The sequence below is a fragment of the Bos grunniens genome, chromosome 1 (genome assembly GCF_055505025.1).
Source record: "Bos grunniens cultivar Pamir isolate PY7600 chromosome 1, Bosgru_T2T1.0, whole genome shotgun sequence".
Classification (NCBI taxonomy): Eukaryota; Metazoa; Chordata; class Mammalia; order Artiodactyla; family Bovidae; genus Bos; species Bos grunniens.
In genome coordinates this window covers 125331403-125475581 of record NC_141165.1, presented here as the reverse complement: position 1 = coordinate 125475581, position 144179 = coordinate 125331403, and positions in this window count along the sequence as shown.

Below are 144179 nucleotides of genomic sequence, written 5' to 3'. Positions count from 1 at the left end.
TTAATTGGAGTAGTTTAAGAAAAGTGTCAGAAAGGAAGTGCATCTTAATTGGCTTATGGGTTCAGATAGTGTTTCTAAAGACTGTCACTGTGCAGAAATTAAAAGAGAAGAGGTTGACAGTAAATAAAAAAGTATAAAGTGTAATTAATACTTATATAAAAGTTAATACTTAGCTTCTAAAGATTACATGGGCCATTTACCACAGAGAGCAGTGGGGTATAAGATATAATGTACATCAAATATATTCTGAAAAATATTTCCACGTGTTCTTATATGATGAATGATAAATTCTGTTTAGTATAATTGTCTCTCCCTCGAAGATAGTGTACCTATTTTATGAAATAAAGTTCCTTCAGTTATGTGAGAGTGTCACCTTACTTAAAAGAAGTGCTAATTAAATTCAGCTACACTTGAAACCCCACATAGCTCCTATGGAAATGTGCTGTTAGCATGGTGAATTACTGACAGTGGTCCACATCCTTTTTAAAATGGCTGCAGTGCTGATATTCTTTCGAACACAGTAGCTTCTATTTGTTTCCACAGATCACTTTTTCAAATACTAACACGTTGTAAAGCAGTTATCCTTCAATTAAAAATAAATAAATTTTAAAAATGATTCATAGAAAGTTAAAAAAAAAAACTGTCACCAATTCCTTCCTAATTGATTTCTGAGATTTATCATATTTTCACTCTGGCTGAACTTGTTCAGGTGAAATAGGTACCTACCTATTTCAAGCAAACATAAACTTCTCATTTTTAATTTATAGTGTGATACTTTCTCTGCACACTTTTGCAGCATCTTGAGCATTTTCACCTTTTCTAGTCACTGTTAACTACAGTACAAATTAAAGTCAGAAAGAGATACCATGAGTGAGAACACAGATTGTCTAGTAGCCCTCAAAATAAGGAAAGTGTAGGACAGCAAGATGACACTGCCATTTATTGGTTTAGAATATGAAGTAGTAACCATCTAACTAGTGGCTGTCATAATAAGCATATTTGTGTACATGCTGTGTGTGTGTGTGTGTGTGTGAATGTATACATCTGTATGTGATAAAATAATATTTTCAGATATTATTAATTTAGATATGCTTATATAACCTGTACGAAGAATGTACTTTGGTAAATATTTATTAAATTTCTGAATTGCTTGTGTATATTTTATACATTTTACTAATACTAAATTCTTATAATCATTTTTACCCTGCTTCTCTATGTTAGCTAATTATTCAATTGACTTATTTCTAAGCTCTGTTTTATGGCCTGTGAAATTTTTAGTATGGTATGTATCTCCTGAACTAAATATTATAAGACTCATTAAGGAAAATCATTTATTTTCTTTCCATGTGAAAAAATGTTTTATAGGAATCCATTTAAATAATTTTTGATAACAAATTAAATGTTAACATGTGAATTGTAGTGGAAATGATATAAGAAAACTCAAGATCCTTAATATACTTTGACTTTCATCATTTTTCAATATTACATTATTTGCATTTTTCCAATCTCATGTTATTCACAAACAAATGATAAAAGTCTAAGATGTGCTTTTCTCATTTTTAACAATATTTCAGTTATAAGGGAATAAAAAGTAAAAAAACAGAAAGCTTTTTTAATGAATGAAAATTACAGTAAAATCTATAATAACTTGAATGTATATATAAGGTAAATTATGATAGGCTTGCTTCTTCTATTCATTCTCCCATTCTCAAGCAAGAAGGACAGAATTTTTTGCTTATTTTGACAGAGAGTTATTTGGAAACGACTATTTCTTGATCATTTTGTCCAAATCTATATTGTACACATGCAGATATGCAGATGATATCACCTTAATGGTCGGAAGTGAAGAGGAACTAAAGAGCCTCTTGTTGAAGGTTAAAGAGGAGAGTGAAAACGCTGGCTTAAAGCTCAACATTCAACCGATGAAAATCATGGCATCTAGTCCCATTACTTCACAGCAAATAGATGGAAAAAGGGGAAACAGTGTCAGACTTTATTTTCTTGGGCTTCCAAATCACTGTGAATGGTGACAGCAGCCATGAAATTAAGACACTTACTCCTTGGAAGAAAAGTTAAGACAAACTTAGTATATTAAAAAGAAGAGACCTCAATTTGATGACAAAGGCCCATAAAGTAAAAGCTATGATTTTTCCAGTAGGCATGTATGAATGTGAGAATTGAATCATAAAGAAGGCAGAGCACTGAAGAATTGATGCTTTTGAACTATGGTGCTGGAGATCAAACCAGTCAATCCTAAAGGAAATCAGTCCTGGATATTCATTAGAAGGACTGATGCTAAAGTTGAAGCTACAATACTTTGGCCACGTGATGTGAAGATCAGACTCATTGGAAAAGACCCTGATGCTAGGAAAAATGGAGGGCAAGATGAGAAGTGGTGACAGACAATGAGATGGTTGGATGGCATCACTGATTCAATGGACATGAGTTTGAGCAAACTCAGGGATATAGTGAAGGACAGGCAAGCCTGGCATGCTGCAGTTCACAGGGTTGTAACAAGTCAGACAGGACAAAACAGTATTGTATATTTATTTATTGTAAAAAATCTGCTCTTTCTTTTTTAGTTTTTTTATGATAGTATAGACAAATGAAAGATATTTTTCATCAAAGTCACATAAATTTGATACCTTGTTTTAGACTACTGACATTTTGGGCCCCAAGTACAGAATAATATAAAAATCTACTACTATATATATGATATATATATATATATATATCATATATATATATATCGTGAGCTTGGGTAAACTCCGGGAGATGGTGATGGACAGGGAGGCCTGGTGTGCTATGATTCATGGGGTCGGACACAACTGAGTGACTGAACTGAACTGAACTGATGCTGCTTTGCCTAAAATTCCTTCTTTAAAAGGAAAAAAAGAAAATAGGTTCACTATTGTCTATTAAGCAGAAATCCAAGTAATTGAAGTTATATTAATTCAAAGACTACTTTATTTTCATATCAAATTTAGGTAACATAAATGAATTAGAAATGAAGAAGGATTTGGGATGAAAACTGAACTAATATTTACTTTAAAAATGATTAGGTATCTTCTATTTCTTGCTTTTTTTTTTTTTTTTTTTTTACATTCTTCATCTTTTTTCCTCCTTGCTCTGTGATTTGAGGTTAAACGTTATGGGCAGCATAAAATGACTCCTTCCCCCCTGGATTCTAGTTGGGTTTGTCTCATGGCAACCTGCCAGAGATCAAGGGTTGGAAGTGCAAGGAAAGGACAGTATTTATGCCCAGTAATCGCTACCAAGCATATAGCCTCAGGCTGACCATGTACCACTCCTTTCAGCAGTATTCTCCATTCAGGCACCCTCTCTAATTCTGGTAGTCCCATGTTTTTGCTCTTTCTAGAGCAAATTAATCACCTTAGCTCCTATGGCACTGCATTCTCCCTTAGACTCTGTCCAAATATTTAAAAATAGCCATTGCTAAATTGCTGACAGTTTGAATGTATTTGTTGTTCTTCTTCTTTTTCCATTTATTTTTTTTATTTTTTAACTTTACAATATTGTATTGGTTTTGCCATATATCAACAAGAATCTGCCACAGGTATACACGTGTTCCCCATCCTGAATCCTCCTCCCTCCTCCCTCCCCATACCATCCCTCTGGGTCGTCCCAGTGCACAAGCCCCAAGCATCCAGTATCATGCATCAAACCTGGTGACTCGTTTCATATATGATATTATACATGTTTCAATGCCATTCTCCCAAATCACCCCACCCTCTTCCTCTCTCACAGAGTCCAAAAGACTGTTCTATACATCAGTGTCTCTTTTGCTGTCTCATATACAGGGTTATTGTTACCATCTTTCTAAATTCCATATATATGCATTAGTATACTGTATTGGTGTTTTTCTTTATGGCTTACTTCACTCTGTATAATAGGTTCCAGTTTCACCCACCTAATTAGAACTGATTCAAATGTATTCTTTTTAATGGCTGAGTAATACTCCATTGTGTATATGTACCACAGCTGTCTTTTCCATTCATCTGCTGATGGACATCTAGGTTGCTTCCATGTCCTGGCTATTATAAATAGTGCTGCGATGAACATTGGGGTACACGTGTCTCTTTCCTTTCTGGTTTCCTAGGTGTGTATGCCCAGCAGTGGGATTGCTGGATCATAAGGCAGTTCTATTTCCAGTTTTTTAAGGAGTCTCCACACTGTTCTCCATAGTGGCTGTACTAGTTTGCATTCCCACCAACAGTGTAAGAGGGTTCCCTTTTCTCCACACCCTCTCCAGCATTTATTGCTTGTAGACTTTTGGATCGCAGCCATTCTGACTGGCGTGAAATAATACCTCATAGTGGTTTTAATTTGCATTTCTCTGATAATGAGTAACCTTGAGCATCTTTACATGTGTTTATTTGTATGTCTTCTTTGGAGAAATGTCTATTTAGTTCTTTTGCCCGTTTTTTGATTGGGTCATTTATTTTTCTGGAATTGAGCTGTAGGAGTTGCTTGTATATTTTTGAGATTAGTTGTTTCTCAGTTGCTTCATTTGCTATTATTTTCTCCCATTCTGAAGGCTGTCTTTTCACCTTGCTTATACTTTCCTTTGTTGTGCAGAAGCTTTTAAGTTTAAAAATGAGTTATGTTCAGCTTAAATTTTATGACTGATCATGAAACTGTTAAAGTTAATTGCAAAACTGATCTGAAAATGATATTTAAATGCTTGTAGTTTATGAAATATAACATTACTTCAAGTAAACTGAGACAACCGATGTGATTCCATGAATATAATTCACACTATCTGTCAAGGACATCTGGAGAAGTAAATGGCAACCCGCTCTAGTATTCTTGCATGGAGAATCCAATGGACAGAGGAGCCTGGTAGGCTGCAGTCCATGAGATTACAGAGTTGGACAGGACTGAATTAAAGTGTTGCATTCATTATGCCAGCAAATTTGGAAAACTCAGCAGTGGCCACAGGACTGGAAAAGGTCAGTTTTCATTCCAATCCCAAAGAAAGGCAATGCCAAAGAAGGCTCAAACTACCGCACAATTGCACTCATCTCACATGCTAGTAAAGTAATGCTCAAAATTCTCCAAGCCAGGCTTCAGCAATACATGAACCATGAACTTCCTGATGTTCAAGCTGGTTTTAGAAAAGGCAGAGGAACCAGAGATCAAATTGCCAACATCTGCTGGATCATTGAAAAAGCAAGAGAGTTCAAGAAAAACATCTGTTTCTGCTTTATTGACTATGCCAAAGCCTTTGACTGTGTGGATTACAATAAACTGTGAAAATTCTGAAAGAGGTGGGAATACCAGACCACCTGTCCTGCCTCTTGAGAAACCTGTATGCAGGTCAGGAAGCAACAGTTAGAACTGGACATGGAACAATAGACTGGTTCCAAATAGGAAAAGGAGAATGACAAGTCTGTATATTGTCACCATGTTTGTTTAACTTATATACAGAGTACATAATGAGAAACGCTGGGCTGAAAGAAGCACAAGCTGGAATCAAGATTGCTGGAAGAAATATCAATAACCTCAGATATGCAGATGACACCACACTTATGGCAGAAAGTGAAGAAGAACTAAAGAGCCTCTTGATGAAAGTGAAAGTGGAGCGTGGAAAAGTTGGCTTAAAGCTCAACATTCAGAAAACTAATATCATGGCACCTGGTCCCACCACTTCATGACAAATAGATGGGGAAACAGTGGAAATAGTGTCAGAATTTATTTTTCTGGGATCCAAAATCACTGCAGATGGTTATTGCAGCCATGACATTAAAAGACACTTACTCTTTGGAAGGAAAGTTATGACCAATCTGAACAGCATATTAAAAAGCAGGGACATTACATTGTTAACAAAGGTCCATCTAGTCAAGGCTATGGTTTTTCCAGTGGTCATGTATGGATGTGACAGTTGGACTATAAAGAAAGCTGAGTGCAAAAAAATTGATGGTTTTGAATTGTGGTGTTGGAGACGACTCATGAGAGTTCCTTAGACTGCAAGGAGCTCCAACCAGTCCATCCTAAAGATCAGTCCTGGGTGTTCATTGGAGGGACGGATGTTGAAGCTGAAACTCCAATACTTTGGCCACCTGATGCGGAGAGCTGACTCATTTGAAAAGATCCTGATGCTGGGAAAGATTGAGGGCAGGAGGAGAAGGGGACAACAGAGGATAAGATGGTTGGATGGCATGACCAACTCAATGGACATGAGTTTGGGTGAACTCCTGGTGTTGTTGATGGACAGGGAGGCCTGGCATGCTGCGATTCATGTGGTCGCAAAAAGTCAGACATGACTGAGTGGCTGAACTGTACCGAACTGAGTGGCTAATGCATATGTACATCAAGGGCATACTTTGCTAAGTATGTCAATAATCAAGTGAAATGAATAATAATCAAATTAAACTAGAGAGAGATAATGGGCATTCATTGAGGCATGCCTCTCAATCCTTATCTATATATTTCTTTTTACAAATAAGAATCTCTTACTGTACCCCTTTGAAAAAGAGATATTTAGAAGACACATTAAATATAACCTCTTAATTATAAGAGGTATGAGGAACTTTAAGACCTTCTGAAATAGAATTTCTAAATGTAACAGTCACTTTTTCAGATGGTTTTGGACACTATTTACTTTTCTTAAAAAAAAGTATCAGTTCATAATTTAAATGAAATACATAGACCTTAAGCTTTCATTGTGATGCCTTGACAAAGGTATTTACCCACATAACCCATACCGAAGTCAAGATTATTAATAGAACAACTCCATCACATCAGAGAGTTTCCTTGTGCCCCTTTGAAAGTTCCACACACAAGAGACATCCATCGCTGTGATTTTAGGAAGTATACATTAGTGTTGTTTCTGCCTGAACTTCAGGAAAAAAAGAATTATATAATAGGTGTCCTTTTGTATCAAACTCAAAATAGCATCTTTATTGGTAGATCAAAGTAACATTTGAAAAAATCATCCATTCTGTTTAGCATTTATCATTTTTTTTTTTTTGTTAAGTAGTACTCTATTGTACGGATATACTATAATTCCTATGTCTACTGCCAGGTGAATAGTTATTTGGGTTCTATTTTTTATTTTTATGAATAATGTTACCTAAAATATTTTACACAAGATATTTTATGAATACATATTTTTATTTCTCTTCAGTAACACGTAGAGTGAAGGGCTGCATCAGAAGAGTACATTTAACATTAGAAAATAATGCCAAACTGTTTTCTCTAAAGTTGGGTTTTACTTTTTTATTCCAAGTTTATATTTATATCCCAAACTATATAAAAAAATATTTGCCAACACTGGATACTTGATTTTGAGAAGTCTGGAAAAAATATCAAATATCCTCTATGTGTAGGAATTAAAAAAAAATGTCCTTTATAGATTTCATTTGATTATTTTTATTTAGGCAAAATGTGCATAGCCTAAAATTAACCATTAGAGACAGCACAATTCAGTAGTCTCTTAGTACCTTCATAATATTCTGCACTCACCATCTCTGTCAAGTTTCATAACATTTTCACCACCCCACAACAAAATCTTGTGCTCATTAAGCAGACACTACCCATTACCAGGTTTTCCCAGGTGGGTCAGTGGTAAAGGATCTGCCTGCCAATGCAGGAGACACAGAAGACATGGGTTTGATCCCTGTGTCAGGAAGATCTCCTGGAGTGGGAAATGGCAACCCACTAGAGCATTTTTGCCTGGGAAATTCCTTGGACAGAGGAGCCTGGGGCTACAGTCCAAAGGGTTATATAGAGTCAGACATGACTGAGTGATGAGTTGCACACATGCACATATCCATTCCCAACTCACGTCAGTTACTGACAATCACCTGTTTTCTATTTCTATGGGTTTCTTACCTCTGGATATTTCATGTAATATAATCATACAAAATGTGACTTTCCATGTCTTTTACTTAGCATAAAACAGTTCCACAGATTATTCATGCTGTGGCATATATATACTTCACTATTTTTATGGTTGAATAGTATTCCAGTGTGTAGATATCCCACAGGGCTTACCTGGTTGCTCGATGGTAAAGAATCTGCCTACCAGTTCAGGAGACTTGGGTTTGATCCCTGAATCAGGAAAATTCCCTGGAGAAGGAAATGGCTGCCCATTCTAGTACTGTTGCCTGAGAAATCTCATGGACAGAGGACCCTGGAGGGCTACAGTTTATGGGGTCAAAAAAGAGGTGGAGATGACTTAGCAACTAAACAAAAACAAGATATACCACCATTTGTTTATCTATTTTTTGGATATTTGCTTCTATCTTTTGGCTATTGTGCATGGAAGAACTACAAGCATTTCTGTATAATATTTGTTTGAGCATCAGTTTTTAATGCTTTGGTATCAGATCAGATCAGATCAGATCAGTCGCTCAGTCGTGTCCGACTTTTTGCGACCCCATGAATCGCAGCACACCAGGCCTCCCTGTCCATCACCAACTCCCGGAGTTCACTCAGACTCACGTCCATCGAGTCAGTGATGCCATCCAGCCATCTCATCCTTTGTCGTTCCCTTCTCCTCTTGCCCCCAATCCCTCCAAGTATCAGAGTCTTTTCCGATGAGTCAACTCTTCATATCAGGTGGCCAAAGTACTGGAGTTTCAGTTTTAGCATCATTCCTTCCAAAGAAATCCCAGGGTTGATCTTCAGAATGGACTGGTTGGCTTTCTTTACAGTCCAAGGGACTCTCAAGAGTCTTCTCCAACACCACAGTTCAAAAGCAATAATTCTTTGGCGCTCAGCCTTCTTCACAGTCCAACTCTCATATCCATACATGACCACAGGAAAAACCATAGCATTGACTAGACGAACCTTTGTTGGCAAAGTAATGTCCCTGCTTTTGAATATGCTATGTAGGTTGGTCATAACTTTCCTTCCAAAGAGTAAGCATCTTTTAATTTCATGGCTGCAGTCACCATCTGTAGTGATTTTGGAGCCCAGAAAAATAAAGTCTGACACTGTTTCCCCATCTATTTCCCATGAAGGGATGGAACCGGATACCATGATCTTCGTTTTCTGAATGTTAAGCTTTAAGCCAACTTCTTCACTCTCCACTTTCACTTTCATCAAGAGGCTTTTTAGTTCCTCTTCACTTTCTGCCATAAGGGTGTTGTCATCTGCATATCTGAGGTTATTGATATTTCTCCTGGCAATCTTGATTCCAGCTTGTGCTTCTTCCAGCCCAGCGTTTCTCATGATGTACTCTGCATATAAATTAAATAAGCAGGGTGACAATATATAGCCTTGACATACTCTTTTTCCTATTTGGAACCAGTCTGTTGTTCCATGTCCAGTTCTAACTGTTGCTTCCTGACCTGCATGCAAATTTCTCAAGAGGCAGGTCATGTGGTCTGGGATTCCCATCTCTTTCAGAATTTTCCACAATTTATTGTGATCTACACAGTCAAAAGCTTTGGCATAGTCAATAAAGCAGAAATAGATGTTTTTCTGGAACTCTCTTGCTTTTTCGATGATCCAGCGGATGTTGGCAATTTGATCTCTGGTTCCTCTTCCTTTTCTAAAACCAGCTTGAACATCAGGAAGTTCACGGTTCACATATTGCTGAAGCCTGGCTTGGAGAATTTTGAGCATTAAAAGGAAAGATATAAACATCTGAATGCAGAGTTCCAAAGTATAGCAAGAAGAGATAAAAAAGCCTTCTTCAGTGATCAATGCAAAGAAATAGAGGAAAAGAACAGAATGGAAAAGACTAGAGATCTCTTCAAGAAAATCAGAGATACCAAAGGAACATTTCATGCAAAGATGGGCTCGATAAACGACAGAAATGATATGGACCTAACAGAAGCAGAAGATATTAAGAAGAGGTGGCAAGAATACACAAAAGAACTGTACAAAAAAGATCTTCATGACCCAGATAATCAAGATGGTGTGATCACTCACCTAGAGCTAGACATCCTGGAATGTGAAGTCAAGTGGGCCTTAGAAAGCATCACTAGGAACAAAGCTAGTGGAGGTGATAGAATTCCAGTTGAGCTATTCCAAATCCTGAAAGATGATTCTGTGAAAGTGCTGCACTCAATATGCCAGCAGATTTGGAAAACTCAGCAGTGGCCACAGGACTGGAAAAGGTCAGTTTTCATTCCAATCCCAAAGAAAGGCAATGTCAAAGAATGCTCAAACTACCACACAATTGCATTCATCCCACATGCTCGTAAAGTAATGCTTTGGTATAGTAACTTAAAAATTTCTGGGTCACAGAGTAGGGATGCACTTTACATTGCTCACCAGCATTTATCTATTTTATTTATGTTTCTTTCCAGTTGAATTTCTTTTTTTAATTAGTCAAACTTTGCTTATGTAATTTATGGAACTCAAAAGAAACTGATCATTTTTCCTTGTCCAACAGTGAGTCCTAATTAGCTTTGGCCAATTAGGACAATCAGGCTTTTCCTGCATGTGACTTGTTCAGAAAACTCAGTTTAAATCAACAGTAAACCCATCAACAAATGAAATAACCCCTGGGGATTATTTTAGCTGGTAAATGGCCATGTGGTCTAAAGTTAACCAAGCCAGAGAAAGAATGAGCTTTAATCCAAACCTTGTTGAGAAGGCTCTCACTCTTGTTCTGGATGTGAAAGGAAATAGGTGTTACCATGAAGGTGGCCACAATGCCATCATAGAGGTGGTGGTAGGGGGGCAAACGGAAAAAATTGAACTAAGCCTTGACAACACTATAATGATAACACTACAAACACTAGATGACCCTCAAGTTGAACTTCCACTCATGTGAAACAAATTACATTAGTTAGGTTATTTGAGTTAGGTTTTTACAACTTGCCTTTTCATACTGTTCATGGGGTTCTCAAGGCAAGAATACTGAAGTGGCTTGCCATTCTCTTCTTCAGATTTTTTCCAGTAGTAATGTATGGATGTGAGAGTTAAACTATATAGAAAGCTAAATGCCAAATAACTGATGTTTTGAACTGTGGTGTTGGAGAAGACTCTTGAGAGTCCCTGGTTTGACTGTAAGGAGATCAAACCAGTCAATCCTAAAGTAAATCAGTCCTGAATATTCATTGGAAGGACAGATGCTGAAGCTGAAACTCCAATACTTTGGCTGCTTGATGCAAATAATTGACTCATTCGAAAAGACCCTGATGCTGGGAAAGATTGAAGGCAGGAGGAGAAGGGGATGACAGAGGATGAGATGGTTGGATAGCATCACCGACTTGATGGACATGAGTTTGAGCAAACTCTGGGAGTTGGTGATGGACAGGGAAGCCTGGCGTGCTGCAGTCCATGGGGTCGCAAAGAGTCAGACATGACTGAGTGACTGAGCTGAACTGAAGTTTACAACTTGAAGAGGGAAGCATCTATTTAGCAGCTCCATTTAATTGGAGCGTATCCTCTCCCACTTGGAAGAGAGTCATTTGCATTTGTTACCCTGGATTCATTTATACTTACCTTTTTATATTTTCTGTGTAGCTCCTGAAGGAATTTGAGTTAACAAACTCTGATCCAGAGATTTTGAAAGACATTATTTTTCAGCGAATCCTCCCAAGTGATGTGGTATGTGCATGAGGGGGTAGACTGCTTTTGAGTACATACCCTCTGATATACATACCTAGAAAGAAGACAAATGATGGTTTGAGTTAAGGAAAATACACTGAAATGATTTTGTAGTTTAGTGTGTGTATATCATTGACTAAAAATTGTCCTTCTTCTTGGACTTCCCTGGTGGTCCAGTAGGTAAGAGTCTGCATGCCAAGGCAGGGGACACAAGTTCGATCCTAGTCCTGGAAGATTTCACATGCCACAGGGCAACTAAGCCCGTGTGCAACAACTACTGAGCCCACAAGCCTAGAGCCTTTTCTTCACAACAAGAGAAACCACTGCAATAAGAAGCCCATGCACCACAACTAGAGAAAGCTCACACGCATCAGTGAAGACCAGGCATAGTCAAAAATCAGTCAATGAAAAAGCGTCCTTCTCCTTATACATCTTACAGCACCATGGATTTCTTCAAAAATACATTTGAAAACTATGTGAAATATGAACAAATTATTTCAGGCCAAGTATATATTTGGCCTATTGTAACATTTACATTATATTACAAGATACTAAAATTTTGTTTTAAACTATCTGTAGAAAGCTTATTTTTAAGTAATTAAGATAAAATGGCAAGACATTTCCTCTGCATAAGTGAAAAGAATGGCATTTATTGTAGCACCATGAAGTCTAGGGCTTCCCTGGTGGCTCAGACAGTAAAAAGCCTGCCCACAATGTGAGGAAACCCAGGTTCGATCCCTGAGTTGGGAAGATCCCCTGTAGAAGGAAATGGCAACCCACTCCAGTATTCTTGCCTGGAAAATCCCATGGACGGAGGAGCCTGGTTAGCTATACCCTATAGGGTTGCAAAGAGTCAGACATGACTGAGTACATACACACACTGATGCTAAACCTGAAACTTCATGGTAAATAGATGGGGAAAATTTGGAAACAGGGACAGATTTTATTTTCTTGGTTTTCAAAATCACTGAGGACTGTGACTGCAGCCATGAAATTCAAAGGAACTTGCTTCTTGGAAGAAAAGCTATGACAAACCTAGACAGTGTATTAAAAGCAGAGACATCACTTTGCTGACAAAGGTCTGTCTAGTCAAAGCTATGGTTTTTCCAGTAGTCATGTACTGAGTGCCTAAGAATTGATGCTTTTGAACTGTGATGCTGGAAAAGACTCTTGAGAGGGCCTTGGGCTGCAAGGACATCAAACCAGTCAGTCCTCAAGAAAATCAACCCTGAATATTCTTTGAAAGGACTGAGGCTGAAGCTCCAACATTTTGGCCACCTGATACAAGAGCTAACTTGTTGCAAAAGGCCCTGATGCTGGGAAAGATTGAAGGCAGGGAAGAGAAGGGGGTGACAGAGGGTGAGATGGTTGGAATGGCATCACTGACTCAATGGACATGAGTTTAAGCAAACTCCGGGAGATGGTGAAGGACAAGGAAGCATGGAGTACTGCAGTACATGGTGTGGCAAACTGCGGGACATGACTTAGTGACTCAACAACAATTAGAAACAGAAAGAAGTTCCAGAAATGCTTTAGTTGGTTTTTCTTATTTTCCATGCCACTTTGACATGTATATGTGTACCATTTCATGTTAGTCTGACCAAGAAATCTCCGTGTCAATGCCAAGTGGAGTATAAAGACTGTTGTCTCTGATTCTATCTTTTAGTGACTTAGGTCTAGTTTGAGTTTGTGTCTTCTTAGAAGCTTCATTGGAAACAATAGGCAAGCAGAAATATAAAAAGAGGTAAAGAGACATGAAATAAGAAAAGACAGAATGTTACAGAGTCATCTCTATCACTTCTTTTTTTCCTTCATTTTTATAAATGAAGCTTTAAAGTATATTTCATTTCTCAGAAAAATAAATAATTAAGAGTATAAATAAGAAAGAATGAGTTAACTATAATAGTGAGTTAGGAGCTATAAACACTAGGTAGATTTTGAGGAACAAGAAAATAAAAAGATTTAGGTATTTTGTTTTGGACATAAACAGAAAATATTTTTTTTTAAGAAGTAAAAAAAAATGTTTAGGGGAGCTGCTGCTGCGTCACTTTAGTCGTGTCTGACTCTGTGTGACCCCATAGATGGCAGCCCACTAGACTCCTCTGTCCCTGGGATTCTCCAGGCAAGAACACTGGAGTGGGTTGCCATTTCCTTCTCCATTGCATGAAAGTGAAAAGTGAAAGTGAAGTTGCTCAGTCGTGTCTGACTCCTAGCGACCCCATGGACTGCAGCCTACCAGGCTCCTCCATCCATGGGATTTTCCAGGCAAGAGTACTGGAGTGGGGTGCCATTGCCTTCTCTGGTTTAGGGGAGAGGAAATGGTTAATAGCAAGTTAAAATACTTACAATGATTCTACTTTTTTAGTATTCTTTTTCCTTTTAGAATAAGGATTTTTATGTAAATTTCAAGGTTTATTTGGATTGGTCTAGTTTCCTGGTACACAAACTATGATCTGTGAGTCAAAATTGACCCACACCTATTCATACAAACAGTTTTTATTATACAAATTGTTTCTTTGTCTATGTGTAGTTGTACGTATGTGTGTGTGTAAAACCTGTGACTACAATCATGTTAAATGGCACACCTGGGTAGTTCCTTCAGAATCTGAATGACCTAGAGATACTAAAATATTACCATCTTGGACTTTACATAAAAAAAAAGTTTGCCAACTCTTGTAGCTCTAAATTATTCACTTATGAATGCCACTATGACAATCCTTTTTAAACTAGTTTACATCACAAAATGTTATACATGTGTATGGTTTGAGTTGATGAGACTAGTTGAAATAGTAATAGCTGATGTTCTATTATCTAAAAATAATTTTAAAATATTTTCAAATGATACTTGAAAGTTTATGATTTATATTCGTTGCTGTTGAAAGAAAGGTATAATGTAAATTCCAAAAGCAGTATCACATTTTTGAATGTGTTTTTTTATATGACTTATTACAGATTCAAAATATTTTGTTTTAGAATAATGTTGATAGATGCTTTAAAAACAAGGACAAGAAATATGCTATGTGTATTTTTTAATAAATACCAGCCTGACATCAGCATGATCTACATAAATTACAGTTACTAAAAATAGTATATAAGCAAATTTATTAATATTAAATATCAGTGTAATTATTTAAATGAGAGACTTTTTCAGTTTCATTTAAAATTCATTTAAATATTATAATATTTAATATCAATTATATCAATATCAATAATCTATTAAAATTTTGTATATATAGATGTATCAAAAATGCTTTTTGCTTGTAAACAGCCTATTCAAATTCTTTGAAAGTTTCCCTTTTCATATATAAGATGTTGCTTTTATTTCCCTAAATTAGTTTCATATGCAATATGTTTCTTTTTCAAAAGATGCTATAGGAAATCTGTCTTTTCTTTCATGTTATTTGTATTTGGAAAAATTCTTTATATTCATATTATTTAAACTAAAATATAACTCACAATTTTACTAAGCCTAATGATATCATGTTTTACTACCATAAATGATTTAGAACTAACACATATTTAGGATCATCTTAAATTTACCTTAAATTGAGGGAAAAAAAAAACAAAAACTTTGCTTAATCATAATGGTGAGTCATATAATAATAATATAAATGTCATAAATATATATGTCATAAAAATATATATGTCATATATATAATAATGTTTTACTACTGTGCCACTGGAGAAGCTTCTACTCTCTTAGCAAATTTTAATTATACAATACAGTATTATCAGCTATAGTCACCATATGATACATTAAATCTTCAGAATGTATCACATCATTTATATGTGAAATTAAAAAAAGGAAAAAAATTGAACCCATAGAAACAGAGTAAAAATGTGGCTGCTGGGACTAAGGGTTGGGAGAAATAGGGAGATGTTGATAAAGGGTACAGGCTGTGTTATTTATTTTTTTAAATAAGATAATTATAATATGGTATCGGAAAAGCACATGAATTAAGGTAATTTCTTAATACTACCTTTTGGGCTGTCCTAGGATAAATTATTATAACAGGAAAACAATGTATTCAAATATGAATATAAAACAAACAGTTAAGTCTATTAGATGGGAAATTGACAGCATGATAACAATGTACAGGAACTAATACTTTTTATTCTGAAAGATATTAATAAGTAAAAGTCATCACACACTTAAACCAACATCTCTTAAGAGCAAGCAAATCTCAATTGTTTGAATTATTAAAAATGTAAGGTGAAAATAATAAAAATGAAAATTGTAAAAAGTCATAATGGCATACTTTGTGATTTAAGGATAAAATATTTTTCTTTAAAAATATAATATCTTGGTTACTGCAAAATTTACTACTATAATAATAAAAATTATGCTTAAAAACAGCTTTTCCAAACACTACTACATAGAGAGCTAACAAACAGAGCTTTACTTTTGTTTTGTTCAGAAATACAACTTTGGGTCTAAAGCCTGAAAGGATTAGTACCTTTATCAGAAAAAATAGGTAACTAAAAAGCAGGAATTCAGTCCAATAATTTCATGGCAAATAGATGGGTAAACAATGGAAACAGTGACAGAATCCCTTTTCTTAGGCTCCGAAATCAGTACAGATGGTGACTACAGCCATGAAATTAAAAGACCCTTGCTCCTTGGAAGAAAAGCTATGACCAACCTAGACACCATGTTAAAAAGCAGAAACATTCCTTTGCCAACAAAGGTCCATCTAGTCAAGCTATGGTTTTTCCAGTAGTCATGCATAGATGTGAGAACTGGACTATAAAGAAAGCTGAGCGCTGAAGAATTGATGCTTTTGAACTGTGGTATTGGAGAAGACTCATGAGAGTCCCTGGTTTGAGTGCAGGGAGATCCAACAAGTCCATCCTAAAGGAAATCAGTCCTGAATATTCATTGGAAGGACAGATGCTGAAGCTGAAACTCGAATACTTTGGCCACCTGATGCAAAGAGCTGACTCATTTGAAAAGACCTTGATGCTGGGAAAGATTGAGGGCAGGAGGAGAAGCAGGCAAGAGAGGATGAGATGGTTGGATGGTCTCACCGACTCAATGACATGGGTTTGGGTGGACTCCGGGAGTTGGTGATGGACAGGGAAGCCTGGCGTTCTGTGGTTCATGGGGTCGCAAAGAGTCGGACACGACTGAGAGAGACTGAATTGAACTGAACTGAACTGTTCCACTGTATATTTTGTTGCCATCTCAAAAATTTAGTTATAGTATCAAATAGTAGCTAGTAGCTCAGTCCTGTCTGACTCTTTGAGACCCCATGGACTGTAGCCTCTCAGGTTCCTCTGTCCATGGGATTTTCCAGGCAAGAGTGCTGGAGTAGATTGCCATTTCCTTCTCCAATGGTATCAAATAGTTTACATTAAATGAACACAATGATAAAATACTGCAATCTTCATGTCAAGGGTTCTAATCAGGACAACTCTTGCCTATGACATCCAATCACTAACAATTATATCATGCAAACTGATGCCAAATCCATTACCTTTTGCAGAGGAATAGCCAATTTTGTCCAATTATTTAGGACACTTTTTCTGAGGTTCTTTCCTATATTACACTGCGTAATAATCCTAAGAGATTGAAAATCCTTTGAGAATAAAATCAAATGATTCCCTATTTCTAAAATGTCAAAAATACTCATAGCAGACATCTGAGAGCCTACCTTTTTCATCTTTTTCCTTTTAGTAATTCAAAGTGATGTAATGGGGGGAAATATCTATTATTTTTTAAGATTTAATTCAAATTTGATATAGCCAAATAAAATTTAGAGTAACAAAGCAACAAGAAGATGTTTATGGAAAATAGAATAATTTTGAAATCAGCATCAAAATATAAAACAATGATGTGAAAATTGATTGTCATACAATATAAGATTACATGAAAGAAATCAACAGTTGGATATGAATACCTCAAAATATAATTGAATCAGAATATCATCTGCAGAATAAGTTATACAAAAGGGCCTCACTGAGCAGTTTAATGGCATTATCTCAGATTTATCTAAATTGTTTTTATAACTCTAGAGTACAAACCCTAATTGATATAAAATTTAGAGAAGTATAGGACTGTCATGTGAAAAAAAGGAACTGAGGGAAATATTTTCATAAAAATTCACTTTAGCATCTTGATAAGATATTCATTTATAGGATATAATTTAATAGTTATGCATAGCACTATTTTCATCACCAACATTGATAAGGAATGAGAGAAAATGAATAGAGAAATTAAAATCATATTTTGAACAACTGCTCAGGCCCAAGTGAAAGAAGCAAAGACAGAAATTCAGAGTATAATACTTTTAAAGAAAAGTATTGTATTTTAAGAATAAACCAATACAAATATCAGTTCAGTTCAGTCGCTCAGTCGTGTCCGACTCTTTGTGACCCCATGAATTGCAGCATGCCAGGCCTCCCTGTCCATCACCAACTCCCGGAGTTCACTCAGACTTATGTCCATCGAGTCGGTGATGCCATCCAGCCATCTCATCCTCCATCGTCCCCTTTTCCTCCTGCCCCCAATCCCTCCTAGCATCAGAGTCTTTTCCAATGAGTCAACTCTTCGCATGAGATGGCCAAAGTATTCGAGTTTCAGCTTCAGCATCTGTCCTTCCAATGAATATTCAGGACTGATCTCCTTTAGAATGGACTGGTTGGATCTCCTTGCAGTCCAAGGGACTCTCAAGAGTCTTCTCCAACACCACAGTTCAAAAGCATCAATTCTTCGTCACTCAGCTTTCTTCATAGTCCAACTCTCGCATCCATACATGACCACTGGTATAGATCTGCAATTTTATTTAAAATGAAGTATTGCTGAATGTAATATTTACATATGTGTTTCAATAACTGGCCAACCATGTGCACACACACAAAATTATATGGAGATATCAATTACTTTTCATTTTCTCTATTTTGCTACATCAACATTATCTTTTTGTTGTTGTTGTTGTTATAACATGTTCTTTTTCATTCAGTCATATACTTCCTTCCCTATCCCTCAAAATTCACATATATATATTTAATAAACTTCCTTAAATGTATTTCCTTGAAAAATATCTGTGCTATTATCATTTTAAATACACATTCATCCTTTTATACTCTAACACTATTCAGTTTTTGCATTTTTTGAAAACAACACCAAATTTAAGAATTTCTCTGGCTCCAAATTAGCATGATGATTTTAATCAGTACATTCTGAACTGTTTAAGAGCATTTAATTCTATTTCTACTAGAAAGCTTAATATAACATGAGTAGAGAGTAAAAAGTAATGAACGATATGTAGAGTAAATATACCGCCTGTGTCCAAATAACAGACGAGCTCTTGATGATTCCCAACAAAGGTTTTGTCCCTCATCCAATTTCCATTCAGTGGAGTAGCACTTTAGAATCCTTATCTTAAAATGAACATGCAGCTTAGGATCACTAATTTTTGTGTAAATATACTCCATTAATAAAAAATGTTCAAAACCCATATGAGAAAAATTTTGACATATTACTAAATAAACTAAAATAGTCTCTAAAAAGGAGAAAATATAGCATTTGTGGAAAACCAAATTTCTATATTAAATATGACAAGCCTCTCTTAAGTTAATTTAAAAACCTAAGGTGATTCCAATGAATACACTGATTTTAACATATTTCTTAACACTAGATAAGTTAATTCTTTAAGTTACAAGGAAAATAATTTTAGAAATAGTGTTAAGAAAAACAAAGCAAAAGGAAAAAAAGAGGGGTGGTCAAATCAGATATTAAAATATGTTAGAAATTTTCATTTATTAATGGAAAACCCTACTGAATGTGAAATAAACAGCTAAATTTTAAAAAATAGCTCATAGAAAGATATAAATACATATAGGAATTTTGCATATGATAAGGTAAGGTAACACTTCACCTCAGTGAGACAAAAGGAAATGCTTCTAGGTTTCCATTCAGTTCCTTTCTTTGTTTTCAATGTGAGAGTCCAAACAGTGTTAGACTCCTTGATGTTGTCCAACAGAATTCTGATATTCTGGGTTTTTTAAAACTATTTTTTTTTCACTTTTTTTTTTTCCCTCCATACTTCAATTTGGATAATTTCTATTACTTGTCATTACTTTCATGAATTCTTTTGTCAGGTCTTTGCTAAGTTAATAAAAAATAGTCATTCAGTTCAGTTCAGTTCAGTCGCTCAGTCCTATCTGACTCTTTACAACCCCATGAATCGCAGCACGCCAGGCCTCCCTGTCCATCACCAACACCTGGAGTTCACCCAAACTCATGTCCATCAAGTCAGTGATGCCATCCAGCCATCTCATCCTCTGTCGTCCCCTTCTCCTCCTGTCCCCCATCCCTCCCAGCATCAGAGTCTTTTCCAATGAGTCAACTCTTCCCATGAGGTGGCCAAAGTACTGGAGTTTCAGCTTTAGCATCATTCCTTCCAAAGAAATTCCAGAGCTGATCTCCTTCAGAATGGACTGGTTGGATCTCAAAAAAAAAAAAAAAAATCTATATCATCTGCTTTATTCACTTTTTCATAGTTTTCTTATCTCCACTGACATTTCCATCTGTCCATAAACATTTCAGTAGCTCTCTGCTTGTATGGCAGCAAGTTTTTTCCTCATACACTCTGAAGGTAGGAAAACACTTAGTGAGTCCTTTTGTGGAGGGATATATCACCCTTTCAAATTATGTTCACCTGATTGCCTTGAGAACTCAGTATGAAAATGGATCCATGAACACTACATTTTATAGATTTTAAGAATTTTTTTCATGGTTTGGATTTGATGTGATATTCCACTGAAAGAATAAGCATTGAAATTTTAAACAGTGTATACCTGTGGCAGATTCATTTTGATATTTGGCAAAACTAATACAATTATGTAAAGTTTAAAAATAAAAAAAATTTAAAAAAATAAAATAAAAAGTGAATCACTAAAGCACTGCTACTGCTGCTGCTAAGTCGCTTCATTCGTGTCCAACTCTGGGCAACCCCACAGATGGCAGCCCACCAGGCTCCCCCATCCCTGGGATTCTCTAGGCAAGAACACTGGAGTGGGTTTCCATTTCCATCTCCAATGCATGAAAGTGAAAAGTGAAAGTGAAGTCGCTCAGTTGTGTCCGATTCTTCATGACCCCATGGACTGCAGCCCATTTGGCTCTTCCGTCCATGGGATTTTCCAGGCAAGAGTACTGGAGTGGGGTGCCTTTGCTTTCTCCACACTAAAGCACTAGAAGAAAATATAAGCAAATTGCCTTATGAAGTGATAAAGCCTGAAAATAATTGATATCTGTGCTGTGGTTAGTGGCTCTGTTGTGCCCAACTGTTTGCAACCCCATGAACTGAAATCCGCCAAGCTCCTCTGTCCATGTGGATTTTCCAGGCAAGAATACTGGAGTGGGTTGCCATGCCCTACTCCAAGGGATCTTCCAAATGCAGGAATTGAACCCAGATCTCCTACATTGAAGGCAGAGTCTTACTATCTGTGTCACCAGGGAAGACCGATTGATATCTAGATGTCTAAAATGTAATACAAAAGTTATTACTTGTTGAACAATAGATAGCAAGCATACAGAACAATGGTACATAAATACATAAATAAATAAGAAAAGGACACTTCAAGACTAAAACAATATACACATCTTTATTGCCTAAAAAGGAGCAAAATTCAAAGCTGTAAGTAGAATCTGTGGGTCTGTTGAGCTCTGAGTGAGTGTGTTAGTTGCTTAATTGTGTCCGACTCTTTGTGACCCATGGATTGGGGCCCACTAGGCTCCTCCTTCCATAGGATTTCCCAGGAATTTTGGAGTGGGTTTCTATGTTCTAGGTGCTAATAAAAACAGTAGCAGGATGGCACAAAATACTCAAAAAATACTCAGATCATCAGCCTGAAGTGCTTAATGTGAGAGGAGAGCCTGAAGCCAGTTTCAGACTTTAAAATCAGCAGGTCATGTGAGGTTTCTCTATCTTAAAATCTTGCTAAAAAGTAAAGGCTTTTCACTCTAAGCCTGATGTGATAACTTTAGAGTAAGATGCAAGCCTCTGAATGGTAGAGGACAAGAAGCTTTGCAAGCAGAAGGTGATCCAGTTCTCCCACTGGACACCTGGATGAATTTCTAGCCCAAACACCACCACAAAGCAACAGCAGCAGCTTGTGTATACCACGCCTGGCTCAGGACAAAGGCTTAGAACCAGACAGAGGCATCACAGATCTGCAAAGATGTGAAAATATGTGTATAGGTAGAAAAACAAAATAGCAAAAACAAAGAGTTCCTTCCAACCTTCTTAAAAAGTGGCACAAAACCAAATTCCCAACATATAAGAAACCTAATATCTATAATGTTAAAAAAGATAAGTTTCCCCACAAAAGATCAGAACATGACTTTGGCCAAAATTAAATATATTCAATGTTTAAATTGAAAATATTAGCATTCAATGTAAAAAGTAGGCCACCTACATTCTAATCACCTAGATGACCTAGATTCCATAATTATCAATATTTGTCATCCTAGTTTATGTTGTATATATATATGCATATATAATATGCACATATACACATGTATAATACATATGTGCCTGTGTTAAGTCGCTTCAGTCATGTCCAACTCTTTGCAACCCCATGGACTGTAGGCCGTCAGGTTCCTTTGTCCATGAGATTCTCCAGGCAAAAGTACTGGAGTGTGTTGTCATGACCTTCTCCAAGGGATCTTCCCGACCCAGGGATCAAACCTGCCTCTCTTAGGTCTCCTGCATTGTCAGGTGGGTTCTTAACCATTAGCAGCAACTAAGAAGCCCTTCATACACACACACACACACATATTAGAGATACCAAGGGAACATTTCATGCAAAGATGGGCACAATAAAGGACAGAAATGGTATGGATCTAATAGAAGCACACGATATTAAGAAGTGGTAGAAAGGATACACAGAAGAACTATACAAAAAGAATATTAAAGACCCAGATAACTATGATGGTGTGATCACTACCTAGAGCCAAATATCCTGCAGTGTGAAGTCAAGTGGGCCTTAAGAAACATGACTATGAAGAAAGTTGGTGGAGGTGATGGAATTCTAGCTGAGCTATTTCAAATCCTAAAAAATGATGCTGTGAAAGTGCTGCACTCAATATGCCAGCAAATATGGAAAACCCTGCAGTGGCCACAGGACTGGAAAAGATCAGTTTTCATTCTAGTCTCAAAGAAGAAAATGCCAAAGAAGGCTTAAACTACCACACAATTGCACTCATTTCACATGCTAGCAAATTAATGCTTAAAATTCTCCAGGCCAGGCTTCAACAGTACATGAACCAAGAACTTACAGAAGTTCAAGCTGGATTTAGAAAAGGCAGAGGAACCAGAGATCAAATTGCCAAGATCAGTTGGATCACAGACAAAGCAAGAGAATTACAGAAAAACATCTACTTCTGCTTCCTTGACTATGCTTAAGCCTTTCACTATGTGGATCGTGACAAATTGTGGAAAATTCTTAAAAAGATGGGAATACCAGACCAATTAGCTGCCTCCTTATAAGCCAGTATTCAGGTCAAGAAGCAACAGTTAGAACTGGACATGGAACTACAGGCTGATTCAAAATTGGGAAAGGAGTATGTCAAGGCTGTATATTGTCACCCTGCTTATTTAACTTATATGCAGAGCACTTTATGTAAAATGCTGGGCTTGATGAAGCACAAGCTAGGTTTAAGATTGCTGGGAGTAATATCAATAACTTCAGATACACAGATGACACCACCCTTATGACAAAAAGCAAAGAGGAACTAAAGAGCCTCTTGATGAAGTTGAAAGAGGAGACTGAAAAAGCTGGCTCAAAGAAGACATGCAGATTGCTAACAAACTCCTGAAAACATGTTCAACATCACTCATTATCAGAGAAATGCAAATCAAAACCACTATGAGGTACTATTTCATGCCAGTCAGAATGGCTGCGATCCAAAAGTCTACAAGCAATAAATGCTGGAGAGGGTGTGGAGAAAAGGGAACCCTCTTACACTGTTGGTGGGAATGCAAACTAGTACAGCCACTATGGAGAACAGTGTGGAGATTCCTTAAAAAACTGGAAATAGAACTGCCTATGACCCAGCAATCCCACTGCTGGGCATACACACCAAGGAAACCAGAATTGAAAGAGACACGTGTACCCCAATGTTCGTTACAGCACTGTTTATAATAGCCAGGACATGGAAGCAACCTAGATGTCCATCAGCAGATGAATGGATAAGAAAGCTGTGGTACATATACACAATGGAGTATTACTCAGCCATTAAAAAAAAATACATTTGAATCAGTTCTAATGAGGTGGATGAAACTGGAACCTATTATACAGAGTGAAGTAAGCCAGAAAGAAAAACACCAATACAGTATACTAACACATATATATGGAATTTAGAAAGATGGTAACAATAACCCTGTATAGTTAGTTAGTTAAGTCGCTCAGTCGTGTCTGACTCTTTGCGACCCCATGGACTGTAGCCTACCAGGCTCCTCCATCCATGGGATTCTCTAGGCAAGAATACTGGCATGGGTTGCCACTTCCTTCTGCAGGGGATCTTCCTGACCCAGGGATTGAACCCAGGTCTCCCACATTAGAGGCAGACGCTTTAACCTCTGAGCCACCAGGGAAGCCCATAACCCTGTGTACGAGACAGCAAAAGAGACACTGATGTATAGAACAGTCTTTTGGACTCTGTGGGAGAGGGAGAGGGTGGGATGATTTGGGAGAATGGCATTGAAACATATATAATACCATATATGAAACGAGTCGCCAGTCCAGGTTCGATGCACGATACTGGATGCTTGGGGCTGGTGCACTGGGACGACCCAAAGGTATGGTACAGGGAGGGAGGAAGGGAGGGAGGGTTCAGGATGGGGAACACATGTATAGCTGTGGTGGATTCATGTTGATATATGGCAAAACCGATACAATATTGTAAAGTTAAAAAATAAAATTAAATTTAAAAAAAAAAAGAAAAGAAAAATTACAGCATCCAGTCCCTTCACTTCATGGCAAATAGATAGGGAAACAATGGAAGCAGTGACAGATTTTATTTTCTGGGCTCCAAAATCACTGCAGATGATGACTACAGCCATGAAATTAAAAGACACTTGCTCCTTGGAAGAAAAGCTATGGCAAAGCTGACAGCATATTAAAAAGCAGAGACATTACTTTGACGACAAAGTTTCATCTAGTCAAAGCTATGGTTTTTCTTGTAGTCATGCATGGATGTGAAAGTTGGACCGTGAAGAAAGCTGAGCACTGAAGAATTGATGCTTTGGGACTGAGCTTAGGAGAAGTCTCTTGAGAGTCCCTTGAACTGCAAGGAGATCAAACCAGTCAATCTTAAAGGAAATCTATTCTGAATATTCTTTGGAAGGATTGATGCTAAAACTGATGCTCCAATATTTGGCCACCTGAATGGAAGAGCTGACTCATTAAAAAAGATACTGATGCTGGGAAAGATTGAAGGCAAGAGGAGAGGGGATGACAGAGGTTGAGCTGTTTAGATGGCATGACGGACCCAATGGTCATGAGTTTGAGCAAGGTCCAGGATGTGGTGAAGGACAGGGAAGCCTGGCCTCCTACAGTCCATGTAGTTGCACAGAGTCTGACAGGACTGCATGACTGAACAACAGCAATATATACATACAGACAAGTGTGATTTAACATGTATTTGTATGTGTGGCGTTTGTGCAAAAATGCAGATATATTGGGGAAAATATTTATAGGCAAAATGACCCAAAATACTTAAGCATGCATATCATAAAGTGCTTCTAAGGTGGTGCTAGTGGTAAAAAATTCACCTGCTAATGCAGAAGACCAAGGAGACTCAGGTTCATTCCCTGGGTAGAGAAGATTCCCTGGAGTAGGAAATGGCAATTCTCCATTATTCTCACCTGGAAACTTGTATGGACAAAGGAGCCTGGTGGGCTATAGTCAGTGGGGCTGCAGAAACTTGGCCATGACTCAGTGACAGCAATGCAATACAGCATGCATATCATAACCTCAACAAATTTCTCATATAAAATCAGTAGCTTTATGAAATCTAAATGCCCACTATTCAATCATATTCAAATTCCTCAAATTGATGTTTTAAATAAAAAATCCAATCAAGCTTCCCACTTTGCTGTAGATATTTGTCAATCTAATTCCTTTTAATGGAAGCATAGGTCCCTCTCCACATTTTCAATATAACATTAACTTTTTGAGGAAACCAGACAAATCTCTTGTAAAAAGTTCCATCTTCTAAATGTTATATAGACTGAAATTCATGTTTAAATACTTAATTGTTGTTGTTCAGTTTCTAAGTCAAGTCCAAATCTTTGCGGCCCCATTGACTGCAGCATGCCAGGCTTCTGTGTCCTTCACTGTCTCTCAGAGTTTACTCAAACTCATGTCCATTGAGTCAGTGATGCCAATCCAGTTATCTCAACCTCTGTTGTCCCCTTCTTCTCCTGCTCTCACTCTTTCCCAGCATTAGGATCTTTTCTAATGAATCGACTTTTAGCCATCAGGTGGCCAAAATATTGGAGCTTCAGATTCAGCATCAATCCTTCCAATTAATATTCAGGGTTGATTTCTTTTAGGATTGGCTGGTTTGATCTCTTTGTTGTCCAAGTGACTCTCAAGAGTTTTCTCCAGCACCACAGTTCACAAAGCATCAATTCTTCAGAGTTTAGAGTTCTTTATGGTCCAAATCTCACATCTGTACATGACTATTGGAAAAACCACAGTTTTGCCTATGTGAACCTTTGCCAGCAAAGTGATGTCTCTGCTTTTAAATATGCTGCCTTGTTTTTCCAATATGCTGCCATAGTTTTTCTACCATGAAGCAAGCCACTTTTAATTTCATGGCTTCAGTCATTGTCCACAGTGATTTTAAAGCCCAAAAGGTAAAATCTGTCACCATTTCCACTTTTTTCCCATCTGCTTGCTGTAAAGTGATGGGACCAGATGCCACGACCTTAGTTTCTTGTATGTTGAGCTTTAAACTGGCATTTTCATCATACTCTTTCACCCTCATCAAAAGGCTCTTCAATTCCTCTTCACCTTCTGTCATTAGAGTGGTATAATCTGCATATCTGAAGTTATTGATATTTCTCCTGGCAAACTTGATTCTAGCTTGTGATTCATCTAGCCTGACATTTTCATGATGTACCCTGCATAGAAGTTAAATAAGGAGGGTGAGAATACACAACCTTGATGTACTCCTTTCCCAATTTGGACCCGGTCCATTGTTCCATGTCAGATTCTAACTGTTGCCTCTTGACCTGCATACAGGTTAATTAAATTAATTAAATTTTAATTAAGTTTAGGTAAAATGTAGTATTTTTTTTCAGTAATACTAAGTGATGCCATGTATTTTATGTTGAATCACATTAGAAGGCATATAAGTATGATTTACTCATAATTATTGACACTGTTTGATCTTGTATGCAATTTACATCTCATCTATAAGGTGATGAAGTAACATTATGGGAATAGCCTATTTTCCATCATATTATACATAATTTTTAGCACTCATTGGTTCTCCTTGTACACATATACCACTAGAGAATATTATAAATATACTATCTGTTAATTTTATATCCCCTTCTACATTCAATATTTGGGATTCCTCTATAAAACAGAGGTTTCCTCATCAATTGTGGTGATAATTTTTTTTTCATAAAATGGAAACACTGTATGTTAAATGTTTTTTCTCTTATAATTGTCTTCATTTTTTTCAATGGAAGGCCATGGATTGCCTTAATTTTCTGTTCCTCTAATAACTGTATATTTACTTTTTTGAAAGCATTACCTACCTTCTAGTACCAAAAATTATTATTTTTTTCTGTAATGCAGGAAGCTATTTAACTTTAATGATGGAAAAGAGCACCATATTTACTATGGGTAGTCCTGCATTTCTCATGTTTCTTAAGTAACTGTCTTGTTTGATAGCACACAAAGAGCAAGTATGAAAAATACACATTTACATAATTCTAAAGACTTATTGAGAATTTTCTGTTGGCATTGGATAACAAATTGCAGACACAGCTGCAGTAGCAGGATATGCATATGCCTGTTGTTTCATAACATTGTGCATATTTGGAATGTTACTTCTGTATTACTGAGTGGGATTATAATCATTCTGGAAAGTGCCCATTGGACCAGAAAATTGGACCCATTTTCAGAGGAAAACTTTGTTATATAGTCATCTAAAATGGAAACATATAAAATTGTAAACTCTTACTTGGTTAGCACAATGGATGCATAGACTTTTATTTATTCAATCTTTAAAATCAATTAAAATCTTTGTTTTTCATGTTCAGATTGTCTGGAATTTGCTGACTGGGAGCCTATGTCCATTTGTCTCACTTTCATTCACCTTTGAACACTTCTTTGCTTTTTGACACAAGATGCTAAAAACTGGCTTATACATCCACTGCCTCAGACTTAGATTAGACATTTCTTTGAGGAGCCTTGGATTTTCTTCTTTTTTTTTTAGTTGGAGAATGATATTTTAAAAATCAAGATATGGGCAGTAGGAGTGTCCATTTTAACTAGAGTATCACTGCTTGTATTAGTGAATAGAGTTAGGTGATATATTTTACAAAAGCAAAAATTGAAATTAACCTTTTGTGTTTACAGCTAAAATAATCGTTTTCTGAAGTTATATGGCTATATTTGCATTTCTTTTATATTAAATAGAAAATTTTTATTTTCTAGCATTAATGTATTTACTTTTATGTTACTATAAATTAATGAACAGAATGGAACAGAACAAGAGAGTAGTCAAACTGAGGCAGGAAGCAAATGCCCCTTCCCCCAGGGTAAAGCAATTGGAGATGCATTCCCTATTGACCAAAACTCCAAGATGAGAATAGCAGGACATTAAGAGAGTAGGCTGGGCCCTGCTCAGACCACATATTTCTCATTTCCAAAGTCAGAAGATCTACCCAAACACACAAGAACAGAAAAGGCTCCTTGGAGGCCAAATGGGGAGCAATGTCAAGGGATGTTCCACCCAGATGCTTCTTTAGTAGAATCCATCTTGGCCAAGAGATGCATGTGCACATATGAGATCCTTAGATATACCAAATATGGACTGGGAACTAGGCAAATCAAAATGACTGGCCAAAAGAAAACCAGGAGAAATGCCCCATAATAATGATTAAAAAAAAAAAAAAAAACTGCCATGAGTGCATGACTCAGCAATCAGGGACTCTCCCTCTGAGTCTGCCTATGTGCCTACACACATGTACAGTACTCTTTCTCCTCTTCATAAATACTTTACTTGCTTTACTACTTTCCATCTGTGTCCCTTTGTCCAGGCTTGTGTCCCTGACCACTGGTCTAGTAGATTAGTAGACTGTGACATAGTCCAGTCTCTGGCTGGGAACCCATGCCCTGCTCCAAGCTGTTGCAGGCCTCTCAGGAGGGCACCTGAAATCAAAATCATGATTATAGATGAGAATTTCCCCATATTAATCTATATCAATATCTTTCTATCTACTTTCGGGAATGGAAATGCATATATATGTATATACAAAGTTTGTATCTACATTGTATGCCATATCATAAAAATCAAAACAGGAATTCAAATGTCTAAGAGAAGGAAAATAGATACACCATTTGTGGTATACAATGTGATTTGGTACAGTAGGCAGGTAGGTTTAGTCACTTAGTTGTGTCCGACTCTTTGCAACCACATGGATTATAGCCCTCCATGCTCCTCGGTCCCTGGGTTTTCCCAGGCGAGAACACTGGAGTGGGTTGCCATTTTCTTCACCAGGGGATATTCCTGATCCAAGGGATCATAACTGGGTCTCCTGCATTGCAGGCAGATTCTTTACTGACTGAGAAACCAGGGACACAGTAGTTACAATAATTATGTTGAATAATGTGTTCTTTATGAATAACTTCTCAAAAATAATGTTAAGTAAAAAAAGCAAGTAGCAGAATAATAGGATATTGTTATTGCATTTACTAGGGTATTATTATTAATAGGTTATTAATAATAATATGGCTTATTATTATTACATTGGAATAAAATAGTAAAATGTCATATATAGTGTGCAAATATAATATTTATATCTCTAATAAGAGTATACAGACAAGCTAGCAATAATGGTTACCTTTAGATTAGAAAAGGAAGGGATATATTGGTCATAGGAATGATCACATTCTCATGTGTTCATTCACTTGTTCAGTTACACACATACTAAGTTGCTTAGTGAATTACTGTATGCACACACGTACATATAGTGTTTTTGCTTGTTGTTTTAATTGCTCAGTCATGCCCAACTCTTGTGGCCCCATGGACGGTAGCCTGACAGGCTCTGCTATCCATGGGATTTCCCAGACAAGAATACTAGAGTGGGTTGCCATTCCTTTCTCCAGGGGATCTTCCCCACCCAGGGATAGAAACTGCATCTCCTGTATTGGCAGGTGGAGTCTTTACCATTGCACCACCTGGAAAGCCCATATATATATATATATATATGTATGTATATATGCAGAGTTGATTCATTAATCAGTTCAGAAAAAATCAAAATTATACAGCCCTTACCCATATAAAAAAGAAAAAAAAAAAGAAAAGTAAAAGTCACTAAAAATGTAGAGTTAGAATTGAGGAAAAAAAATAAAACCTTTTGAAGTGCTTTTCGAATATTTTTCGCCTTACATGACACTTTCTAGATAAGAATTACATGCTCAAATACATTTGAAATAGTATAGTATACCATTATTTGAAGATTCACAATGTGCATTGTTATATTAAAAGTTTGATAATGATTAGTAATGAAGTAAAAACAGTGTATGTCCATAATGTTTGTAAATTCAGTTGTTAAATAATACACAACTATTTAGCTTTCTGTGGAAGCTCAACTATACTACTTCAGCTCATCAGCAGATCAGCACTGGAACTACAAAATGGTGCAACCTCTAGTGAAGGGTGGTGCTGGAGAACACTCTTGAGAGTCCCTTGGACTGCAAGGAGATCCAACCAGTCTATCCTAAAAGAAATCAGTCCTGAGTATTCATTGGTAGGACTGATGTTGAAACTGAAACTCAATACTTTGGCCACATGATGGGAAGAGCTGACTCATTTGAAAAGACACTGATTCTGGGAAAGATTGAAGGTGGGAGGAGAAGGGGATGACAGAGGATGAAGTGGCTGGATGGCATCACTGACTCAATAGGCATGAGTTTGAGTAAACTCTGGGAGTGGGTGATGTATAGGGAGGCCAGGAGTGCTGAAGTCCATGGGGTTGCAGAGGCGGACACAACTGAGTGACTGAACTGAACTGAACTGAACTAGCAAAGGAATATGTGCAAAGATTGCTATCTTGATATCAGTAGTGGTTGCAGTGAATTACAAGCAGTATAGGTTTCCATGTCAAAGAGTGGAGAAAGTTAAACTATAGCTATTTTTTGGCAGTGATATACATGAATTAAGATACCCATTGAAAACATTAACAAAAGTTGCCAATAGTGAGGAGTAAAAAAAAGGGAATTGGAAAAGAAAAATGGGAATAAATAAATGGATAAGCAAATACATCAGAAAAAAGGAAAAGGACAGAAGGATTTATGAGACTGATGATAATAATAAACTGAGCAGTGAGTCAGACATGACTTAGTGACTGAACAACAATAGCAAATGAGCAGTGAGGTAGAACTAACTCATATCCCTGCATCTGAGGGCCAAGGGAAAGAAAGAGAAGCAGAAGGAGACAGGAGAGAAAGAGGAGCAAGAAGAGGAAGGAAAAGGCAAAAGAAAGGGATTGGGAGATAATTGGTAGGAGAAGGAGAATATTAGAGGAGGAGAAAAAGGAGGACACGGGGAAGAAGAGAGAATTGTATTATAAGTAAGGAAAAGAAATAAAAATAATGAAATATTGAATAGATATCCTATACATTATGTCTGCACTGGCAATGAGAGGAAAATTCAGAAAACACAAGTAAATTTTTTTGAAGGCAAAACTGGTTAGCCAGAAAATAATGTTTAAAATATGAAATAATCCAGAGATAAACTATAAATATAAATTAAAATTATTTATAAATTAAGAAAATTAATACTATTGAGTTGCTCTGTAAAAACAAGCAGTAAATATATATTCTGAAAGCTAATGAATTTAAAAAAGGAGAATATAAGTTATAACACACAAGATTTTAAGTACAAAGAGATAAAAGCCTATATATATGTTTATAAATTTGACCATTTTAGAGAAATTCATACTTTATGAAAACACTGATCCCAAGGAAACTGGGAAACTCATACTATTCAATTACTAGGACAGAAAAAAAACACAACAAAAAAAATCAGAATATCACCTTTTCCAAAAATCAGCAGGTAAGAAAATTCCATGCATGCATTGTCTCAAACACAAGATGCAGCATTTAATACAACTGCTTAAATTGATGCAGAACATACAATCCACAAACATTTATATAAAAACAGAATAACACAATATCAACATCTGATAAAGAATATAAAAGAAAATGGCACAAAAATCTCATTTTGAATACGGAAGCAACAAGCTTCAATATATTCTAACAAATTGTAGCAGGATATTAAAAGAGTAATACATTCAGACCAATTATAGCTTATTGCAGGAATTAAATAATATTGTAATATTAAAAATTCTATTCATATAATTCACTCTATTAATAGCTTAAAAGATTAAAACTGGTATAAGTGTCTGGAAGGATACACATTAAATCTACACAGCGACCGCTTCTAACTAGAGGGTGGGAGACACATCATTAGGCACTGTGTGCTTAGTCACTCAGTTGTGTCCATCTCTTTGCGATCCCATGGACTGCAGCCCACCAGGCTTCTCTGTCCATGGAGATTCTCCAGGCAAGAATACTGGAGTGGGTTGCCAGGCCCTCCTGCAGGGGATCTTCCCCACCCAGGGATCAAACCCACGTCTCCTGTGTTGCAGGCACTATGCCAAGTTTTTACCTCAAATAGCTTTAAATATTGCTAGTTTGTTTGCTTTTTTGCTTACCATTTTTGACCTTACAAATAAACTGCTTTTATATTTAAAAAGTTAAAAAAAAGTTATATGACTTACAATAAAAAGAAATGTGTATGAGTGAAACGAGGGGACATTATTCTAAGTGAAACATGCCAGTTGCAGAAGGACAAATATTTTATGATTCCACTTATGTAAAGAATCCAAAGAAGTCAAACTCACAGAAGCAGAGAGTAGAATGGTAGCTGCTGGGGGGAGGGGCAATTGTGGAGTTCAAAGGGTATAAACTTTCAGTAATGCAATCTGAATAAGTTCTAGAAAGCTGCTGTACAACATCATATCTATATTTAACAATAAATTGTCCATAGTATTCTTAACACACAAAAAAAGATATATGATAGTTTTGTCCTTATATAAAAGTACATACATATATGTGGTGTGTGTGTATATATATGGATAGATAGATTTGTTCTTATATATAAGTACAGACATATATGAGGGGTGTGTGTGTGTGTGTGTATATATATATATATATATATATAGTGAAATTTCTTAATCTCTGGAATCTCCTATAGTTCTCCAAACATTTTGCCATCTTATTTAAATCTTTTAAATTAGGTTGTTTTAAAATATTTAAATTGATAAGAAAATTATCATCATATATCAATTTGATATGACAGATAAAATATATGGGATTAATATATTCTATTATTGATCAAACTCTAATTAAAATGCCTATCCACATTGACTTTAATAATTAATTAGTAATTTAAATAGGTAGATAGGCATATGTAAAAAATCTTCACTATTGGTATTTTTGTCTCCTAAGTTTAATTAAAACACAGCCCTGTCTGTATTAGGTTTTACTCCATTCAGAAGATTAAAAAAAGAGAGATTTTTAAAGTCAGCAGAAAGGCTTAAGGAAACTAATTGTACCGTTGGCTTAAAAAATCATGCTACAAAGAATTCTGGATTTGTACTGAAATGTTGACACCTAATATGATGCCCAGCCGTATGATAGTATTGTACTGTCAGTGAGTCTTCAGTATCAACTGTCAGAGATGAGAAACTTCTTACACATTCTAGCCAGTGACCCTTCAATTGCAGGGGAAAGACTGACACACAACAGTTTTTCTATAATACCTTACAATATGTTCTTACTTTTGTTATATATTTATCAAAACTATATGGTAGCCTTCCTAGTTCAAGTCTTGTGTTGCAGGTTATCTAAAATACGATGTTTATAGCTAGAAAAATAATAAAGAATTTAATAAGGATTCTTTCATATTTAGTTGATAAAAGTATATGAAGGGAAGCTATTTTAAAATGAGGCACATAAAAATACATATCAAACAGACATTTTTTAAAATTGACTTTATTTTTAGAGCATTTTAATATGCATAGCAGAAATGAGAAGGTGCAGAGATTCCCCTTATACTCTCTACCCTCACACATGCATAGCTTCTCCCACTATTAATATCTCCCCACCAGAATTGTTTGTTGCAACTAACTCATACTGACATATCATAATCATCCAAAGTCCATAGTTTACATTACGGTTCAGGGCTGGTATTGTATGTTATTTGTTACTGTGTTAGTTGATCAGGCATGTCTGACTCTTTGCAGTCCCATGGACTGTAGCCTGCCAGGTTCCTCTGTCCATGGAATTCTCCAGGCAAGAATACTGGAGTGGGTTGCCATTTCCTTCTCCAGGGGATTGTCCCCACTCAGGGATAGAATCTGGGTCTCTTGAATTGCAGGCAGATTCTTTACCATCTGAGCCACCAGGGAAGCTCTTGTATGTTATTTGACTTTGTTTAAATGTATGTTGACTTGTAGTCATCATTATGATATCATGCAGATTACTTCTACTGCCCTAAAAAATCTGTGCTCCAACTATTCATCCCTCATCCTGGAAGCCTTGGAAACCATTGATCTGTTTATTGTCTCTGTAGTTTAGCATTTTCCATACAGTTGGAGTTATATAGTATGTCACCATTTAAGATTGGCTTCTCTCACTCAGTAAGATAGATTTCAGTTTCCTCCATGTCTTTTTGTGTCTTGATAGCTTATTTCTTTTTTAGCTGAATACTACTCCATTCTGAATACTACTCCATTGTCTGCATCTACTACAGCTTATTTATACACTCACTTACTGAAGGATGTATTTGTTCTTCAAATAAGTAGAGAATTTCATATGGAAATATGGTCAAGAAGGTTGTCTTTCATTTAACTTATTTGGAACCCAAACATCAATGTGATTAACATAACCAACCCAGAGCAAATGATTTTCAGCACTTGACTTGGATATTTTAAGTATGTTGGCTATTTCCTGCATGGTATAATGTGGATTATTCTCAACTGATGCCTCAATCTGATTGCTCTCAACTTCAACTGGTCTACCCAACTGTGTAGCATAGTCAGTGAGAAATTTCTAGGGTGAAACTTCGCAAACCACCTTTGACAAATTTGATCAGTCACAGCACCTTCTCCATATTCTGCACACATCTTTTGTACTGTATTTAGTTGCACTTTTACCTTTCTTGAAATAATAAAGCATAATATGCCAAAATGTTGCTTTTTTCCTTCCATCTTCAGCATTAAAGTGGACACACAAAATTTCACTAATTTTGATTTTTTTTTAATGCATGCTGATATGACATTGGTCACAATACAATCTAACAACATTGTTTCAAATTCAGTTCAGGACAATTAAACACTACTAGAGTCATCTAACAGGAAAAAAAAAAAAATCAACAAACTTTTTGGCCAACCAATATATCCAAATCCCTTATATCATGCCCTGTAAGTTGATGTGAAAGTGATAGTCACTTAGTCATTTCTTTTTTTTTTTTTTTTTTTAATTAGTCTTTGTGACCCCATGCACTATAGCCTGCCAGGTTCCTCTGTCCATGGAATTCTCCAGGCAAGAATACTAGAGTAGGTTGCCATTCCCTTCTCTGGGGGATCTTCTCGACATAGGGATCGAACCTGGGTCTCCTTCTTTGCAGGCAGATTTTTAACCATCTAAGCCACCAGGGAAGATGGCCTGGAAGTAGAAATTTGTGTTTTTACCTGTCAGTTTTCACCTCAAAATTCCTCTTCCTCTCTCTCTTTTAAGGTGAGAAAGAGAAGAATGCTATTTATTGGTGAGCTGGCTTGACATTTTGACAAAAAAAAAAAAAAAAAAATTAAGTGTAGAATGAGGTAACCAAAACAACTGAGGTTTTTGCTATGGCTAAACCATATGGTTTTCATCTCAGGCCTTGGTAAGCATTGGTTACAAAGACATAACAAAGCCAGTCATGGGAAATTTATAATATAGGCTGTGGACATAACTGGGCATTACATTTCTCAGTAGACTAAAGAAATGGTGAAACCTGAGAGGAAAGAATAATTTCATTCCAGTGGAGCCTCACCTAGAAATTATAACAGTGCTTTGTGCTTTTACTGTATGTCTCCATCAAGTCTACAGACTGAAGCTTTGAACTCCTAAGTGTATAAGGTCTATATGAATCATAGGGCTTGGATTTCAATCAGAGCCAAGAGACATAATTTATATAAGGGCTTTATCTTATATTCATTATGTCCAGCCTCAAATAAAACTCACTACCATACCATCACCCTGCTTATTTAATTTATGTGCAGAGTACATCATGAGAAACGCTGGGCTGGAAGAAGTACAAGCTGTAATCAAGATTGCTGGGAGAAATATCAATAACCTCAGGTATGCAGATGACACCACCCTTATGGCAGAAAGTGAAGAAGAACTAACGAGCCTCTTGATGAAAGTGAAAGAGGAAAGTGAAAAAGTTGGCTTAAAGCTCAACATTCAGAAAACAGAGATCATAACATCTGGTCCCATCACTTCATGGCACATAGACGGGAAAACAATGGAAACAGTGGCTGACTTTATTTTGGAAGGCTCCAAAATCACTGCAGATGGTGATTGCAGCCATGAAATTAAAAGACGCTTACTCCTTGGAAGGAAAGTTATAACCAACTTCGACAGCATATTAAAAAGCAGAGACATTACTTTGTCAACAAAGTCTGTCTAGTCAAGGCTATGGTTTTTTCAGTAGTCATGTATGGATGTGAGAGTTGGACTATAAAGAAAGCTGAGCACCAAAGAATTGATGCTTTTGAACTGTGGTGTTGGATAAGACTCTTGAGAGTCCCTTAGACTGCAAGGAGATCCAACCAGTCCATCCTAAAGGAGATCAGTCCTGGGTGTTCATCGGATGGACTGATGTTGAAGCTGAAACTACAATACTTTGGCCACCTGATGTGATGAGCTGACTCATTGGAAAAGACCCTGATGCTGGGAAAGATTGAGGGCAGGAGGAGAAGGGGACGACCGAGGATGAGATGGTTGGATGGTATCACTGACTCAATGGACATGAGTTTGGGTGAACTCCAGGAGTTGGTGATAGACAGGGAGGCCTGGCGTGCTATGGTTCATGGGATCACAAAGAGTCAGACATGACTGAGTGACTGAACTGAACTGACCTGAACCATACAGGCATAAGTTATCTTTGAATTTCATTACAGAAGCACTAATGAATGCTTCCAATCCAGGAAGCAACAACAACAACTAGGCTTCACCTGCAAATAGGTATATATTTTATTAATGAACAACTAAAAGTAATGTGGACCCTTATTATAATGCCATCTTCTTGGATTAATGGAGCAAAATGAAACAATTAAACTATGACAAGTCCAAAGACCAAGAAAACAAGCTTAAATGTCTGTGTCTGGAATGCTCTAAGTAAATTGGCCTTTAGTATAAAATGGAAGAAAGACATCTTTCTATTGAATTATTTTTATCTTCAAATAACTCAGTTAAATGTCTCTTTTTAAAGTGGCTACTCTACCCTAAAGAAGAAGGAAATTAGTACACTATGGTAGAATTCTTCCATAACAAATAACTGCAGAAGTGGCTTAGTAAAACCAGTAATAGAAGCTGTAGGGTGGACATAGCAGATATACATATGGTGGAAAGTTGGAGATCTTTGCAATGCTACTGCAAAATTTACTGTCTTTTTATTTGGGAGGCAGATCACAAGCTTTGCAAACCCGCAGATCTAGTCAAAACTGTTGAAACAAGAGCAAAAATCTTAGCAGGTATTGGTTCTTGGTTGCTCCTTGTCACTTACAGTAAAATATAATAATGTAAGTATTGTTAAGTATTACAACAACATGGATAAGAACTGGCTGGTTAACAAGGAGAAATACAGATGATCCAAAGATTAAGGGCTTCACAAATAGGCTCACTAGATAAAATACAGAACTCTCAGATAAATTTGAATTTCAGATAAACAAAAAATATTTAAGTATGATAATGCTCCATTATCCATATCCATATCCATACATAGGATATGACAAATATATTAAATGTTTATCTAAAATTCATTAAACTGAGCATCTTGAATTTGTATTTGCTAAATCTTGCACCCCTTTTCATAGAATAAAGAAGCCAAACTGCCTCTGAACTGTGAAGTGATGAGATAAAGATGAAAATCACTTTAAGCAATGAGATCAATTAAGAATTTTCACATAAAAATAGCCCTTTAGCAAATATAAGAACATAGGCTATATTTGCTATCATGACATAGCCCTTCAGCAAAAATAGAAATATGAGTGTTGTCATCCCATCAAATCTTACTATTTCAAGTACTCTCAAGATAATAACATAAATGAAGGCAAGGAAGTAAAGAAATAAATCTGGTATAATAAGCATGACCAGAACAGGATTTGGTTATTGTGTAGCTACTGACACATACAGACCACTAGAAGCAAAAGGATCAGAAGCCTTCTAAGTTTCCACAAACTTGCACTGAAAGGGTCTGGGACTGAGCCAACCATAAAGTGAGCCCCAGTCAGGCAAACTTGTATCAGGAGGAAGCAGACATGTTAAAGCTCTAACTGTCTGTTTAGAACATCAACTGAAACACCCACTTCAGAGTGGCCATCTGAGTATATTGAACAAGAAAGAACTCCTCACAGAGGGCAAATCTGGAGCCATGAAAAATAATGGTGAAGAAAGTTCCTCCCAGAGAGTAGGACTTTGATCTATTCAAGGAACTTTCTTAACTTTCAGATCAAGGTGTCTTGACTGTACATGCCCACCAGGCTTTCATCAATAACTGCTGCTATGGAAGAGTAACTGCTGTGATTTTCTAGTCTTCTCTTTTTGATGGCAATTTTTATTGTGTTTAATCTCTCCCTGCTCCACCTCTATCTATTATGCGCTTGGCAGGAGGGAGCAGCATTATAACTTGCCTTTTATTTCATAAAATCACTAGGCTACAAGGACCTGGTGGATAGAAATGTACATCATCCAGAGGTCCTGGACTTTGAGTTGAATGTAGCAACCAAGCGGACTTTGAATTTACAACATTAAGTAAACATAGAAGGTGTTTGTTTTGTAAGACAAAGGCTGTTCATAGATATTTGGTGATCAAAGGAGAAACCATTGAGGCTGCTGTCTGTCCAAATCTATTCTCTTCTTCTTGAACTCATGGCTGCACCACATGTATTAGTCTCTCTCTCACAGTGAAGCATGGCCATAAGTTTTCTCCAGCAGGCAGTGAGCGTAGGAGATATGTATACTTTCTAACAGGCAGCTCTGGGCTTTAGAGCCTTTCTTGTGTGTGCCTCCATACTTTTACAGTTGCACTAGATAGAAATTTTTCTTGGAAGCCAGTAGCTGAGGCTGGATCAGCCATTTTAGTACAATCCCTTAGCCTACCATAACGAACCTAGTAGTAGTTTAGTCACTAAGTCCTGTCCGACTCTTGCGACCCCACAGACTGAACCTGCCAGGCTCCTCTGTCCAAGGGATCCTCCAGGCAAAAATACTGGAGTGGATTGCCATTTCCTTCTCCAGGGGATCTTCCCAACCCAGGAATAGAACCCGCATTTCCTGCATTGCAGGCAGATTCTTTACCGACAGAGATACATGGGAAGCCCAAGGAACCTAGAACATCATTATGTAATCTTCATAAATGGGAAACAATCGTCTTTACTCCTTAAGTCACTGAATTATTGTTGAGTCTACTCTTAATAATATAGGGTACAAATGTGAAAGTGTTAGTTGGTCAATTGTGACCTACTCTGTAACACCATGGACTGTAGCTTGTCAGCCTCCTCTGTCCATGGAATTTTCCAGGCAAGAATACTCGAGTGGGTGAGCCATGCCCTTCTCCAGGTGTGAGGAAATTAACAAGATGGCACAAGTCGGGTCTCTTGCCCCATGTTCTGTAAACAATGACTTTGCACGGTTGTGCAACAGCAGAGATTGCATATAGCACTGCACATGTGCTTCAGGAGGTACTCGCTTGGCCACACACTACTTTTGTTCTTAAGTATATGTAAGTTTCAGCTGGAAAAGTCCTAAGGGGTTTTATGTGTTTATGTGATGTTATATGTGCTGCTACTGCTGCCGTGCCAGCCAGGACAGAATAAGTGTGTCTGCAGTTCCCATGGCTCCTAGCATTTTCTTCCAGCTTACCTGCTCGAGCCTTGACTACCAGGGGTTCAGAGAACAGTGTGCACAATGAGCCACAGGGAGACCACTGGTACTGTGAACAGGATCGGTGATACACCAGGGGATCTTCCTGACCCAGGAATTGAACCCAGGTGTCCTGCATTGTGGGCAGATTCTTTATTGTCTAAGCCACTAGGGAAACCTACTTTTCATGTTTCCCTGTGGGGGGGGGGAAAAAAGATAAATACCCTACAAAAGTATACAACTTTTTACCTCTCCTTATTCTTCCCCTTCCCACTACGTCCCAAGCAAGAAATAGTGATTTATCTTAATGGTGAGTTTGGGAAAGGAAACCAGATGTGTTAACCTCAATTCTTCCTCTCATCTTTCTCTTTGTCAATCTGGGTGGGGGATGGGGGGGGGACACTCTCACCTTAGCAGGACAGACTATGCTCCATATTGAACTTCTACAAAGATGGGGTAGTATTAACTCAGGTAATGTTAGCAAGTTCTTGTGGCTGTGTATCCAAGTCATGATTTTCAAAAATAGTTTGTATTGATAACAAAAATGGCATTTTAATCTCCATTTATGTGAGCCTTTTGGCTATATTTCAAATGACACTGAACTTGAGTAAATAGATGTGGTGGTATTTCTTGGCACCTCTAAAAACAGTTTGAGGTTAAAACAAAACAAAAATTAAAAAAAAAAATTCTGTGAATGTTTCTTGAAGTAACAAAATAGCTCTCCCAAATAAATTTTCTTTGCTCCTCCCCCAACTTAATCTGTCATTTTTACCACCCATGATATTTAAGTTGCACTTAGCTGACCAGGGATAAAAGCATGGTGGAATCCACAGACCAGTTCTATTTCTGAAGTACACTGTGATAAGAACATACTTGTCTCCTAAATCAAAATGAAACTGCAACTAGATTACCCCCAGGTGTTTCTGATTCTCATTTCCTTGTCAATGTGAAAAGATATTTGATAAGATGATTCTATTTAACTTTGCAATAACATGGATAGATTGACACAGTAGTTTGTGACATAAATACCATTAAGGAAACGTTAAAAATATAGCGGAATTCATGACAGTCTGACAGAGGAAGGAATAGTATTTTTAAGCAATGTAAGATTTCCATTGCTCTTCATACAATGCAGTTATCTCTATAGTCCTCAAATATTAGAGATGTACTAATTGATATGCTTTTGCATGTGTGCATGCTCAGTCATGTCTGACTTTTTGTGACTCCACAGACTGTGGCCCACCAGGCTTCTCTGTCCATGGAATTTTCCTGGCAAGAATAGTGGAATGGGTTGTCTTTTCCTGCTTCAGGGGATCTTTCCAACCCAGGGTTCAAACCTGCATCTCTTGTGTCTCCTGCTTTGGTGGACAGATTTTATACCACTGAGCCTTGCTTTTACATATAGCTAAACATACATATATTTTTGTCATACCTAAAAGTATTGTGAGTGTACCCTCCTTGATCCTATTTTCTCTATTTTAATTGTATATTAAGACTGGTGCAGGTTTTACAGACCTGGGGAATTTTACCTAAATAGATTAAACACAGAAAGGACAAAGTCAAGGAGGATCAATATAAAGTTTTGAATAGACTAATGACTGTCCAAAGCTTCCTTGAAAAACTTCTATGAGACAAATTTTCATAGAGAAAATAGAAGCTATATTTAAAATCTAAGTGTTTTAGTTATGGCCTCTAATTTAACACACAGGAAATTGATGTATCTACCTAGAAGGGGAAAAAACAAAAACAAGAAAAAACAGAGACAGAGAACCAAATCTCACTCTTGGGTGATATGATTCTAAGGTCCATAATTGTAATTCTTATGATATAGTTAACTTCTGGCTTAAAATACCTAAGATCTTTGTTACTATTTACAAGTAAGGCACATGGTGTTCGGCACAGGTGTGGAATCAAGCAAGTGTCTGAATTTGGATACACAGTCTTCACTTTCTTGCCTTGGTATTCTGTACAAGATAATCTAGCTAAGACTCTCTGATGTAAAATGGTGACAAGAACAGATCATGCGTTAAAGAAGGATTATGCAAATTATATTAGTTTAGTGGTTCTCAGGGCTTCCCTGGTGGCTCAGGTGGTAAAGAATCTGCCTGTAATGTGGGAGACCTGAGTTCAATCCATGGATTGGGAAGATGCCCTGGAGAAGGTTAATGACTACCCACTACAGTGTTCTTGCCTGGAGAATTCCATGGACAGGGGAGCCTGGAAGGCTACAATCCACGGGGTCAATTTAGCTTGTGTCAGAATCACTCTGCTTGTCTAGTGAGATTTTGCATTTCTGAAAAGTTGTCAGTCAGATGCTGTTGATCAAGAAACCATACATTAAGAATTACTATATAAACTAACACATGTAAAGCACTAGCAAATTGTATAATAAGTGTTTGATATGTTTTAGCTATTCATTTTCTTGGTGCTTTATTTTTCTTCTTTATAGTTGTAAAAAGAGACAAACATAATTTGGAAATATTTTTATTTAGGATAAATCTTGCTTGGTTAGCATATACTGTCCAGGAAAAAATATATATATATATATAATTTATAAATTAAAAGGTATTTGGTGATGATACTAACAGAATCATTTGATAAAAGCAAAAGCCTTTATAGAGTGAAGTATTCTGTGTTATCATTTTGGAATTTTATGTTTGCATCTTATTAAGAATAATATTCCTTTAATATATTGATATCTTAAAAAGTTATTAAATAAGGAGATTTAATTTTGAATTAAAACATGCTCTTAGTGCATGTTCTTGTAATGGCAATGCTTCCATTGTGGTTGCCCTCAATAATACTTTATTTACATTACGTACAGGTCTAAGATTTTCCTATATGAAATTATCACAAAAACTGCAGATGCCTGTCTTCACTATTATGTCCATATCAGATGTAAACAACTATTAAATATGTGATATATGGTTAACCTATATGCAGATCAGGAAGCAACAGTTAGAACTGGACATGGAACAACAGATTGGTTCCAAATAGGAAAAGGAGTTCGTCAAGGCTGTATATTGTCACCCTGCTTATTTAGCTTATATGTAGAGTACATCATGAGAAATGCTGAGCTGGAAGAAACACAAGCTGGAATCAAGATTGCCGGGAGAAATATCAATAATCTCAGATATGCAGATGACACCACCTTTATGGCAGAAAGTGAAGAGGAACTAAAAAGCCTCTTGATGAAAGTGACAGAGGAGAGTGAAAAAGCTGGCTTAAAGCTCAACATTCAGAAAACGAAGATCATGGCATCTTGTCCCATCACTTCATGGGAAATAGATGGGGAAACAGTGGAAACAGTGTCAGACTTTTTGGGGGGGGCTCCAAAATCACTGCAGTTAGTGATTGCCGCCATGAAATTAAAAGATGCTTACACCTTGGAAGGAAAGTTATGACCAACCTAGATAGGATGTTAAAAAGCAGAGACATTACTTTGCCAACAAAGGTCCATCTAGTCAAGGCTATGGTTTTTCCAATGGTCATGTATGGATGTGAGAGTTGGACTGTGAAGAAAGCTGACAGCCAAAGAATTGAAGCTTTTCAACTGCAGTATTGGAGAAGACTCTTGAGAGTCCCTTGGCCTGTAAAGAGATCCAACCAGTCCATTCAAAAGGAGATCGGTCCTGGATGTTCATTGGAAGGACTGATGCTAAAGCTGAAATTCCAGTACTCTGTCCACCTCATGCAAAGTGTTAACTCATTGGAAAAGACCCTGATGCTGGGAGGGACTGGGGGCAGGAGGAGAAGGGGATGACAAAGGATGAGATAGCTAGATGGCAAAACCAACTCGATGAACATGAGTTTGAGTAAACTCCGAGAGTTGGTGGTGGACAGGGAGGCCTGGTGTGCTGCGATTCATGGCGTCACAAAGGGTTGGACATGACTGAACGACTGAACTGAACTGAACTGATATGGTTAACACATCATATTACTTTGTTGCAAATTTTCTTTTGACTTAACAATATGCTGCAATAATGTGTACATAAGAGAAGAAAAGAATTGATTATGTGTGCAAAGAGGAAGAAACTAAAAATCATAAAGCAACTCATCCAAAATCCAAATAAAGACATAAACAGTTAAGACAAAAACTGTTTTTTGATGATGATATGAAATGAATAATTGGTGAAGTGAAAGAAGAGTAACAAAAATTATATTAAAAACTAAAAAGGTCTATTTAGTTTTGTTCCTTTGTTTTGTTCAAAGAGCCTACTGATAAGTTAATGATGGCTAGAGCAAACATTAGAATTTGAAATGAAAAATAAAACTTAGTCATTACCACTAACAGTCAAGAATTTGCATTATTTAATAAAATCTATATGTTGAAAATATTTATTTACCTTAAGACATATATTTTTCTCTTTGTGTTTCCTATCCTTAATGGATTCTATCTCAAAATCTTTTAGCTACTCCTGGCTTCCCCAGTGGCTCAGTGGTAAAGAATCCACCTGCAATGCAGGAGATGTGGAAAATGCAGGTTTGATCCCTGGGTCAAGAAGATTCCCTGGAGAAGGAAATGACAACTCACTTTAATATTCTTCCCTGGAAAATCCCATAGACAGAGGAGCCTGGTGGGATGCAGTCCATGGGGTCACAAAGAGTCCTACATGACTGAGCAACTGAGCACAGCATCACCACCCCCCCCCCAAAAAAATTGTCTACTACCAAAAGAAAGGAGCAAAGAAAAATGTTTAGCATGCAGATTAAGCAATCAATAGTAATAAACTATTGGTGACATCTGCAGTTTTTCACAAGTCAAAACAAAATATTTCAACTTATTTTTATCATTTTTTTCCTGCAACAGTATCAAATAAAATGGTGACAGCGTTTGTATTAAGAACCTTTTGAAAATTGAACAAAGACTGATCTGGTAAATACATTGTCTTCTTCAGTGAGATTATTTACTTCTTTGACAGTTTCACTGTTGATGAGGACATGAGAAATTACTTTTACTGCAGGCTGTATGGTATGTGGAATTTTTATCAGATGGTTGTTATTAAACATTGTTAAAATGAAAAGTGACACAGTCTCCTTTAATGGTCTGAATGTTCAAAAGATTAGCAATCACAAAAGCTTTGAGCATGAACTGAATTTTTATGATTTTCTTCTTGGCTTACTGCCATACTATGAAAGTTTTAGATGATTTTAAGACTACCTGGAAAGGTCCTAATTCCCAACTCTCCTAGGAAGCTCCAAACACTAAGTACTGTCTTTGGCTTCTTCTTGGGAGACTTTCTTTCTTTCTTTGGTCTTTATTGACTGATCTTAACCATCTCAGAAAACACAATTTAGACAACAAATACTTTCAACACAAAATTAAAAAAAAAATGAATGATAAGAGTAAAAGCAATAACTCTATCCTGATGAAAAATCTAGACTGAAGGAAATGCTGTTTTTCAAGTAAACAATAACATATATACTTTATTTACTCAAACTCTATTTCATTAAGACTTTGAGAAACATTCTATTAAGAAAACAAGAAGCATTCATAGATCATTGTTTAAATTGAAAGAGACTATGTAAATAGTTGTATATACCAAAATACTATTACATATACTTTGCAGTCATGTGCAGATATTCAATAATCAATATCTATTTTAGATGGAGATCAATACTTAAATAAGCATATTTGCAACAAAAACAGATTAAGATATAGGATTTTGTGGTAGCAATACAAACACATTTGAAAGAGTGCTGTTCCAAGTAGCTTACACTAAGCCTTTTCAATATCTGGAGCAAAATCTTATGAGAACTAATATTCTTAAGAATCTGTCTTATTCAGATAACTTTCAACTGCACTGATGAAGTGAACGTGGTTTTAATTTCCTAGATTTAGAGTTATGACAGCTATAGTATTTACTGGTTTATTCTTATTCTCAAGTTAAATAATAGTAGTCATATTATTAATTGATGATAGTACTCATTCTGTTGTTCATACAAGTCTACATTTCTTGCACCTAGACACTTCATTAGTAACAAGCCGGTGTCATAAATCCAAATTATACTTGGCAGCTATTCTTCCTGACAGTTAGACTAGATTTGAAATAACATTTTTTTGTCTTTACTAATATCTCTTTACATTTGCATGGCAATAGCAGATGACACCACCCTTATGGCAGAAAATGAAGAAGAACTAAAAAGCCTCTTGATGAAAGTGAAACAGGAGAGTGAAAAAGTTGGCTTAAAGCCCAACATTCAGAAAACGAAGATCATGGCATCTGGTCCCATCACTTCATGGGAAATAGATGGGGAAACAGTGGAAATAGTGTCAGACTTTATTTTTTGGTGATTGCAGCAATGAAATTAAAAGACGCTTACTCCTTGGAAGGAAAGTTATGACCAAACTTGATAGCATATTAAAATGCAGAGACATTACTTTGCCAACAAAGGTCCGTCTAGTCAAGGCTATGGTTTTTCCAGTGGTCATGTATGGATGTAAAACTTGAACTGTGAAGAAAGCTGAGTGCCAAAGAATTGATGCTTTTGAACTGTGACATTGGATAAGACTCTTGAGAGTCCCTTGGACTGCAAGAAGATCCAGTCAGTCCATTCTGAAGGAGGTCAGTCCTGGGTGTTCTTTGGAAGGACTGATGCTGAAGTTGAAACTCCAATACTTTGGCAACCTCATGTGAAGAGTTGACTCATTGGAAAAGACTCTGATGCTGGGAGGGATTGGGGACAGGAGGAGAAGGGGACGACAGAGGATGAGATGGCTGAATGGCATCACCGACTCGATGGACATGAGTTTGGGTCATCTCCTGGAGTTGGTGATGGACAGAGAGGCCTGGCTTGCTGCAATTCATGGGGTGGCAAAGAGTCAGACACGACTGATTGACTGAACTGAACTGAACTGATAACTACCAATGTATTTATGTATGCTATTTTTTTCCTTTTGAGTTTATTTCTATTTGTATTGTCTAAATTATCTAAATTGTCTAAATATCTATTTGTATTGTCTAAATGAATCTTACATTCATTCAAGTTTTTCTCTGGTTTATTCTCAACTATCAATTTTTAAATTATAATTGCTCAGAATTATTTCCTAAGTATATTATACTTTTATATTATTTTTCTACTTATTTCATCCATTACAGCGAGGATCAATAATATTTATTGTCCTGACCTAGGAATCGAACCAGGGTCTCCTGCATTGCAGGCGGGCTCTTTACCAACTTAGCGATCAGGGAAGCCCCCCAAATTATATAATTGCTAGTGATTATTACCCAAGTAAATTTGTACAAAGAATATACACATAGCACAAAGTCTTTTTGTAGAGTGATTCTTCACACATTTAAAAAAAAAATGAGCCCATTTTAAAACTCTTCACTTTTTTTTTTTAAACATTGGGCATACTTAGTCGTGTCAGCCATTTATCGTAGAAGAGCATTTTAAGTATCTGAATCAGCCTGCCTATTAATCTATCAACATGCATTTTGCATATATTTCACACTTAAAATGGAGACTCTAAAACTGAAAAGAAAAACCTATAGGGAATGTATCCTGAATGGAGAATTGGTTGATAGCCCCACCTCTAATTATTTTATTTGTCCATTTCTGTTTTCATTCAGCAAGTCCGTATTGAGTATTCATTGTATGCTAATCACTAAAGTAGGTGTTATGTATAAAGAATAAATGAGAACCAATGATCTTTCTTAAGATTCCCAGGTGACACAGTGGTAAAGAATCTGCCTGCCAATGCAGGAGACAGAGGAGATGTGGGTTCCATCAGGAAGATCCCCTTGAGGAGGAAATGGCAACCCATTCCAATATTCTTGCCTGGAAAATCCCATGGACATAGGAGCCTCGTGGGCTACAGTCTGTGGGGTTGCAAAGAGTCTGACACCACTGAGGACATACACAAACATGCACACACCTCCCTTAAACAGGTCACTGTCTAGAGAAACTCTTCACACAAACCCTACACTCTCACACATGCCAATGAATAGCCTTTGTCCATTGAGGTGTCTCAAAGCCAAAGTTAGAGGAAAGTGCCTTATAAAACAGCAACCTCAACACTGGGCAGCTGAGGTTCAGTGAAGAAAAGGGAAATTTTGAGTTATTTCTGTATAAACTGTTATTAAACCTGGGCTTGGATTCTAAGGTTCCAGGTAATAACCACTTATATGAGATTAAAGATTTCCATGTAAACATGCTTTGGGCTTGGGCTGGTCAGTTGACTAGAACAATTTATTTTGTTTGAATGCTGCATTTCTTATGCTGACCAGGGACAAGGATTATGTTTAGATCCCAGAAAAGAAGGGAATACATATATAATAGGAATGTTGATCTATTATACTTATGGGACCAAAAGCAAAAGGACTGATTATATTTAAGGGTTAGAGATGCATATAAGACATTGTTTAAAATGCTCTTCCCTCTCTATCATAACGTTATCAACACATAGAAAAATTGTGAAAAGCTATGAAATATATATAATTGAAAATCAGCAAAATACCAGAGACTGTTTTATTCTTCCAGTTTCATTTGAGATGTAACTGACATAAAGGATCATATAACGTTAAGGTGTAGAGTATAATGATTTGACATCACTGAATGTTTAATGAACATCTATCTCATACAGATAGTTCAGAGACAATTTAATTAACTATATATGCCCCATATTTGATTGTTTAGTTGTTGGGGAAGCAATAATTAGATGAATATTAATTAAATATAATAAATTATTATTATATAATTATTTTATAAAATTTATCTGTTCAGTTTTCATAGTAACAAAATCTCCTTTTTTGGTATGATAATTATTTTCACAAAATTTGTGTCCAATTAATAATAATATTCTAAGAATTAAAAATGTACTCAAAAGTACAATTTAGATTTTTTAAAAATTAAAATTAAAGTAAGTGTATAATTCAAACATTCCTTTTTAAAAAATAGTTCTTTTCAAATAGAAAGTTATTTACTAAAATTAAAAGAAAAGAATGCTTAAAATTCCAAAGGATAAAAATATTGTTATTAATTTAAATTTTTGAAAAATAAAGTATCATTAAATTTCCATGTAAAATAAAACTCCTCAAAATGCTCATGGTCAATTTTCATTTTGTTACTGATGTAATGAATTGATACGCTATACATGTATTTCATCTAGGCCTATATATACACATTTACAGTAATAAGAGAGATTGTTTAATATTTCAATATGTTCTTCAACTCTTCTGAATAGCATGTAATTCTGGAATATCTCTTGAACCACAAGTTTAAACAAAAGTAAAGAAAGTATAAAAGGTCTCTCAGTGCTACTGGGAAACGATACTTGGTTTATGCAGGGATCTATTGCATTCATGCTGAGAGGAAGAATTTGACAAGCTAATTAATTTGTCTTTTCTCTTACCTAAATGCTTCTGCTGCTCAAGTCATCTCCACACTGTCACAGCTCATTTTGTAGTGTAGGCAGCAGCATGATCCACAAATATTCTCAATACTCAGACATCCGTTATTTAAAGGACACATATAACTGATGCAAAAGACACTGCTTATGGAACAGACATTTAGGGTTGTGATCACCCTGTGTAAACCCTGAGGATTGGATCCAAAGTGACAGACGTGCCTGGATGTACTTTATATATTAATTAATAATAAAATTAATTTTCTATGTGTAATGAACTGTAGGTTTTCTAATGAACTGGCTAAGATCAGAGGCCTCTTCTGCCTCAGTTTAAAAGAGATACAGATTGAAGTATACATGTATGTATACCTTAAAAGCACAGAACAAATTAAATATACATGTGTTTTAGATGTAGAAAATTTCAGGATTGTTTCTTGGAAGTGGTAAAATTTGAGTTGAATTTTAAAGGGTGAGTAATTAAGTATCTGGGCTTCCCTGGTGGCTCAGATGGTAAAAAATCTGCCTGCAATGCTGGAGACCTGGGTTTGATCCCTGGGTTGGGAAGATCCCCTGGAGGAGAGCATGGCAACCCACTCCAGTATTCTTGCTTGGAGAATCCCCATGGACAGAGGTGAGCTAGAGTCCATGGGGTCACAAAAAGTTGGACATGACTGAGTGACTGAACACAGCACACCCAGTTAAGTGTCTATAGAACCATACAAGAACCTAGGCATCAGAGCATAGGTGAAATTCTGACTATACAATTAAATAGGACTTTACAAAATATACTAATAAACTCAGACTTTGATTTTTAGGGTTAATAGAAGTTGTTTTATTATTTTTAGTGGTAAAAGAGCAGTTATTTTCAGAAGGATGATTACCAGCATAGAGGATTGGAGCAAAGAAAATCTAGACTCATGAGAAAAGTTAAGCTGCCATTGCAAAAGTTGTGAGGAGAAAAGTAGATGTGAACTAAAGCAATATTAGAAGTGTTGGAGAAGAGGGCAATGCTTGAAACGATACACATATAGGAAGCAATACAAATATATAGCTTTGACTATCTCTTCCATTGATTATCTTTTCAGAGCTACATCAAACTGTTTACTTAGATATCAATATTATAGTAAACTAAACTTTATATTTATTATAGGAGATTTATAGATGTTTTGAGTTGCACTATATACAACTATATAATTACCAAAGTAACTTTCTGAGAGAATATTATGCCTTAGAATATAGATACTCAAAATCAATTATTTAAAGACAGGAAAACAAAACTTCAGTTCACCTTATGCATTTTAAAAACACTCACTCTGAATTATCAGACAAATGAATAGATTAACCCAAGATTCTTCAGACAGTTAACACTGGAGTGATAGCTAAATTCTGATTACCAGAGCTCTATTCAATTTAATGTTATATTTTCTCTAAATAGCACCAGCGTTAGAACTATTTTTGTAGTCATAGAGTATTTAATACATTGCATGTATTAGACATGTAAAATATATACAATATTTACCCATTTACCAATATATTAACATGCAATATGTAATATGCAATTTATTCTAAAGTACATTAATCTTGGTAAAATATTACAAAGAAAAACAACATGAGCTAAAGGAATCTATGATAAGCTGAAGTAGCTAAAACCAACCAGATAAGCAGTTCCTATGAGTTAACTGAGACAGTCAGTGAATGAAAACCAGAGAAAAAATTCTAAAGAAACAGAAATATCCTAATACCCAGAGAAGATGCTGTTATAAGGCTGCCAGAGATATGGTTCTTTAAAAAGTATGTTTGTGAAAACAAATGCTGCCTTATAAAGAGGAACATGTATATTTCTCAATACAGTCATAATTTTAAAACACTCACAGTTTTCTTTCACAATTTTCCAGGTCAAAAATATAAAAAAATAATGTAAAACAAAAATAACATCAACTTCTGCTGTTTTTTTTAACACCATAGTTAAACTAAAGCTAAGAAGTTTATCCACACCATGCAGATTTATATAACAGTCATAGAATGTGGATATTTTTCAAAACAGATATTGTACCCACAGTCATTTAAATCGAACCAAACATTAATGAGCAAATTTTACGGATGAGCAAGGGATATACAACCTTGGTTTTTGTGATTTTGATAATGAGGATAATAACAACTGTTAGTAAAGCTATTCTAGTGTCCAAGGTTTTATCACTTACTTCAAATACTCCATAGGAGAAGTAAGTTAAGATGAATATATGAGTCAAAAACTGAACGGATAAAACAAAGCCCTGAAAATCAAAGATATGTTTGAAAACTTTGTACTATCAAATATATTTAATACATAATTTCTGGCATTTTTATGAATGGTAGCATTATAACTACTCTATCAGTATACTTTGCTACTGCTGCTAAGTCACCTCAGTCATGCCTGACTCTGTGCCACTCCATAGACGGCAGCCCACCAGGCTCCCCCGCCCCTGGGATTCTCCAGGCAAGAACACTGGAGTGGGTTGCCATTTCCTTCTCCAATGCATGAAAGTGAAAAGTGAAAGTGAAGTGGTTCAGTCGTATCAGACTCTTAGTGACCCCATGGACCGCAGCCTACCAGACTCCTCCAACCACGGGATTTTCCAGGCAAGAGTACTGCAGTGGGGTGCCATTGCCTTCTCCACCAGTATACTCTACAAGTACATAATGTTTTAAGAACTACAAGCGTTAGATGATAAATGACAATCCCTGCCTTGCCTTAAAAAGTAGGAAACACCAGCTGAGCTTTATCATGTTAAAAAGAGATCTTTGTTTTCCAAATTTCAATATAAAATTAATATATAAATATAACAATATAGCTATTTGTTATTTTACAAATATATACAATATAAAATTAATATTCTGCCTATAAAGGCAGAATAGAGACTCAAAAGGGGATTGTGCGTGCTAAGTCACCTCAGTTGTGTCTGACTCCGTGTAAACCTGTGGACTGTAGCCTACCAAGCTCATCTGTCCATAGGATTCTCCAGGCAAGAATACTGGAGTGGGTAGCTATGCCCTTCTCCAGATCTTTCTAATTCAGAGATTGAACCAGTGTCTGTCTTACATCTCCTGCATTGGCAGGTGTGTTCTTTACATTGGCAGATGGGTTCTTTACACTACATTGACAGTGTTCTTTACCACTATGTTGGCAGCGCCACTTGGGAAGCCCCCTCAAGTGGATTACTAACAAACTAGTTCTTCAGTAGATTTACATTCCTAGCTAGTATTGACTTTTTGAATTTATACATGAAAAACTTGTGCTTGTTTATGGCACAAAGACTAATAATAGAAATCATCTTGAAAAAGACACAAATGCCCACCAAGTTAGCAGGTCTTTTTTCATTATGTATGGAATACACTGTGAAAGTTTGTAATTACACCATCAGAACAGGAAGCACCTTAGATACCAACTAGGCCAATTCTCTCATTAATTTAGGCATCTGTGGGCTTGAGAGAGGGCCAGTGTCTTGCTTGAGCTAACAGTACTGATAATAGAGGCCAAGCTAGAATGGGGGTCTTGTATTCCCAGTGTCAACAGTCCCTTTGCAAATGTTTCTTAATGAATTTTCCTGCCTCCAGTCATGCCCACAACCAATCCATTCTCCACACTGCTGCCAGAATGATCCTTCATAAACACAAATCTGACCAGCTTATTCCCCTGCTTAAGAGCTTTTAATCGGCCCTATCACTCACAGGACAAAGTTCAAATTTCTTAGCATCTACTACAAGATTTTGACATCTGCTTGATTTTCTGGCTTCTTCTATCACCAATTCTTAAAATCTAAAGCCTTAGTCATCTGCAAGTACTTCTACAAAATAAATAATGCTTTCTCAAATTCTGTATCCAGAAATTCTGGAGTTTCAAATGGCTGTATCTTTATTGTCTCCTTTTATTATCTCACAACAATCTACATAAGCAGGTTTTTATTTTTTATTTTGTAAAAGAGAAGATATTCGTCTAACCTAGAAGTACACCTGGTCATTGACTTATCTAAAATGACAGCTTTAATCATTTATTCCTTAAGGTTGTCTCCTAGATAACCATGATCAAAAGCAAAAACAAATCCAAGACATAATGACTTATTATTCTAGGAGACAAATTCGGCAAAATCAGCCTCAGCAATTTAATGAATTTATACAGTAGAAATGTAATATTGGAGATTACCAATAATCACATTTTTATCTAATTTTTTTTTAGGCAATGAAAGTGTGAATTATTATTTTATTTATGAGCAAGAATAAAATGCTTAGATAAAGAACTTCAAGTTTATTTTAAGGAACTATGCACAAATTTAGGTTCTATACAAAATTTGATCCCTAAATGAAATCACTGTGTAATCTCTTATTTATCAATTTTTTAAAAATCTAAAAAAATTTTTGAAAAGCCTTTCTCATAACATTTTACTCATGTTCTTATTGTGAATATTATTTATAAGAATTAAATTAATATATTAAATAAATGTAATATATTTGAAATCTCCTCGGTACACTATCCCTTATTAGTATTATAGTTTCTCTTTTTGCAAGCATTTAGTTATTATAGGAAAAGAAAAGTCATATGTCACCTCAGAGAGGTTATTTTTTTTTTAACAGAATTTAAAACATAAGGATAAATTATCACAAGAAGACAATTAATTTGAATGTGTTATGACCAGAGATAGAGTAAAAACACTATGTTTTAAACAGGAATTTTTATAAAACCAAGTAAATGATATCAATATGAGATGGTTTACATCATTATAAAAATAAAGTAGACAAAATATGTATTAAATATACAAACAATTATATAAGCCTGATAGTCATCTCATGTATTTGTGTGGAAATTTCTTTGTAAACAGTTGTATTTAAGGTTTAGTGATAAAACCTGTGAAAAGTGAAATGCAAAGCACTGATTTTTTCAAAACTTTATAAAGTAAAAAAGTGATAGATATGTGATTTTATTAAGTAACATACTGACATATTTGAAATTAAAGTTATGCTACATATTTTTAAATGGATCTATAAGAATCAAATAGGTTATTTTGCTGACAAAAATAAATGTTTAAAATAATTTTAGACTTGTAAATAAACCAAGTATTATCACTTACAATATATGAGAAGACAGTTTGAAATCTATTTGATAAATATATTAGCTGCATAGAACATGAAAAATGGTGACTCTACGAAGCACCCACAAAACATAATGTCTGTTTTAGTGCACAATATTAATTTATTTGTATTTTATTTACTAACGCAATTATTATCGCAGTTAGTATGGTAAGATTCAGTAGATAAAGAATACATTTATTAAATTCCTAAGTAATCAGGATGAGGTAAATGTGTAAGTACAGATCACATAAATCATGTAATATTGTCATCAAATCAGGGAAATTGTTAATAAAAATATTTCTTCAGTCCCATGATGGAGATTTAACTATTATATAAAAAAGAGTGAAATGAAAAGATGTTTAACATCACAAAGTACTAGAGAAATATAAATCAAAGCTACAATGAGGTATCACCTCACACTAGTCAGAATGGCCATCATGAAAAATATCTACAAAAATTAAATGCTGGAGAGGGTGTGGAGAAAGGGAAACCCTTCTGCATTATTGGTAGGAATGTAAACTGGGGCAGCCACTGTGGAGAATAGTATGGAGGTTTCCTTAAAAGACTGAATAAATAAAAATAAATAAATAAAATAAAATAACAACAGCACAAATCTTATTTATAAACATGAAAAAAAAAAAAAAGGAAGAAAGACCGAAAACAGAGCTACCATATGATCTAGCAATCTTGCTCCTGGGCATAAACCCAGGGAAAACCATAATTTGAAAAGATACACGCACCCCAATGTTCATAGCAGATAAGTAAAATGGCCAGGACACAGAAGCAACCTAAACGTCCATCAAGAGAGGATAAAGATGTGGTACATACATACATACAATGTAATATTACTCAGCCATAAAAAGATTGAAGTAATGTCATTTTTACTAAAATGGATGGACCTAGAGATTGTCATACTGAGTGAAAGTGAGAAGAAAGTGAAAGTTGCTCAGTCATGTCCAGCTCTTCGCAACCCCAAGGACTACACTGTGCATGGAATTCTCTATGCCAGAATGCTGGAGTGGGTAGCTGTTCCTTTCTCCAGGGGATTTTCCCAACCCACTTATAGTAAGTAGTAAAGGTTTATTTCATCAGGTTTGCTTTATACTATGAACATCTCCTATTCAAAAATTCTGCCTTTCAATATTATATTTCATATTATTTGGATTCTTCATTGTACATTATTTATATTAACAGGAGTAGGCAATGAAATGCAGTTGAAAAAACACTGAGTCAGAAATCAAAACATGAGACTCTAGTTCTGGTATTTGTAACTTTGGAAAATGCTTTGCTTCTTATTCTGTCATTATTACTTTATTGTAATATGAAACACTTAGGGAAAATTACTACTAAGACCCTTTAGCAATTTCCATTATTGCTTTAGTCTACAATTATTTATTTACAAAATGATTTTTTATACAATTCCTTCTGATAAAGCAGTTATAAACTGTTGATTTAGAGTTGCTTAACTGCTATCAAAATGATTATGAAGACCCTTGCCTTCAAATGTTTTTAGCAGTCACTTATGATGGCATATTAATATAAATGCAAAGGGAAATATAATGGTTAATAAAAGATATTAACAAAAAGCCTTTCAATTTGCAAAAACCAACTTATAAACATATTAGTGCTTTCAGTATATAAAAGCAAAATGTTATTTTTAAAATGCCCATTATTCCTTTAATGAGAAGACAAGCTTTTTCTAATAAAAGTTTAATGTCTTAAATGTTTTAGTACATTTCTAAAATGTCACAATTTTTATATCATTGAAATGAAATAAAATGCACATACATTTGAAGAAAATATATATACAATTTGGACATTTATAAATATATTATCTAAACAACATCTTTCTTTTAATACCTTACTATAGTAAAAAAATATGACTTTTAAGGTAATCCAGTCAAGTTTTTACTTGCCAGCTTGTGTATGAACTATACATGAGCTCATGATGAACTATATTTACTACAGCATGCTTGTATTACTCTCAGTTCCTCTGTGTTCTTTTCTATAAAAATGAGACAATAAACTCATTTCTGATTTTTTTTGTTTACTAGAAATTGCAAGGAAAGAATTATTTGGCCCATTCCCATTCTCACCTCTGTTATTTTGGTGAAAACCACAGCCATTTGTATACTATACAGTACCTACTATCTCCAATTCTAATCTCTCTTTCTTTTCTTCTAATTAACTTTGTAGATTAGTACCAATTTATTGTCTCACAAAACAGGTTAGATTTGGTCATGTTTTGATGAAATATTAATGCCTCTCCACCATCAGAAAAAAAAAAAGAAAAGAAATTTTACCCTGTGAGTTTATATCCTCTACAATCTAAACTTATTTCACTGTTAGTTAACTTAGGTCACTATGAGATACAGTAAAAATGAACTGTTTATTGTACCAAAACTCTTCTTCAGTTTATGTTCACATCTTTTTTCTTATTCAAACAACTTCTGTTAGCTTTTCTGGCATATTCATAAAGACTCGTCTCAAAAAGTCCAATTTTGATATAAAGCCTTTCCATTTCAAATAACAAATGAGTAATCCATTACTCATGTATGGATGTGAGAGTTGTACCATAAAGAAGACTGAACATGAAGAAATGATGCTTCTGAACTGTGGAGAGTCCCTTGGACTGCAAGGAGATCAAACCAGTCAATCCTAAAGGAAATCAACCCTGAATATTCATTAGAAGGACTTGATACTGAAACTCAGGCTTGAATACTTTGGCTACCTGATGTGAAAAGCTGACTCATTAGTAAAGATCCTGATGCTGGGAAAGACTGAAGGCAGGAGGAGAAGGGGATGACAGAGGATGAGATGGTTGGATGGCATCACTAACTCAATGGACATGAGTTTGAGCAAGCTCCAGGAGATGGTGAAGGACAGGGAAACCTGCCATGCTGCAGTCCATGGTTTCACAAAGAGTAGTACATGACTGAGTGACTGAACAACAACAATCCATTACTCTATAATATTTTCTGCACACAAATTGCAAAGTAGAACCTTCTCCAATTCTGATCATTTACTAAGAGAACTTAGCACTTGTTCTAAATTAGAAGACAAGAGAAAAAGTTTAATTTCATATTTTTTTTTTTATGCTGCTCAGTTGTTCAGTCATGTCTGACTCTTTACAACCCCATGGACTATAGTCCACCAGGCTCCTCTACTAGGGGGATTATCCTACCAAGAATACTGGAGTGGGTTGCCATTTCCTCTTCCAGGGGGTCTTCCTGACCCAGGGATTGAACCTGTGCTTCCTGCGGCTTCTTCACTGGCTGCTGGATTCTTTACCACTGACCCACATGGTATATTGGTCTTAATCTGAATGGCATTTATTAATATCAAGAAAAAACAGTGGCTAGAAAATGCATACCATATATGTAACCAAAAAAAAAAAAAAAAAGACTTTCCCATGGTAGGACTTTTTATAGATGCTATGTTAGTTATCTAAATATGAATCATGTTGCAATATTTATAAACCCCTTTGAACAAATATTTATATAATGTAATCTTATATGTCAAATAATTTCTATTATTAACAACCTTTCTAGTAGAAATCTCAAATACTTAGTTTATGTTCTTTTTCACTTCCTGAGAAAGTTTATAATAAAATTATCAAAAACCTCTAAACAAGACTGTAAAATATGCATAAATAAGATCTCTGGTTCTTTACTCTGTAAACAGTAACTGAGTACATTTTCCAAAGTCATTGTTGATTTGATATTCATTCAAATTCTTAGTTCTTGGGTACAAAGATAATTGTATATGATGTAAAGAATTGTCTGCTGAAGAATTGTCTGAAGATGATGTAAAGAATTGTCTGCTCCACTGCACCCCCTCCCCCAAGTTTCTGTGTCTTAATTTCTTGACTCTGAGTTTTGGAAATAATAGTTCTAACACCCTAAAAAATGATTATAATTCTTAAGCAAGAATAAGTCACATTAAATTTAAACACTAAGAATTATAACCTTAATTGATAATGGCCTTTTTTTTTTTTTTTTTTTGCCACAAAGCTTTGGTTTTTTATTCCCTCAATTCTCCTGTCCACAAAATAATTTATCAGATAAAAATATAGAGATTTACATATCAAAATGGTGAACTAAATCCATGGTGAAATCTATATCTTCTATCATAAATACCTAAAAAAAAGTTAGGGGAAAATATATATGTAGATAACATTAGAAAACCAAGACAGAAAAACCCAATATATTAATAAAAGAAATAAGAGTAAAAGGGAACCTATAATAATGAGAAAAATGAATCTCTAAAGAATGGTGTAGAATTAAAATGGAACTAAAAATGTAGGTGTGTGAGAGATTGGAATCTGACCGCTAAGCAGAACCAAAGTCCAAAGCAATGTCAACTAAATGAATAAATATTTGGAAATCAGTTCAGTTCAGTTCAGTCGCTCAGTCATGTCCAACTCCTTGCATCCCCATGAATCACAGCACACCAGGCCTCCCTGTCCATCACGAACTCCCAGAGTTTACGCAAACTCATGTCCATCAAGTTGGTGATGCCATCCAGCCATCTCATCCTCTGTCATTGCCTTCTGCTCCTGCCCCCAATCCCTCCCAGCATCAGAGTCTTTTCCAATGAGTCAACTCTTCGCTTGAGGTGGCCAAAGTACTGGAGTTTCAGCTTTAGCATCAGTCCTTCCAATGAACACCCAGGACTGATCTCCTTTAGAATGGACTGGTTGGACACATCTCCACAAAGGAATGAAAGCTCAAATGGCTTTATTATTCAACCCAAGTTTACAATCAGAGCTGCCTAAGTAATGGGGCTAAAAATTTGAGAAATACCACTCATGATAAAGGGCCTTGTGTTTCTTTTGCAAAAGATATGTGCCAGAAAACACAGCAACAATGGTTCAATGTGGTAGTGAGACTTTTTTTTTTTAATTTGTGGGAAGTCATCTCCATTGGTCTTTATATAATTTCTTTTCTTTTCAATGTGATTTCTTCTTCTCTGAGTCATTATATATATATATATATATATATATATAAAAACAATTTCATGCTGAAAATATCCTTCAGAGTGCAAAAGTCACAATATAAGAGAGAGAAAAAAAAATATATGAAGATATTTGAAATAAAAGCGATCACTATATGTGGATGCAAGTCTTAGTCTTTATAAAATAACTAGAACAAAAGAGACAAAGGTAGATATTGAGATATAAGTAAAAAGAGAGAGAGAAGGAGAAAAGATTCCATTATAACCCAGACTTTGAAGGCTAAATATTATCAGCACGGTAAGGTATGGAAAGGAGGGAAACCAAGGACTGCAAAAGTAAACAAGGTTTTCTCTTACTATAGGAGTTAATGGGATTCTGGACAGGCTACCTTAAAATATGGCATCTTGGCATATTAAGTATTTTAAACTGTAAGAGTTTGTATAAAATTATAAAAAGAAAAGATAATTAGTATACAGAAAAAAACAATAAATTCATAAGGTAAATTTTTCTGCAATTCTCTCTTGATTATTGATAGATGAATAGATTAAATATTAGCAACAGTGTAGTTGAAATAAAAAACACAATGAACAAGTTTGCCCTTTATATATAAAGGGATTTTTTCATCCATAATTTAGATAGTATATTCTTATGTGTAGAGAAATAATATAAAGTTTTCATAAATTATGCCAAAAAGAAATATCAAAATATTTCTAAATCAGTGTCATAAATATCATGTCTGAGAATTATAAAGTCAGAAATTAAAAACAAGTTAAAAAACTCTACTTCTTTGAAATGAAGTTACACATATGCTCAAAGACTGATATTGATATATATTTCATGGTTTAGGATAAATCATAATGAAAAAATTTAAATGACAAACTGAATGATTATAAAAATACAAAGGGAAATATCAGGGAAGAAATAGAGGTTATAAAAAGAACTAATGAATATAAAGAACTGAATTTTATATATCTTATGTAAGATATTTTATATTTCATATAAAATACTATAATATTTTATATTTTAATATTTGGATTTTACTCACTTCCATCTTATGCAAACATATATGAAAGAGCTACATTTTTGGCAATTTTACTAATGAACATGCTATAACCTAAAAATTGTAATAAGCCTCACTGAACAGACTCAACTGTAGAGAAGCGATGACACTATATTAAATCTTTGAACTTGAGGATAGATCAATAGCTTTTTCCCAAACTGAACATCTAAAAGATCACAGACAAACATCTAAGTCTACAGTTTTAAGTTCAGCAACCTCCAAAAAGGACAGAACCAAAGAATTCTACTCTAAGACACACTATAATTAATTTCTGAAAGCTAAAAATAAATAAAGCATTTAAAGGACTCACAGAGAAATGAAATATTACTTACAGGGAAAGAGCAATTTTAAAGAAAATGAATTTCTCATCTGAAACCATGGAGGCCAAAAACCAGCATGGCATTTTTCAGTGCTGAAAGAAAAAATTGCCAACCATGAATTCGGTATCTATTTAAATCGGAGAAGGCAATGGCACCCCACTCCAGTACTCTTGCCTGGAGAATCCTGTGGATGGAGGAGTCTGGTGGGCTGCAGTCCATGGGGTTGCTAAGAGTCAGACACGACGGAGCTACTTCACTTTCACTTTTCACTTTCATGCATTGGAGAAGGAAATGGCAACCCACTCCAGTGTTCTTGCCTGGAGAACTCTTCATTAATTAAAGCCAAATATAGACATTCTCAGATGAAAGAAAACTAAGGGAATTTGGTGTTACCAAAGTTATTCTTAAAGATTAGCTAAAGAAGTTTCTCTAAAAAGAAAGAAAATGAAAACAGAAGAGGACTGGTAATTCATAAAAGAGAACACTAGAGAAAGTAAAAAGTAGGGGAATGTGATAAGTAATGTCACTTCTCATGAACATGTGCTGTACTTAGTCGCTCAGTCCTGTCCTGGCCTAGGAGAGTCTCCAGGCAAGAATACTGGAGTGGGTTTCTATACCCTCCTCCAGGGAATCTTCCCAATCCAGAGATCCAATCCAGGTCTCCCACATTGTAGGCAGATTCTTTACCGTCTGAGCCACCAGTGGTGAAAACTATAATTGATGGTTGAAACAAATATAATAGTACCATGTGACGCGATGCTCAATATATATAGGGAAAATATATTTAAAAATACATTTTTAAGTGTAAAACGGTATAAGATGATATAAATTTGTATCATATAGTCAGCAGTTCCAGCATATTTTTTTTAAAATACATTTTTTCCCCACTACATTAAACTACTGCTTTCCATATATTAGCTTGTATACATGAAAATCTAATCAGGTTTCTCTATTCCTTGACTCTGAGTTACACTAAAATTATGGGATTTGAGTGTGCACTGATATGTGGCAGTCTTTCATTATTGCTGCTTTTGTAGTTATTTTCTATGGTATTTGCCCTTTGTTTGAAGTTTAAATTTTACTTTGATAGTGAAGTCCCTCAGTCATGTCCGACCCTTTGTGACCCAGTGGATTGTAGCCTGCCAGGCTCCTCTGTCCATAGGATTTTCCAGGCAAGAATATTGGAATGGATTGCCATTTCCTTCTCCAGGGGATCTTCACAACCCAGGGATTGAACCAGGGTCTGCCACATTGAGGCAGATTTTTTTACCATCTAAGCCATCAAGGAAATCCAAAATTTTACTTTCTTCTAGTTTAAAAAAAAAAAAAAATTCAGGTTGTGATAGAATTGGCATTAAATGCTCATGTTAGTATAGGGGAAATCAAATATATATTATGTTACCTCTTTTCATCTAGAGCATTTTACATATTTCAGTTTATTCTTTAAATGATTTAAAGTAAATGTATCCTGGTCATCGAAAAAGGCAATGGCAACCCGCTCCAGTACTCTTGCCTGGAAAATCACATGGATGGAGGAGCCTGCTAGGCTGCAGTCCATGGGGTGGCTAAGAGTCGAGCAACTACTGAGCGACTTCACTTTCACTTTTACTTTTCACTTTCATGTATTGGAGGAGGAAATGGCAACCCACTCCAGTATTCTTACCTGGAGAATCCCAGGGACAGAGGAGTCTAGTGGGCTGCCGTCTACGGGGTCGCACAGAGTCGGACATGACAGAAGCGACTTAGCAGCAGCAGCAGCAGCATCCTGGTTATAGACTCTATAACCATATTTTGGTAATACAATATTTTGTCAAAATAGAAAATTGTATGAAGTGTGGTGTCACTTAATGAACTGAGTAATGTAGAAGAAATGGAAAATTTGTCCCATTATGAGAAATAAAGTGTGTCTGATATAATAGAAATGGTAGATGACACGAGTGGAATTGATGGCTCTGTTTCCAAATGTTTTAAATAATAAAATATCATTTTGGCAAGTTAAATGATTTAACATGAATCAATGCGATCTTTGCACATAAATCAAAGGTTTAATTAACTGGGATGGAGGACATTTTGTTTGACATCTGTTTGTATAAAATGTGAGAATTGTAATTGACCCCCAGCACCTTAAAGAGTGTTAGATTTTCTGTGCTGAAGTATGCTGATGGTATATCAGAGCATATTAGTATAGAGTATCCCAATCAAGACAAGGAATGAGCCTATGAAGAGTTGATGCTATTTGAAAATTACTTCCAGTTATTAATCATATTACTTTCAGAAGGGGGTGAAAAGGTTATGGAAGTGTTAGTAAACAGGGTGTATAGTGTTCAGAAAATAGAGATGTTAATAGGAGAAAGGAAACTACATTGGAGAAGTAGAAGGAAATGAAAGCTGATTTTAAATATCTGAAAAACTATTACAAAAAGATAGCCACTTTTCCTGTAGATTTAGACTTTAAAGGGGATATTTAAGGTGAATTTTTTAAAAAGGCCATGTTTCTAGTCTTGGTGTAGGACTGAATTTGTTTTAAAAAGCTTGCATCAAATAAAATTTAAAGAGTTTCTTTATCATATTGAAAAACATTAAAAGTGATCAAATTAATAATTCTGAGTAACCATCAAAATTCCCTTTCCTATAATTTCTGTTTGTTTACAGCTACCAAATGTCATGGAGATTCCCAGTCTTTACTCTCCCAACATCTTGCTAGACAGTGCTAGCTGGTTTTTCCCCTTGTTTTATCTCTTCATTAAATAGATGGATTTATTTACTTTTAGTTACTCTCCAAGAAAGAGGACAGCTCAAGTGCTGATCAAGCAAACAAGTATGTTTCTCCATGTTTGAGTTAGGAGTGGTTTTTAGGCAGGGATATGTTTGGTAATACTCATATATTAATATCACTGCTTATGGTACATGAAAGATACATGCAATGAAATTTCAGAAGAAGTAAAACAGCTTTTTCTTTTTTTTTTAATTTAATTTTATTTTTAAACTTTACAATATTGTATTAGTTTTGCCAAATATCGAAATGAATCCACCACAGGTATACCTGTGTTCCCCATCCTGAACCCTCCTCCCTCCTCCCTCCCCATACCCTCCCTCTGGGTCATCCCAGTGCACCAGCCCCAAGCATCCAGTATCGTGCATCGAACCTGGACTGGAGACTCATTTCATACATGATATTATACATGTTTCAATGCCATTCTCCCAAATCTCCCCACCCTCTCCCTCTCCCACAGAGTCCATAAGACTGAAAACAGCTTTCTCTATACTCATTTTGGTTCTCTAGCTGGGGTCTTAATAAATTAGACTCACAAAAGATAGATTAACGAGAAAAAACAAACACTTTTATTAACATGTGCATCATACACACACATGGGAGCACTCAGAAATGAGTAATTATTCAAAGGGATGGTTAGAACTTGGGCTTACATAACATCTTAACAATACAATACATTTTTAAAGAAACAAAAAGAGAAAGAACTTTGAGCATCTAGTTGTCAGCAAATTGTTGAAAGGTAAATATAAAGCAAATATATTGGGCATACTTCATAAGCAAATACTAGTGGAAGATAGGGCTAATTTTTTATGTAGATTCCTCTGGTGTGGTCTCTGAACTGATAAAAGTCCAGAGGTATTTCTGGTGATTAACTTCTGTCCTTCCAGTTTGAAGGGCTTCCCTGATAGCTCGGGCTAAAGAATCCCCCTGCGAGAGCCCAGTTGGATTCCTGGATCAGGAAGATCTGCTGGAGAAGGGATAGGCTACCCATTCCAGTATTCTAGGGTTTCCTTTGTGGCTCAGCTGGAAAAGAATTTGCCTAAATTGCAAGAGACCTGGGTTCGATCCTTGTATTGGGAAGATCCCCTGGAGAAAGGAAAGGCTACCCACTTCAGTATTCTGGCCTGGAGAATTCCTGGACTGTATAGGCCATGGGGTCACAAAGAATCTCACAGGACTGAGCAACTGTCACTTCTTTCAATCTTTCCTGTTTGAGGAGGGAAGGATAGGCACCATTACAAATGTATGTCTTACTTTTCGGCAACTGGTAAAGGCAGAGACTTTTTCTGTATCTATTTCTTCTCAATTGATTTTAGCTCAAAATAATCCAATACCACAGTAGCATATTATATGGGGGTGGAATATTCTACTATCCTTAAAAATATATAAGCTCTTTATGACATATTGTACTCTCTATCATATACAACTTTAGGAAAAAATCTAGAACATTTATTAGCAGCACTGTAGAAAAGGTATTTCTGAGCACAAAAAATAATAAATATTCTCTAAATGTTTTCCCTAACAAGAAATGGCATTACTGAAATATATATATATACGCACACACACACACACACACCCCTTAAAGATGGGGAATATTATTTCCTGAACACCTGAAAGCAGAGCTAGAAAAATAAATTCATTATGATTTATTTACTTTTTAAAAGAAAGTTAATAAAATCTATCCATATATTTCTATTTTTTGTTTATAAATGCCTAGGATTGGATTTTGCATTATTTTTATCCCAACACACCTTGTGTTTCTTCTAGTATTATACATTGCAAGATGAATATAAGATATAAACCATGGTGATATTTATTTTATAATTATCATAATCACAGCAAACAAGTTTTTCTTTACTTATGCCAGTCCAGGTTCGATGCACTATACTGGATGCTTGGGGCTAGTGCACTGGGACGACCCAGAGGGATGGTATGGGGAGGGAGGAGGGAGGAGGGTTCAGGGTGGGGAACACATGTATACCTGTGGCAGATTCATTTTGATATTTGGCAAAACTAATACAATTATGTAAAGTTTAAAAATAAAATAAAATTTAAAAAAATTTAATTAATGACCTTAGTAAGGCTAGGTTTTGATAGTAAATTTTTCTAATTTAATGGCTTAAAGCCATTTTGTGGAATGAAGGCATTCATCCTATAATTAAAACACTGATTTGTAGCAACTATAATGGAACAGTTAATTCAGATCAGCTCAGTTCAGTCTCTCAGTCATGTCTGACTCTTTGTGACCCCATGAACTGCAACACTCCAGGCCTTCTTGTCCATCACCAACTCCTTGACTTCACCCAAACTCATGTCCATTGAGTCGGTGATGCCATCCAACAATCTCATCTTCTGTTGTCCCCTTCTCCTCCTGCCCTCAATCTTTCCCAGCATCAGGGTCTTTTCAAATGAGTAGGCTGTTCGCATCAGGTGGCCGAAGTATTGGTGTTTCAGCTTCAACATCAGTCCTTCTAATGAACACCCAGGACTGATCTACTTTAGGATGGACTGGTTGGATCTGCTTGCAGTCCAAGGGACTCTCAAAAGTCTTCTCCAACACCACAGTTCAAAAGCATCAATTATTCTGTGCTCAGCTTTCTTCACAGTCCAACTTTCACATCCATACATGACTACTGGAAAAACCATAACTTGACTAGATGGCCCTTTGTTGGCAAAGTAATGTCTCTGCTTTTTAATATGTTGTCTAGATTGGTCATAACTTTCCTTCCAAAGAGTAAGCGTCTTTTAGTTTCATGGTTGCAATCACCATCTATGGTGATTTTGGAGCCCAAAAAAATAAAGCCAGCCACGTTTCCACTGTTTCCCCATCTATTTGCCTTAAAGTGATGGGTTCATTGCCAATCTAATTATTTCCTACATCTTGTCAACTAATCCTGATAGTGGTAACCTTGATTAAATTATGCTGTTTATATATATATATATATATATATATATATATATATATATATATAGTTAACAGTAACTGAAATATACAAGTGCCATGTTGGCATTTTAAAATTTAAACATTAGAGACTGTGTTATAATAATGAAGTAAGGAAAACATTGCTAGCAATATATTTTATCCTTGTGAAACAGTCAAGAGAATTTCAAATTTTAAAATGTTTTACCTTCATTGCAAAGATTTTTAACCTAAAAAAATAGAAATAGTTATTATCAGTTGCATTTCATTATATTTCAGCCAATGAAGTCACAAACTTAGACATATTTAAATATCACACTTGAAATCACTTTAAATTAGATATTTTGCTACGTTCATGCAATAGATTATTTGTTTTTCTTTTAAAACTTGAAATTTTATTATTTTTTAAAATTTATACTGTACCTTGTTGCACAAAGTAATTTAAACTGCAAGGTCAATTCTTAACACAGAGTGTTGCAATATCAAATATATAAAACCAAACAAATTTTTAAAATTATGCTGTAAATTCTATTCTTAGGTCTCTCTTTTTAGTTTAACTTACACTTCTACAAAATGTTCTGGGGGAAGGAAAAAATCAAATAGAAGCTGACATGAGGGAAATATCTCAATGTGTCATAAAAATAAAGCATATTTAGCATTAGTGAGAGAAGATACACCTATTTATAGATACCTACAATTATTTAACAGGGAAAATAGATGATCAGCATTGGCTTATGAACTTTTCCAAAGAGAAAGTACTTTCTTTAGTAACTAAGGTTTTTCTGTCAAATTACTATACCAGTGTAACTCAATCTGCTTTAAAAATTCATTTCCCATTTCTCCAATGTTTCTCTAATTTTAAGCAGGTGATTTTCCAATCTTATGGAATAGCAGATAATTTGAGGCATGGCTAACATGCACACATAAACATTTCATAAGAATTGAACATGTAAATAGAAGTGATTTCTTCACAGAGAACTTACAGTTTTAGAGAATAAGTACAGCTGGTGGTTGGGGAAGAGAAGAAATAAGAACAATCTAAATTCTAAAATATGCATCATCAATAAAGGACAGAAATGGTATGGACCTAACAGAAGCAGAAGATATTAAGAAGAGATGGCAAGAATACACAGAAGAACTCTACAAAAAAGATCTTCACGACCCAGATAATCACGATGGTATGATCACTGACCTAGAGCCAGACATCCTGGAATGTGAAGTCAAGTGGACCTTAGAAAGCATCACTATGAACAAAGCTAGTGGAGGTGATGGAATTCCAGTTGAGCTATTCCAAATCCTGAAAGATGATGCTGTGAAAGTGCTGCACTCAACATGCCAGCAAATTTGGAAAACTCAGCAGTGGCCACAGGACTGAAAAAGGGCAGTTTTCATTCCAACCCGAAAGAAAGGCAATGCCAAAGAATGCTCAAACTACCCCACAATTGCACTCATCTCACACGCTAGTAAAGTGATGCTCAAAATTCTCCAAGCCAGGCTTCAGCAATATGTGAACCGTGAACTTCCTGATGTTCAAGCTGGTTTTAGAAAAGGCAGAGGAACCAGAGATCAAATTGCCAACATTGGTTGGATCACAGAAAAAGCAAGAGAATTACAGAAAAACATCTATTTCTGCTCTATTGACTATGCCAAAGCTTTTGACTGTGTGGATCACAATAAACTGTGGAAAATTCTTCAAGAGATGGGAATACCAGACCACCTGATCTGCCTTTTAAGAAATTTGTATGCAGATCAGGAAGCAACAGTTAGAACTGGACATGGAACAACAGACTGGTTCCAAATAGGAAAAGGACTACATCAAGGCTGTATATTGTCACCCTGTTTACTTAACTTATACATAGAGTACATCATGAGAAACGCTGGGCTGGAAGAAGCACAAGCTGGAATCAAGATTGCCGGGAGAAATCTCAATAACCTCAGATATGCAGATGACACCACCCTTATGGCAGAAAGTGAAGAGGAACTAAAAAGCCTCTCTTGGAAGTGAAAGTGGAGAGTGAAAAAGTTGGCTTAAAGCTCAACATTCAGAAAATGAAGATCATGGCATCTGGTCCCATCACTTCATGGGAAATAGATGAGGAGACAGTGGAAACAGTGTCTTTATTTTTCTGGGCTCCAAAATCACTGCAGGTGGTGATTGCAGCCATGAAATTAAAAGACGCTTACTCCTTGGAAGGAAAGTTATGACCAACCTACATAGCATATTCAAAAGCAGAGACATTACTTTGCCAGCAAAGGTCTGTCTAGTCAAGGGTATGGTTTTTCCTGTGGTCACGTATGGATGTGAGAGTTGGTCTGTGAAGAAGGCTGAGTGCCGAAGAATTGATGCTTTTGAACTGTGGTGTTGGAGAAGACTCTTGAGAGTCCCTTGGACTGCAAGGAGATCCAACCAGTCCATTCTGAAGGAGATCAGCTCTGGGATTTCTTTGGAAGGAATGATGCTCAAGCTGAAACTCCAGTACTTTGGCCACCTCATGTGAAGAGTTGACTCATTGGAAAAGACTCTGATGCTGGGAGGGATTGGGGGCAGGAGGAGAAGGGGACGACAGAGGATGAGATGGCTGGATGGCATCACTGACTTGGTGGACATGAGTCTGAGTGAACTCCAGGAGTTGGTGATGGACAGGGAGGTCTGGTGTGCTGCGATTCATGGGGTCACAAAGAGTCAGACATGACTGAGCGACTGATCTGATCTGTTCTGCCTTCTGTTATTCAATTCTCCATAAGGGCACTAAAATAGCCACAGGCAGGATTTAGCATCTGAGTCAAAGGTCAAAGAGATATGCAGTGAATATCTTTCCAAAGCTGTTGTTCAAATTAGTCTACCTCATGGCTAAGCAGAGTGCTTTAAATGGCATCATCCTGAAATCTAAATTTTCGTACTATAGGCATAAGTTCAATATAACCAGAGAAGAAACCTGTTTAAGGTATTTGAGATAATACTTTATGTCTTATCAGTTCATTTCAGTTCAGTCGCTCAGTCGTGTTCGACTCTTTTCGACCCCTTGGATCACAGCACACCAGGCCTCCCTGTCCATCACCAACTCCCAGAGTTCACTCAGACTCACTTCCATAGAATCAGTGATGCCATCCAGCCATCTCATCCTCTGTCGTCCCCTTCTCCTCCTGCCCCCAATCCCTCCCAGCATCAGAGTCTTTTCAAATGAGTCAACTCTTCACATGAGGTGGCCAAAGTACTGGAGTTTCAGCTTTAGCATCATTCCTTCCAAAGAAATCCCAGAGCTGATCTCCTTCAGAATGGACTGGTTGGATCTCCTTGCAGTCCAAGGGACTCTCAAGAGTCTTCTCCAACACCACAGTTCAAAAGCATCAATTCTTCGGCACTCAGCCTTCTTCACAGTCCAACTCTCACATCCATACATGACCACAGGAAAAACCATAGCCTTGACTAGATGAACCTTTGTTGGCAAAGTAATGTCTCTACTTTTGAATATGCTATCTAGGTTGGTCTTATAGAAGATGCTAAATTGTAGAATTAAAAAAAAAATGAATACCCATCCCTTCCACTTTTAATGATCTTTTCATTAAAGATTTTAAAGTGTTTTCAAACCAAAGAGAGAAATGTATCATGTGTGAAGTTATCAGGATTTCATAGATCTGTAGCATTGTTAATTTATCTTTTGTTTTACATTTCTCATCAGGCAGAGAATTTTAAAATGCAATTTTAGGAAAAAGAATTCATGTATACCAACATATACATTCATCTCAGGGGTTTTGTTTATGTGTGTGTGTGTCTGTGTGAATGTATTTTCTGGATGGTCCCACTGAGTTCAATAATTCATAAGTTTTGTTATAGCATTCCTAATGAATTCAAAGGGCCAGGAACTTACTCATAGTAGTTTAGTTAAATGCATATATGTGAGCTGGGTTAGTCCAAAAGCAATTCAGTAAGCCACAACACGGAGAAGGAAATGCCAACCCATTCCAGTATTCTTGCCTAGAAAATTCCGTGGACAGAGGAGCCTGGTGGGCTGCTGTCCATGGGGCCACACAGAGTCAGACACGACTAAGGCGACTTAGCATGCATGCATGCATTGGAGAAGGAAATGGCAACCCACTCCAGTATTCTTGCCAGGAGAATCCCAGGGACGGAGGAGCCTGTTGGGCTGCCATCTATGGGGTCTCACAGAGTCGGACACGACTGAAGCAACTTAGCAGCAGCAGCAGCAGTAAGCCACAACAAGCAGCACTTGAAATCATCTTATAGTCTAGCTCAGGAACAAAAGCAGAAAACTGAACTTCTCATGAATCAGATGTTTGGGGATTATTATAATAGAATTTCTTCATGAATGGAATTTAACCACTTTTTGGTTCTTGCTTCTATTCATTTCTTCCCTTCTTGAAATCTTTTCCTTTTGCTTCTGTTTCACGTACCTTGTATACTCCCGTAGCATTTTCTAAATAATTGATATATCAGTTTAAATTTTGGTTACTCAAATCCTATGATCTAATATATTTTCTTAATCTGTCTGCTAAGCATTTAGTAATTACGTTTCTCTTATTATTTGGTAATATAATGTTCTGCAAAGTGAGACTTAAAACAAACTGGAAATAAACATTTCACACTGTGCCTTCTAGTAATCTGGCAAGCCTATTGAATGGTATCCCTACCTCAGATATCTACTATTGGTCCAGTTATTTACAGATGAGATATAGAAGTGGAAAATTTACATGCAAATTTGGCTTCTAAGGTTACCCATCAGTAGGAACTACAGACAGACACATTTTTTATTATAAGACATTGGATTATGACACACTAGGTAATTATCCTGTATGTACTTTCTGAAATTAGGAGCTTAAAACTCTTGTTCTCTCACTGAACAAATTAAAAAAGACAAATACTGTCTGCATTGACTTTCTTTTACAAGGGGTTATAGATATTTGAAAATAAATTTGCCAACACTTAAGCCATTTGCTAAGATTTATCAAAGAAGAGCCTTGGCCTACTCTGCTTTCTATCATTGAGAAGGAGTTAAAAAGAGGTTGTTGTATAAAAGGTTAAGGATGGGCTTCTCTGACTTATGGAGAAGGGGAACACTGGGATAGTGGTTCTTAGCCAAAAATAAAACAAAAGAAATGTATCCACAACTACTAATGAAAAGTACCTGAAGACTCACAATTCACCTTGTAAGATTTCAGTTATCATAAAGAGAGAAAAAAATTCTTTTTGAGAGAAAGGAACTTGGATCAGCATTAAAATATCATAAGATAAAATGTACATTCTTTATATTTAAAAAAAAATAGACTATATAAATGTCATGTAGGAAGTTAGGCACAAACAACAAGGGGGAGGGGTGACCTGGCCAAAAAAGATTCAAGCCGATCTCTAAACCCCACTCCAGACATACCCCAGTATGGCCCAGGAGAGCTTATAGATATGCTACAAAGTCACCACAGAGACTTTTTCAACTCCAGTATGTGCCCTAGGCACACAGTGGATAGAACTAACTACAGGGGCTTCTTCAACTCTGTAACATGTGTCCTTGATCCACAGCTGTGTCCTCCAGTGACCTTAGACAGCTGGGGAGCCTATTAAGGGTTCATAAATATTCTATACATACATATATTTGATTATAACAGACTGAATTATGGGAAAGACATGCAACAGAGCCTGCTGTTATGTAACTTGCAACTGTCAATCAAAACTCTCAGTCCATGCCTGCCTAGATGTCTATGTAAAAGCTCTCTCTTGAAAACACTGTACCTCATCATTCTGGCACTAGTGCCTCTCTTGGCTTGGCCCATCTATCCCTTGAGGTGTTCTTTAGTTTCTTTCTTCAATAAACTTGGTTTTCCCATGGGTAAGACCTCAGATTCTTCTTTGTGTCTTTACCAAGAACTGAGGCCCATGAGGAAGGGTCCTCTTTGACTCTCCCTATCCAATAACAATAAATGAATCACTGGATAGAACAAGCATAAAAGGAATAATTAGAATCCTGCAGCCCACACAACCAAACGATTGGAGAGAACCACCCAGTTTGGTGGCACAGAACTCCAATGAATGCAGGAGGGATGTGTATCACCAACAGGAGGGTTGTAGATTAAAGTCTGCATGGTGGACAGTGGCACTTCCTGATCTTCTGTGGTTTCTAGAACTCAGGTTGCCTAGCATTTTCCTGCTGAGTAGAATACCTATGGGAGAATCCTTTGCAAAAGCCAATTTTCTAAAAGAAAACCTGTGCTGATATCACCATTGTGGGGCAAGGTAAATCAAGTTAATGACTCCTGCAGGGAAGAATAAGAAAGGTAGTAACAGAAAGACCTGAAAGAGAAACAACATGAATATTAAAGTTAGAAAATTACAGATAAGCAGAGAACAATGTTGTTGGTATTAATAGCAAAGCCCAGTACTACACAGGGAGAGAGCAAATCAGAAGCAAGTTTTCTAGCTTTCTGTAGACATTTAATTTGAAATTATTTTTGTAAATAAGAGTCTAGGACCAACTCAAAAAATATTTGAAATTTTAAAATAATAGAAAACACTGTGAAGAATCTGTGCAGAGATTAAGATATTGATTTCTATAACTGAAAATAATGATTAGTAAAAGTTTATTTAACATTCTATACTATTTTAATATACTGTCTTATACATCGGGCATTGATAAACTACCCTCTCATTCCATGTTTTCTATTCATTTGCCCTAATAAAGAAATCACATATTTTCATAGCCACTACAATGAATCTATTACATTAAACATGAACATTTGCTTTTTTTTTTCTGTCTATAAAATGAAAAGTATGTTTAAATGTTGGGCACCATGACAGGATGAAAAGGATGGAAAGAAAGGAAGATGAGAAAGAAATGTAAGTTGCAAATATTTACTTTACTTGTAGACGACAATATGTATTATTATCTATTGCTACATGTGAATACTCAATGATTTGATATACGTTTAAAATATACTTAAGCTGGATTGAAGATACTCCTTGGTCTGGATTCAGACTATCTGGTTTCAAAGCCTGATTCTTTTTTATGATAGCTTGAGCTAGCCATTTATCCATCTGTTCTCTTTATCTTTAAATGAAGATAATAATGAAAAACACCTTATAGTGTTTTTATGAAACTGAAAGGATTTTGTTCCTGAAATTCATATATAGAAATCTAATCCACAATATCATGGTATTGAAAGTGGGCTCTTAGCAAGATGATTAAGTCATAAAAGTAGACCCCCCTCCCTGAATAATGTTGTGGAGTAAGAGTGTTTGTGCTTAGTTGTTCAGTCATGTTCGACTCTTTGTGACTCCATTGATTCTAGCCTGCCAAGCTCCTCTTCTCCAAGGGATTCTCCAGGCAAGAATACTGGAGTGGGTTGCCATTCCTTTCTCCAGGGGATCAATCCTGATCTACTGCATTGCAGGCAGATTCTTTACCATCTAAGCCACTAGGGAAGCCCATTGAGTGGGATTAATTCCCTTATAAAAGCTATCTTCAGAGAGCTCTCTTGCCGTCTGCATATGAGGCCAGAGCTGGAAGATCATCTCTTAACAAGGAACAAGTCTTTCACCAAGGTCACTGATGCCTTAATCTTAGCATTCCCAGGCTCTCAAACTGTGGGGAAAATTTTCTGTTGATCAGAGGCCCTTCAGTGTGAAAGATTTTGTCATAGCAGAACTAAGACATGAGAATTAAATGGATCATGTCTACAAAATTCTTAGCCCAATACATGGCACCTTGTACAACTCTGTTTGTTAAAGGGATACATATTTTAAAGTTAATAGTAGATGCAAACTTGAAAAACAAATATGTTAAAATTGAAATAATTATTTTCACATTTAATATCTAGCAACTATCAGATCAGATCAGATCAGTCACTCAGTCTTGTCCGACTCTTTGCGACCCCATGAATCGCAGCATGCCAGGCCTCCCTGTCCATCAACAACTCCCGGAGTTCACTCAGACTCACGTCCATCAAGTCAGTGATGCCATCCAGCCATCTTATCCTTTGTCGTCCTCTTCTCCTCTGCCCTCAATCCCTCCGAGCATCAGAGTCTTTTCCAATGAGTCAACTCTTCGCATCAGGTGGCCAAAGTACTGGAGTTTCAGCTTGAGCATCATTCCTTCCAAAGAAATCCCAGGGCTGATCTCCTTCAGAATGGACTGGTTGGATCTCCTTGCAGTCCAAGGGACTCTCAAGAGTCTTCTCCAACACCAACAGTTCAAAAGCATCAATTATTTGGCACTCAGCCTTCTTCACAGTCCAACTCTCACATCCATACATGACCACAGGAAAAACCATAGCCTTGACTAGACAGACCTTTGCTGGCAAAGTAATGTCTCTGCTTTTGAATATGCTATCTAGGTTGGTCATAACTTTCCTTCCAAGGAGTAAGCGTCTTTTAATTTCATGGCTTCAGTCACCATCTGCAGTGATTTTGGAGCCCAGAAAAATAAAGTCTGACACTGTTTCCACTGTTTCCCCACCTATTGCCCATGAAGTGATGGGACCGGATGCCATGATCTTCATTTTCTGAATGTTGAGCTTTAAGCCAACTTTTTCACTCTCCACTTTCACTTTCATCTAGAGGCTTTTTAGTTCCCCTTCACTTTCTGCCATAATGGTGGTGTCATCTGCATATCTGAGGTTATTGATATTTCTCCTGGCAATCTTGATTCCAGCTTGTGTTTCTTCCAGTCCAGTGTTTCTCATGATGTATTCTGCATATAAGTTAAATAAGCAGGGTGCCAATATATAGCCTTGACGTACTCCTTTTCCTATTTGGAACCAGTCTGTTGTTCCATGTCCAGTTCTAACTGTTGCTTCCTGACCTGCATAAAGATTTCTCAAGAGGCAGATCAGGTGGTCTGGTATTCCCATCTGTCTCAAAATTTCCCACAGTTTATTGTGATGCACACAGTCAAAGGCTTTGGCATAGTCTATAAAGCAGAAATGGATGTTTTTCTGGAACTCTCTTGCTTTTTCCATGATCCAGTGGATGTTGGCAATTTGATCTCTGGTTCCTCTGACTTAAAACCTATAAGTTTCAGATTACTACAGACTTCAAGGTAAATGAACTACCCTATAAAAGACAAAGATTAATAAAATATAAATATTAGCTTATCTTTATACATTATGCCTTTTATTACACAGTATTTGATATGCATTTTAGTACACAGTATTTGATATCAAACAATTCAAGTATGAAGATCAGCAAAATTCTTTGAGCTATTTAACTGATTAATCTGTTAATATTTACAGAAATGTTTGTATATTTTATATATAGTAGAAAAATTACATATGTGCATATCTAGTAACTATATACATATGTAATTTTTCTACTATATATTTCTGTAAATATTAACAGGTTAATATCAGTTAAACAGCTCAAAGAATTTTGCTGATCTTCATACTTATAATTGTTTGATATCAAATACTGTGTACTAAAATGCATACTGTATAAAGATAAGCTGATATTTATATTTTATTAGTCTTTATCTTTTATAGGGTAGTTCTTTTACCTTGAAGTCTGTAGTAATCTGAAACTTATAGGTCTTAAAAGTCCCATTTTGTGCTTTTATTTATAGAACATATAATAATACATGATAAAACTTGTATGCTTTAACTGTAATTTGTGATGTTTATAATCAAGTGAAATTTAATGTGGATCATTACTTTTTATAAATCTTGTACATTAGCTAAAAGTCATAATATTCCAATTACTTTTCATATTTATCTTGTCTGAATTTAAGCAATTTTTAAATTATATATTTTTGCTGTAAACGGGGCCACGCAGTAGGAGCCCTTCGGTGCCTTGCTGCAGTGAGGCTGACGTCGTCTGAGGGTCACTGTCATCGCCGCGTGCGCCCTGTGATCACAGGGGCCACCCTGCCGCGCACGCTAGAAAAAAATAAAAAATTAAAAAAAAAAAATTATATATTTTTATGTAACCAGAGTCTCAACATGGATTTTAATCATTCTAATCATGTGTAAAATTTTTAAAAATATATAGACATAATGATCTGTGAAATTCATATTTCAACACTCTATTTTCTTTGTTTCTCATTATTATCTATGGTAAACAATCATTTAAGAATAAAAATGCCTTCTCGCTGTATCCATAAGACAAACCCACATATAAGAAAAAAATACAAAAAATACATATTAGTGAAATTATCAACTACCTGAACATTTTTAGATATCCATAAAAAGGCATTATGTTGTATATTAATAATAATAAGCTATTAGTGTTAGTATAATACAAAAAGATTTTTAAATAAAGGTCAAGAAAGGCTATTTCATATTGCTTTCACTTCCATTTATAGGGAAGCCTCCTTTGAAATCTTAGTTCAGTTCAGTTCAGTTCAGTCGTTCAATCATGTTCCATTCTTTGCGATCCCATGGACAGCAGCCCACCAGGCTCCCCTTTCCAGGTGATGTCACCAACTGGTGGAGTGTATTCAAACTCATGTCCATCGAGTCAGTGATGCCATCTAACCATTTCATCCTCTGTCGTCCCCTTCGACTCCACCCTTCAATCATTCCCAGGTTCAAAAGGGAAAAGTGAAGTCGCTCAGCCATGTCCGACTCTTTGCGACCTAATGGACTGTAGACTACCAGGCTCCTCCTTCCATGGAATATTCCAGGCAAGAATACTGGAGTGGGTTGCCAATTCCTTCTTTAGGAGATCTTCCTGACCCAATATTTCCCAGCATCAGGTCTTTTCAAATGAGTCAGTTCTTGGCATCATGTGGCCAAATTATTGGAGTTTCAACTTCAGCATCAGTCCTTCCAATGAATACTCAGGACTGATTTCCTTTAGGATTGACTGGTTGGAACTCCTTGCAGCCCAAGGGACTCTCAAGAGTCTTCTCCAACATCACAGTTCAAAAGCATCAACTTTTTGGTGGTCAGCTTTAAGTCCAACTCTCACATCCACACATGACTACTGGAAAAACCATAGCCTTGACTAGAATGACGTTTGTTGACAAAATAATGTCTCTGCTTTTTAATATGCTGTCTAGGTTGATCATAGCTTTTCTTCAAAGGAACAAGCGTGGCTACAGTTACCATCCACAGTGATTTTGGAGCCCAAGAAAAGACAGTCTGTCACTGTTCCCATTGTTCCCCCATCTATTTGCCATGATGAAAGTGAAAGTAGAGAGTGAAAAAGTGGGCTTAAAGCTCAACATTCAGAAAACGAAGATCATGGCATCTGGTCCCATCACTTCATGGGAAATAGATGGGGAAACAGTGGAAACAGTATCAGACTTTATTTTTCTGGGCTCCGAAATCACTGCAAATGGTAATTGCAGCCATGAAATTAAAAGATGCTTACTCCTTGGAAGAAAAGTTATGACCAACCTAGATAGCATATTCAAAAGCAGAGACATTACTTTGCCAATAAAGGTCCATCTAGTCAAGGCTATGGTTTTTCCAGTGGTCATGTATGGATGTGAGAGTTGGACTGTGAAGAAAGCTGAGTGCCAAATAATTGATGCTTTTGAACTGTTGGTGTTGGAGAAGACTCTTGAGAGTCCCTTGGACTGCAAGGAGATCCAACCAGTCCATTCTGAAGGAGATCAGCCCTGGGATTTCTTTGGAAGGGATGATGCCAAAGCTGAAACTCCAGTACTTTGGTGACCTCATGTGAAGAGTTGGCTCATTGGAAAAGACTCTGATGCTGGGAGGGATTGGAGGCAGGAGGATAAGGGGATGACAGAGGATGAAATGGCTGGATGGCATCACTGACTTGATGGAAGTGAGTCTGAGTGAATTCCGGGAGTTGGTAATGGACAGGGAGGCCTGACGTGCAGTGATTCATGGGGTCAAAAAGATTCGTACGTGACTGAGCAACTGAACTGAACTGAACTGAACTGATGGGACCAGATGCCATAATATTAGTTTTCTGAATGTTGAGTTTTAAGCCAGCTTTTTCACTCTCATTTTTCACTTTCATGAAGAGGCTCTAGCATTCTTCTTCACTTTCTTCTATAAGGTTGGTGTCATCTGCATATTTGAGGTTATTAATATTTCTCCAGCAATCTTGATTCCAGCTTGTGTTTCATCCAGCCAGGATTTCCCATGATGTACTCTGCATATAAGTTAAATAAGCAGGGTGACAGTATACAGCCTTGCTGTACTACTTTTGCAATTTGGAACCAGTCTATTTTTCCATGTCCAGGTCTAACTGTTGCTCCCTGATCTGCATACAGATTTCTCAGAAGGCAGGTCAGATAGTCTGGTAGTCCCATCTCTTGAAGAATTTTCCAGTCTGTTGTGAACCACACAGTCAAAGGCATTGGCATAGTCAATAAAGCAGAAATAGTTTTTCTGGAACTCTCTTAATTTTTCAATGATCCATCAGATGTTGGTAATTTGATCTCTGGTTCCTTTGCCTGTTCTAAATCCAGCTGGAACATCTGGAAGTTCCTCGTTCACGTACTGTTGAATCTGGCTTGGAGAATTTCGAGCATTACTTTGCTAGCTTGTGAGATGAGTGCAATTGTGCGGTAGTTTGAATGTTCTTTGATGTTGTCTTTCTTTGGGATTGGAATGAAAATTGACCTTTTCCAGTCCTATGGCCACTGCTGCATTTTCCAAATTTGCTGGCATATTGAGTACAACACTTTCGCAGCATTATCTTTTAGGATTTGAATTAGCTCAATTCGAATTCTATCACCTCCACTAGCTTTGTTCATAGTGATGCTTTCTAAGGCCCACTTTACTTCACATTCCAGGATGTCTGGCTCTAGATTAGTGATCACGCCATCGTGGTTATCTGAGTCATGAAGATCTTTTTTGTATAGTTTTTCTGTGTGTTGTTGCCACCTCTTCTTAATATCTTCTGCTTCTGTTAGGTCCATACCATTTCTGTCCTTTAATATGCCCATCTTTCATGAAATGCTTTTAAAATCTTAAGGTTAATATAATTTACAGTTAATTTATACATTTAATTCATAAAAATAATTGAAAATATTTTTCTATATATTTAAAGTATATCTACTCATTTCATTAAAATCTTAGGAAAAAAAATATTTGTACCTGAAAAAATAAGTTTAGAATATGTTCACAGTTTTTTAAAATCATACCGCAATTCTCTTTCCTCTCTTTTCCTTTTTTTCTTCTTCTTTCTTATTCAGTTATACACCTTAATAAGTGGTTACTGAACCTAATATGTATCTCACACCTAATTATACTACTTAGTGTTAGAGTCACATCAAGCTTCAAATAGTAGCCAAATTTACCTTAGTCTTTCAAATCACGTTGAAAGATCAAATCAAATCTGTGACTATGCCAAAGCTGTCTGGAATTACAAAGCAAAACTCCTCTGTTTTGAAGCCCAGGTTTAAGTCACTCACTTTGTGGTTTGCCTTACCCCTCCAGGAATTTAGCATTTCTGTCTTTGGTTCTCCCAGAACACTTGATTCAAATCTCCATTATATGGTATTGTATATTTCTGCCAACAACTAGATTGTGTGCCCTTAATAGCAGATAGAAACATAAATTATTTTTCTTTATATTCCCAGCAGTTACTATAGCTCCCATCACATAAACAACCACTTGATAATTTTATATAAATAAATACACTAAAGATGAAAATTTAATATAAAGGCTGTATTTTATACTGATATAAGTAATTGACTATGAGAAAACCTAAGTATTTCAACAATATGTCTAAATTAATTTTAACAAAGATATATTAACTACAGTATAATATCAAATTAAAATCCTACATGGTCCCAAAACTTAATAGAGTCTACATATAATTGGCTTAGAGATAAGTATACTTCTTTTCTAGAAAGAAGACAAAATATACTTTGACATATTCTGTTTTAGAAGATACCATACAAAAACAAATATAAAGCCCCAAAACTTACACTAATCTTAAAATATTTACTTACTTTCTTATCAGTGAATAAAAACCAACAAAAAGAAGATCTCTATAGTACGCTTTGCCAATAACAACAACCAAAAAAATTATCATAAAAATGCAAACTATCGATGACAACATTTTTAATTTCCTGTATGAAGTGTCCACACATGCATTCTTCCATAAATTATTTTCACCTCTAGGCTAAAAAAATAATGAAATGTTTTAAGATGAAATACAAAATTATTGAGATATATGAAAACATATTTGCTTCAGGAATGTTTCTGCTATGTAATTTATAAACTGTAAATGAAAAGATAATTTCACTAGATTCATCAAACACATTTTGGGTTCTGTGATCAAAGCAGAAAGTAAGCTGTACCATTAAGGAAGATTCTTGATTCCACCATTCACTAGGTGTGCAACCTCAGGCAATATGTTAAATCTCTTTGTCTCATTTATATTGCCCTTATCTATAAAATGGAAATAGCAACACTTATAGTTTCTTTGTAAAGAGAAAATTAAACTAGCATAAACTCTCCCTGGGACATGGCTGAACTAAAGTGGATTTCAATAAACAAATTCAAACTTAAAAGTTAGTGTTTAAATTACATTTAAAATATTCTAAGCTCCATTATTGTATCATTATTCACTTAAAAAAAACACATTTATATGGGTTTATACTTGCTTGCTAAGAAATCCTTAATGATTTGAGCAATGTTTTCATTGGGGGAGTCCCAAATTGCTGTCATCTCCTTTACCATCATCAAGTGCACCCTTCAAGGTCCCTTAACAATTTTATAATCTGCATTTATTTATTTATTTATCTTATACAAGTATTTATCTAAAATTCTCTAGCATCTCCTTTGACATACACTAGCTTGTAGAAGTTAGGACATTGTTATCAGAGTCAGTATCCTAGCATAAACTGCAACAGTTTGAGGTTACAACACTTCACATTCCTAAAATAGCTGTCTCTGCCATCTCCTCTTGTCTCTGTCAAAGGTTTGTTTTTTTTTTTTCTTTTTCTTTTTTTTAAATTTTATTTTATTTTTAAACTTTACATAATTGTATTAGTTTTGCCAAATATCAAAATGAATCCGCCACAGGTATACATGTGTTCCCATCCTGAACCCTCCTCCCTCCCCCCTCCCCATACCATCCCTCTGGGTCGTCCCAGTGCACTAGCCCCAAGCATCCAGTATTGTGCATCGAACCTGGACTGGCAACTCGTTTCTTACATGATATTTCACATGTTTCAATGCCATTCTCCCAAATCTTCCCACCCTCTCCCTCTCCCACAGAGTCCATAAGACTTTTCTATACATCAGTGTCTCTTTTGCTGTCTCATACACCGGGTTATTGTTACCATCTTTCTAAATTCCATATATATGCGTTAGTATACTGTATTGGTGTTTTTCCTTCTGGCTTACTTCACTCTGTATAATAGGCTCCAGTTTCATCCACCTCATTAGAACTGATTCAAATGTATTCTTTTTAATGGCTGAGTAATACTCCATTGTGTATATGTACCATAGTTTTCTTATCCATTCATCTGCTGATGGACATCTAGGTTGCTTCCATGTCCTGGCTATTATAAACAGCGCTGCGATGAACATTGGGGTACACGTGTCTCTTTCCCTTCTGGCTTCCTCAGTGTGCATGCCCAGCAGTGGGATTGCTGGATCATAAGGCAGTTCTATTTCCAGTTTACACAAAAATAAACTCAAAATGGATTAAAGATCTCAACGTAAGACCAGAAACTATAAAACTCCTAGAGGAGAACATAGGCAAAACACTCTCTGACATACATCACAGCAGGATCCTCTATGACCCACCTCCCAGAATATTGGAAATAAAAGCAAAAATAAACAAATGGGACCTAGTTAACCTTAAAAGCTTCTGCACATCAAAGGAAACTATTAGCAAGGTGAAAAGACAGCCTTTAGAATGGGAGAAAATAATAGCAAATGAAGCAACCGACAAACAACTAATCTCAAAAATATACAAGCAACTCCTACAGCTCAATTCCAGAAAAATAAATGACCCAATCAAAAAATGGGCCAAAGAACTAAATAGACATTTCTCCAAAGAAGACATACAGATGGCTAACAAACACATGAAAAGATGCTCAACATCACTCATTATCAGAGAAATGCAAATCAAGACCACTATGAGGTACCATTTTACACCAGTCAGAATGGCTGCAATCCAAAAGTCTACAAATAATAAATGCTGGAGAGGGTGTGGAGAAAAGGGAACCCTCTTACACTGTTGGTGGGAATGCAAACTAGTACAGCCACTATGGAGAACAGTGTGGAGATTCCTTAAAAAATCTGTCAAAGTTTTGAAAGTTTGAAATCTTAGCTTTTATCTCCAGCCTTAAATGTTTTTCTTAGGAATTTTCTTGATTTCAGGCCTTAAAAATGTGTGTTTATATACTTTAAACAAGGGACAAGTAAAATTTCCCTTTTACAGTCTAATAAAATGTTTTGCTGTGTAAATTTATTGTATGAGCATTATTGAAAATACATAATAGAATACATTGTGACATTTATTTTTATACTAAGACAGCAAAATCCAAATTATAATTATTTACTTACTAATGAAGATTTGATGGATTCATTTGTCATCTACTTTTCTAAACTTCCAACTATTTCTCATCCATTTGTTTTTTGCCAATAGTTCAGTCTTTCATTCAATCCCATTCTTCCTAAATTGAGTGATTCCAAAGTCTGTGTTAATAGCCCATCCAACACCATGACTTCTTGATTTCCAATACTTCTTGTCCTCTTCATTGCTAATAAATGACCCAGTTCATATCTAACACTAGTCATTAGGTTTACATTCTCATGTTTCATAACTGCTTCATCTCCAAAATGTCTAAGTGAAGTATCCTTTCTCCTACCACAATCTTGTCTAAAAAATATATATATGTCTGCTGACTGTGGGAAAAGCAAGCCAACATTACTTCAGTTTCCCTTCAAGAGGCTGGTAACGTGATCCATAATATGGAAACTATGATTTGTTTCTTATGAGGTTTTAATTTTTCATGTATAAAAATAGCCAAGTCTGACAGCACACATGAAAACCTGCACTTAAATATTCGTTAAAATATTCTTAATTCAATCACAAATTTTTCATTAAAAATAATAGCAAAACATGTAAATACAACCAAAGCTGTAAAAATGGCCTCATGTCAGTAATTGATGAATCTTATAATTACATCTCTTTGAATTTAAGAAACATTTTATGCTATAAGCCACGACACTTTTTAAATTATCCATCACAAAACTTTAAATAATAAAAAATGTATAACCATATGGCAAAATCTAATCTAATTTTATCATTTGAATATATAATGTTTTCTCTCTGTTACATTTTCATGTACAATAAATATACATTCTTTTTATGCCATGGTGTATCTCATTCATGAGAATTTGCTTGACAAAAGTGAATCAATCTGCATTAGAAGAAATCAAATCTTCTTTTATAATGATTGACTGTATTAATATTCAGTTTTTACAGTCCTGCAATCACTTACCACAGGCATCATCTATGAAGACAGCTTAGATAAGAATTGTTCAAGTGATAATCCATGAGGCCCATTTTTAAATTTGAGTGATAAAACGTTCTCTTATAAACTGACAGGTTCACATCTATGTAAACAATTCCATTTAAAATAATTTATATATTGAGTTTACTTACTTGGATTTTATGTAAAATTTAATCTCATATTTGGAATTTGAAAAGTGTCTTTAGCTTCTTCCTTTTTTATTTTTCCAAATAAAGCAATTGATGCTAGCCTTACACAGCTATCACACTAGAAGCTTTTAAATCATTGGTCACATCTTTCTTCTTCTCATCTACTGCAGCTATTCAGTTATTAAGTTCTCAATTGCTATCTCCTCACTTTATTTGCATCCTTCCTTCCTGATGCATCTCTGCTACCACTGTCTACAAGTCTGCATCTCAATTCATCTATTTCAATTTCTTGTTAATTGGCTTGACTGCATTCAGTCCACTGACATAAACATTGACAGTGATCTTTCTATAATTCAAATCTGACCACTTACTCATCTATCTTAAAAACATTTGATGACTATACATCACCAGAAAAAACAGTTTGAATTTCTTATCCTGGAATCAGTTCAGTTCAGTCTCTCAGTCGTGTCTGACTCTTTGCGACCCCATGGACCACAGCACATCAGGCCTCCCTGTCCATCACCAACTCCCAGAGTCCGCCCAAACCCATGTCCATTGAGTCTGTAATGCCATCTAACCAAATCATCCTCTGTCGTCCTCTTCCCCTCCTGCTCACAATCTTTCCCATCAGTGTCTTTTCAAATGAGTCAGCTCTTCACATCAGGTGGCCAAAGTATTGGAGTTTCAGCTTCAACATCAGTCCTTCCAATGAACACCCAGGACTGATCTCCTTTAGGATGGACTAGTTGGATCTCCTTGCAGTCCTGGCATAATGTAGTCTTAATAATCAGGCTTCATCTTAAGTTTGCCTCACAACTTTCTCTTCCCCCACTTATTAAGTAATTCTTACTTCAATCAAATTGAAACCTAAAGTTATTTCATAAAGTATTTCTCATAATTTGTAACAGATTTTAAATGTGTTGTTCTCTACCCCTATGTACTGTTTTCTCTATTAAACTTCATCTTTACATCACTGATGCCTTATGCTATATTCAAAATACATTATTTACTCATATATTCTTTGAGTATATTTTAGATAATTTCAAGGTTTCTACTTAAAATCTCTCTAAATTTTAGTTTACAGCAATATAAGGTATGTTTATTTATGTATCTCCTAGAACTGTATTGCAATATCTTTTGTATTTTAATTCATTTGCCAGTTTGTTTATTTTATAAAATTATACTTTTAAACAAAGAAATATGTGCAGTTTCTAAAGCTAAATATTAAAATGCCTTTAGTGATATGTGGCAGCCTTCACTTCTACTCTTCCTCAGCCTCAGATTCACTCTTTAGAATAGTATTTTCATCTGTTCCTCCTGCTGAAGCATCTTTGAAGTTTACATTCAAACTTCTGAATTATGTTTACAACACCCACTATTCTTATTGTACTAGCTATAAAAAGTATCTACTGATTCTCTCTACAGAAGGTGGGAATGAACACTGTGTACTTCATTCTCTTCTAGTCCTTCTGAAACAGGAGGGAAGGGGGCAGAGCATAACCTCTAAAAGAATGACATAGCCCTGAGGGTATGACATAAACTGGTTAGAACCAATATGGCAGAAGAATCAAGTTCCGGTAGATCTTGAGTCTGATTTAACTCTAATCGTAATGCAGTAGCATGCTAAATGACATATCCACGAGTGCCATAATAGTTCTGAGGCTGATCATAAAATGCCAAAATTGGGTAGTGGCCTAATTCCTAGAAATCCTGACCCTTCTTCAAAGTTGGAACAATCTTTCCATTCATTAGCCTATGGAATTATTCAGCCAATAAAAACTAACCACTCCATATTTCGGGGGCCTCTCTCCTTCTGAGATGGCCCCTACTCTGTCTAAGGAGTGTGTTTCTTGCCTTTTGAGACACACCACATTCTGTCCATGGAATGTGTATCTCTTTATATAAATCCACTTCTGACCCGTTACTTTGACTCTCATTGAATTCCTTCTGTGATGAGTCACACAGAACCCCAGCTTCATTAAGTCCTGATACAAGGTGTGTGATCTCAGTGAAAGGACAGTGGGTTCAAGTCCCAATCTGGGGTTGGGCTGGGTTTGAGTCCCGATATGACTTGTGTGGTTTTATTTCCATTTTAAGAATAAACTTATTAATTCTTTTTTGTAAAGAATATAAATCCTCAAAAGTTCATTTACAGTTAATCTGTAATCAATAGTTTATTAGAATGTTAAGTCACTAAACTAATTATTTGTAATACTATGTTCAGTAACACTACCTGAAAATTTAAAAAGGTTTTAATGTTGGCCTCTGAGTGGCTCAGAAGGTAAAGAATCTGCTGACAATGCAGGAGACCCGGGTTTGATCTCTGGTTTGGGATGATCCTCTGGAGAAGGGAATGGCAACCCACTCCAGTATTCCTGCCTGGATAATTCTAGCGGGCTGGCGGGCTACAGTCCATGGGGTTGCAAAGAGTTGGACAAGACTAAGTGACTAACACTTTTTCTTAGTTCTTCTTCTTCTGATAGCTACCAATATATACCATAAAGCTTTCATGGTGACAGCATTAAAAACAAACAGTTTAATGTCTCTTTGGCATGAAGATTATTTTTAACTGAAAATAATCAAGGTCCAAAACACTGTGGAAGAAAATTTGACCTTCCTCCTGATTGCCTAAAAATGTAGATAAGAGGGCATGTTCTAAGAAGGGAAATGAAGTGAAGAGATAGTCATTCAGTCATGTCCAATTCATTGTGACCCCCACGGACTGTAGCCTGCCAGGCTCCTCTGTTGATGAAATTCTCCAGGCAAGAATACTGAAGTGGGTTGCCATTTCCTTCTCCAGGGGATCTTCCTGACCCAGGGATTGAACCTGGGTCTCCTGCATTGCAGGCAGACTCTTTACCGATTGAGCCACATAGCTACCACCATAGATAACAGTAGTATGGACTAGGTGTAGCAGAGAGGGAACCAAGTCTATTGTTAAAATTCCTCTCTTTGCCCTAATATCTTTGTGTGTATGTGCATGTTGAGTCTCTTCAGCCACGTCTGACTCTTTGTGACCCCATGGACTGTATCCCACCAGGCTCCTCTGACCTTTGGAATTCTCCAGCAAGAATATGGAGTGCGTTGACATGTGCTCCTCCAGGGGATCATCCCAACCCAGGAATCAAATCTGCATCTCTTATGTCTCCTGCATTGGCAGGTGGGTTCTTTACCACTATTGCCACCTGGAAAGCCCCATTATCTCTGCGTAGTCCAACAAACATTTATATATGAAACTTTTGCTTTGCTACCTCCTTGTCAATTGTCTTCACCTCCTTTGAAATCTCAAATCAGTATCCTCTCTAGTCGTGAGTGCTATTATATGCTCAGTCACTTCATCATGTCTAAAATTTTTCAGACCCATGGACTGTGGCCTGCCAGGCTCCTCTGCCCATGGGATTTTCCAGGCAAGAATGCTGGAGTGGGTTGCCATTTTCTCTTCCAGGGGATCGTCCCAACTCAGGGATCAAACCTGTGTCTCCTGTGGTTCTTGCATTGGCAGGTGATTCTTTACCACTGAGCCACCTGGGAAGCCCAAGATGGTATTTAAAGTGAATTATTTTGCCATTTTTGAGAGTTATTCATTTGTCCTGGGTCCATCCCAAGTAGACATGTTATTGAGCCTGTGTTTTTTTTTTTTTTTTTTTTTTACTGTTAATCATGTCAATTTAATTCTTAGATCAGCTGGAAGAACCTTGAAGGGTAGAGGAAAATTTCTTCCTCCCCAAGAGATACATATTGATGACTAAGGTACAGATTTGTGAATGATTCTGATGCTATGGAATTTATAACTGTAAGTATAATTTGAGGTTGAAGTCACTTTTCTACAGGACATTTATATTTGATGATCAGTTGATTTTGTAATAATTTTGTTTCATTGAAAATGTTTTATAAATCCCCAGACAAATCTGCATGCATGCATGCTAAGTCACTTCAGTCGTGTGCGACTCTGTGAACCTATTGAGTGTGGCTGGCCAGGCTCCTCTGTTCAGAGCATTCTCCAGGTAAGAATACTGGAGTGGGCTGCCATGCGCTCCTCCAGTGGATCTTTCTGACCCAGGGATCAAACCCTGTCTCCTGCAGGTCCTGCATTGCAAGTGGACTCTTTACTGCTGAGCCACTGGGGAAGCCCCAAACAAGTCTAGTGTTCATCAATTTTGTGTTTGCAGATTATTGTTTTTGTTTGGTTGTTTTCCATCTTGCATTTCAATCTGTCTTAATTCTCAGCTAGTAAAATGTTAAGCTATTTATAAAGTTGTCTTTCCAGACAATTCTGTTTATCCAGCTTACCAAATATATACTAATTCTCATATTCTATTTGCCTTATCTAATCTTTAAAAATGACAGTCTGTTAGAGGAAGATTGTGGTGGGAGAAGCAATGATTTTTAATCTCATTACTACCACAATTCATCTTCTCAGACTCAATGTTCACAAATAGTATTCATCAAATACTCTTCCTTTTTCAGTCTTTCCCTCTCCCCAACTCCTTCTTTCTCCCCAATCCCCTGCCTTTTTTCTCTCTTCTGAGTCATTCTATGCAACTGTCTCTCTCTTCATTCTCTACTCTATCTAATATTATCTCTTTTCTTTATAAATGTTCAAACTAAAGCAAATTTAGTCCTTTATATGGGTAACATTTTTAGACATTTGTTGATGCTTGAACTCAAATTTATATTTTATTACAAACCACTACTTGCAGCATATTATAAATTACTGATTTATTTATTTTTGCAATAGAAATTTGGTTAAAATAATAGATCTGAAATCCTAGTGGAAGATAAGGTTATACTAACAGCTTCATGTTAATATTAGCTTTCTTTTCTTTTACACAGCATGGTCATAGGTTTCAAATGCATTTTGCTTTTGGCAATGCCAACTTTTACCTATCACTTTTGATTAAAAATCATGTGTCCCTTGTATATATGTGCCTGTGTACTTCATTGGAATCGTTGAGAAACATAGCTCCTATTTATATTTTGATTATTTCTTTTTTTCTGAATAATTTTGTTGAAAATTCCAGAGTAGAAAACTTAGCAGAGAAATAAACTTTTTGTTTTATATATTTCAGTGAACACGTTTTGGATCTGGATTCTTTTCTGCTTATGACAATAAATGCATGTTTTAGAATATGTACCTTCACTCAGTAATATACATATCTGAATTTATGCTTTATAATAAATTTTGTTTTATAAGAAAATTTCTCAATGCCCTCAAAAACATACAGATGACTTATTTCTCTTATCATTGTAAAAATGCAAAAATGACGAATAGTGAACAGGGGGAAGTTATTCTATTGCATAGCTTATTATTATAATAATTTCTGAGTATGTTACTGATATGAAATATCTCCCTCATCTTTTTACAGGAACAATAGAAAAAATGAAACAAAATATTTAAAGCCTTGGTAATAAAATCATAAGTGAATATAAATTTCCATGAAAATGGTCCACTTGGAATTAACTTTTAAGAAGTAGAAGATAAACTTTTAATTCTATTACTACAATTTTTAAATCTTTCATTTTACTTATAATGAAGCTTCATTTTACTGTAACCACTTTTATTAGTTCACTTTTTCAGGTTGTCAAAGGGCTTTAGAATATTTCTTTGTTTACTCTAAGGCTCAAGGGAAATGAACAGGGTTTATCATTACTTATTAAGTAAATGTACATAGAATTCCAGTTCAAAATGGTGATGTAGAAAGATCCTGAACTTACCTCCGCCTACAGATTCAGTGAATTTACAGCTACTTGTAGAACGATTTCCTTTGTAAAAATCAAAAGCCCTAAGAACTTGTGAGCAATTCCTTCACATTGGGCAAATGAGAAGGAAACCACATAAAAGCAGATATGAAAGGCTGAGACAAAATTCTTCCATAAACTCTACTCTTGTGATGATGGGCAAGCCACAGTTAGAAGCAAATTCAAAACCTGGAGATTCTCTCTGAGGAACAAATTGTACTCCACATCAGGCACCTCAACTCAGAACATTGGCACTGGAGACACAAGCCCCCCAAACATCTGTCTCTGGAGATCTGTCTTGTGCCCAGGAGACTCACAGAGCTGTGATGAACTAAGAACCATGTTTAAAGGGTTTCTACACCATGGTCACTACAGCAGCTCTTTGGAAAGCCCCCAGACTTTTTATGAAAGAGGTTAATTTCTTAATTTTAAAGTGTTGGTCTGAGGGACAAGGGTCTTCTGGGATATACTTTGAGAATGGATATTGGTGAGTGCCATCTTTCTGTTCTGCCTTGCTAAAACTACTGTACACTTGTAATTTTTTTGTTTTCTTTTCAGTGGAGACCATCTTTCTGCTTCAGCCAGTAGGTACCATCTTCCATGTTCTCCTGCTGCCTTGTTAAAGCTGGTGAATGCCATCTTTCACACACCCTTTTCTGTTTTTCCTTCTTCTTTCTCTTTTTTTCCTTCTTTTCTTCCTTTTCTTTTAGCAAGTGCCATCTTTGTACTCCATCTCTGCTTTGCTTCAGCTAAGCAGAGCCATCCTTATGTTTACTTCCTATCACACTTCAGAGCTCAACTTTATTTTAGAGAGAGGTTTCTAAACATGTTTGGTGCCTCAGTTTTCATGCCTGGTGATTCAGTCTTTGCAGCTGCCACACAGGAGACATCCCTTGATTGATGGAACTGGATTCCAGGGGGGCTTGTATTTCTGGGTCCCATGGATGGTAACAATAAGAGAGTCAATTATTGGGAGACTACATACCCAGGGCACTGTACAAATATCAGACTGAAAAACATCCCAATATAACATTTGAAAATATTTATGCACGTAACACAGGAACAGCCAAATACATAGCACAAATATTCATAAATCTAAATAGAGAAGTAGATGGCAACTAAACAATAGTAAGGAATTTTATTTTATTTTTTTTTATTTTTTTCTTTTTTCTTTTTAATTTTATTTTATTTTTAAACTTTACAATATTGTATTAGTTTTGCCAAATATCGACATGAATCCGCCACAGGTATACTTGCGTTCCCCATCCTGAACCCCACTTAAATCAATGGATAGATTATCCAGATAGAAAATCATTAAGAAAATATACATCTTAAATGACACAGTAGACCAGGATATACAATTTTTTTTTTCAAGCACACACGGCACGTTTTCCAGGATACATCATATATTAGGTCACAAAACTAGTCCTAACAAATTTAAAAAGACTGAAAACATATAAAGCGTTTTTGACAATGATGACATGAAATTAGAAATCAATTGCAAGAAGAAAATTCACAAATATGTGGAAATTACACAGCAAATTTAATGAACAACTGATGGGTCAACAAAAACAAAAAAAAAAGAGAACAAAAATACACTGAGACAAATAAAAATGGAAATATAACTTACCAAAATGTGTACAGCAAAAATAGTTTTAAGAGAAGTACACAGAAATAAATGTCTACTTCAAGAAACAAAAACAATATCAAATAAAAAACCTATTTTTACAACTCAAAGAAATAGGAAAAGAAGAATCAATAAAGCCCCAAATTAGTAAAAGAAAATAAATTAACAAAGGTCAGAACAGAAATGAGTGAAATAGAGACAATAGAAAACATCAATAAAACCAAGAGCTGATTCTTCAAAAAGACAAGCAAAATTGATGTCTCTGCTTTTGAATATGCTGTCTAGGTTTGTCATAGCTTTCCTTTCAAGGTGCAAGTGTCTTTAAATTTCATGGCTGTAGTCACTGTCAGCAGTGATTTTGGAGCCCCAAAAGAGAAAATCTGTCACCGCTTCCACTTTTCCACTTCTATTTGCAATGAAGTGATGGGACCAGATGCCGTGATCTTAGCTTTTTGAATGTTGAGTTTTAAACCAATTTTTTCACTTTCCTCTTTCACCTTCATCAATAGGCTCTTTAATTCCTCTTCACTTTCTGCAGTTAGAGTGGTGTCATCTGCACATCTGAGGTAGTTGATATTTCTCCCAGCAATCTTGATTCCAGGCTGTGATTTGTCCACCCTGGCATTAAGCATGACATCAGTGGTGAATTCCACCAAACATTCAAAGAAGAATTAATACTATCTTTGCAAACTCTTCCAAAAGAAATAGAAAAAGAAGGAAACTTCCAAATTCATTTTACAATGTCAGCATTACCCTGATACCAAAACCAGACAAGGCCTTCACAGAGAGAAAAAAAAAAAAAAAAAAATCACAGGTCTTTCTTTGATGAACATAGACACAAAAATCCTCAACAAAATATTAGCAAACTTAATTCAGTGATGCATTAAAATATTATATGCCATTGCCACTTAGGATTTAATCTGAGAAGGAAGAATTGTTCAACACCCACAATTCAGTAACTAAAGGACAAATCAAGATAATCACAATGCAAAAAAAAAAAAAAAAAAAAGATAGAATTCAACAACCAGTTATGATAACATTACTGAACAAAGTGGGTAAGAAGCAAATGCACCTCAGCATAATAAAGACCATATATGAAAAGTCCACAGTTAACATAATACTTAGGGTGAAAATCTTAAAGCTTTTCCTCTAAGACCAATAACATGACAAGGATGCAACTCTCACCACTTTTATTCAGCATAGAACTGGAAGTCCTAGCCAGAGTAATTAGTTAAGACAAAGAAGTAAAAGGCATACAAATTGGAAATAAAGAAATGAAACTCTTAATATTTGCAGAAGACATCATATATTATAAAGAAAACATTAAAGAGTTCACCCAAAAAGTGTTAGAACTAATCAAGAAATTCAGAAAAATTGCAGGATATAAATCAATATATACAAACCTATTTCATCATGCTCCCTGACTTCAAACTATATTACAAAGCTATAGACATCAAAATAGTATGATATTGGCATTAAAAAGATACATAGATCAATGGAACAGAATAAATAAATAGACAAAAAATAAACCAATGTATATATGGTTACTCAGTTTACTATATAGATGCCAAAAATATACAGTGGAGAAAGGACAGTCTTTTCAATAAACAGTTCTGGGAAAAATGGACAGTAATGTTTAAAAAAAAAAAAGGACAGTAACATTCAAAAGAATGAACTGGATCTTGGATTGTACAACATACACAAAGACTTAACTCAAAATATATTAAGAGCTTAATTGTAAGATCTGAAAACATAAAATGACTAAAAGAAACCATAGGTGGTAAACTCCATGACACAGGTCTCGGTGATATACATATATATTTTTTACATTTGATACCAAAATTATAGGAAAGAAAAAGCAAAATTCGAAAAGTGGGACTACCACAAACAAAAAGTTTTTGCACAGCAAAGGACATTGTTAACAAAATGAAAAAAAAAAAAAAACCTTCAGAATGAAAGAAATGTTTTCAAATCACACATCTAATAAGGAGTTAGTATTCAAAATATATAAAGGATTCATATGACTCAATACCAAAAAATAAAAAATATGATATTAAAACAGGCAGAGAATCTGATTAGACATTTTTCCAATGAAGATCAGATCAGATCAGTCACTCAGTCATGTCCAACTCTTTGAGACCCCATGAATCGCAGCACGCCACACCTCCCTGTCCATCACCTACTCCAGGAGTTCACCCAGACTCACGTCCATCGAGTCCAAGATACCATCCAGCCATCTCATCCTCTGTTGTCCCTTTCTCCTCCTGCCCCCAATCCCTCCCCCCATCAGAGTCTTTTCCAATGAGTCAACTCTTTGCATGAGGTAGCCAAAGTACTAGAGTTTCAGTTTTAGCATCATTCCTTCCAAAGAAATCCCAGGGCTGATCTCCTTCAGAATGGACTGGTTGGATCTCCTTGCAGTCCAAGGGACTCTCAAGAGTCTTCTCCAACACCACAGTTCAAAAGCATCAACTCTTCAGCACTCAGCCTTCTTCACAGTCCAACTCTCACATCCATACATGACCACAGGAAAAACCACAGCCTTGACTAGACGGACTTTTGTTGGCGAAGTAATGTCTCTGCTTTTGAATATGCTATCTAGGTTGGTCATAACTTTCCTTCCAAGGAGTAAACATCTTTTAATTTCATGGCTGTAGTCACCATCTGCAGTGATTTTGGAGCCCAGAAAAAAAGTCTGACACTGTTTCCACTGTTTCCCCATCTATTGCCCATGAAGTGATGGGACCGGATGCCATGATCTTCATTTTCTGAATGTTGAGCTTTAAGCCAACTTTTTCACTCTCCACTTTCACTTTCATCAAGAGGCTTTTTAGTTCCTCTTCACTTTCTGCCATAAGGGTGGTGTCATCTGTGTCATCTGTCATCTGTCATAATGTACCTGGAAACCAGGTACATTAAAAGATATTTAACATTCATGATCATCAGGGAAATGAAAACTAACTCCACAATGTGATGTCATCTCACACCTTTTAGAATGGTTATTATTTTTAAAAAAAGACAATAAAAAACAAGTGTTGCCTAAGATGTGAAGAAAAGGGAGTTCTTGTGCTCTATTTGTTGGAATATAAATTGATGCAGCCAGTATTGCAAACAATATGGAGTTTAAAACAAAAATAAAGTAGTATTACCATATGACCCATTAATTCCAATTTTTAAAATACATATAAAATAATTCCAATATTATATGATCAATTAATTTCAATTTGGAACAACTGACTGGTTCCAAATTGGGAAAGGAGTATGTCAAGACTGTATATTGTCACCCTGCTTATTTAACTTATATGAAGACTACATCATGTGAATGCCAGCCTGGATGAAGCACAAGCTGGAATCAAGATTGCTGGGAGAAATATCAATAATCTCAGTTATGCAGATACCACCATAATGGCAGAAAGCAAAGACGAAATGAAGAGCTTCTTGATGAAAGTGAATGAGGAGAGTGGAAAAGTTGGCTTAAAACTCAACATTCAGAAAACTAAGATCACAGCATCTGGTCCTATCGCTTCATGGCAAATAGATGCAGAAACAATGGAAACAGTGAGAAGCTTTATTTTCTTGGGCTCCAGAATCACTGCAGATGGTGACTGCAGCCATGAAATTAAAAGACACTTGCTCCTTGGAAGAAAAGCTGTGACCAAACTAGACAGCTTATTAAAAAGCAAAGACACAAGATGGCGGAGGAGTAGGATGGGGAGAACACTTTCTCCCCCACAAATTCATCAAAAGAGCATTTAAACATCGAGTAAATTCCACAGAACAACTTCTGAATGCCGGCAGAGGACATCAGGCACCCAGAAAAGCAATCCAACTCTTCGAAAGGATCGCAACTGAACAAAGAGAAGAAATACAGCTCCACCCATCAGAACACCGACACAAGCTTCCCTAACCAGGAAACCTTGACAAGCCACCTGTACAAACCCACACACAGCGAGGAAAAGCCACAATAAAGAGAACTCCACAAACTGCCAGAATACAGAAAGGACACCCCAAACTCAGCAATTTAAACAAGATGAAGAGACAGAGGAATAGCCAGCAGATAAAGGAACAGGATAAATGCCCACCAAACCAAACCAAAGAGGAAGAGATAGGGAATCTACCTGATAAAGAATTCCGAATAATGATAGTGAAATTGATCCAAAATCTTGAAATTAAAATGGAATCACAGATAAATAGCTTGGAGACAAGGATTGAGAAGATGCAAGAAAGGTTTAACAAGGACCTAGAAGAAATAAAAAAGAGTCAATATATAATGAATAATGCAATAAATGAAATTAAAAACACTCTGGAGGCAACAAATAGTAGAATAACAGAGGCAGAAGATAGGATTAGTGAATTAGAAGATAGAATGGTAGAAATAAAAGAATCAGAGAGAATAAAAGAAAAACGAATTAAAAGAAATGAGGACAATCTCAGAGACCTCCAGGACAATATTAAATGCTACAACATTCGAATCATAGGGGTTCCAGAAGAAGAAGACAAAAAGAAAGACCATGAGAAAATACTTGAGGAGATAATAGTTGAAAACTTCCCTAAACTGGGGAAGGAAATAATCACCCAAGTCCAAGAAACCCAGAGAATCCCAAACAGGATAAACCCAAGGGGAAACACCCCAAGACACATATTAATCAAATTAACAAAGATCAAACACAAAGAACAAATATTAAAAGCAGCAAGGGAAAAACAACAAATAACACACAAGGGAATTCCCATAAGGATAACAGCTGATCTTTCAATAGAAACTCTTCAAGCCAGGAGGGAATGGCAAGACATACTTAAAATGATGAAAGAAAATAACCTACAGCCCATATTATTGTACCCAGCAAGGATTTCATTCAAGTATGAAGGAAAAATCAAAAGCTTCTCAGACAAGCAAAAGCTGAGAGAATTCTGCACCACCAAACCAGTTCTCCAACAAATACTAAAGGATATTCTCTAGACAGGAAACACAAAAATGGTGTATAAATTCGAACCCCAAACAATAAAGTAAATGGCAACGGGATCATACTTATCAGTAATTACCTTAAACGTAAATGGGTTGAATGCCCCAACCAAAAGACAAAGACTGGCTCAATGGATACAAAAACAAGACTCCTATATATGTTGTCTACAAGAGACCCACCTCAAAACAGGGGACACATACAGACTGAAAGTGAAGGGCTGGAAAAAGTTTTTCCATGCAAATAGGGACCAAAAGAAAGCAGGAGTAGCAATACTCATATCAGATAAAATAGACTTTAAAACAAAGGCTGTGAAAAGAGACAAAGAAGGTCACTACATAATGATCAAAGGATCAATCCAAGAAGAAGATATAACAATTATAAATATATATGCACCCAACACGGGAGCACCGCAGTATATAAGACAAATGCTAACAAGTATGAAAGGAGAAATTAACAATAACACAATAATAGTGGGAGACTTTAATACCCCACTCACACCTATGGATAGATCAACTAAACAGAAAATTAACAAGGAAACACAAACTTTAAACAATACAATAGACCAGTTAGACCTAATTGATATCTATAGGACATTTCATCCCAAAACAATGAATTTCACCTTTTTCTCAAGCGCACATGGAACCTTCTCCAGGATAGATCACATCCTGGGCCATAAAGCTAGCCTTGGTAAATTCAAAAAAATAGAAATCATTCCAAGCATCTTTTCTGACCACAATGCAGTAAGATTAGATCTCAATTACAGGAGAAAAACTATTAAAAATTCCAACATATGGAGGCTGAACAACACGCTGCTGAATAACCAACAAATCACAGAAGAAATCAAAAAAGAAATCAAAATTTGCATAGAAACGAATGAAAATGAAAACACAAAAACCCAAAACCTGTGGGACACAGTAAAAGCAGTCCTAAGGGGAAAGTTCATAGCAATACAGGCACACCTCAAGAAACAAGAAAAAAGTCAAATAAATAACCTAACTCTACACCTAAAGCAACTAGAAAAGGAAGAAATGAAGAACCCCAGGGTTAGTAGAAGGAAAGAAATCTTAAAATTTAGGGCAGAAATAAATGCAAAAGAAACAAAAGAGACCATAGCAAAAATCAACAAAGCCAAAAGCTGGTTCTTTGAAAGGATAAATAAAATTGACAAACCATTAGCCAGACTCATCAAGAAACAAAGGGAGAAAAATCAAATCAATAAAATTAGAAACGAAAATGGAGAGATCACAACAGAAAACACAGAAATACAAAGGATCATAAGAGACTACTATCAACAATTATATGCCAATAAAATGGACAACGAGGAAGAAATGGACAAATTCTTAGAAAAGTACAACTTTCCAAAACTCGACCAGGAAGAAATAGAAAACCTTAACAGACCCATCACAAGCGCGGAAATTGAAACTGTAATCAAAAATCTTCCAGCAAACAAAAGCCCAGGTCCAGATGGCTTCACAGCTGAATTCTACCAAAAATTTAGAGAAGAGCTAACACCTAACCTGCTCAAACTCTTCCAGAAAATTGCAGAGGAAGGTAAACTTCCAAACTCATTTTATGAGGCCACCATCACCCTAATATCAAAACCTGACAAAGATCCCACAAAAAAAGAAAACTACAGGCCAATATCACTGATGAACATAGATGCAAAAATCCTAAACAAAATTTTAGCAATCAGAATCCAACAACACATTAAAAAGATCATACACCATGACCAAGTGGGCTTTATCCAAAGGATGCAAGGATTCTTCAATATCCGCAAATCAATCAATGTAATACACCACATTAACAAATTGAAAAATAAAAATCATATGATTATCTCAATAGATGCAAAGAAAGCCTTTGACAAAATTCAACACCCATTTATGATAAAAACTCTCCAGAAAGCAGGAATAGAAGGAACATACCTCAACATAATAAAAGCTATATATGACAAACCCACAGCAAACATTATCCTCAATGGTGAAAAATTGAAAGCATTTCCTCTAAAGTCAGGAACAAGACAAGGATGCCCACTTTCACCATTACTATTCAACATAGTTTTGGAAGTTTTGGCCACAGCAATCAGAGCAGAAAAATAAATAAAAGGAATCCAAATTGGAAAAGAAGAAGTAAAACTCTCATTGTTTGCAGATGACATGATCCTCTACATAGAAAACCCTAAAGACTCCACCAGAAAACTACTAGAACTAATCAATGATTATAGTAAAGTTGCAGGATATAAAATCAACACACAGAAATCCCTTGCATTCCTATACACTAATAATGAGAAAACAGAAAGAGAAATTAAGGAAACAATTCCATTCACCATTGCAACAGAAAGAATAAAATACTTAGGAATATATCTACCTAAAGAAACTAAAGTCCTATATATAGAAAACTATAAAACACTGGTGGAAGAAATCAGAGAGGACACTAATAGATGGAGAAATATACCATGTTCATGGATTGGAAGAATCAATATTGTGAAAATGAGTATACTACCCAAAGCAATTTATAGATTCAATGCAATCCCTATCAAGCTACCAACAGTATTCTTCACAGAGCTAGAACAAATAATTTCACAATTTGTATGGAAATACAAAAAACCTCGAATAGCCAAAGCGATCTTGAGAAAGAAAAATGGAACTGGAGGAATCAACCTACCTGACTTCAGGCTCTACTACAAAGCCACAGTTATCAAGACAGTATGGTACTGGCACAAAGACAGAAATATAGATCAATGGAACAAAATAGAAAGCCCAGAGATAAATCCACGCACCTATGGACACCTAATCTTTGACAAAGGAGGCAAGAATATACAATGGCTTAAAGACAATCTCTTTAACAAGTGGTGCTGGGAAATCTGGTCAACCACTTGTAAAAGAATGAAACTAGAACACTTTCTAACACCATACACAAAAATAAACTCAAAATGGATTAAAGATCTCAACGTAAGACCAGAAACTATAAAACTCCTAGAGGAGAACATAGGCAAAACACTCTCTGACATACATCACAGCAGGATCCTCTATGACCCACCTCCCAGAATATTGGAAATAAAAGCAAAAATAAACAAATGGGACCTAATTAAACTTAAAAGCTTCTGCACATCAAAGGAAACTATTAGCAAGGTGAAAAGACAGCCTTCAGAATAGGAGAAAATAATAGCAAATGAAGCAATGGACAAACAACTAATCTCAAAAATATACAAGCAACTCCTACAGCTCAACTCCAGAAAAATAAATGACCCAATCAAAAAATGGGCCAAAGATCTAAATAGACATTTCTCCAAAGAAGACATACAGATGGCTAACAAACACATGAAAAGATGCTCAACATCACTCATTATCAGAGAAATGCAAATCAAAACCACTATGAGGTACCATTTCACACCAGTCAGAATGACTGCGATCCAAAAGTCTACAAATAATAAATGCTGGAGAGGGTGTGGAGAAAAGGGAACCCTCTTGCACTGTTGGTGGGAATGCAAAGTAGTACAGCCACTATGGAGAACAGTGTGGAGATTCCTTAAAAAACTGGAAATAGAACTGCCTTATGATCCAGCAATCCCATTGCTGGGCATACACACTGAGGAAACCAGGAGGGAAAGAGACATGTGTACCCCAATGTTCATCGCAGCACTATTTATAATAGCCAGGACATGGAAGCAACCTAGATGTCCATCAGCAGATGAATGGATAAGAAAGCAATGGTACATATACACAATGGAGTATTACTCAGCCATTAAAAAGAATACATTTGAATCAGTTCTAATGAGATGGATGAAACTGGAACCTATTATACAGAGTGAAGTAAGCCAGAAGGAAAAACACCAATACAGTATACTAACGCATATATATGGAATTTAGAAAGATGGTAACGATAACCCTGTATACGAGACAGCAAAAGAGACACTGATGTATAGAACAGTCTTATGGACTCTGTGGGAGAGGGAGAGGGTGGGAAGATTTGGGAGAATGGCATTGAAACATGTAAAATATCATGTATGAAACGAGATGCCAGTCCAGGTTCAATGCACGATACTGGATGCTTGGGGCTGGTGCACTGGGACGACCCAGAGGGATGGTATGGGGAGGGAGGAGGGAGGAGGGTTCAGGATGGGGAACACATGTATACCTGTGGTGGATTCATTTTGATATTTGGCAAAACCAATACAATTATGTAAAGTTTAAAAATAAAATAAAATAAATTAAAAAAATTAAAAAAAAAAGAAAAATAAATAAATAAAAAGCAAAGACATTACTTTACCAACAAAGTTCTGTCTAGTAAAACCTATGGCTTTTCCAGTAGTCACATGTGGATTTTTGAGGTCGACCATAAAAAAAGCTGAGTGCCAATGAAATGATGCTTTTGAACTGTGGTGTTGGAGAAGACTCTTGAGAGTCCCTTGAACTGCAAGGAGATCCAACCTGTCCATCTTAAAGGAAATCAGTCCTGAATATTCACTGGAAGGACTAATGCTGAAGCTGAAACTCCAATACTTTGGTCACCTGATGCGAAGAGCTGACTCATTTGAAAAGACCCTGATGCTGGGAAAGACTGAAGGCAGGAGGAGAAGGGGATGACAGAGAATGAGATGGTTGGATGGCATCAGTGACTCAATGGATTTGAGTTTGAGCAAGCTCTGGGAGTTGGTGATGGATAGGGAAGCCTGGTGTGCTGCAGTCCATGGGGTCCCAAAGAGTCAGACATAACTGAGTGATTAAACTGAACTGAATTCCAATTTTTGGCATTTATCCAAATGAAATGAAAACACTAATTTGAAAAGATATATGCATCCCAGTCTTCATTATAGCAGTACTTACAATGTCCAAAATATGGAAGCAACCTTAGTTGATAAATTGAATGAATAAATAAGATGTGGCATAAGATTTTGCCTTTTTTTTTATGGCTAAAAGATATTCCAGGAAGGCAGGAGGCAGCCCACCAGCAGGGAAAGAAGCTTGGAATATCATTTAATCAGAAAAACAAACAAAATTTTGTCATTTGTGACAACATGGATGGAACTGGGAGTATTATGCTAAGTGAAATAAATAAAACAAAGACCAAATGTCTCACATATATGGAGTCTAAGCAACAACAAAAAACAAGCTCGAAGATTCAGAGGAGAGATTGGTGGTTGCCAGAGGCACAATGTTGTAGGTGCTAAGCAGGAGAAATGAGAGAAGAAAGTCAAAAGTGAACACTTCCAGTTATTAATAAGTCACAGAAATGAGAGGCACAGAATGGTGACTATAGTTAAAAACAAACAAACAAACTGTATTAAATATTTGAAAGTTACCAGAAGAGTAGATATTAAAAATTCTCATCACAAGGGGAAAAATAAAAAGCAAAAACAAAAAAACCCTATAACCATATCTGTTAATGAATGCTAACTAGACTTCCTGCAGTGATCACTTTGCAATATATACAAATAAAAAAATCTCTATGTTGTACACTTGAAGCAAATATAATATTGTATGTCAATTATACCTCAATAAAATGGAAGGGAAATGTATGTAGTATGCTCTTCAGATAACCTGTATTATCCACTTATAATCCTTTAAAAATGTGATAATCTAGAAAAATAAGCTTTTTTTTTTTTTTAACATCATTCTCTCTAGGTGTCATATTGGTATCTCAGAGAAATAGAATGAAGTATCTCTGATTTTTTTTTTGAATGAAAATATTTAATATTTTAACTCATTTAAGAAACAATTATTGGAGACCTTTTAAAATGAGAACTAACTCTGGAGAAACAAAAATAAAATTTATGTGAGACAGCAAAAGAGACACAGATGTATAGAACAGTCTTTTGGACTCTGTGGGAAAGGGAGAGGGTGGGATGATTTGAGAGAATGGCATTGAAACATGTATAATATCATATAAGAAATGAATCTCCAGTCCAGGTTTGATGCAGGATACAGGATGCTTGGGGCTGGTGCACTGGGATGACACAGAGGTATGGTATGGGGAAGGAGGTGGGAGGGGGGTTCAGATGGGGAATATGTGTACACTCGTGGCCGATGCATGTTGATGTATGGCAAAACCAATACAATATTGTAAAGTAATTAGCTTCCAGTTAAAATAAATAAATTTAAATAAAAAAAACTTTTTAAATAAAAAAATAAAATAATGATGACTTCTATTTTCCTTGGTAAACTTAGTTTTACAATCAAGTTAGCATAGTTTTCCTTGTTGCTAAATGAGCTTCAAAAGTCAAACTCCAAAAATCAATCGTATGTATATGTATAGTAATAGTGTTGCAAACTGGAGAAGAATCCTTGATTTAATAGATATTTCCTCTGTCATTGATTTATTATGTCAGAGTTTACTGTCAGTCACATAAAAGAACACAAAATAAAAACTCGAGCTCTTAAAATTTTCAAAACTTTAGTGATTTCTTTAAAATTACATTCTGACAGAGTCAAAGTTAGAGGATGCAAGTTAGGTGAGGACACACATGATGAAGAAGCTTCTCTTAAAGCAGACATCACTCTTCCATTTCCCATGACAGAGATTTGATATATATGTCAAACCCACTCATGTTCACTCTGATTTATGCCACTTACTTGATAAATCAAATAGTCAGATTGAGGTATATCAGTCAAAATTACTTTTGACAAATTAATCACTATTCAAAATGGTTTTATTATGTATAATGTAGAATTCTATAAAAATAAAATTTCAAAATAATAATTTTATTTCTATAATCATACATGTATAGTGTTACTAAAAATGAGAAGATTTACATGGTCACTTTTTGTCAAAAGAAGAATATAATACAATTTATTTTGTCTTTTTGTAACTATATAAACCTTCAAGTGTTTAAATCTTCAAATATTTCAAGTAAACAAGGTAAAATGTTCAAAGCCCTTTTAGGGAAGACTATTATCTTAAGAAACTCAGCCCTTACCTACTCTACTAGGAAATATGGGAAATCCAAAGTAAAATAGCATCTTTATGATACCTTTAGACACACTGCTAAATTTCACATATACTAAAGTGTGAATAAATGTGCATTTAAAATGATTAAATATAATAAAAAGGGAATTAATACAAGACTGCATATTTGGGGAAAACAAATAATAATATCAACAACAAAATAATTAAATTTACTTAATCTATAAACTGGACTGTAGCCTGGCTGGCTTCTGCCCATGTAATCCTTCTTTGTTCTCTCTCTCCTTCACAAAGTTCAGAACTGCTTCTCATTGCAATGGCTCTCCTTGTCTCCTGCCCCTTCCTCCCACTTCCAGAGAAATTTCCTCTGACGTGTCTATTGCAATACAATCTCATCTCAGTTTCTGCCTCTCAAAAGCCTTGAACTAATGAAATATTTATATAAATACATAATAAGAATTACAAATATAATAATATTTTTAAAAACTGAATAACAAAAACCACATATACCATGATTCTCTTTATATTAAAGATCCCAAATAGACAAATCCACAGAGACAGAACAGAGATTAGTCATTTCCTAGGCTTGGTGGAGAAATGAATGGGGAATGACTGACTACTTACTGGGGCAGAATTTCTTTTGATGTAATGAAAATCAACAGGAATTGATATGGCAATGGTTGACCAGTATTATGATTGTAGTTATTAATGGAAAATGTTATATGTATTTTATCACAATAAAAAATGAATTACCAAAAAAAATGCATTAAATTGAAAGGGGGCACTTATTCTTTCAAACTATTGTTGCTTCTGGTATAATAAGTGAGATTCCATTTCATATTATCACTTAGTGGCTTCTTTCTACAAGGTATTGAGAGAGTCAATTCCTAGGCAGGTTGATAAGACGTCTGGGGTCCTCAAGGAGGAGCAAGGAGTCTGAGGCTTTTGAAGAGGAGATAGAGGTCCAGAATTCTCAAAGAGGAGAAAAGGACAAACTTTTTTTTTTCATTGCTTAGTCTTTAGTCACATAAAACATTTTTTTTTTCCTTTAAAATGGAGCTGGTGATTACACAGCAAACAAATCAGATTAAACTCTGTGCTAAGGATTATTTAACAACAATGTATCCTGCTTAAGGACAGTTTCTCCTTCTTGAAAACATTCTGACTAATCCTGTTATGTTAAAATGTTTATTATGGGAGTGGGTCTCAGTTCACTTCACTTCAGTCCTTCAGTGTCTGACTCTTTGTGATCCCATGGACTGCAGCACTCTAGGCCTCCCTGTCCTTCACCAACTCCCAGAGATTATTCAAACTCATGTCCATTGACTAAATGATGCCATCCAAACATCTCATCCTCTGTCATCACATTCTCCTCTCATCTTCAATCTTTCCCAGCATAAGGGTCTTTGCATATAAGTCAGCTCTTCACATCAGGTGGCCAAAATACTGGAGTTTCAGCTTCAACATCAATCCTTCCAATGAACATTCAGGACTGATTTCCTTTAGGATGGACTGGTTGGATTTCCTTGCAGTCCAAGGGTTCTCAGGAGTCTTCTTCAACACCACAGTTTAAAAGCATCAGTTCTTTCATGATCAGCTTTCTTTATAGTCCAACTCTCACATTCATACAGACTACTGGAAAAACCATAGGCTTGACTAGACAGACCTTTGTTGGCAAAGTAATGTCTCTGCTTTTTAATTTGCTGTATAGGTTGGTCATAGATTTTCTTCCAAGGTGCAAGTGTCTTTTAATTTCATGGCTGCAGTCAACATCTGCAGTGATTTTGGAGCCCTTCAAAAATAAGTCTGCCACTGTTTCCACTGTTTCTCCCTCTATTTGCCATATTTTTCTGGGCTCCAAAATCACTGCAGACGGTGACTGTAGCCATGAAATTAAAAGATGCTTACTCCTTGGAAGGAAAGTATGGCCAACCTAGACAGCATATTAAAAAGCAGAAACATTACTTTGCTAACAAAGGTCCTTCTAGTCAAAGCTATGATTTTTCCAGTCGTCATGTATGCATGTGAGAGTTGGACTATAAAGAAATCTGAGCACCGAAGAATTGATGCTTTTGAACTGTGGTGTTGGAGAAGACTCTTGAGAGTCCCTTGGACTACAAGGATATCCAACCACTCCATCCCAAAGGAGATCAATCCTGGGTGTTCATTGGAGGGACTGATGTTGAAGCTGAAACTCCGATCTTTGGCCACCAGATGCAGAGAGCTGACTCATCTGAAAAGACTCTGATTCTGGGAAAGATTGAGGGCAGGAGGAGAGGGGGATGAGAGAATGAGATGTTTGGATGGCATCACTGACACAATGGACTTGGGTTTGGGTGGACTCCGGGAGTTGGTGATGGACAGGGAGGCCTGGCATGGGTGCAGTTAATGGGGTTGCAAAGAGTTGGACACGACTGAGTGACTGAACTAAACTGAACTGATGGGACCAAATGCCATGATCTTTGTTTTCTGAATGTTGAGGTTTAAGCCAACATTTTCACTCACCTCTTTCAATTTCATCAAAAGGCTCTTTAGTTCTTCTTCACTTTCTATCGTAAGGGTGGTGTCATCTGCATATCTGAGGTTATTGATATTTTTCCCAGAAATCTTGATTGCAGCTTGTGTTTCATCCAGCCCAATGTTTCTCGTGATGTACTCTGCATATAAGTTATATAAGCAGGGTGACAATATATAGCCTTGACGTACTCCTTTTCCTATTTAAACCTATCTGATTTTCCATGTCCAATTCTAACTATTCTTTCCTGACCTTCATATATATTTCCCAAGCGGCAGGTCAGGTGGTCTGGTATTCCCATCTCTTTCAGAATTTTCCACAGTTTGTTGTGATCCACAAAATCAAAGGTTTGGCATAGTCAATAAAGCAGAAATATATGTTTTTCTGGAACTCTCTTGCTTTTTTGATGATCCAGTGGATGTTGGCATTTTGATCTCCTGTTCCTCTGCATTTTTAAAACCAGCTTGAACATCTGGAAGTTCATGGTTCACATATTGTTGAAGTCTGGCTCGGAAAATTTTCAGCATTACTTTACTAGCGTGTGAGATGACTGTAATTGTGCGGTAGTTTGAGGATTCTTTGGCATTGCCTTTCTTTGGATTGGAATGAAAACTGACATTTTCCAGTTTTGTGGCCACTGCTGCGTTTTCCAAATTTACTAGCATATTGAAAGCAGCACTTTCAGAGCATCATCTGTTAGGATTTGAAATAGCTCAACTGGAATTCCATCACCTCCCTGAGTTTTGTTTGTAGTGATGCTTCCTAAGGCCCACTTGACTTCGCATTCTAGGAATGTGGTTCTGGTGAGTGATCACACCATCATAATTATCTGGGTCATGAAGATATCTTAAAATGTTTATTATGGGAGCAGGTCTAGTAAGATCTCTACAACCTTGAGACATTCTTTTAATTTATTATAATAACCAATTAAAAAGTTATATAGCTCACTTGCTAGGATCTATATAATTTTTTAATTGGTTATTATAGTAAAGTTGCAGGATATAAAATCAACACACAGAAATCCCTTGCATTTCTATACACTAATAATGAGAAAAAAGAAAGAGAAATTAAGGAAACAATTCCATTCACCATTGCAATGAAAAGAATAAAATACTTAGGAATATATCTACCTAAAGAAACTAAAGACCTATATATAGAAAACTATAAAACACTGGTGAAAGAAATCAAAGAGGACACTAATAGATGGAGAAATATACCATGTTCATTGATTGGAAGAATCAATATAGTGAAAATAAGTATACTACCCAAAGCAATTTATAGATTCAATGCAATCCCTATCAAGCTACCAACAGTATTCTTCACAGAGCTAGAACAAATAATTTCACAATTTGTATGGAAATACAAAAGAACCGCGAATAGACAAAGCTATCTTGAGAAAGAAGAATGGAACTGGAGGAATCAACCTACCTGACTTCAGGCTCTACTACAAAGCCACAGTTATCCAGACAGTATGGTACTGGCACAAAGACAGAAATATAGATCAATGGAACAAAATAGAAAACCCAGAGATAAATCCACACACATATGGACACCTTATCTTTGACAAAGGAGGCAAGAATATACAATGGCTTAAAGACAATCTCTTTAACAAGTGGTTCTGGGAAAACTGGTCGACCATTTGTAAAAGAATGAAACTAGAGCACTTTCTAACACCTTACACAAAAATAAACTCAAAATGGATTAAAGATCTCAATGTAAGACCAGAAACTATAAACCTCCTAGAGGAGGACATAGCAAAACACTCTCCGACATACATCACAGCAGGATCCTCTATGACCCACCTCCCAGAATATTGGAAATAAAAGCAAAAATAAACAAATGGGACCTAATTAAACTTAAAAGCTTCTGCACATCAAAGGAAACTATTAGCAAGGTGAAAAGACAGCCTTCAGAATGGGAAAAAATAATAGCAAATGAAGCAACGGACAAACAACTAATCTCAAAAATATACAAGCAACTCCTACAGCTCAACTCCAGAAAAATAAATGACCCAATCAAAAAATGGGCCAAAGACCTAAATAGACATTTCTCCAAAGAAGACATACAGATGGCTATCAAACACATGAAAAGATGTACAACATTACTCATTATCAGAGAAATGCAAATCAAAACCACTATGAGGTACCATTTCACGCCAGTCAGAATGGCTGCGATCCAAAAGTCTACAAGCAATAAATGCTGGAGAGGGTGTGGAGAAAAGGGAACCCTCTTACACTGTTGGTGGGAATGCAAACTAGTACAGCCACTATGGAGAACAGTGTGGAGATTCCTTAAAAACCTGGAAATAGAACTGCCTTATGATCCAGCAATCCCACTGCTGGGCATACACACTGAGGAAACCAGGAGGGAAAGAGACACGTGTACCCCAATGTTCATCGCAGCACTCTTTACAATAGCCAGGACATGGAAGCAACCTAGATGTCCATCAGCAGATGAATGGATAAGAAAGCTGTGGTACATATACACAATGGAGTATTACTCAGCCATTAAAAAGAATACATTTGAATCAGTTCTAATGAGGTGGATGAAACTGGAGCCTATTATACAGAGTGAAGTAAGCCAGAAGGAAAAACACCAATACAGTATACTAACGCATATATATGGAATTTAGAAAGATGGTAACAATAACCCGGTGTACGAGACAGTAAAAGAGACACTGATGTACAGAACAGTCTTATGGACTCTGTGGGAGAGGGAGAGGGTGGGAAGATTTGGGAGAATGGCATTGAAACATGGAAAATATCATGTAAGAAACGAGTTGCCAGTCCAGGTTCAATGCACGATACTGGATGCTTGGGGCTAGCGCACTGGGACGACCTAGAGGGATGGTATGGGGAGGGAGGAGGGTTCAGGATGGGGAACACATGTATACCTGTGGCGGATTCATTTTGATATTTGGCAAAACTAATACAATTATGTAAAGTTTAAAAATAAAATAAAATTAAAAAAAATTAAATTAAAAAAAAATTATATAGCTCCCTTGCTAAGACTAGCAAGTGGGGCACTCTTCATTCCCCTTCTGATGTGTGTGTCAGAAGCTTTCTCTGTCCCTTTTTATACTGTATTAAAATTCTGCTACACCAAATCTCTTGTGATCAAGCCTGGTCCCTGATCCAGAAGCTAAATCTTCTTTCTTGGGGATTCTGAATCCAACATCATTCACCATAAGCTATCAGTATTCCATGATCAAATAACTTTGGAAAAATCTCTGTTCAGTAATGTTAAATGCATATTTAGTTTTAAAATGACTACAAAAACAAACAAAATATTTGTGCCATTTTCTTACTACCTCCAAATTTTCTTACTGAAAAAAGTTCTAATATACTCTATGATAGTGAATTATTGACTATAAATTATATCATATTTTTTCAGTTGCTACCAAAATTTTAATTCTCTTCTCTGCACACTGTGGAGAAGGAAATGGCAACCCACTCCAGCATTCTTGCCTGAAAAATCCCATGGACAAGAGGAGTCTGGCAGGCTACAGTCCATGGGATTGCAAAGAGTAGGACACGACTGAGTCACTCAACACACACACACACACTTAAGAATTTTTTAATGTTATGATATTTATATTACAGGGAGGTCAAATAAATTATTTCTGTAATTAGTAATGTAGTTCTATAAGACATTAGTGCAGTGAGACAAGAGTATGAATGCCTTATTTTGCATGATAATACTGTGCAATTGTTTCAAAGTAAATGATAGGCTATCTTTTCTAATTTTTTATTTCACTGCAGACTTTATTAGACATTTTTCAAATGTCTACCAAATCCCAGATGACATGGATACCTCTGGATATTGGAAAGACTGTTTCTGAACTCTTCTCAGAATAAAATTTGGTCTATTTGATGATTCTGTTACTCAGTGAAAATTTTTGTTATTTAGTATTCATTGAGCACATTTATGATGACATCATACACGTAACAGGCACCAGATCCTCTTCCAGTCCACAACAGAGAGTGTCTTAACTGTTCCATGTTAAAGATTCTTGTTTTCTGTAGGAATTCCATAAGGGAGAAACAAAGAGTTGGCTCATCTTTATTGAAATGCTCTTCTAATAGGCAGTTTAAATTATAAAAATGCTAACCCAAGTATAATAATTCTCTTGCTCAGATACCACTTTTAAAGTGTTGATTAAGGGCAAGTCATGCCAATTTTTCTCAATAAATATTTCTGAATCACTATTTCACTCATATTGACTGATTACTATCTACAGAGCAGTATTTTTTTAATATTCTTTATTTATTTACTAGAGGATAATTACTTCACAATGTTGTACTGGTTTCTGCTGAACAACAATGCAAATCAGCCATAATTTCATATATATATATTCCCCCCTCACATCCCACCAGTTTGGTTCATCACAGAGTGTCAGGCTAGCTCCCTGTGTTATAAAGCTGCTTCCCTTTGGTTATCAATTTTACACATGATAGTGTATATATGTCAGTGCTGCTTTCTCAATTTGTTCTACTCTCTCCTTCCCCTACGGTGTCCACAAGTTCATTCTCTACATCTGGTCTCCATTTCTTCTCTGTAAATAAGTTCATCAGCACCATCTTCTAGATTTCATATATATCAGTTCAGTTTAGTTAAGCTGCTCAGTCATGTCCAACTCTTTGCGACCCCATGAATTGCAGCACGCCAAGCCTCCCTGTCCATCACCAAACCCCGGAGTTCACTCAAACTCTCGTCCATCGAGTCGGTGATGCCACTGAGCCATCTCATCCTCTGTCATTCCCTTCTTCTCCTGCCCTCAATCCCTCCCAAAATCAGAGTCTTTTCCAATGAGTCAACTCTTCACATGAGGTGGCCAAAGTACTGGAGTTTCAGCCTTAGCATCAGTCTTTCCAATGTACACCCAGGACTGATCTTTAGAATGGACTGGTTGGATCTCCTTGCAGGCCGAGGGACTCCCAAGTGTCTTCTCCAACACCACAGTTCAAAAGCATCAATTCTTCGGCACTCAGCTTTCTTCACAGTCCAACTCTCACATCCATACATGACCACTGGAAAAACCATAGCCTTGACTAGATGGACCTTTGTTGCCAAAGTAATGTCTCTGCTTTTCAATATGCTATCTAGGTTGGTCATAACTTTCCTTCCAAGGAGTAAACGTCTTTTAATTTCATGGCTGCAATCACCATCTGCAGTGATTTTGGACCCCGAGAAAATAAAGTTTGACACTGTTTCCCCATCTACTTGCCATGAAGTTATGGGACCAGGTGCCATGATCTTAGTTTTCTGAATGTTGAGCTTTAAGCCCACTTTTTCACTCTCCTCTTTCACTTTCATCAAGAGGCTTTTTAGTACCCTTTTGAATTGTGGTTTTCTCAGAATATTTCCAATATTTCTCAGAATAATACAGTATGGGATTGCTGGGACATATGGTAGTTTTATTCCTAGTTTGTCCAGGAACTGCAGTGAGTTAGCCATTCCCTTCTCCAGGAATCTTCCCAAGCCAGGGATTGAACCTGGGTCTCCTGCATTATAGGCAGATTGTTACTATCTGAGACACTAGGGAAACCCTAATGGTAGTTTTATTCCTAGTTTGTCAAGGAATACACACAGAATTTATATATACAACTCTTTACCCCCAAATAATTTATTTCTTGTGACACATATAACTCTGAACTTTACACTAACAATTCCTAGTTTGAGCCAGAGTGACATAAAAATTCTTAGTTTCATAGAGTATACATATAAAAAATGTTTTATTATACTATCATAACAAACCACTTCTTTTATAATAAAAAAAGAAACCTATAAATTAATATAACATAGAGGGGGCACATACTATGTCCATGATTTTCTGATATCCCAAATTCATTTTTGAAAATCCAGTAATGTTTAAATTCACAAAAACAAAACATATGATGAAAGATATCAATGAGGAAAGAACTTCATTTTTGAAGATTCAAAGGATGCAATAATGCTAATGGATTTAAACAAAGCATATGATTCCCAAGTCATGTGTGGATGGGATTTAAGGAAGCAGAAATACAATCTACCCTATATAACTTTAGAGAGAAACTGTCCTTAGAGCAGATTGAGCCAACTTTGGTTGGGAATATTAAATGAAACTAAAAGCTGAGGTATATTTGAAGATGAGCATATGTGGCAGTCTTCCAGTATCCTTATCCCATGGCTGTATTCAAAGTGTCATGTAATTTTCCACCAGTGACTGCATACACACACACATAAACACACATAATTTTTCTCTGAAGAAATTGATTGATAAACTCTTTTCAGAGAACTGGAGGAGATTGTGTGAATTGAATTCCAGAATAAAATCCTATTTCTTTTAGCACAAATACCCCAGCATAAAAGACAGATATACACAGAATCATCCTAACAGTAACCCATCAGTGATAAGACTGTCAAGGGAACAGAATTCCTTTTGCTTGCCTGATACTTGAAGAAAATTCTAACATGGAAGACAAAGCCCAGGATATCCAAACTGAAAACACACACACACACAGACAACAAATATATAAACAATAAACAAAAAGAAAGAGGTAACTTGAAGAACATAGAAAATGAACTGGATAAAAACAAAATTCTAGAGAGTATTAAGAAGATACAATTTCAGTAAAATAAGAAGAGAATGTTAACTTAAAAAACATGAATAAAAATGTAAAATTAATACAATAAGAAAAGGTAAATTTGAAAAGTAATCTAAACAAAAAAAGATAGATATTAAAGATGTATATTACAGTTCCAAAAATTAGCTCTCAGGCTGCACTAGGTATCTGGAGATAAAAGAAATAATAGAGAGTGAATAAATGTAACTGACATCTTGAGTACATCATAATTTTAAAAAAAAATTATACATCTTTATTATGATGTTTTTCACTTATATGACCACCAACACAAATACTTTTTGAAGACTTTTATCATCTGAAAACAAAACTACAAGCCAATTAAGAGTTACTCTAAATTTCTCCCTCAATCCTCCAGACATAGGCAGGAATTTATCTACTTTCTGTCACTGAAGATTTCATGGTCTCAAAAATTTTAAAAAGTAGAATCACATAATAAATGGTATTTTGTGGCTGGCACATTTTCAAGGTTTTTTTTTTTTTTAATTTTATTTTATTTTTAAACTTTACAATATTGTATTCGTTTTGCCAAATATCGAAATGACTGCACCACAGGTATACCTGTGTTCCCCATCCTGAACTCTCCTCCCTCCTCCCTCCCCAAACCCTACCTCTGTGTCGTCCCAGTGCACCAGCCCCAAGCATCCAGTATCGTGCATCAAACCTGGACTGGCAACTCGTTTCATACATGATATTATACATGTTTCAATGCTATTCTCCCAAATCTCCCCACTCTCTCCCTCTCCCACAGAGTCCATAAGACTGTTCTATACATCAGTGTCTCTTTTGCTATCTCCTACATAGGGTTATTGTTACCATCTTTCTAAATTCCATATATATGCGTTAGTATACTGTATTGGTGTTTTTCTTTCTGGCTTATTTCACTCTGTATAATAGGTTCCAGTTTCATCCATCTCATTAGAACTGATTCAAATGTATTCTTTTTAATGGCTAATACTCCACTGTGTATATGTACCACAGCTTTCTTATCCATTCATCTGCTGATGGGCATCTAGGTTGCTTCCATGTCCTGGCTATTATAAACAGTGCTGCGATGAACATTGGAGTACACATGTCTCTTTCCCTTCTGGTTTCCTCAGTGTGTATGCCCAGCAGTGGGATTGCTGGATCATAAGGCAGTTCTGTTGCCAGGTTTTTAAGGAATCTCCACACTCTTCTCCATAATGGCTGTACTAGTTTGCATTCCCACCAACAGTGTAAGAGAGTTCCCTTTTCTCCACACCCTCTCCAGCTTTTATTATTTGTAGACTTTTGGATCGCAGCCATTCTGACTGGCGTGAAATGGTACCTCATAGTGGTTTTGATTTGCATTTCTCTGATAATGAGTGATGTTGAGCATCTTTTCATGTGTTTGTTAGCCATCTGTATGTATTCTTTGGAGAAATGTCTATTTAGGTCTTTGGCCCATTTTTTGATTGGGTCATTTATTTTTCTGGAGTTGAGCTGTAGGAGTTGCTTGTATATTTTTGAGATTAGTTGTTTGCCCGTTGCTTCATTTGCTATTATTTTCTCCCATTCTGAAGGCTGTCTTTTCACCTTGCTAATAGTTTCCTTTGATGTGCAAAAGCTTTTAAGGTTAATTAGGTCCCATTTGTTTATTTTTGCTTTTATTTCCAATATTCTGGGAGGTGGGTCATAGAGGATCCTGCTGTGATGTATGTCGGAGAGTGTTTTGCCTATGTCCTCCTCTAGGAGGTTTATAGTTTCTGGTCTTACATTGAGATCTTTAATCCATTTTGAGTTTATTTTTGTGTAAGGTGTTAGAAAGTGTTCTAAGTTTCATTCTTTTACAAGTGGTTGACCAGTTTTCCCAGCACCACTTGTTAAAGAGATTGTCTTTAATCCATTGTACATTCTTGCCTCCTTTGCCAAAGATAAGGTGTCCATATGTGCGTGGATTTATCTCTGGGCTTTCTATTTTGTTCCATTGATCTATATTTCTGTCTTTGTGCCAGTACCATACTGTCTTGATGACTGTGGCTTTGTAGTAGAGCCTGAAGTCAGGTAGGTTGATTCCTCCAGTTCCATTCTTCTTTCTCAAGATAGCTTTGTCTATTCACGGTTCTTTTGTATTTCCATACAAATTGTGAAATTATTTGTTCTAGCTCTGTGAAGAATACCGTTGGTAGCTTGATAGGGATTGCATTGAATCTATAAATTGCTTTGGGTAGTATACTCATTTTCACAATATTGATTCTTCCAATCCATGAACATGGTATATTTTTCCATCTATTAGTGTCCTCTTTGATTTCTTTCACCAGTGTTTTATAGTTTTCTATGTATAGGTCTTTAGTTTCTCTAGGTAGATACATTCCTAAGCATTTTATTCTTTCTGTTGCAATGGTGAATGGAATTGTTTCCTTAATTTCTCTTTCTGTTTTCTCATTATTAGTGTATAGGAATGCAAGGGATTTCTGTGTGTTGATTTTATATCCTGCAACTTTACTATAATCATTGATTAATTCTAGTAATTTTCTGGTGGAGTCTTTAGGGTTTTCTATGTAGAGGATCATGTCATCTGCAAACAATGAGAGTTTTACTTCTTCTTTTCCAATTTGGATTCTTTTTATTTATTTTTCTGCTCTGATTGCTGTGGCCAAAACTATGTTGAATAGTAATGGTGAAAGTGGGCACCCTTGTCTTGTTCCTGACTTTAGAGGAAATGCTTTCAATTTTTCACCATTGAGGATAATGTTTGCTGTGAGTTTGTCATATATAGCTTTTATTATGTTGAGGTATGTTCCTTCTATTCCTGCTTTCTGGAGAGTTCTTATCATAAATGGATGTTGAATTTTGTCAAAGGCTTTCTCTGCATCTATTGAGATAATCATATGGTTTTTATTTTTCAGTTTGTTAATGTGGTGTATAACATTGATTGATTTGCGGATATTGAAGAGTCCTTGCATCCCTGGGATAATGCCCACTTGGTCATGGTGTATGATCTTTTTAATGTGTTGTTGGATTCTGATTGCTAGAATTTTGTTAAGGATTTTTGCATCTATGTTCATCAGTGATATTGGCCTGTAGTTTTCTTTTTTTGTGGGATCTTTTTCAGATTTTGGTATTAGGGTGATGGTGGCCTCATAGAATGAGTTTGGGAGTTTACCTTCCTCTGCAATTTTCTGGAAGAGTTTGAGTAGGATAGGTGTTAGCTCTTCTCTAAATTTTTGGTAGAATTCAGCTGTGAAGCCGTCTGGACCTGGGCTTTTGTTTGCTGGAAGATATTTGATTACAGTTTCAATTTCCGTGCTTGTGATGGGTCTGTTAAGATTTTCTATTTCTTCCTGGTCCAGTTTTGGAAAGTTGTACTTTTCTAAGAATTTGTCCATTTCTTCCACGTTGTCCATTTTATTGGCATATAATTGTTGGTGGTAGTCTCTTATGATTCTTTGTATTTCTGTGTTGTCTGTTGTGATCTGTCCATTTTCATTTCTTAATTTATTGATTTGATTTTTCTCCCTTTGTTTCTTGATGAGTCTGGCTAATGGTTTGTCAATTTTATTTATCCTTTCAAAGAACCAGCTTTTGGTTTTGTTGATTTTTGCTATGGTCTCTTTTGTTTCTTTTGCATTTATTTCTGCCCTAAATTTTAAGATTTCTTTCCTTCTACTAACCCTGGGGTTCTTCATTTCTTCCTTTTCTAGTTGCTTTAGGTGTAGAGTTAGGTTATTTATTTGACTTTTTTCTTGTTTCTTGAGGTGTGCCTGTATTGCTATGAACTTTCCCCTTAGGACTGCTTTTATAGTGTCCCACAGGTTTTGAGTTGTTGTGTTTTCATTTTCATTCGTTTCTATGCAAATTTTGATTTCTTTTTTGATTTCTTCTGTGATTTGTTGGTTATTCAGCAGTGTGTTGTTCAGCCTCCATATGTTGGAATTTTTAATAGTTTTTCTCCTGTAATTGAGATCTAATCTTACTGCATTGTGGTCAGAAAAGATGCTTGGAATGATTTCTATTTTTTTGAATTTACCAAGGCTAGATTTATAGGCCAGGATGTGATTTATCCTGGAGAAGGTTCCATGTGTGCTTGAGAAAAAGGTGAAATTCATTGTTTTGGGATGAAATGTCCTATAGATATCAATTAGGTCTAACTGGTCTATTGTATCATTTAACGTTTGTGTTTCCTTGTTAATTTTCTATTTAGTTGATCTATCCATAGGTGTGAGTGGGTTTTAAAGTCTCCCACTATTATTGTGTTATTGTTAATTTCTCCTTTCATACTTGTTAGCATTTGTCTTACATATTGCAGCACTCCCGTGTTGGCCGCATATATATTTATAATTGTTATATCTTCTTCTTGGATTGATCCTTTGATCATTATGTAGTGACCTTCTTTGTCTCTTTTCACAGCCTTTGTTTTAAAGTCAATTTTATCTGATATAAGTATTGCTACTCCTGATTTTTTTTTTTTTTTTGTCCCTATTTGCATGGAAAATCTTTTTCCAGCCCTTCACTTTCAGTCTGTATGTGTCCCCTGTTTTGAGGTGGGTCTCTTGTAGACAACATATGTAGGGGTCTTGTTTTTGTATCCATTCAGCCAGTCTTTGTCTTTTGGTTGGGGCATTCAACCCATTTACGTTTAAGGTAATTATTGATAAGTATGATCCCGTTGCCATTTACTTTATTGTTTTGGGTTCGAGTTTATATACCGTTTTTGTGTTTCCTGTCTAGAGAATATCCTTTAGTATTTGTTGGAGAGCTGGTTTGGTGGTGCTAAATTCTCTCAGCTTTTGCTTGTCTGAAAAGCTTTTGATTTCTCCTTCATATTTGAATGAGATCCTAGCTGGGTACAATAATCTGGGCTTATTTTCTTTCATCACTTTAAATATGTCTTGCCATTCCCTCCTGGCTTGAAGAGTTTCTATTGAAAGATCAGCTGTCATCGTTATGGGAATTCCCTTGTGTGTTATTTGTTGTTTTTCCCTTGCTGCTTTTAATATTTGTTCTTTGTGTTTGATCTTTGTTAATTTGATTAATACGTGTCTTGGTGTGTTTCGCCTTGGGTTTTTCCTGTTTGGGACTCTCTGGGTTTCTTGGACTTGGGTAATTATTTCCTTCCCCATTTTAGGGAAGTTTTCCGCTATTATCTCTTCAAGTATTTTCTCATGGTCTTTCTTTTTGTCTTCTTCTTCTGGAACCCGTATGATTCGAATGTTGTAGCATTTAATATTGTCCTGGAGGTCTCTGAGATTGTCCTCATTTCTTTTAATTCGTTTTTCTCTTTTCCTCTCTGATTCATTTATTTCTACCATTCTATCTTCTAATTCACTAATCCTGTCTTCTGCCTCTGTTATTCTACTATTTGTTGCCTCCAGAGTGTTTTTAATTTCATTTATTGCATTATTCATTTTATATTGACTCTCTTTTATTTCTTCTAGTTCCTTGTTAAACCTTTCTTGCATCTTCTCAATCTTTGTCTCCAAGCTATTTATCTGTGATTCCATTTTGATTTCAAAATTTTGGATCAATTTCACTATCATTATTTGGAATTCTTTATCAGGTAGATTCCCTATCTCTTCCTCTTTTGTTTGGTTTGGTGGGCATTTATCCTGTTCCTTTATCTGCTTGTTATTCCTCTGTCTCTTCATCTTGTTTAAATTGCTGAGTTTGGGTTGTCCTTTTTGTATTCTGGCAGTTTGTGGAGTTCTCTTTATTGTGGCGTTTCCTCACTGTGTGTGGGTTTGTACAGGTGGCTTGTCAAGGTTTCTTGGTTAGGGAAGCTTGTGTCGGTGTTCTGGTGGGTGGAACTGTATTTCTTCTCTCTGGAGTGCAACCAAATAGCCAGTAATGAGTTATGGGATGTCTTTGGTTTTGGGTTGACTTTGGGCTGCCTGTATCTTGAAGTTCAGGGCTGTGTTCCTTGCTGCTGGAGAATTTGCTTGGTATGTCTTGCCCTGAAACTTGTTTCACCCTGAGAGGTTTACAGCATTATATGGAGAAGAGAAGAGTGAGGAGGGAGTTAGAGGTGACCCGAATGAGATGGGGTGGAATCAATAGAGGAGAGAGTGGGCTATTCAGTAATCTCTTCCTTATGTGCATTCCACAACTGGACCTCTCAGAGTTGTTCACAGAGTTATACAGAGAAGAGAAGAAGGAGGAAGGCGGCAGAGGTAGCCAGGAGGATAAATGGGGGGAATGAAAAGGAGGGAGACAGATCCAGCCAGTAATGAGTTCCCTAAGTGTTCTCCACCATCTGGAACACACAGAAATTCACAAAGTTGGGTAGAGTAGACTGGGGTTAGGGAGGAGACACAGGCATTCTAGTGAAGAAAAAGGAGAGTTCAAAGGGAGAGAGAGCAGTTAAGCCAGTAATCTCGCTCCCTAGTGAAAAATGGGTACTGAAGATTGGGTACTTAAAGGTACAAAATTGGTAACAAATACATAAAAGCAAAAATTAAAAATCTAGAGTAGAGTTTGGAATTTCAAAAATATGATGTAAAAGAAAAGAAGAGGCAGTTCTATTTCCAGTTTTTTAAGGAATCTCCACACTGTCCTCCCTAGTGGCTGTACTAGTTTGCATCCCCACCAACAGTGTAAGAGGGTTCCCTTTTCTCAACACCCTCTCCAGCATTTATTGCTTGTAGACTAATGGATCGCAGCCATCTAGTCAAGGCTACGGTTTTTCCTGAGGTCATGTATGGATGTGAGAGTTGGACTGTGAAGAAAGCTGAGCGCCGAAGAATTGATGCTTTTGAACTGTGGTGTTGGAGAAGACTCTTGAGAATCCCTTTGACTGCAAGGAGATCCAACCAGTCCATTCTGAAGGAGATCAGCTCTGGGATTTCTTTGGAAGGAATGATGCTAAAGCTGAAACTCCAGTACTTTGGCCACCTCATGCGAAGAGTGGACTCATTGGAAAAGACTGATGCTGGGAGGGATTGGAGGCAAGAGGTGAAGGGGACGCCAGAGGATGAGATGGCTGGATGGCATCACTGACTCAATGGAAGTGAGTCTCGGTGAACTCCGGGAGTTGGTGATGGACAGGGAGGCCTGGCGTGCTGTGATTCATGGGGTCGCAAAGAGTCGGAAACGACTGAGCAACTGATCTGATCTGATACATTTTCATATATTTTAGATAGCTAAAATTTAGAAGTGTAATTTCTAATTATTCTATGTTTAATGTAATGGGAAGCTGCCAGAGTATTTTCCAAAGTAACTGAATCATTTTACGTTTTACATTCTAACCAGCAATATATGAAAGTGAAAGAATGAAAGTTGCTCAGTCCTGTGCGACACTTTGCAACCTCATGGACTACATAGTCCATGGAATGCTCCAGGCCAGAATACTGAAGTGGGTATCTGTTCCCTTCTCCAGGGGATCTTCCCAATCCAGGGATTTTACCCAGATTTCCTGCACTGCAGGTGAATTGAGCCACCACAGAAGCCCTTACCAGATGAGGTACTGGGAATCCCAGGAATACATGGTGTTGCCATTTCTCTGCATCCTCAGCAAATCTTTATACTCTGTGTCTTTCAATTATAGTCGTTAAGTGTATGTGAAGTGGTATCTCATTGTGACTGATTTTCATTTCACTGATGGTTAATAATCTTGAGCATTTATTCATATACTTGTTGACCACTTTATATCATTTTTTGGAACGATGTCTTCAGATGTTTAGTGTTTAATAAATAAGTTAAATTCAGTTATTTTTACTATTAGTGAGTTGTAAGAGTTCTTTCATATATTCTAGATACAAGCACTTTAACAGATGCATAACTTCCAAAAATTTTGTCCTATTCTGTAGGTTGTCTTTTCACTTTCTTGATGGTACTCTACAAAAAGGCTGAATTTTGATGATGTCTAGTTTATATATGATTTCTTCTGTCACTTGTGATTTAGTGTGATATATAATGCTTTGCATAACTCAAACTTATGAAGATTTGCTCCAATAATTTCCTCTAAGCATTGTATATTTTGAGCTATATATTTGGATTATAATCTATTTTGAAGTAATTATGTGTATATTTTCCATAGTGGTTGCACAAATTTACATTCCCACTAACAGTGTAAGTCTCTCAAGACAATAGAAATGAAGCAAAAAATAAACAAATGTGACCTAATCAAACTTAGATAATTTTTCACAGCAAAGGAAACCATAAACAAAACCAAAAGACAATCCATTGACTAGAAAAAAATATTTGCAACTGACAAGGGCTTAATTTCCAAAATATAAAAACAGCTTCTACAATTAAATAACAACTATAGCAAACAAAACCTGATTGTAAATTGGGCAGAAGACCTAAATATTAATAGACATTTCTCCAAGATGATATACAGATGGCAAAATAAGCATGCAAAAAGATGCCCATTATCATTAATTATTGTAGGTGTGTGCTCAGGCATGTGTGACTCTTTGCAACCACAAGGACTGCAACCTACCAGGTTCCTCTGTCCATGGGATTTTCCAGGAAAGAATACTGTAGTGGGTTGCCATTTCCTTCTCCAGGAGATCTTCCAAAACCAGGGATCAAACCCACAATTCTCAAGTCTCATGCATTAGCAGGTAGGTTCTTTACCACTAGTGCCACCTGGGAAGCCTGAGAAATGCAAATTAAAACAACAATGATGTACCATTACACACTGGTCAGAATGGCCAGTTAAAAACTCTAAAAAAGTGAATGCTGGAGAGGTTGTGGAGAAAAAGGAAACTCTTACATTGTTGGAAAATATTGTGTTTGTGGAGAATGGTTCAGTTCAGTTCAGTTCAGTTGCTCAGCTGTGTCCGACTCTTTGCCACCCCATGAAACACAGCATGCCAGGCCTCCCTATCCATTACCAAGTCCGGAGTTCACCCAAACTCATGTCCATTGAGTCAGTGATGCCATCCAACCATCTCATCCTCTGTCGTCCCCTTCTCCTCCTGCTTTCAATCTTTCCCAGCATCCGAGTCTTTTCAAGTGACCCAGCTATTCACAGCAGGAGGCCAAAATATTGGTATTTCAGCTTCAACACCAGTCCTTCCAATGAACACCCAGGACTGATCTCCTTTAGGATGGAATGAGTGGATCTCCTTGCAGACCAAGGGACTCTTGAGTCTTCTCCAACACTACAGTTCAAACGCATCAATTCTTCAGTGCTCAGCTTTCATTATAGTCCAACTCTCACATCCATACATGACCACTGGAAAAACCATAGCCTTGACTAGATGGACCTTTGTTGGCAAAGTAATGTCTCTGCTTTTTAATATGCCATCTAAGTTTGTTCATAACTTTCCTTCCAAGGAGTAAGCATCTTTTAATTTCATGGCTGCAATCACCATCTGCAGTGATTTTGGAGCCTAGAAAAATAAGTCAGCCACTTTTCCACTGTTTCCCCATCTATTTCCCATGAAATGATGGGACCAGACGCCATGATCTTAGTTTTCTGAATGAGGAGCTTAAAGCCAACATTTTCACTCTCCTCTTTCACTTTCATCATGAAGCTCATTAGTTCTTCTTCACTTTCTGCCATAATTCTGGTGTAATCTGCATATCTGAGGTTACTGATATTTCTCCCAGCAATCTTGATTCCAGCTTGTGCTTCCTCCAGCCCAGCATTTCTCATGATTTACTCTGCATATAAGTTAAATAAGCAGGGTGACAATATACAGCCTTGACGTACTCCTTTTCCTATTTGGAACCAGTCTGTTGTTCCATGTCCAGTTCTAACTGTTGCTTCCTGACATACATACAGATTTCTCAAGAAGCAGGACAGGTGGTCTGGTATTTCCATCTCTTGAAGTATTTTCCACATTTTTTTTTTTTTTTTTTGTGATCCACACAGTCAAAAAGTCTTTCGCATAGTCAAGAAAGCAGAAATAGATGTTTTTCTGGAATTGTCTTGCTTTTTCCATGATTCAGCAGATGTTGGCAAATTGATCTCTGTTCCCTCTGCCTTTTCTAAAACCAGCTTGAACATCTGGAAGTTCATGGTTCACATATTGTTGAAGCCTGGCTTGGAGAATTTTAGGCATTACTTTACTAGCGTGTGAGATGAGTGCAATTGTGCGGTAGTTTGAGCCTTTTTTGGCATTACCTTTCTTTGGGATTGGAATGAAAACTGACCTTTTCCAGTCCTGTGGCCACTGCTGAGTTTTCCAAATTTGCTGGCATATTGAGTGCAGCACTTTCACAGCATCATCTTTCAGGATTTGAAATAGCTCAACTGGAATTCCATCACCTCCACTAGCTTTTTCTCATAGTGATGCTTTCTAAGGCCCACTTTACTTCACATTCTAGGATGTCTGGCTCTAGGTGAGTGATCACACCATCGTGATTATCTGGGTCGAGAAGCTCTTTTTTGTACAGTTGTTCTGTGTATTACAGTTCTTTACAGCATAGGACCTTGCTTCTCTCACGAGTCATATCCACAACTAGGTATTGTTTTTGCTTTGGCTCCATCTCTTCATTCTTTCTGGAATTATTTCTCCACTGATCTCTTGTAGCATGATACAGTGGATGTTGGCAATTTTGTCTCTGGTTCCTCCACCTTTTTCTAAAACCAGCTTGAATATCTGGAAGTTCATGGTTCACATATTGCTGAAGCCTGGCTTGGAGAATTTTAAGCATTACTTTACTAGTGTGTGAGATGAGTACAATTGTGCAGTAGTTTGAGTATTCTTTGGCATTGCCTTTCTTTGGGATTGGAATGAAAACTGACCTTTTCCAATCCTGTGGCAACTGCTGAGGAGAATGGTTACTAATTCTTAAATGCTTCTTGCAACTTACCAGAAATGCCATCTGGACTGGTCTGTTCTTTTGAGGAGTATTTAAATAAATAATTCAGACTCTTTGCTATAGAAACTATATTCAGCTTTGTTATTTCTTCTTGACCCAATCTTAGTAGTTTGTGGCTTTAAAGAAATATATCTATTTCACAAAAGTTATCTAATTTTCTGTCATATAGTTGTGAAAGGTTGTTGCTGAATCATGCAAAGACGCTGGGATTCTTGGCCTCTGAAGGAGAATAATTCAATCTGGGGCCAGAGACTAGGCTTGATCGCTCAGAGCTTTTGTGTAATAAAATTTTATTAAAGTATAAAGGAGATAGTTAAAGCCTCTGATGTAGACATCAGAAGGGAGCAGAAAGAGTACCCCCTTGCTAGTGTTAGCAATGGAGTTATATACTCTCCAATAAATCCAAAGAATGTATGGATGTTGTAAAGACCTCAACAGACCTACTCCCATTTTAAGATAACAGAATTAGCCAGAAGGTTTAATCCAGAGACTGTCCTCAGGCAGGATACATAATCCTAAGAAATGTAGAAGGAAAAAAAAAAAAAAAAGTCTGTCCTTTTTTCCTCCTTGAGATTCCAGACCCCTTTCTCTTTGGGGACCCCAGACTTCTTATTAACCTGTCTAGGAAATGACTCTCTCAGTTGTGTATGTTACTTCCTTATAATCCATTTTTATTTCTGTAGTATCTATAGTCGTTCCCCCTTTTCATTCATGATATCAGTAATCTAGTCTTCTACTTTATTTTTCTTGGCTATCATGACAGATTTTTTTTTTTCTATCAAATTACTGATCTTTTTAAAATAGCAAAATTTGGCTTGGTTGGGTTTTCTATTGTTTTCTAATTCTACATTTCATTTAACTTCTCGTTAATCTTTATTTTCCCTTGTCTTTTGTTTGCATTCTTTTTAATTCACATTTTTTTTCAGTGCCTAATAGTGGAACATTGATGATAATTTGCAATTTTTTCTTCTTTTTTTAATAAGTGTTTACAGGTACAAATTTCCCTCTCACTACTGCTTTAGCAATATCCAATTAAAAGTTTTATTATTGGTTTACTTTTCATTTATCCCAAAGTATTTCTAGCTTTCTTTGTGATTTCTTGTGTATTTTATTTTGTTTAATTTCTACATATTTGTAAATTTCTCAATTTAGAAATTTATGTTTCAACTTATTCATGTAGGTATCTATCCAGCTATCTAACTATGTATCCACTATACTCAATAAAACTGACCTGAGACACAATATAAATATTTATGCTAACATAATTCTATTGGTTTTAGAACAAATTCCTTAATGATGCTTTCTCTTTAAACAAAATATTCTTTCTAGAGGTGAGTAAAATAACTGCACGGATGCACAGCACTGAAGCTGCAAGTGGCTGGGAGGAGACACCTCACCTCCAAGGTCAGGAGCAGTGCCTGCACTTCACTGGAGTAGCTGTGAATAGATACCCCATGTCCAAGGTCAGGAGCAGTGGCTGTGCTTCCCTGGACAGGCCATGAGAAGATAACCCACGTCGGAAGGCAAAGGAGAAGCCCCAGCCAGATAGTAGGAGGGGTGAATTCACAATTAGAATCAAACCCCATTCCCACCAGCGATGTTCAGAGGGCTCAAATGAACCTTGTGCGCACCAGGACCCAAGACCCTACAGAGACTGAGGCAGAACTGTGTTTGAGCATCACCTTTGGAGGTACAGGTCAGCAGTGGTCTGCTTCAGGGACAGGGGTTCTGGGTGTGGGTATGGCATAAGTCCACTTGAAGGAAGTCGCCATTAACGCCTCCGTAGAGCTGCCAGAACTTACATAGGACTGGGAAATAGATTCTTGGAGGGCACAACCTTGTGCACTAGAACCAAGGAGCAAGGAACAGTGACCCACAGGAGACTTGCCTGTGGGTGTCTGGGACACTCCAGGAAATATGTGGGTTGGTGGTGCCCTGCTGCAGGGTTGGGGGCATGGTCTGTAGCAGTACATTCATGGGATCATTTGAGGTAGGTGACCAATGTCTTCAAGACCTCCACCATGGTTTCAGTCAGTCAGTTCAGTCACTCAGTCATGTCCAACTTTTTGCGACCTCATGAATCACAGCACGCCAGGCCTCCCTGTCCAACACCAACTCCCAGAGTTCACTCAGACTCACGTCCATCGAGTCAGTGATGCCATCCAGCCATCTCATCCTCTGTTGTCCCCTTCTCCTCCTGCTCCCAATCCCTCCCAGCATCAGAGTCTTTTCCAATGAGTCCACTCTTCGCATGAGGTGGCCAAAGTACTGGCATTTCAGTGTTAGCATCATTCCTTCCAAAGAAATCCCAGAGCTGATCTCCTTCAGAATGGACTGGTTGGATCTCCTTGCAGTCCAAGGGACTCTCAAGAGTCTTCTCCAACACCACAGTTCAAAAGCTGCAATTATTTGGCACTCAGCTTTCTTTATAGTCCAACTCTCACATCCATACATGACCACTGGAAAAACCATAGCCTTGACTGAATACATGGACCTTCATGACAAAGTAATGTCCCTGCTTTTCAATAGGCTATCTATGTTGGTCATTACTTTCCTTCCAAGGAGTAAGCGTCTTTTAATTTCATGGCTTGCAGTCACCATCTGCAGTAATTTTGGAGCCCAGAAAAATAAAGTCTGACACTGTTTCCAATTTTCCCCCGTCTATTTGCCATGGAGTGATGCGACCAGATGCCATGATCTTAGGTTTCTGAATGTTGAGCTTTAAGCCAACTTTTTCACTCTCCTCTTTCCTCTTCATCAAGAGGCTCTTTGGTTCTTCTTCACTTTCTGCCATAAGGGTGGTGTCATCTGCATATCTGAGTTTAATGATATTTCTCCTGGCAATCTTGATTCCAGCCTGTGCTTCCTCCAGTCCAGCGTTTCTCATGATGTAGTCTGCATATAAGTTAAATAAGCAGGGTGACAATATACAGCCTTGACTTACTGTTTTTCCTATTTGGAACCAGTCTCTTTTTCCACGTCCAGACATTTCAGGTATGACCTAAATCTAATCTTTTTTGGTTATACAGTGGAATAAGAAATAGATTTAAGGGACTAAGTCTGATAGCATGAATGATGAACTATGGATGGAGATTTGTAACACTGTACACAAGATAGGGAGCAAGATCATCCCCAAGAAAGAGAAATGTAAAAAGGCAAAATGGCTCTCTGAGGAAGCCTTACAATTAGCTGTTAAAAAGAAAAAAAGAGAGAGAGAGATGTGAAAAGCAAAGGAGAAAGGGAAAAATATACCCATTTGAATGCAGAGTTCCAGAGAAGAGCAAGGAGAGGTAAGAAAGCCTTCCTCAGAGGTCAGTACAAAGAAATAAAGAAAACAGTAGAATGAGAGACTGGAGATCTCTTCAAGAAAATTAGAGATTCAAAGGGAATATTTAATGCAAAGATGGGCTCAGTAAAGGACAGAAATGGTATGGACTTAAGAAAAGAAAAAGATATTAAGAAGAGGTGGTAAGAATACAAAGAAGAACTGTACAAAAAATATCTTCACGACCCAGATAATCGTGATGGTATGATCACTCACCTAGAGCCAGACATCCTGTAATGAGAAGTTTATTGGGCCTTAGGATGCTTCACTACAAACACAGCTAGTGGAGGTGATGGAATTATAGTTGAGCTATTTCAAATCCTAAAAGATGATGCTATGAAAGTGTTGCGCTCAATATGAAAACAAATTTGGAAAACTCAGAGGTGGCCACAGGACTGGAAAAGGTCAGTTTTCATTCCAATCCCAAAGAAAGGCAATGCCAAAGAATCCTCAAACTACCACACAATTGCACTCATCTCACACACTATTAAAGTAATGCTCAAAATTCTCCAAGCCAGGCTTCAGCAATACGCGAACCGTGAACTTCCAGATGTTCCAGCTCGTTTTAGAAAAGGCAGGGGAACCTGAGATCAAATTGCCAACATCTGCTGGATCATGAAAAAAGCAAGAGAGTTCCAGAAAAACATCTATTTCTGCTTTATTAACTATGCCAAAGCTTTTGACTGAGTGGATCACAATCAACTGTGGAAAATCCTTAAAGAGATGGGAATATCAGACCACCTGTCCTGCCTCTTGAGACATCTGTATACATGTTAGGAAGCAACAGTTAGATCTGGACATGGAACAACAGACTGGTTCCAAATAGGAAACGGAGTATGTCAAGGCTGTATATTGTCACCCTGCTTATTTAACTTATATGCAAAGTACATCATGAGAAATGCCAGCAGGATGAAGCATAAGCTGGAATCAAGATTTCTGGGAGAAATATAAATAAGTTCAGATATGCAGATGACACCACCCTTATGGCAGAAAGTGAAGAACTAAAGAGTCTCTTGATGAAAGTGAAAGAGGAGTGTGAAAATGTTGACTAAAATCTCAACATTCAGAAAACGAAGATCATGGCGTCTGGTCCCATCACTTCATGGCAAATAGATGGGGAAACAGCGGATACAGTGGCTGACTTTATTTTGGGGGGGATCCAAAATCACTGCAGATAGTAACTGCAGAAATAAAGACGCTTACTGCTTGTAAGAAAAGTTATGACTTTTTTCACAGTAAAAAGCAGAGATGTTACTTTGCCAACAAAGGTCTTCTAGTCAAGGCTATGATTTTTCCAGTAGTCTGTATGAATGTGAGAGTTGGACCATAAAGAAAGCTGAGTGCCAAAGAATTGATGCTTTTGAACGGTGGTGTTGGAGAAGACTCTTGAGAGTCCCTTGGACTGCAAGGAGATCTAACCAGTCCATCCTAAAGGAGATCAGTCCTGGGTGTTCATTGGAAGGACTGATGTTGAACCTGAAACTCCAATACTTTGGCCACCTGATGCGAAGAGCTGACTCATTTTTAAAAGACCCTGTTGCTGGGAAAGATTGAAGGCAGGAAGAGAAGGCGACAACAGAGGATACGATGGTTTGATGGCATCACTGACTCAATGGACATGAGCTTGAGTAAACTCTGGGAGTTGGTGATGGATAGGGAAGCCTGGCGTGCTGCAGTCCACTGGATCACAAAGAGTAGACATGACTGTGCGACACAACTGAATTAAACTTACAATAACTGATAGTGTTTTGTAGGTACCAAAACAAAACAACAACAAAAAAGTATTTTATACACACTAGTTATTATTTTCATCATTCTAATAACTGGAATGTATGTAATCTTTGAGTCCTGAGTGGTACTATCATATATTGGGCTTCCCTGATGGCTCAGATGATGAAGAATCCATCTGTTATTTGGCAGACTGAGGTTTGATCCCTTGACCAGGAAGATCCCCTGGAGAAAGAAGTGGCAACCATATATCCTTTTCTGCCTGAAGAATCCCATGGACAGAGGAGCCTGGCATCCTATAGTCCATGGGGTTGCAAAGAGTCAGACAAGACTGAGCGACTAACACTTTCACTATCATTTAACTTTCAGAAATCCAGAGTTTGATCTGAAAGAAATATGAAAACAATTTAAATACCAAAAATAAATAAATAAATGAAAGGCTGTAGTTGGTGACTACTAACAAAGATCATTCTAACACTTGGTTAATTTTTCTCTATGGAAAATGAAATAACTTTGATAGAAAATGATGCCAGAGGTAAAATTTAAAAAAAAAAAAAAAGGAAGGGGGGGGGGACCTGAAAGAACACATTTTAGGAATATGTCATTTCATAGGAATGTCAAAGCTGACTACTATGCTTGTTTTGTCTATGAACCCATAAGGAGCAGCAGATAAACTATAGCTATAGGAAACTTGTTTGCTAAGAGACTTCGGATATCACAGATTATAAAGAAGAAAAAAAAGGGAAGGAAGGATAGGAAAAAGAAGAGTAGAAGGAGTTATAGGGGGAGTAAAATTATCAGAAATTAGCACAGACACTTGAATAAAAAAATAAAAATGCATTGAAGGATTTTGGATGGGTTGCATCCAATGCAACATTTTTTTTTTTCCTTTTAAAGTCAAGTTTGGTACTTTCTCATAGATCATAAGCTCTGAATTATAAGAATGATTTTGAAGCTAAAAATATTCTTCAAGTCATCATCCCAAAGTGATTTACTTGGCAGGACAGTGCACTTAATCATTCTCCATCACTTGAGATCTTGGCATGAAATAAGCAATGATTAGGCACTATCTGCACTTATGTCCTACTATGAGAGTTAAAGGCAATGGCATAAATATTATTAAACCATGGGGAAATAGTCTTTAGGGAAAAAAAAAAAAAAAGACTTGCTTGTTAAAGATATCATTCTAAAATATTGAGTTACCATAGTAATTTTATATTTCTCTAGAGTTCTCAACTTTATTTTAGTTTCCAATTGACATGGCATAATGTAAACAAATATTTTAAAACTTATTACATGGAAAGGATTATTTTGAATTTCACGTCCTTTTAAGGTTCATGTACAGTGTATAAGGGCACCTGGATATTTTCAATGTTCAAGTAAATACTTTTTATTTTCACATATACGCCTCATTTTTTTCTAGCTTTTCTATTTTTGATATATGTTTCAGTTCAGTTCAGTTCAGTTGCTCAGTTGTGTCTGACTCTTTGCAACCCCATGAATTGCAGCACGCCAGGCCTCCCTGTCCATCACGAATTCCCGGAGTTCACTCAAACTCATGTCCATAGAGTCGGTGATGCCATCCAGCCATCTCATCCTCTGTCGTCCCCTTCTCCTCCTGCTCCCAATCCCTCCCAGCATCAGAGTCTGTTCCAATGAGTCAACTCTTCGCATGAAGTGGCCAAAGTATTGGAGTTTCAGCTTTAGCATCAGTCCTTTCAATGAACACTCAGGACTGATCTCCTTTAGGATGGACTGGTTAGATCTCCTTGCAGTCCAAGGGACTCTCAAGAGTCTTCTCCAACACCACAGTTCAAAAGCTTCAATTATTTGGCACTCAGCTTTCTTCACAGTCCAACTCTCACATCCATACATGACCACTGGAAAAACCATAGCCTTGACTAGACAGACCTTTGTTGACAAAGTAATGTCTCTGCTTCTTAATATGCTATCTAGGTTGGTCATAATTTTCCTTCCAAGGAGTAAGTGCCTTTTAATTTCATGGCTGCAATCACGATCTGCAGTGATTTTAGAGCCCCCCACAATAAAGTTTGCCACTGTTTCCCCATCTATTTCCCATAAAGTGATGGGACCAGATGCCATGATCTTAGTTTTCTGAATGTTGAGATTTAAGCCAACTTTTTCACTCTCCTCTTTCACTTTCATCAAGAGGCTTTTTAGTTCTTCTTCACTTTCTGCCATAAGGGTGGTGTCATCTGTATATCCGAGGTTATTGATATTTCTGTCAGCAATCTTGATTCCAGCTTGTTCTTCTTCCAGCCCAGCGTTTCTCATGATGTACACTGCATATAAATTAAATAAGCAGGGTGACAATATACAGCCTTGATGTACTCCTTTTCCTATTTGGAACCAATCTGTTGTTCCATGTCTAGTTCTAACTTTTGCTTCCTGACCTGCATATAGGTTTCTCAAGAGGCAGGTCAGGTGGTCTGGTATTCCCATCTCTTTCCAAATTCTCCAGTTTATTTTGATCCACACAGTCAAAGGCTTTGGTATAGTCAATAAAGCAGAAATAGATGTTTTTCTGGAACTCTCTTGCTTTTTTCATGATCCAGCAGATGTTGGCAATTTGATCTCAGGTTCCTCTGCCTTTTCTAAAACCAGCGGGAACATCTGGAAGTTCATGGTTCGTGTATTGCTGAAGCCTGGCTTGGAGAATTTTGAGCATTACTTTCATAGTGTGTGAGATGAGTGCAATTGTGTGGTAGTTTGAGGATTCTTTGGCATTGCCTTTCTTTGGGATTGGAATGAAAACTGACCTTTTCCAGTCCTGTGGCCACCTCTGAGTTTTCCAAATTTGTTTTCATATTGAGCGCAACACTTTCATAGCATCATCTTTTAGGATTTGAAATAGCTCAACTGGAATTCCATCATCTCCTCTACCTTTGTTCATAGTGATGCTTTCTAAGGACCACTTGACTTCACATTACAGGATGTCTGGCTCTAGGTGAGTGATCACACCATCATGATTATCTGGGTCATGAAGATCTTTTTTGTACAGTTCTTCTATGTATTCTTGCGACCTCTTCTTAATATCTTCTGCTTCTGTTAGGTCCATACCATTTCTGTCCTTTATCAAGCACATCTTTGCATGAAATGTTCCCTTAGTATCTCTAATTTTCTTGAAGAGATCTGTAGTCTTTTCCATTCTGTTGTTTTCCTCTATTTCTTTGCATTGATCGCTGAGGAAGGCTTTCTTATCTCTCCTTGCTAATCTTTGGAACTCTGCATTCAGATGGGAATATCTTTCCTTTTCTCATTTGCTTTTTGCTTATCTTATTTGCACAGCTATTTGTAAGGCTTCCCCAGACAGCCGTTTTTGCATTTCTTTTCCAAGAGGCTGGTCTAAATCCCTGTCTCCTGTACAATGTCACCAACCTCCGTCCATAGTTCTTGAGGCACTCTATCTATCAGATCTTGTCCCTTAAATCTATTTCTCAGTTCTACTGTATAATCATAAGGCATGTGATTTAGGTCATACCTGAATGGTCTAGTGGTTTTCCCTACTTTCTTCAATTTAAGTCTGAATTTGGCAATAAGGATTTCATGATCTGAGACACAGTCAACTGAAGTAGAATTTATTAGAAAATACAGACTTTTGCAATTGCAATTTTGCAAAATACAGACTTTTTTTTTTTCTTCTGATCTTATAATGGCAACTAACATTTATAATAGTGACTATGTTATTGGTGATTCTATTTGTTGCTATTTAGTCACTAAGCCATATCTGAGTTTTTTGTGACCCCATGGACTGTAGCCCACAAGGCTCCTCTGTCCACAGGGTTTCCCAGACAACAAGAAGGGAGTGGGCTGCCTTTTCATTCTCCAGGGGATCTTTCAAACCCAGGGATCATACTTATGTCTCTTGCTTTGTAGGTGCATTCTTTACCACTGATCCATGAGGGAAGACTTCCATCTCTATAATATGAAACTATTGAGGTTTCTGAAAATTAACTTTACAATGGTAAAACTTTTATTTTATAGGCTATTCCTTTACTTCTTATATTTTAGGAAATCTAGAATTTTATTCCTGAAAGGTAAATTTAATCTTCAATTTTGCATTCAGTATATTTCTATCATCTATCTACTTTCACAAAGTTTTCTTATACAATTTTCACAAATTTTCTATAGACACATTTGTCATACCCTGAAGGTGCCAAGTCTCAACAAATCTATTTTTCTTTTCAGTTATTTTCCCCTGAGGATTTTTATGCAGCTTTCAAACCTTATAAGTGATAATTTCTAATAGGTTATATATATCTGAAACATATATACAAACTGAAACTGTTGTGCTGAGGTAAATGATTAATCCAACAGACAACTCCAGATGTCAGCCTAGTTTTGTATTTTAAAATTACATTACCTCTTCATTACAGGATAATCTCTAGTCCCATTATTTACTGCATATTTGTCTGATTAATATGATTAAATGATGTAACTATGACACACACTTTCACATAGAACAAACTAACCATATCTGAGAGGCACTGAAAATAATAGCCTGGAGAATATCCAATCATATTAATTTAATTTTTGGAAACTAAAAATACATAATATTCTGAGGATTTCTGAGCTCTAGAGCAGGTAGAAAAGAGACATAAAGTCATATGTACATTACCATAAGTAGCATAACTAGCATACCAAACAAGCTCTCAGTGGTCAGTCCTACTGGGGAATCAAATCATTGGCTACTCTCGCTGTTCTTGGTGACTGTATTGAGTGAACTAATGGTACTAATCTAATACTGAAAAAACAGCTGTTTATGACAGGGCATGTATTGGGGTTGGGGAAGGTGAAACTAGGCTTCATGAAACTGTGAGTCCTTTTATGTTAATTGAAGGGTGAAACAGCAAAATCTGTATCAGGAGAAAATAGTTTTCAGAGAGAGATTTTTTAATTGGAAATTCAAATTTCTAGTTTGAATAAAAATATTTCACACAATATAATTACCATTCAAATTTTATTCCATTTTTGGGGCATAATTGCATTGTAGTTAGATTTGTGTTCATCTGAACAAATGCTTGCTTAGATTTAAAATATCTAAATTACACAAAGAATTTAATTAGAAATTAAATACCAACTTTACGAATGGTTCATCACAGATTATTGCCCTATTGCATTTACGTTTTTTAAATTTGATATAGATTAAACATTTAACAACAACAACAAAAAGAATAGAATAAAAGAGGTTGAAAAAAAATTTAATGATCTACAACTTGGTTGACTTTGGTGACTACTAGAATTTGTTAAAAATCTGGAACTGAGAAAAAAGATACCTTTTTTCAATTTCTGTGTTAATATTTGTGGAGTACCTACTAGGGTATATATAATTTTATATACAGTATCAGTAAAATCATCATGGTAATTCTGGGTATTTTGGAATCACTATAATCACTTAATAAGAGAGTAAATTAAGGGCCAGAGATTTCAAGGGACTTGCCAAATGGCACACAGCTTGTAAGTAGATGAACTGGGACTGGAGCCTGTGTTCATCAGCTGCCAGAACCTGTAACTATTTTCACCAGATGACAAGGACATGAGAAGCAGAAACCAAATAAGCATTGACCTTTTGCAAAATAAAATAACTAGAGAACAAAATGAGATCAAATGAGCATGGTATATGTCACCTCTGCTCCCTCAAATATATACTAGCAAGTTGGAATAGTAGAGAAGATTTCATTTGGTAAAGACAAGACTTTCACCTGAAACAAAAGGATAAAATAGAACAGGCAAAAGTATATAACTCATCTTCAAAAGCAGAGCCTTAATATAAAAGCATCTTAGTAGTATGGGTACTTTTTGTTCCTGTCACCCTTTTAAGAACAGTACTGGTTGATCTCGACGTAATGGCTCATTGTTGATGATTCTCACAGATAACTGTATGTGAGTCTCGGCATGAGAACCAGAGACAGATATTCTTATAATGCTAAGAAAAAAGATAAAATATTATTTTAAAAATCACTGCATATTTTAAAAATCAAATAAATAAAACCTTTTATAAAAAGTAACAGAAAATGTAATTAAGTTTAAAAAAATAAAAGCAAAGAAAGATATATTTCTCTTTTTAATGGTTGTTGCAATTTTGGATGAAACAATATCATTATGTGTAAATCTAGAAGTTAACAATCATCTCATTCCTTTTTTTTCTCCTAAGAAAAGAGGTGTCGAGAAATTTTAATAATGACTAATGTTTGTCAGCTTATTAATTGTAGCTTTATGCTTAAATGTTTTAAAATATTTCAGCTTCAGCAACCACTTAATATTATGATTTTAATGTTATTGATTCAACATTAGTAATCCAAGATGACAAATAATTTATCAAATATCAGTTGTGTCCAGAATAAGATCTTAAAGCTCCTAGCTAAGAGCCCATAAAACATGGCTAAAAGTTAAGCTGTATACCTCTGATGTCCAAAACATACATCTCATGAATATTTGGTATGAAAATAACAAAAGTTTGACTTAATCATGGCCTACATATAAACTAGAATTTAAAATATACTCTGAATCATTTTACAGTAGAATTAAAACAAGGGTGCAGTAGATCTAAGAAAATTTCAACTTTTATCTCCATATTCCTTGGAGAGTTCTCTGAAGAGACCAAAGGATCAAGAACAAATTACACCACATTTCTCCTTTGCTCCTGAAGACTTTCATGAAATATGGTCAGTCTTAACTGAATGCCAAAGGCATTTCAGAAAAGAAGCAAAAAATGTACTATCTATGAAATGTATAAGCTATTCTACCTATATTCTTGTTTGATAATGATAATAATACAATAAAACTATATTATACTGTAGCTTACAATGTCCTTTCTTATACTGTCTAGTCATTCTCCAAATGACTCAGTAAGTGAGTATTGACTATCATGTTTCAAAGATTCACCTTGTGAGTATGCATTTAGACAACTGACATTTTTAAAATTCTAAAGAAAAAATGTGCAATGCTCCTTTGTAATAATAATAATAATAATAGCTATGAATACCTCACATTTACTGAGTTTTTAGTTTGTGACAACTGCCACTCTAAGTTCCTAACAGTTTATCACAACAGCACTTTTACATACATAATTATGACCTTTTCCTGATAGGGAAATTTCCATTTGGTAATCAGGATCAATCACTCTACATAGTGCCATTAATTCTCTTCTTTGTTTGTTGATTCAGAAATGTGAGAAGACAAAAGTGGCTGAGTGGCAGACTTAAATTCCAGTTAAATGGATTACTGTTGTGTCTCATGGCAGAAGCATTCCTCACTCTGGAACTAAGACCTCTAGGTCAGAGAAGCATAAAGGCATAGAGACAGGAAGCAAACCTTTGCTAGTGGGTCCCTAGGTTTAATAGATACTGGCTCCATGCCCACTTCTACCCTTTGATTTCTGGACTGAGGAATCCTGGGTAAGGCAGAAAAAAGCATCTTAAATTGAAAGTTAATTCGGAGCATATACAGCTTTTGAGAGAAACTTAAACTAGCCTGAAAAATTTGTCATTGTAAGGAGGGGAATTATATCATGTTAGGTAGAGTTATGGTTTTACCATTGTCATTATCTGGAGATTAAGTGTGGTTTAAGGAAATTCATATGATTGCCAAGTTGACAAGGAATAGAGGGTGCCCAGAAAACATTACTCGGTTTGTCACCTAGCCTGTGCTATAACTGAGTTTTTGAAAGGTCATTACATCCTTCTTTCAAGCCAGCTGCTTTAAAACGGGGAGAACATGGTAAGACCATTGATTTCCATGAGCATGGGTCCACTGCCACACTTCTTTGCTATGATGTGAGTTTCCTGATTGGAAGCAATGCTGTATGGAATACCATGATGCTAAATAAGGCAGCCTGCATTTCACAGATGGTTAATTTTGATGGAAATGTTGTGTAGAGAGAAAAAAAAAAAAAAAATCCAAAGTAAGTATCTAATCCAGTGAGAACAAAATGCCACCCCTTCTGCAGTGGAGATGGTTCAGTATAATCAACCTGCTATAGATTAGTTGGATGATTATCCCAGGGAATTATGCCACACTGGAGACTCAGTTTTGGTCTCTGCTGTGGGCAGATTGAACACTCAGCAGTGGCCCTAGCCAGGTTGGCCTTGGTAAGAGAAAGCCTACATTTCTGAGCCCATATATAATCTTTATCCTAACACCATGGCCATGGTGTTAGGCCATGACCCTATTCCCAGAGGTGACTGGGGAAAGAAACTGACTGGCATCTACAAAACATATCTTCCTGTCCACTTATTGTTAAAAGCTTCCTCTGCTAAAGACAACATTTACATGAGCACAAATATTTCCATGTGTTTTGTCCATTCTGAAAGGCCTATCCATATGCTTCTTCCCCAAATATTTTTATTACTAATTTTTTCATTATGTTCTTTCCAAGTCCCTGACCATCAAGGCAAACCACTGGCCACAGCCCATGAATCAATATATAATCACACCACATGTGGCCATTTCTCCTTCTAAGCAAAGTAAACAGGCAGGTAAGTTGCCCAAAATTCTGCCTACTGGGAGGATTTCCTTTGTACCACTGCTCTTCAGGATGTTTCAGAGAGAGGTTTTAGTCCCTCAGGCATGTCTACTTTTGGTTGGTGTCTGCATATCTTGCAGAACCATCTGTGCCCTTGATATCTGCTCAGGTCTAGTCCTGAATATAACATTCTAATATAAGCCAGCTTCATGACGATGTATTTAATGACACCAACTTCTGACAAGAGTTTCAGCTATATGTGTAGTTGATGAGTAATCAGGCATCCTGTCTCTACTATGGCTAACCCAACACCAGGAGCTGCTTTTCAAATGTTGACTGATTTGTTTCCACAGGAAATATGACCCTACACTAGAAACTTAAACATCTGACACTGACCAAGAATCTCTTATGAGTGTTGTCAGAGATGCCATATCACTAACATCTCTAGAACCATCAGATCTTCTGAGTGATCTGGTACAATGAGTCAGCTGTTACAATGGCTTTAATATGCTGAAGTGTTCTGACTTACTCTAAACCCCACTCAAAATTGACAACATTTTGAGGCACCCAACAAAAAAGTCAAAGCAGTATTTGAAAATAGTTTATAATGTTGCCTTCAGAATCTAAAATGGCTCAACAAACAGAGTGACTCTTAATGATGGTGGGTGTAAAACAGAACATCCTACCTTTATATTAAAAGGGAAGTTCCAGAAAACTTCAAATGATGGAACTCCGAAAATCTTTTAATTTTACTAGTAGGGCAGGATCCTAAATCTGTGTATATTTAGCTCTACCCTATGGGCCCATAGGGAATGCAGAAGCGTGGCGGCTGAGATGGACAATGCAGAAGTGTGGCTGAGAGGACCTACCCCATGCCCAAGGTCAGGGGCAGCTACCAAGAGCGCCAGGTTGCAGCAGCGCAGGAGAGGCTGAGAGGAGCAACCCCACGTCTGAGGTCAAGGCAGTGGCCGAGAGGAACTACCCTATGTTCAAGGAGCTGTGGCTGTGCCAGTGCAGGAGGGCCAAGTAGAGCTACTCCACTTTCAAGGTCAGGAGGGGAGGCTGTGAGGAGATACCACTCGTCCAAGGTAAGAGAAACCCAAGCAAGATGGTAGGTATTTCGAGAGGGCATCAGAGGGCAGACACACTGAAACCATAATCACAGAAAACTAGCCAATCTGATCACATGGACCACAGCCTTCTCTAACTCAATGAAACTAACCCATGCCTTGTGGGGCCACCCAAGACAGAGGGGTCATGGTGGAGAGGTCTCACAGAATGTGGTCCACTGGAGAGGGAATGGCAAACCACTTCAGTATTCTTGCCTTGAGAACCCCATGAACAGTATGCAAAGGCAAAAAGGTAGGACACTAAAAGATGAACGTCAGTAGGTGCCCAATATGCTGCTGGAGATTAGTGGAGAAATAACTTCAGAAAGAATGAAGAGATGGAGCCAAAGCAAAAACAATACCCAGTTGTGGATGTGACTGGTGATAGAAGCAAGGTCCAATGTTATAAAGAGCAATATTGTATAGGAACCTCAAGGCAAATTGGAAGTGGTCAAATAGGAGGTTGCAAGAGTGAACATTGACATTCTAGGAATCAGCGAACTAAAATGGACTGGAAAGGGGGAATTTAACTCAGTTGACCACTATATCTACTACTGTGGGCAGGAATCCCTTAGAAGAAATGGAGTAGCCATCATAGTCAACAAAAGAGTCTGAAATGCAGTACTTGGATGCAGTCTCAAAAACGACAGAATAATCTCTGTTCATTTCCATGGCAAACCATTCAATATCACCATAATCCAGGCCTATGCTCCAACCAGTAATGCTGAAGAAGCTGAAGTTGAACGGTTCTATGAAGACCTACAAGGCCTTTTAGAACTAAAACCCAAAAAAGATGTCCTTCTCATTGTAGGGGAATGAAATGGAAAAGTAAGAAGTCAGGAAACACCTGGAGTAACAGGCAAATTTGGCCTTGAAGTGCAGAATGAAACAGGGAAAAGGCTAATAGAGTTTTGCAAAGAGAATGCACTGGTAATAGTAAACACCCATTCCCAACAACACAAGAGAAGACTCTACACATGGACATCACCAGATGGTCAACACCAAAATCAGACTGATTATATTCTTTGCAGCCAAAGATGGAGAATCTCTCGGCAGTCAGCAAAAACAAGACCAGGACATGACTGTGGCTCAGATCATGAACTCCTTCTTGCCAAATTCAGACTTTAATTGAAGAAAATGGACAAAACCACTAGACCATTCAGGTATGACCTAAATCAAATCCCTAATGATTATACAGTGGAAGTGAGAAATAGATTTAAGGGACTAGATCTGATAGACAGAGTGCCTGATGAACTATGGACAGAAGTTCGTGACATTGTACAGGAGACAGGGATTAAGACCATTCCCATGGAAAATAAATGCAAAAAAGTAAAATGGCTGTCTGGGGAGGCCTTACAAAAAGCTGTGAAAAGAAGAGAAGCAAAAAGCAAAGGAGAAAAGGAAAGATATTCCCATTTGAATGCAGAATTCCAAAGAATAGCAAGGAGAGATTAAAAAAAAAAAAAAAAGCCTTCTTTGGAGATCAATGCAAAGAAATAAAGGAAAGCAACAGAAGGGGAAAGCTAGAGACCTCTTCAAGAAAATTAGAGATACCAAGGGAATATTTCATGCCAAGAGGGGCATAATAAAGGACAGAAATGGTATGGACTTAACAGAAGCAGAAGATATTAAGAAGAGGTGGCAAGAATACACAGAAGAACTGTACAAAAAAGATGTTCATGACACAGATAATCACGATGGTGTGATCACTGACCTAGAGCCAGACATCCTGGAATGTGAAGTCAAGTGGGCCTTAGAAAGCATCACTATGAACAAAGCTAGTGGTGACGGAATTCTAGTTGAGCTATTTCAAATCCTGAAGGATGATGCTGTGAAAGTGCTGCACTCAATATGCCAGCAAACTTGGAAAACTCAGCAGTGGCCACAGGACTGGAAAAGGTCAGTTTTCTTTCCATCCCGAAAGAAAGGCAATGCCAAAGAATGCTCAAACTACCGCACAGTTGCACTCATCTTACATGCTAGTAAAGTAATGCTCAAAATTCTCCAAGCCAGGCTTCAGCAATACATGAACCATGAACTTCCAGATGTTCAAGCTGGTTTTAGAAAAGGCAGAGGAACCTGAGATGAAATTGCCAACATCTTCTGAATCATAGAAAAAGCAAGAGAGTTCCAGAAAAAACATCTATTTCTGCTTTATTGACTATGCCAAAGCCTTTGACTGTGTGGATCACAATAAACTGTGGAAAATTCTTAAAGAAATGGCAATACCAGACCATCTGACTTGTCTCTTGAGAAACCCGTATGCAGGTCAGGAAGCAACAGTTAGAACTGGACATGGAACAACAGACTGGTTCCAAATAGGAAAAGGATTATGTCAAGGCTGTGTATTGTCACCCTGCTTATTTAACTTACATGCAGAGTACATCATGAGAAACAATGGGCTGGAAGAAGCACAATCTGGGATCAAGATTGCCAGGAGAAATATCAATAACCTCAGATATGCAGATGACACCACTCTTATGGCAGAAAGTGAAGAGGAACTAAGAAGCCTCTTGATGAAAGTGAAGAAGGATAACGAAAAAGTTGGTTTAAAGCTCAACATTCAGAAAACGAAGATCATGGCGTCTGGTCCCATCACTTCATGGGAAATAGATGGGGAAACAGTGGAAACAGTGGCAGAGTTTATTTTGGGGACCTCCAAAATCACTGCAGATGGTGATTTCAGCCATGAAATTAAAAGATGCTTACTCCCTGGAAGGAAAGTTATGACCAACCTAGATAGCGTATTTAAAAGCAGATACATTACTTTGCCAACAAAGGTCCGTCTAGCTAAGGCTATGGTTTTTCTAGTAGTCATGTATGGATGTGAGAGTTGGATGGTGAAGAAAGTTGAGCACCGAAGAATTGATGCTTTTGAACTGTTGTGTTGGAAAGACTCTTGAGAGTCCCTTGGACTGAAAGGAGATCCAACCAGTCCATTCTAAAGGAGATCGGTCCTGAGTGCTCATTGGAAGGACTGATGCTAAAGCTGAAACTCCAGTACTTTGGCCACCTCATGAGAAGAGTTGACTCATTGGAAAAGACCCTAATGATGGGAAGGATTGGGGACAGGAGGCGAAGGGGATGACAGAGGATGAGAAGCTAGATGGCATCACCGACTCGATGAACATGGGTTTGGGTAGACTCCAGTATTTCATAATGGACAGGGAGCCCTGGCATGCTGAGATTCATGGGGTCACGAAGAGTCAGACATGAGTGAGTGACTGAACTGAGCTGATCTATGGGTACATATTTATCTTCTAGCTTATCCAAGACACTTCCAATTTCTTTATTAAATTGTCCAGTTAGCATGGTTTTATCAATAGTTTACCAACATGATATTATTTACAATGTCAAGATCAATGTCCGTGAAGCCTGTGTAGTGACTGAGAATAGACACAGTGTAGTCTTGGCAAAGTGGGTCTGTTTGTTACACTGACTTTCCCTCAAGAGTATATGATTTTAATGCTCTTTACTTTTAGAGACTGAAAAGAATGTATTCACCAAGTCAATAGAACCACAGCAAATGCCAGAGGTAATGTTGATCTGTTCTTATAAATATACATCAATTGAGATAACAATTGTTATACTGAGAATATAGTTTATTATATTTATGGTAGTTCATCATCATCCTCAATATTCCATGGTTTTTGCAGGAGTCAGAGAATAACTGAATGGGGTTAAGTTTCAGTCTGAGACTTCTAAATCTTTATAATCTAATGTGGTGCATTTCTCCCAAGTTAATATGTTATTTTAGATTTGCTCTCTTGTCTGGAGAAAGAAGTAGGCAGTTTCAAGAGTTTCTCTGAATTCTTAACATTCATCTTATTGTTGCATTATCTCAATTCCTTTAAACATCCATATCAATTATGAACTAGTAGCTGCAAATATGATTATATAGTAGGTCAGTGAATACTGTGGGATGGTTTTATGATAAACTGGGACAGAACTCTATTCAATATCTAGGTTATTTTGTCTTTCACTCTAAGAGGAGGACTAAAGTAGCCTTAAAGGGCCTTTGGCAAAGTTTATGCACTAGAAATGTCTGAATATGTCTCTGTCCTCAAAGTAGAATATGTCTGTAATTGGCTACAGGTTGATTTACAAAATACTGGGAAAATATTTTCATATACACTTATGGTGGCATTGTAAAATCTTTTTTTAGGGGGGCTCATATTCTCATAGTCAATGGACTATACGTCTAAGAACTGAAACATTTTAATTTCTACTATCTTAAAGGATATCAGCCTTCCACTCTTCTAGACATTTTCTGGAAGTTTTAAACAACTCAAATAATACACATCTTTTATCTTTCTGACCTTTTATGCAATTCACTGCTAACACAATTCTAGCATTCCTAGTTTATTTATGGTAAGCTATCATTCAACACAGGCTTTGTAAAGTAATTAGCCTCCAATTAAAATAAATAAATTTAAATTAAAAAAATAAATAAAAACTGGACATCTTATCAACATATCAGGATGAGCACTGGGTCCATGTCAGAACATAATTTACTCAGTTACAAAAGATTCAATAATCTTGCTCCTATTTAGCTTTATATTATGCATTCCCTTGTCAATACCTCCAAAATCAACTTCCATGTATGTTCACTCCTGCCAGGGACATATTGGGCAAGCCTTACAATTCTTTGTGTATATACAGTATTTTCTCCCAGAAATGGAATTTCATTGTCCCTCAGGCTGTGCTGTTAATTGATCTTAGTTATTGGTCTAGTGACAATGAAGTAGAGGAGAATCTTTAAAAGGGCAATGAACAACTTATGAGCCCTTATCAAATTTCTAGACAAGGGACATGTGTGTGAGGGAAGAGGTGTTTCCTCTTTCAACGAGGGAGACACTGCTTCTATGAGCACAAAGACTCAAAACAAATTATGGTTTCATGAATCTTACATTCATCATTCAAATTTCCTCATCCCAGACAAGTCTCAGAGTATTAACCTTATCCTATGAGAGAGTTGAATTAAACTTAGACCTGTAAATGATATATGTTTAGTATCATCTGTTTAATTAATCACATTAATTACAATTAATTCCTGGCCCAAGTTTTCGCTTAGTCAACCCTGTAAGATATGATGTCTCTAAATATTGCTGTGAAAGCCTTTTGATTTTTACATCATTTCTTAAATTTTAAGTGGTATAATCTAAATGTATCCTTTGCTTTTTAAAAGGCTTACAAGCCATTAACAACAACAAAAACTCCATCTAAATTCACAGCCTTGTAATAACCACTGCTTCCATTCCTTTCACTAACAAACTACCACATAAGCCTATACTACATCTAACATCTTCCTCTAAAACCAAATATTGCTAATTGTGACACTACTACATTCCAAGGGTTTTCATTTCCCTAATTGTCATTAATAATATAGTCCTTGCCTCACAGGTGGTGCAGTAGTAAACAATCTGCCTGCCAATGAATAAGACAGATGCAAGGAAACACGGGTTCAGTCCCTGGATTGAGAAGACCCCCTAGAGTAGGAAACCCAGTCCAGTATTTTTGCCTGGGAAGTTCCATGGACAATGGGGCCTGATGGGCTACAGTCCATGGAGTCACAAAGAGTCGGACGTGACTAAGCATGCACACACATGCACAATATAGTCTTTAACATCCCCATGTGACAGATGAGTGATAAAATTCTATCATATCAAACTCAGTGTGGGGTTTTCAGTGTCACATCTGGTTCTAAATATTTTATCTTTTGTTAGCCTTAGAAAGCAGAACCTGAAACAATGACTTTTATGAAAGTAGTTTATTTGTGGATATAAATTCAGAGAAGAGCTGAGAGGACCTAGAAACAGTATGAAGAAAAAAGAGAAAACTAACCCTAGGGTGCATTATTGAACTGTTCTTCACTGTTGCCAACAGAGGTTCATCCTGTTGTGAACCTCTGAGTAATCCTGCAAAATACACCTGTGAATTGTACCATTAAACACTAGCGAGGAGACTACTTATCTACTGATTACTGTCCTCATTCTTTAGGGGCTGTCCCATGAGTTGTTAACCTCCATTTTCCTCCAGGTTTGTGTTTGGGAGAGTGGGCATATATACATGGAGATAATTAAACCCTAAGCAGAAAGTTAAAGGTATGAGGTACAGCCGATGAAAGGTGTGTCAAGTTATACTTAAGCAAAGATGATAACCATGACACCTTCTAGAATAAAATGTAGTTTTATAGCATTGGTTTCCAACTTTATTGTACATCAGAATCACCAGGAGAGCTTATTAAAACACTATTTTTGGTCTCTATCTTTTTTATAAGACATGTGATATAGCCTGAAATTTTGACTCTTTAAAATAAGTTCCTTGGTGATGATGATACTCATGTTCCTGGAACCACAGTTTTAGCGTATATAAGGTGAAAAACAAGAATTGTCTTATATGAAAAA